Source organism: Sander lucioperca, chromosome 22, assembly GCF_008315115.2.
Source record: "Sander lucioperca isolate FBNREF2018 chromosome 22, SLUC_FBN_1.2, whole genome shotgun sequence".
Taxonomy (NCBI): domain Eukaryota; kingdom Metazoa; phylum Chordata; class Actinopteri; order Perciformes; family Percidae; genus Sander; species Sander lucioperca.
Window position 1 is genome coordinate 2,944,006 of NC_050194.1, and position 144,179 is coordinate 3,088,184.

A 144,179-nucleotide genomic window follows, 5' to 3' on the forward strand; every position below is an offset into this window, starting at 1 on the left:
CCGCAGGAAATGCATTTTCTAGTTTTTATTGTTTCTTATTTTGGTTCTTGCAACACATTTCAAAAAAAGTTGGAACAGTAAAGCATTTACCACTTTGTAATGTTGCCATTCCTTTTCACAACACTTAAGACGTTTAGGGACTGACGACACCAAGTGATGAAGTGTTTCAGGTGTAATTTTGTCCCATTCTTGCTGCAAACAAGTCTTAAGGTGGGCAACAGTACGGGGTCTTCGTTGTCGCATTTTGCACTTCAAAATGCGCCACACATTCTCTATTGGAGACAGGTCGGGACTGCAGGCAGGCCAGTCAAGTACCCGTATCCTCTTCCTCCGCAGCCAGGACTTTGTAATGTGTGCAGAATGTGGTTTTGCATCTTGTTGAAATATGCATGGACGTCCCTGGAAAACAGGTCTTCTTGAAGGCAGCATATTGTGCTCCAAAATCTCTATGTACTTTTCAGCATTAATGGTGCCACCACAGACGTGCAAGTTACCTTTGCCAAGGGCACTGACACAACCCCATACCATGACAGACCCTGGCTTTTGGACTTGTTGCTGGTAACAGTCTGGATGATCCTTTTCTTCTTTGGCCCGGAGCACACGGCGTCCATTTCTCCCAAAAAATACCTGAAATACTGATTCATCTGACCACAGTACACGTTCCCACTGTGTGATGGTCCATCCCAGATGCCTCTGAGCCCAGAGAAGTCGACGGCGCTTCTGGACACTGTTAACATAGGGCTTCCTTTTGGCACAGTACAGTTTTAACTGGCATTTGTGGATCTAACTACGTATTGTGGTACTTGACAAAGGTTTGCCAAAGTAGTCCTGAGCCCATGTGGTGATATCGCTTATAGATGAATGACGATTTTTGATGCAGTGCCGCCTGAGGGATTGGAGATCACGGTTGTTCAGCTTAGGCTTGCGCCCTTGTCCTTTCCGCACTGAAATTCCTCCACATTCCTTGAATCTTTTAATTATGTTATGCACTGTTGAAGGTGAAATAAGCAAATGTCTTCCTATCTTTCTTTGAGGAACATTGTTTTTAAACATTTCAATAATTTTCTCACGTATTTGTTGGCAAACTGGCAATCCTCAGCCCATCTTTGCTCCTAAAGGACTAGACCTTTCTTGGATGCTGCTTTTGTACCAAATCATAATTACAATCATCTGTTGACATCACCTGTTTCAAATCACATCATTATTTAACCAATTTACCTGATTACTAGCCCTAAATTGCTCCTGTTCCAACCTTTTTTGGAATGTGTTGCAGGTCTGAATGACAGGAAAGGATGTATATTTACAAATGAAATTAAGTTGACCAGACAAAACATGAAATATTTTGTGTTCACATTGTCTGCAATGAAATACATGTCAAAGTACATTTAGAAATCACTACTTTCTTTTTTTCTTTGTGTTTTCCATACTGTCCCAACTTTTTCTGATTTGGGGTTGTAAAAAAAAAATGCCTGCCAACTTTCAGGTGATGCCATCAACAAGTCTCTTCACCCTCTCCGGTTCATCTAGACTTTCTCTGCGTAACACGACAGTTCCGTAAGCAACCAGACCAGTTTTTATGCCAAGCTAAGCTTATCCACTCCTGGCTCCAGCTCCGCTCTTAACACGCACCCTCTCCAAAATGTTGACCTATTCCTTTCAATTTTTCTTTTTATTATTGTGTGTGAACCCTTAGTAAATTGCTTCTTTTGTCCGACCAGCAATCCAAAATCCCAAGATATTCAATCACCAATGATAGAAAAAAAGAGATGCAGCATATGCTTACATTTGAGAAGCTGGAACCGGCATGTTCACCAATTTTTAATTTAAAAAAAATGCTAACACTTTACTTGAAGGTATCTACATAAGTGGGCAGTAGTGGCCTAAAGGTTAGAGATGCGAGCTTGTGACCGGGAGGTCATCGGTTCAATCCACAGACCGCCAGGATAAAATCTGGGTGGGGAAAGTGAAAGAACAGCGCTTGTCCCTTCCTCATCACCACCACTGAGGTGCCCTTGAGCAAGGCACTTAACCCCAACCACTCCAGTGGAGCTGCTCAGTGGCCAGCAGATCAGACTGTGGTTGTATTGGGCAGCTTCCAGCAAATCCACCATCCTGCAAAAGAGAGGCTGCCTCTCAGAGAACCTCACCTGAATAAATAAAGGTTAAAAAAAAAAAAATATATATATATATATATATATATATATATATATATATATAAAAAGAGTGACATGACACTGTCGTGACTCATAAACCCTAACTTGTCATGACAAAAAACTAATGACACTTACTGACAGAAGCGTTATATTCTAAACTTTTATAACTTGTTTCTAATGTTTATGACACGTTCATGACAGTGTCATGTCATTCTTATGTAGATACATTCAAGTAAAGTGTAACCAAAAAATGTATAGCAAATTGATTATTAAAATGGTTAATTCAGTGTTTTCGATCAATGAACTGATTGATTGTTTTAGCGCTACACACACTGTACACATACAGCACCTTTGAAGGTTTAATCCAGTCAAAAGACAAAAACAAATGTACTCACTTACGTCTAGTCGTATTGAGATATGTAAATAGTTTTGGATCATTTTGCTAAGGTTGTATCCAAATACAATGAAAATTTGCTGGACCATCCGCAGACCTCTATTTCAGACGTTTTCATTAGAACTTTAACATTAAAAACTCTTAAGTGTGTTTTGTGGATTACCAGCAGGCAGCGGCGTTTAAATCTTTGAACTCTACAGGAGGCAGAGGCCGTTCAGTGAACAATGACATCATCCACAGAGGCATTTAAATGAGACTTTGTTTGTCAGAATATTTTAGCGCCCAACATGTGACGTATGATGTATGTTTGACCGTGTCAAACAAGGAACAAAAACAACATATAACTTAAAAATACTAGGTTGTGGAATGGGAACAAAGTGATAATACAAATCAAATCCTCTTGTACCATTAAAAAAAAATAATGACCGTGATTCTTCACTGGGACGGATTGACCAAACACTGGGCTGGTAGTTCACACATAAGCAAATACTAACTTAGTGTTATTGAAAAGGCCTTTAAGCTCTTGAAACCACAGCAGCTTCATTGACTGTTAGGATAAGACCATCCCACTGTTGCATAGTTATTATTGATGTGTATGAGAACACGTGGTCTTGTCTTCCAGCAAGGAACAGTGGGGACAACTTCAACACAAAGTACAACAAACATCTTTCATGATTGGACAGTTTAGATTCGGAATACATTAGACTCCTCAAATGAACATTCAGTTATGCACAGGTTCAGTTCACGAGTTTCAGTTGTGTCAAAAGCTTCTTATATGTTTGTGATCCGGCGGAATTTCCGGCAGCACCGGGGCAATCCCCGAAGTGGAACGTCGTGAATATAGACTAGGTGAGTGAGACATGAAGTAGTTTTGAATAGTAAACTTGCGGTGCTTTCTCCGCTCTGCTCTGAAGCAGCGCCAAGAGCAGGGGGAGGGGTTAGACGGAGCCCTAAATCTTGCTCGTTTTTCACCATTACCAACCCTGCCTTTAAGATGACACAAGTAGTTCCACTTGCTACAGACCTCCTCATTTCTCACAACAGCTCGCAGATCAAGCCACCACCTGATCCTGTACCTATTTTTTTGTTAACTATTAGCCACAGCTTAGTGACATCACTGCTTCGCTCCGCATATAATGTAGACCTGTGTGCTTTTCTGGAATCTGGATCTTCATTTCTCCTCAGCCTCAGGGTTTGGCACAGGGGATCCACCAGTGTTAAATAGACAGACATCACCCCCCTGTGGCTTAACGGAAGAACTGCACCAATTGATACTGGGGGGGGGGGGGGGGTCCGAAGTGCAGCCTGGCCCTTGGCTTGTCCTTCATGTAGCCAGCATGAATGATGAGATGGTCCAAGCAGAATCAGAATCAACCAGAGACAACCCCCCCCATCATGTCTTCAAAGTAAAACAGGCTGTTTCCCCTCACCACTGCATGTGTGGGGGCTGTGTGTGGATCGGACTTCTGTACTGGGTGTGCAGGAGTGTGCCGGCCTGCGGGGAGTCCTGGCCCTGCAGCCAGTCCTGATAGAGGGTGTGCAGGGTGGGGTTGACCTCCGGGAGACGGACCGGCAGGCTGCTGTAGGCCTCCTCCATCTGCTGGACCAGGGCTTTATCCAGCCGGCCTTCCGCGTCGCTGGCTGCCTGACCGCGGCCGCTCAAGCACCCTGCGACAGGGAGACACAAAGAAGGGATTACACCAGCACGTCCCAAGTGAAAGTTGCAGGGTTCATACACATTTTAACCAATACTTTTCCATGACTTTTTCATGACTATGTATTCCTGAAAATGTCAGTTGACATTATACAATAAGAATAAAAATCAGTGTTAAAGTTTGCCCTCAGAGGTTTAACAATAAAATGAATGACATTGGTTCATAGTGGGATTCGTAATATCGCGCCCCGAATATAACAGTGAGGTTAGGACGACGGGAAATACATTTATTAATCACATATTATTATGCTGTGTTAAAAAAAAAAATTCCATGACTTTTCCAAAACTTTCTGGGTCTTTTTATGTTTCCAAAACCTTTCCAGGCCTGGAATTTGCATTTTTTTAAATTCCATAACTTTTCCAGGTTTTTTCAAAACGTATGAACCCTGAAGTTAGTAATGGCAGGATTCAATTTTAAAACAATATTTGTTTTTAAATCATGTTGGTAGTTGTCGTGTTAGAAAATATCACATTAGACTTGAAAAAGAGAAATCCTGCACTCTGTTCTTGCTACAGCTTATAAAACGTATTACTACTTATTAAAGAAACTAAGGTTTCGGCCCCTCTGGACCTTCGTCAAGACTATTTTCCAACAATGATCTTAAACAGATAATGCTCCGCCCCTTCTGTATAGCTGGGTGCAGGACAATGTCAATTTCATATCCATTTCAATAATACATATATCAACTTTATATCAATTTAGTAACATTTAGTGGCTCCACAACTTCCACTTATTGCAAAATTATTTACAAAATAGTTAATTGTGGTGTTACCTCCTGGGCAGGACAGCACCTCCACCAGTTGGTAAGGCACACGCCCCTTCCTCATTCGGTGAACCAGAGTCTGGATGTTCCTGAAGCCGTAAACAGCAGCAAACTGCAGCAGAGTTTCCCCGTCCCGCTCCAGAGTCACTTCCTGGAAGTCCCGGTTCCTACAAAATCCAACACGGTAAACAGAAGGAGAGTTTTCAGACAAAGAAATTGTAATTGATGTCCACGTCTAAACGTTGCATGGACGCTACAGTATATCCCAGCAGAATAAGTCACAGTGTCTCCCACCTGAGGGTCTTGTATGTGATCTCATGGACGTCCAGACCAAAGAGCTCTTTGGCAGCATGTTTGAAGACGTGTTCCAGGAAGCCTTCAGAACCTCGGCCCTCGTGCCTCACCAGCGCCGCGCCTCCAGTCTCTCCCAGCCTGCAGTGACAATAACGCCTCCGCTGTCAACGGCTTCCACAACGACTCAGCAAGATATGCAATTGTGAGTTGGATGCTATTTTAAACAATTGTACGGCAGAAGTCATCATCATGTGCAGTAGCAAAGATTATGATGAGGGACTGGACATTCAGAACATTCATTCAGCAGCAAACATAGATTTGCTATGTTAAGATATAGTGGAGTAATGGCATCCCTGCGTGCGTGTTGTAATCTGAGCTTCTCTGTTCTTTGTTTTGACAGCCGGCCCGGCCGCACGTGCATGTGAGTCATCTGGCCGCAAAGAAACTTTGCCTAAATTGACTCAAATTTATTTTCACGTATTGGGGAACAGTCTGTGAGAGCCATGTAGAGGCAATCCCAGCCCGCTGTTTTAGCAATTTTGAAAGGAGCAATGACAATAGTATGTTCATAATATCTTTTTGTAGTCAAACATAAGTCTAAGCTTTACTGTACTACTTGGATAATAGCACAGTACCAATCACAGCACCTGTATACACTAACAATTGGCCTGTGTGAAAGAATATCAAGAGTGACTGAAAACCAGAGTCAAATTATTTGAATGTTAAAACCAACTTGGTCTATATAGTTGATAGTGACTGAGAGTGGAATTAATATAATTATTAATTATTACGCCATTTAGAATATTGTTTCTCTGTAGTTACTTATCCCAACTTGCTAACTGCATCCTCTTTTGACTTGCCCAATAGCACCCTGTCCAATGTTATTATTGAGTTTGAAAAAATTCTGGTAGTATGTTTTTTTATTATTATTATTATTATTATTATTATTATTATTATCATCTTTTTCTCACCAAAGATAACTGATAGGATGACAACTAGTCCAACTACTCACACATGGTCCAGTGGAACTGAGTCCAGCTCCTCCACTGAAACCTTCCTCTGCTCCATCAGGTAAAAGATCTCCCCTGAAACATCAAACATCACGGTTACAATTTTGGATAACCTATGTCGGATTGCAGGGACCTAGGTTCCATTCTGCCCAAGATTATTTGTTCTAGGGGATGGATCCATCCTAAGTGGAATAGCTGGGTCCAAACTAGTTTAATGATAGCCAGACAGTTTCTTTTAAGAGGATGGAGGAATGAAGGGGTGACGTCAATTCAGGAGTGGGCTTGTGAGATGGCTAGGGTGGCGGCGTTTTGAAAGAGGTCATATAAACCAAATATTTGCCAGGTTGGATGTCTATACTAAGAAATGGGAACGCTGCATGAGCCTTCTGGAGGGCTTCTAAGAAGCTTTGTGCTGGGGAGAGACGTGTATGATGGGCTATGCTGTTTGCTGTATTTGGTTTATCGTGTGTGTCTATTTTTTGTTATTATGCTGTTGTGTGGTCTTAAATATTGTAGTTTATGTGTCATCTTTTCTTGATTTTTGTCTGGGTGGGTGGTGATGACGGGGGTATTTTCATGTTTCAAATTGTATGTTTTGTTAAAATAATAAAAATAAAAATGTTAATCATAAAAAGTGAAAAAAATCACTGTTACCGTTTGTTGCTGTTATTATCAATTATCAATTATCAACTACTACAGCAACTACTAATTGCGTTCTCAACAACTCGGAAGCTGAAGCTGGGAATAACGTCACACCTGAGTTAAATGCGTTCCATTTACAAGTCAGATTTTCGTTGTTTTCATTAGCTCTAGCCAGGTTAGCTACTGTTAGCAATGCCAGTTTATAACAACGGCATTACGCTGTTTTCTGTGCATACCAACAGCGTAACAACATGTCCACAGATAGAAGATGGACAGCGCTGCGTGTACGACTGATTTAGGGAGACACAAATAGGACAGCTTTCACAACTGTTGATGCAGCCATGTTGGATTTTTAGCTCGGGGTACTCGGTGGTTGTCTGAGTTCCGAGCTCGGAAATCCGAGGTGTTTCAGACTTTGACCTCAGAAAATCCAACTTCCGAGTACAAATGGAATACACTATAAAATAATTGTCTTGCCTAATGTGCAGGATTTGTGTGATCCCTTGTGTATTATGTAGTGTGGTGTACATGCAAATAGAATTATGCATGTTTACAGTTGATCTCTACTTTTAAACTATCCAATACAATGAAAAATGCAATAAAAAAAGATAATTTAAAAACAACTTGCATGGGGTTTTCATGTCCGCACCCAATGTGAGGTACCAAACAAGGTGCATTGTGAGGTGTGAGGTGTGAGCTGCTGCCTGTCTCAAATGCATCTTGACACAAACAGATCTCAAGTCTCAGCAGGACAGAATTAAAGGGGATGTGAAACCTGTTGGCCTGGTGATGTGTATAATGTGTACATTTGCATTTAGCTTCAGTGTCAAATTTAACAAGCTCCTCATAAGCACGTGCAAATATGATTTGGCCCCAGGCAGTGCTGTGCGTAATATTAAGAAGAGTGAACCTGAGGTGAGGACACAGTCCACATCTCTGGTCTCCAGCAGGCTGTTGTAAAACTCCTCTCTGACAGCCTCCAGCTTCTTATCAAAGCAGGGAGCCACAAACACGTGGTAGACTTTCTCTGGACTCAGCTTCTGCTCGGAGACAAGGCACACGGAAAAACAACACATCACATATCAATTGTTTTGTGCCGAACGTGGTGTATGATGCATTTTACACAACACAATTTTCTATAGGCTCAGAGTGCCTTAGTTTTCTTTTCACTGATCTAAATAACAGAACATCTGTTATACCATTACTGTTATACAGTCATACCACTGCATTGGGAGTGGTGTGTTATGAATATTCCACTGACAGTGTTCATTTTTAACTATTGTATCACAACCTGTGACAGCCAGTTGGAAAACAAATCGTGTCCCCTTTATTTAGTTAACATCTGGACAGGACAGAGTTACACTACTGTACAACTTCCATCCTTATTTTAAGTGATATTGGACTCAGTATTTCCCCTTGAGATTTCTGTTCTGCATTCAGTAGATGTGGGGCTGCTGGCTCTCAGTAATAACCTGACATTTTACAGATCTGAAATAACAAATTTCTTTTACGTGAAGGTTCATGAATGTATTGGTACAGCTCACTATTTTTCAATTTGCCCCACCTGTTTTGATCTGTAACCTCCAGCTTTTACCGATACTGACACGTAACACACTAACAACAACTGTAAAAGGTTAATTTTAGGGCTGTCAAAATAACGCGTTAATTTCGATTAATTAATCTGAGAAAAAATAACGCGTTAAAAAAAATAACGCAGATTAATCCATTCCATATTGAACTTTGACCCAGAGCCGTTCTAGCCAACATTTGACTGTAAAATGAAGGAGGGAGACGAGAATGTGCTGCCTGGATCGTTAATTGGAACATTTACTTATACAAATCTTCTTCCTGAATAGGGTTTGGTACCGAAATCCGGTGCTAATACGGCACAGGTGCCTTCACGACCTGTATCTACCGGACCGAATAGCAACGCCGATTTCGGCGCCTCATTTCGGTGCCACTGATATGTCTGCGCTTCTCTCTGATGCTCTGAAACAGACGTTAGAGGCAACAGAAACATCGCTGCACGTGATGCTAGTTAACACTATACTCGACAGCAGCTAACGTTAGCCTACCGCTGCTAGTAGCTGGATTAAACACGGTTAAAATGCTGACAGCTAACGCTAAACGGTGTAAAGTGTGACTGTATTTTACTGTAGAGGATTCAACACTGGGATATAACATAGAGGTCGACCGATTAATCGGCCGATTTTTGGCAATTTTTTACATAATCGGCATCGGCCAATATCAAGCCGATAAATAAGCAGGCGCATCTGCGGGCAGCCTAGTGTTAAAAACATGAATAGGCGACATTTTTTACAGCGTACCCAGACCAGCTGCCTCCAGCCCCTCCCCTCTTTAATTCTTGCGCAGTGTGTCTCTCGCGCAGCCACTTCAAGTTCAGACGCTACCGTTAGCAGTAGCATGTTGCTGGTGTTCTTGCCTTGGGATTATCTGTACTAATAAAACCGTACAAAACACCGCGGGCACACCGCTGTGGAAGCTCCCCGAATGTCATTTATCAGAGTCTAGTTGTTACCCCTGTCCGTGGCTGTCTCATCCACTCCTATAACGGAGCTAACCGCTAACGGAGCTAATCGTTGCTAACAGAGCCTTCAGTTCTCCGTGCCTGTAGGCTATCCATTAACTGCATCTATGGACTTGAGCACGACTAAAACCCTTAATTTTATTAAATTGGCTGGATGAGTTTTAAATTACAACTAAGAGTTGTTTGAATGACAGAAATGTGCTCAGATAAGATCCTAATGAGGTCAACAACTTTGGATAGCCCTAGCCTTATGTGATTCAACAGGAGTTAGGAGGAAGTAGTGTTTTGATTAATAATAACATGTCACTTTCTGTGAAGCAGATTTGTATTCTCAGAAGTTTAATAAATGCTGATAAGTGCACTAAACTTTTTTTTTTTTTCATTGAAAGGTTTATTTGACAAAGTTTATTTTCTTCTTACCTGTTTTGTTTATTTAATATATTTTTCATACATTATTTATACAATATAGGCTACAGTATGTTTTTACATTATACATTTTTAATTGAAGTATAGGCTACAAGTGTAGATTGGTGAAGTGTTCAATAAATGTTTTTGTTGAGAAATTCTGGGTATATTAGTGTTACATTTTATCTTTCAAATAGAGGTTTAAAAACAAGCACATATCGGCCAAAATAAATCGGCAGCATTAATCGGCAATCGGCTGACCCTGATTTCTAAAGATCGGCATCGGCCAGAGAAAACCTGTATCGGTCGACCTCTAATATAACAGTCTGCAGCTGCTGTTGTCGGTAAAACACAGACAGTTCAAAGAAACTGGTAACCTACAGTCTCGTGGTGCATTCAAAGTTGTTGTTAAATGGGGAGGGGGTGTGTCTAACTGCGTGTCAATCACTGCTCATGCACACACATTCATTCTCCCTTGTGGGGGGAGGAGCTTATGATACCGTTTTGGGCTTTAGCAGAAAAGGGGGGAGGGACTGAGAAGTTGTCGATGTTCAAATTTTTTGGCTAAGTCCTGGATCTTCGCAATCCTACCTATGGCACCTTTAAACGCAAAGGATCTTACTCTTTCACAAAAAGGTCTATCTCCGTTGGGATCCTTTCTATAATGTTGTTGGACACAGATTAATAATCTGAGCATGTCAGTGGCAAAACAAGCACTTTTAGAGAACGTAAATTGAAGGTGCGAAATTGCCGGTTAACGTTACATTGTAGATTGTTTCGCTTGCTTGATACTAGACCAAGTTCACAGACTGTCTGACCATCAGTCACGTAGACACAAAAACTTAGGAAAATAGGGTCCAGGTTGAACAAAAGTGTTGCCATGTGCAATGTGTAACCTTACCATCGACAAACTAAATGCTCACCTGCTGTTTAGAGAAGTAGTCTTTGACCAGACAGCCCATGATCTGCTGAGGAGACCTGGCTGTGCAGATATGAGGGGTGACCAAACTGCCCAGGACACGCTCTGAATAGCGGATCCACCCTATAAACACACACAAGCACATACACACAAGTACACAAACATTGTTAAAATAACCCTTGGCCGTCTGCACTTCGGGATCAAATGTTCCTCATTTGCAAATATTATTACTGGATGAACCGTCAACCATCAACAAACCATAATTGAGCTGAAACCATTGGTCAATTAATTGATTAGTTAATTCACAGAAAATTAATAGTCAACAATGTTGTTAGTTGATTAATCATCAAGTCATTTATAAGCAAAACCAATCAAAGATGCCAAGACTTTTCTGCCTTCAGCTTCTCAATTATGAGGATGTACTGCCTTTCTCTGCTTTATATCATTATAAATGTAATATATACTTGGCTTTTGACTTGTTAGTTGGGACAAAAGAAGACATATTGGTTCTGGAAAAATGTGATGGGCATTTTTAACGGTTTCCTGACAATGTAAAGACTAAATAATTAGTCAGAAAACTAATCAACAGATTAATTAATAATGAAAATAATTGTCCGTTGCGTGTGTCCCTCCAATAATGGCAGACTCCTGTATATGTGTATATGTATATGTGTGTGTGTGTGTGTGTGTGTGTGTGTGTGTGTGTGTATATATATATATATATATATATATATATATATATATATATATATATATATGCACACTACTGGGTGAGCTAGAAGTCGCCCCAGATTCCTGGAAAATGAATGAAGTAATTTTCTAATGATCCTACTTCCCCAGCAATGTCCTCGTCTGGAGTTGAACAATGCCACACTTCATGACCAGTGGCAACCCTTCAAACTGAATAAATGGAAGTCTTTGCATTTGTTCCTGAGGAAAAACCATTCCTATCTCTGAGGAAGGGAGTGGTGAAAGAAGAGCTTTCTATCTTCCCCGACCAGCACACCATTGCTATCTCTACTTCTTAAAGGAGCTCCCCTTAATCAGCACACAGCATGCAAATTAACAGCCAGGAGCCCGAGGAGCAACAGGAGGAAGAGGCAAAAAAGTTGAAAATTGAGGCAAATATTAAGAGGCCAGTTCCGTTTGCTAGAAAACCAGCTGACAGGTAGGGATGGGTATCGAGAACGGGTACTATATTGGTACCGGTTCCGGACAGGTCAGTGCCGAAGTATCGATAAGCTCCAAGACAAATGATACTGCTAACGGTTTTTATGTAACGCCGCCAGGCGTCCCGTCGGGTCTAAGCATCTGTGAAGGATTTTTAAACTAAAACGTGATAGGCTACACAACAAGTAATGAACTCCTTTGAGGAATAACTCCGTGCATATGTATGTATAATGTAAGCAAGTGAGTGGTACAGACAGAGAGAAAAAGAGAGAGCGCATGTGTGAAGGTGAGTGTGAAGTTAGCAGTTAGCTGTGAATGTAGCAGTGCAGTGTTTGTGTGAGAGACAGCAGTTGAATATTTTTATGTCTTTATTTATTCCACCAAATTATAGATGGTAGTATTGATGAGAGTATCGATAATTATCGAGCAGTACCGATAAATTCCTAACGATACCCATCCCTGACAGGTGGGGAATAAATGAGTGCCGAGGGAGAGGAGAATTAGAGAAAAGGGGTGAGGAGGAAGGGAGCTTTACCTGGGCAGGAGGAGGTGAACATGGGCAAGGCGTTGGAGTCGTGGTGCCTCCTGCGAAACCTCTGAATAAACTCCTTCTGACTCTCTAAGATGCTGAAGCCTGCTGCCAGAGTGGTGTCGAACACATACTGCACTCCTGCAGGGAAAAGCCAGAGAGATGAGAACAGAGACAGTGGCACAGGGAGAGAATGTCGAGCATTTATGATAGATGCCAATGAGTGGGTGGAAGCTTCTACACACCAGTCATGAGGAAATGTCTTTAATGGTTTCAGGAAGCTACATGTTTGACTTTGTAAAGGGATTTTTTTTTTTAAATTGTATCTTTATTTGGGATGGGCAAGTAAATACACCAGCATAGCAACATTAGTAGAAATAAAAACTTCGGGAGGAGCCAGTCCAACGTGACGCGTTCGTCCATTCAGCTGCAGCCATCGCGGTTGTAGACTATTTCTTTCCTTGTCATTGGTCAGTGAAGAGAAACTGGTGTCAAGCTCACAAGCGTGCAATGCTGGGAAGCGGGGCAATCCCATCCGTGAAAAGAACGCGTATATGGACACACGCACACGCCCGCCCGCTGCAGGAGTTGAATTGTGTTGAACTTTTCCCTACGCGAGCGACGCGCAGTGCAAATCAATGAACGCGAGACGGATTCTTGCTTGTTTGTGAGTTCCCTAATATATTAAACTGTTTTCTAAACAGTTATCAGAACATAGACAGCGGGGCTTTTGCTTGTCAGAGCATCGGCACAAGACTGGATTTATCGGGTAACGTCAGTAATTATGACTATGCTAATTTAGCTAACTCTAGCTATCAACAATAACAGTCCGTGGTTAGGAAAGACTAGGATTACCACCATTTGCTATAAATCGACCTGTGATTAGGGATATCTGATACCACAGTCAGCTAATCTCACTCGGTGTCTACCGGCAGGGATACAGTAGTGTACAGAATCCCCATGGTTACCACACACTGACTGCCTGCCGTTTAATCGCGTAGCATTGTCGTTCACATGAGGAGCGTAGTAGACTACGCAGCCGAAGTGTCGCTCCCCGTGTGAAAAGCCCTTAATGTTTTTTTTAAACGCAAAGTAGGAATTACAATAATAATAAAAAAAAGAACTAGACTAACTAAAGCTGCCAAAATAAACCTATTTCTGCTTGAATAACTACTGCTTGAAGCTAATTAACTAAAACATTATGAGGCACAACATGTGAAAGAACAAAGTAACAATCATCCTAGATCTGATCTGGATAAATCCTACAGTGGACATGCAGAGAAATAATTCATCATTTCACAGGGGAAAAAAATATATAACAATACCTCAATTAACTACATAAAAAAACACTTTATTACTGTGTAGATTTTACAAGTTGTTTTGTATTGTGACAGATAAACAGCGATATATATGAATCCCACTCGCTCACCTAAACTCTTGAGGAAGGCACAGAGTTTGTGGGCAGCCTCAGTGATGTCCAGGCCAAACTTGACAGCAAAGAAAGGCAGAGACTGTGGACACACCGACGCTACCAGTACCTTGTGCTTCGACACGTCACACTTCTGACAGGGACAAAGAAACAGTGGGGACAATGTAGGGCATTGCTCAAACAAGACAACTTCCTTGACTTTCTCAGGTTTCAGGTTTGGTTGCGCATTCTACCTTATTGAGTGCCAGAACCCGCTCCACTTCCTCCAGACTCTGCTGGGAGATCTTTAGGCTCTCCTCCTCTGATAGACAGCCATCACAGGACAGGCAGGCACTCAGCAGCAACTGGGATCCTTCATGCTCCTTATGGGGGGAAAAAAGAGGAGTGTGTTAGGGGGAGGGATTTAACCCTTGTGTTGTCTTCCATTCGACCATGCATCGTCCTCCAGGGTCAAAACTTGAAATTCACTTTTTCCTCTTTTGGCCCTTTTTTTCAATGTTTTTGGCACTTTTTTGATGTTTAACACTGACTTTTCACTACCATGTATAAACACCACTAACACAAACTCATTACTAGATTTACACTTATTTTTGGAATTCATGGTCAATAAACCTCATTAATAGGAAATTGTACCTAATTCTTGAGTTAAAAAGCAGAAATTATGATTTATTTTATGAATCACAGAATGGCATATGTCATCGTTCCGTCAAGATACGGTTAGAACAAATTCATTTTTTTTTTCAAATGCTACAAAATTGAATAAAACACACAAAATTCAATGAAAGTATAGATTTTTGTTGTACTTGCGGAGCACGTTGTATGGAATGATCCATGTTACTTTTGGGTAATCAAAATTAGGTAGTTAAAAAGAAACCCATATTTCTGATATAGAGATTTAAACAACGGGTCAAATTTGACCCGAAGACAACACAAGGGTTAAATGATTTCTATCGGAAAGGGGTACTCCAGTGATTTACTTCCATACATACTTCCATAAAGAGTCCACTCCTTACAAGAGATATATTTTAAAAATAGAATGGCCAAAGCAACTGAGATGGAGATATCTTGACTGTTAGCAGGGTCCAAAATGAACACTCGCCAAGCGCCAAATGCGGGTACATTTTACATTTGGTGAGGAAATGTCAGAGGGCTATCGGCCACAAGGCGGGGAAATGTTTGTACCAAAATAGTGATGTTTTTCAGTCTTCGTTTTGGTGAAGTTGCAGCTACTTTCTTCTCTTCCTTGGCTGTTTGCACATCAGAGTTTTTCAATACACACACACACACACACACACACACACACACACACACACACACACACACACTTACTTACCTCAGGCTAATTAATTAGCCAGTATGTGGCAATTTTTGGCAGGAGTTAGCCAGCCTTCAAAAAGAAAGCCCGATGAAAACAGAGAACAAACCAGCAGGACTCCCCAACCACAAGGTTTCATGACATATGTTACAAAAAACCCCTGCAAGTTAATATTTTGGCCAGTTAAAAATATGCTTGCCTGGTGGGGTTTTTTCATTAACCTGCCAACTTGGCTATTAGGTTTAAAAATTAATTTCGGACACTGACTGTTCCTACACTTTACATAATGCAACTTGATACCATCTTTGCTTCCATGCCTGGTGAATGCACAAATGGTTTGAACTGCAAACAGTTGTAAAGAAGTTTTTTTTTTTTACAAACTGGAGCGTTAAAATAACCTGGGGGGTATTTTCCAGCCTTTACAAAGCTCGTCCCTAGCATCACATGACATTATACAACTGTTTTCACAGTCTAAGTAATACTCATCGTGACGAGAAGCCTAATATGATTAAAATAAACTGTATGAAATAGGTGGAGTACCCATTTAATAAACAACCAGTAGAGGATCGCCTAAGCCAGATCAACCGATTATACATTAAACCTGGGAGTTAACAGCCATTACCTGTCCGTTGACTTTATCTCTCTCCTGGTGGGAGTTGGCACCTTCATCACTCTGTTTCTTGTTGCACTGTGTGGAAGATCAATAAATATTAAATTCATGATTGACAGCAAGACAACATTTTGTTCAGAATCAGCATGTATAAGACTATAAGACAAGATTTATAAAGCAATGCAGTGATACTGATCCAGAAGTGTACCTGTTTGGTGCAGTTCTCACACTTCTCGTTTCGCTTCGGCACATTGACCTCTGACATTTTCCTTGGTGGTTATCTGTAAATTGAGGTTAATATAGATCACAGCACCATTAGCTTCTCATTGTTGATCATTTCCTCACAGCTTGTTCCTCCTGAAGCTCTGGCATGATGACTGTGTCTGCAGCCTGCTGCTGTGTGATGTGATGTCAACTCCACCCTTCTCTGACTGTCCCGCTATCCTATCACAGGCAGCCCTCTTATCATAAACACAACAGCTCTGTAATGGTGGGAAACTGGCAATGAACACAAACTAGTATCCTGTAATTACATTTAAATGTCTCGTGTTAATTGTATACACAGTGCCAACAAAAACAGCCACAAAAGCTATTAAAATACATTACACACAGGAGCTATCATCCTGTGAAAACCCTCATATATTATGAATACAACATGTCACACTCCCATGATGTAAAATACGAAAAATGCTGATTCTGGGGCGGGGGGGGGGGATATTTTATTATAGCTCGTGCTCACTTCAGCCCCGACTAACGTTAGTTCAAAACCAGTGTTGAAAACATTAATCATTTGTGACGTTAGCTAATTAGCTAGCTACGTCAAATTGTATGTAGCTAGCTAACTTAAACTGCGTTACGCGATTCATGCTATTGCGTTACAGCTCTTTTTTGGATGATAGGTAACGTTAACGTCAATAGTCACTGTGTTTGTTTAACTGTGTGTTGGTTTAGCAGTGTGGCAGGCCCTGTGCTAACATTGCAAGGTCGAACTCACCGGACGGTTTCTATTTCACTGCTCTTTCAGACAAAGGGATACAAAAAAAATGCAGAGGACAGTCAGAAGAGCAGCACTGGTATATATATACAAAAGGACAGCAGCGCTGATACAGCACAGCAGGTGAACTCAGCAGTTAGCTACTCAGCACTCTTTTACTTTCAAGTCAAGTCGTCTGTGAACGGTGTCACCGCCACTGTTCGCTTAAACCTGCGTGGTTATTTCATAATACCGGTAACGTTATACAAACTAGCTAGTGCTTTCAAAGGCGTCAGGGCTTCTAACTAGTATTCAAGCCAGTCATGTCTATGTACGTCCGACTCCATTGTGTACGGTACCCCGGTGTATCCAGGACGCATGCGCAAACGTAATACTGATCTGCTCCGGAAGCGGGTTTTTTTTTGCCGAAATTGCCTGTTGAAGGCATGGGTGGGGACCAGAGCAGGGCCGTTTATTAGCAGAAACCGCAAAAAAGAGACGAAAATGGTCAAAAGAGTTAAACGATTAAGACTACTTCGTTACGAAACGGGAAAAAAAATTCCATTGTGTTGCAGGAAAACGAAAGGCATGCGTAGTAGAAAGAATACACAGCCACATTCTTTCCCCAAATTGTTGCATTTAGATCTTTTATTTTGAAGGCGGCGAGAAAGTGAACCTGTCCAATCAGAGCAGACGGATCCAGGAAGGAAGTATCCCCCATGCAGAACAGTTGTTGCAATAATTTCAAAAGAACTTCCTTATAATTCAGTGCATGTGTTTCCTCGTACAAATGCTTAATCTGCAAGGCGAAACATTACAGAAAGAAAAAAGAGTTTAAGGTAAGCGATACAAAATGTATTGTAGTTGGTATCTTTATACAGTTCTGGTGAGACAGTGATGTGTGGGGAATTCTTTTCCATCATACCATCATCAGCAGGAGCATCTTTTTTGTCTTGTTGGGTTTTCAGATCGAATTAAAGGGTCTGTTCACCCAAAACGAAAACATGTTGAATGTTTTCTCTCTATACCTCTTGTGATATGAAGCCATGCAGTTTGGGTTTCATGTGCTGAGATATTTAGACATCCACCTCTGAGACGTCTTCCCCCGCCCGAATACTGTGGAAGTGGTTTGACTTTTGGAAATGTCAAAACAGCAATGTGTCTCTCCAGTAACAATAGTTGCTCCTGTTTGGGACTATTTCTTCAGGTAGAAAAGAGTTCCAATAGTAGGGGTGGAGGAAAAAATCGATACAGCATAGTATCGCGATATTTTTCGTGGCAATACTGTATCGATACACAGACGCCAAGTATTGATCTTTTATGATATATGTGTTGGTCAGTCTGTCTGCTTGACACTCCAATAGAATTGAAGTGAGATGAACAAACAGAGAAATGTATCTTTTTAGATAAAACAGATGTTGACAAAATTTTCCTTTGGGGACATCATTTGAAATTGGGAAAAATTTGAAGTTGGAAAAAAGGTAATACATTGCAATATATCGCAGAATATTACAATATGTTTAAAATCGCAATAATATCGTATCGTGACAAAAGTATCGTGATTATATCGTATCGTGAGGCCTCTGGTGATTCCCACCCCTATCCAGTAATAATTGTGCTTGTCAGCAACATGTCGGGTTTATCCTGTGTAACTGGGACATTGTTTCTGGACAGACCATGGCTGGATCAACCTGCAAGTAACGCCCACTCTCTGTGCATTGTATAGGCCTTAAATTTTTTCTAAGGTAGAACCCTGCCTGGGCCCAGTTCAATTTGATTAAACCCATTTAGAAATATGCAACAAACAAGCTCAAAACTGAAATAATGAAGATCTTAAAAGTAGATTTAGGCGCATTTGAGGCTCTGCCTTAAAATGTCTCCTCAAGACTCCCCAGTGATGAAACAGAACCCACATTAAGGCAATGAGTATGCCATTTATTGTGCTTTAATGGTGCATATTTTTTAACAACAGTCTTTTTATGGTAGACATTTTATTACGTCATATTAGGAAAAGCGTGTAAAAAAATAAAAATGCTGAACGGTGGATTACTGGTACACTAAATTACAATAGAGTCATTGTTAGTGTTATTAGAAACCCATGTTTTTCCTACTAATAATGGATGAGCAAGGCCTATTTCAGTACTATTTAATTTAAGAAAAAAAACGGAATATACAGCAAAATACATTAAATTTATGCATTTTGACCTTCTATTTTCGAAGGCGGAGTGAAAATGACCCCCCCCCCCCCAATCCTAATGTCTTAAAATGCCTCTTCAGAGCAGGGCCTCAAGTTATGGTAATAAAGCAATTAGTGCTATTAGAAACTCCTGTAGCTCCTATAACAAATCAAACATCTGCTGTGAAAAAAAGGCCTATTGAAATAGCACAAACATATACATTAAGGCTGGAGCGTTTAGGGTCCCTGGAGTATAGTTTAGGCTTAGAATAGGCTTTTTGTATATATGAAGTATAATATTGATATTTTTGCCTCTATTCAGATGGGATACATGACAGTAGAGGAGCACAGCTCCACCCTGCTCCACCTGAAGAGATCACCGGGCATTCGTTCCTGGTCTCTTCTTGTCGGTAAGTGTTCATACAATCTGTACAATCAAATATAAAATACACATCCCAAACTAAGCCGTCCACTATCCCCTCAATATGTTCAAACTCTGTTATTAAATTCCTTAAATGATTAAATGATTCCTTGCACTATTGGACTATTGGACTTATTAGCACTACCACCATGACACACACTCTCATAGAGCACCTTACCATAGAGCATCTTACCTGCCCTGTCACTGCAAGCGTCTCATGCTTATACAGTACATCCCTTAGTACATTCATGTGGATTTATTATTGTGTTATTATTAGTATATCTTTTTTTATTGTCCATATTATTCATGTGGATTTGTTTGTTATTTGTTATTTTATCATCATGTTATGATGTATGTCTATGCTGTGTGTGATGTCTTTAAGCTACTGGGCCCTTGAATTTCCCCTTGGGGATCAGTAAAGTATCTATCTATCTCTCTAAAACATCTCCTCTGCTCTCTGTCTGTATTGTCTCTAAGAATAAGCCTCTCATTTTAATTGCAGGTATAGCTTCTGTTGGGCTGGCAGCTGCCTACTACAGCTCAGGTACACAAACTGGATTTACCTAATCTGTCGATCAATTTGCAACTTCCGATTTACATAAATTTACACATTAACTTTCCACATTTGCTTACCGCAACTCACACCGCTTTCCATTCTTATTTTATTTCATTTTATGTGTTGTGTGCATCACGCAGACAGCATCTTGTGGAAGCTTTTCTACGTGACCGGCTGTCTGTTTGTAGCCATGCAGAACATGGAGGAATGGGAGGAGGCTGTGTTTGACAAAACCAAGAACCTGATTGAGCTCAAGACGTTTAGCTTGTACGCTCTAGTCCTGACGTTGTGGAAGAAGGGTCAGGAGAGAGGTCAGTAACACCAGAGAGCAGGTTACTCTGTACAATAGTATCCACTGGCTGTTTGACAGTGGAGAATCATAGATTTTAATTAATTTATTTATTTATTTTTTTCCATTTCTCTCTCTCAGTTGTGTTGGATCTGACACAGCTGTGTGACATCTGCGTCCAGGAAGAGAAGGTTCGCTATTTGGGGAAGGGCTACGTGCTGATGCTGCGGCTGGCTGCCGGCTTCTCCTACCCCCTGACTCAGAGTGCCACACTGGGGGGACGCAGGTAGGTCTGCTGCTAACAGCTCTAACACATGAAAGTTATCATTCTTAAGATTTTAGTTATTTCGCATCCAGCACCACAGTCCTGAATTTACTCTGTCATAACTAGGGCTGGGTACCAAATGCAATCCTTTTTAGGCACGGACTGAATTGCCTCTGAAGTATCTGGTATGGAAAAAATGCCTCGTCATTCAATACCTAAGGAGTAAATTTCATCACCGTCAGTGAGCCAATAAGCATGCAGCATGCTTCTACCAAGATCTAATAATGCTTGTGATTGGCTGTCTAACGTTACACGTCGTAGAGGCAGTCGGGAAAAACTGAGACAGGGCTCTAGTAAGAGCTGAAAAATAAATAAAAAGGTTTGTGCCGGGGCACTGGGGTAGCTCACCTGGTAGAGGTTTACTCCTCGACGCAGCGACCCCGGGTTCGACTCCGACCTGCATGCCATTCCCCCTCTCTCTCCCCTTTCAAGTCTAAGCTGTCCTTTATAAAATAAAGGCCTAAAATGTCCCAAAAAATAATCTTAAAAAAAAAAAAAAAAAGATTTGTGCCGGAGTGTTGCAATTTATTTTAGTTTTATAAAATTGGTACCGAAAAAAGTATCGTTTAGGAACTGGTATGGAAGTCACATATCGGTACCGGTATCGAACATTTTTGAACGATACCCATTCCTAGTAATAACCATTCAATGTATTTGCATTTTATAATTGCCCATCTATGAAGATGGGGCCTCTTCTCCTACGTAATGTGGAAAACAACATTCGATCATGCGTTTAATATTATGCAATGACGTTGCCAATTGTCCTCTTTATTAAAACATGAAGTGATGAATTCTTTCAGAGCATGGTGCGTTTGCCTGCGTAGTAAACCAATACAGAAGTTACTCTCCTTCTGTTGCATTTCTTGTTTTGCTGTCGCCAGTGTCTGGGACCTCTATTATTAAAATTATAAAGAAATATTTTATCGTTAACAATGCGTCAAATTATGAATGTAATGTAAAAAGTATCTCTCATAACAAACCCACAGATAAACCACCTAGCTCTTCAGTTCAGCCTCTTCGAATTCATGGTTTTTACTATTTTATTTCACTCTCTCACAGCTCTCATTAGCCTTGTTTTTGTTTTTTTGTCAGTCAAAAAGCTCTAATAAACCCACTGTACACTACCTGCCCCGCACTAAACAACATAGTGGCGCGTTTAGCAGATAAAGAGTTATTTTTTTAGAAGTTGGTGGAGACCAAAATAGAGCTAAAAGGAGTGTGAATATTGAACATTCGTCAGGTGGCCTGATGAAAGATAGCTAGCTAGACTATCTGTCCAATCTGAGTTTTCTGTTAAAAAACGACTAAAACAACCTTTGAATGTACACGTTGCACCAAAACAAGTTCCTTCCCGAGGCTATTTTGCAGAGGCACTGTACCTGCGTCCGGTGCTTAGCACCGCCCAAGACAATTGTGAATAGTTTTAAAGAAACGCCAATAAACCAGAGCACGTTTTTCTCCCATCCCGGAATGCTATGTGGACTCACCAGACCCTCTTAAGCAGCGCTGTGGAGGAAGGTCTGACAAAGCGAGACTATCAGTTGTTACTTATTGTCAGATTTTTTTTTAAATGATTATTAAAGCCAAACGATATTTGGAAGAAAAAAAGCTAAACTAATGTGCTTTGTATAACTAACTAACACAAGATAATGCATTATATCCCTGTTCTCTTTCTCTTCTGTCTGCTACCTGTCAGTGATGTGGAGGCGTTGGCTGCATTGCTGAAGCGCTTCCTGGGGCTGGAGGAGCTGCAGCAACGCAGGCAGCAGGACGAAGAGGCAGAGTACGGAGAGGAGGAAGATTCTTTGGACAACAGCAGCGATTCAGATGATCAAGCAGACAAACTCTGATCTCCGTGTGACTTGCAACCTTCATTCATTTAGGGGCATTATGGTATTGCTTTGGCATTACAGAGGGTGCCTATTATTAGTGAAGCCTTCACTACATGTTATACTTTCAGCATTTGCATGAAACACCAAGAAGATAGCCTCTTTCAGTTTCTCCTCACAGACTTCCTTCATCATATATTTTTTTTTTGTATGTCAGATGGGGTTATGGCAGCCTCGGGAGGCTATAGTAAAATGTTTTTTTTATTTAATTTTCATGTGAACTGGGATGAAGAAATCATCCAATTAAATGTTTTGTCATGCAAATATTTCATGGTTTAGTTAAAGATTTCTACAACAGTTCCAGGGAATATGGAAAAAGAGACTTGTACTGTAAATGCAGCCCACTGGTAATAAATACCATGCCTTAGCTTTTTTAATTACTATTTTGGGAATACACTCCAGATTACAGATTTACAGTGCCTTCCTACTAATAAGTGTTTGTGTTTAGGTCAATGGAAAGTGCTTTCCCCAGTTTTTTTGGACCACCCAGTCGATAATCACTTTTGGCATGTTTATTCATACCCAGTCCGCAATCCGGATGAATGCATGTGCAAACTGCAATTAAGCATGAATGATTTTTCATGGCTCAATCAAGAGTTAATTATACGTGAAATGCGTTGAGCCGTTGTTGTTCTGTCTTTTAACATTAACAGACTTTTTTTTTGTTGAACCAAAGACTAAATCTCAGGCAAACACTTTAGTGCTTTGGACAAACTATTTCTTTCTGAAAAAATTGATGAAATCAGGACTGTTAAATGGCTGATGGTGAATGTCGTTGTGTTCTCTGCTTGAAAGAAAATGAGAAGCTTTTTTTGTCGGTTGACTTTATTGTCTTGTCTGTTTTACTTTGATACATTTGAATGAATTATATAAAATAGTTTTATATGTAAACCCAAAGTCTCCTTTTATAGTGCTTCCTTTCTATGCTGCAATTTACATATCACAGTTTTCGGTTACACTTTACTTGAAGGTATTTACATAAGAGTGACATGGCACTGCATAAACATAAACAAGTCAAACGTTTATGACATAACGCTTCTTTTATTAAGTGTCATTCGGCTTTTGTCATGACAAGTTATGGTTAGAGTTAGGGTTCATGTGTCATGACTGTGTCATGACAGTGTCATGTCACTCTTATGTAGATACCTTCAAGTAAAGTGTTACCCAGTTTTCTCTTGGGTAAGCGCGAAATTGCATATAAAATCACGCAAAAAAAATAATAATTAAGAGACCAGTATCGGAATTGACCAAAAAAAGCAGTTGGATTCGAAGCTGGCAAAATTTTCTACGGCACCATCTGATTCAGGCAGGTGCTGATGTCCTCTGTTATCCTCTGTAAAGGAGCCACTACAGGGCTGACGTTTTCCTCCATCCACTCCTGGGATGTTGAATCTGGATAAAGACGCACCATCTCCTCTCTCACTGCCTCCGCCTTCTCTTGTAGCGTAGCCAAATACCTGAGGGGATGAGATCAGAACGGGTTCCTGTTAAAGGCTAAACAGAGTTCGGAACACATCTCAGGAAGTCAGAGCAGTGTGCATCGAGGTTATTATAGTTTTGACTTTTTAAACCCTCATGTTGTCCTTGGGTCAAATTTGACCCGTTCTCAAAACTTCTATATCAGAAACATGGGTTTCTTTTTAACCAACTTACCCAAAAAATTAAATTCAATTGCAAGTACTCGATTACTACTTTCATTGAACTGTGGGTATTCAATTTTATAGCATTTAAAAAAATTGAAATAGGTAGACATTTATTGATCCTTTCGGAAATTAATCTTGCACCATACAGCTCATCAGATAGACAGACAGACAGACAACAGACCATAGACAACAGGACCACTAAACCCACCCTCCCTCCCCCCCCGCCCGCCCAACAACAATACACAAAACCAAGTATCTCTATATTATAAAATAGTAAAGTGCAGTGTCATTAGCACCAGTGGGCTATCAATAGTAAGGTGCCACATCATCAGTGATATTTTAATACTATACCAAAGTGCAGTATTATAACACGGAAAGGATCAAGTTATTTTCCCTAACTTATTCAGTAGTGTAATGCTGGTAGGAATAAATGATTTGCGAGCCTGTTTGGTTTGTAAGGACGGCACCCTATATCTTCTGCCTGATGACAGCACCTCATACGCCTGGAATAGAGGATGTAGCCCGTCCCCGCAAATTGCTTGTCCTTTCCTCACCACCCTGGATTCGCAGATCGTGGTCAGAGAATTGAACTGATGTCCAGCAATCTTGCTGGCCATGTTAACTTTCCTGTGTAGTTTATTTGTTGCTTGTCACTGACAAAGACAAATACCAGGCAATGGAGCAGAAAGTTAAAATACTCTCAACAAAATAGCGATAGAAAAGGACCATCATGTCTTTTTCTACTCTGAACTGTCTCAGCTTCCGCATAAAATACAGTCGCTGCAGACCCTTTTTATAGATCATGGCATCAGTATTGGTATTCCATGATAGCTTAGCATCTATTATTGTTCCTAAGTATTTATACTCCCCTACCACTTCAATCCCTTGCCCCTCTACAGTCATCTGCTGGTGGTTTCAAAACCTGACTAAACTTTGACATTTTATTTTTGACAAACTTTGATTCTCCACCAACATACGTTCCTCTAATATTAGTCAAAATCATTCATAATTTCAAAATTAGGTATAATCTCCAATCAATGAGATTTATTGACCATGAATTCCAAAAATACGTGTAAAACTATTGGTAATAATTTGGTGTTAGTTAAACATTGAAAAAAAAGTGACAAAAACGTCAGAAAATGTGTCAAAAATATTTAAAAAAAAACAGTTTAAAAAAAAAGTGTTAATTTTGACCCAGAAGGACAACAAGTGCATAGCCGACCAGAAGACAACACAAGGGTTAATTAGTTTTCATCTTATTTTTGACTTATCAATTTCAGAGCCAGGTATAATGTCTCAGTATGTAGCTACAGTACATATACATACATGGTTGGAGAATAGCCATGAGGTTTAATGTGCTACATTAGGGTCCGATGTGAAGCAATTACAGCACAGTGCCATCTATAAAGTCAGTTCAGTTTCTGTGGTTCAATGACACAAGAGTTGATGGAAATTCATGCCGTCTCCTTTTTTTTCGGTAGTGAAATTTTATAGCTAAAAAAAACTAAAACTGAAATTATTTACGTTCATTTTTATTTCATTAGTTGTTTTTTTTTACCTGGCAATATAGTTCCAGTTTAGTTTTTTCTTGAAGGTTTTACTTTTTATTTATTTTCAGTTTACTAAAAATATTTTTCACTGCTTATTAAGTACAGACAAGACTGAGATTCTCGTTGTTGGTCCTAAAAATGATAGACATACGATTTATTCACACTTAGATTCACTGTCTCTGAAATACAGTGAGCAAGTCAGAAACCTTGGCATTATTTTGGATACTGATCTCAATTTTGAAAATCACATCACCAATATCACCAAAACAGCATTTTATCACAAAAAAATATATCAAAAGTTAGAGCATTCATTTCTCAAAATGACTGCACAGAATGGTGCATGCATTCATCTCAAGCAAGGGGGTAAGCGAGCATCTGAAAAGTGTGCCTCCTATGGAGAGGTTCATAGGCTAACAAGCCATCACCTGCCGTTAGCATTCCATTGACTGCCATTCATGCTGCATGTCATTCCCCCTCTCTCTCCCCTTTCAAGTCTAAGCTGTCTTATAAAATTAAAAAAGCCTAAAAATGCCCCCAACAAAATCATCTAGGCATTTGTTTAATTACAGTGTGTGTGTGTGTGTGTGTGTGTGTGTGTGTGTGTGTGTGTGTGTGTGAGAGAGAGAAATTGTATGGTTGCACTGTCTTGCTTGGTTTTGTTGATTGTCTTGTTGTGTATTACTATTTCCATTCATGCTTTGTTTTAATGTATATGTGGTATTTTGTTTAATGTGAAGCACTTTGGGTTTACATGTAATGACAGGTGCTATATAAATAAAATTGACATTGACATTATTTAAGTTTTAGTTTACTATAATAACCCCGGTGTGCACAAGGTGTAGCTGTAATAGAACACATTATTCTCACGATGATGCTTGGCTGTGGATCTGCATGGTGATGAGAGGAGATACCATTTTCCTCTGTCGTTGGTAGGGACTGAACCATCCTCTTACATACCTACAGTAGCACAGGCATACAGTTGATCAGCTGTTATTTGTATACAGGAGTAAGTATAAAAATGTTGTCTATTTCTGCAAAGGTTGTAGAAATGTACATATTGGGAAATACACTCTATATTCTCTATCTTGTTGAGAGTTAGATGAGAAGATAGGATTTAAGACATCAACCTGCTAGGGACTGCAGATGAAAATTAGCCTGCATGGCTAAATCTGGCACATTTACATGTTGGACTCTGTGCTCATGTTGATTAATGTGCGTTGTCTTTTTTAAATAAAGAAATCTAAAAAATAAATTAAAAAAAAGATCGATACCACTCATGTCTGTATGCTAAATAAAGCTGTAGCTTAGCTTAGCACAAAGAGTGGACGCAGGGGGAAACAGCTAGCCTGGCTCCGTCCAAAGGCAACAAAATCTGCCAGCACCTCTAAAGCTCAGCAATTGACACGTGATATCTCGTTTGTTTTATCCATGCAAAAACCAATGTCTAAAAAACGTTGTGCTTTTCTGTGCTGGATTTTTTTTTTGTCCTGTATTTCCCAAAATGTTAAACAATTTCTTACTTCTTAAAATATACTGCTTTTAGGGATCGACCGATACTGGTCTTTCAAGGCCAATACCTATATTGATTATTGAAACCGATAACCGTAATCTGGAACCGATATGCATTAACAGTGAAAATGAAAATCTTTAGGACTAAGATTTTGGAATGTTACAAACCTCAACACAAAACTTTGCTTAAAGGTGCCATAGGTAGGATTGTGAAGATCCAGGACTTAGCCAAAAAATGTGAACATGGACAACTTCTCAGTCCCTCCCCCCTTTCCGCTAAAGCCCAAAACGGTCTCCTAAGCCCCTCCCCCCACAAGGGAGAATGAATGCGTGTGCATGAGCAGTGATTGACACGCAGTTAGACACCCCGGCCTGATTGGTGCATCTGAACAGGGAGCGGTGGATTTTCGCAAATTGCACTACAGGCTGTAGGTGGTGCCAGAGGAGCCAGATTTGTTTTTAAATTACCTGCTTCATGTAGTTCTACTGGAACATAGGGTCAGTTTCAGCAAATATGACAAAAAGTTAGTTTTATAAGACTTAACTACTGATCTTTAAATGCTTTAAGCACTTATTTAATAAATTAGAAACTTTCAACATAATACACAGTAAACGATAGTCAGATAGTGTTGTGGGATATTAAGTCAGACTCAGTGGTGAGTGAAACCAAAGCAGAGGGACAGACACAGAGCTGTAGCGGAGCCAAAGTAGCGCACTTTTCAATTAATTTACTTTATCGGTTATCAGGCAAATAAAATGTTACATACCGATAATCTGCAAACTGCCAAAAAACTCCCCGATAATCAGTCAGGGCCGATAATCGGTGTATCCCTACTTAAATTGTTGCTGCTTAAAAAGTAAGAAACTTACAGTAACAGTATAATGAAGGCATGCTCGAGACCAGCTGTTTACCCCTGTTTTTAGTCTTTATGCTAAGCTAAGCTAACTAGCTGCTGGCTGTATCTTCATATTTAGTATACAGACATGGGAGTGGTTTCGATCTTCTCATTTCTCAAGTCAAACTATTCTTTTCAGGTGAGATGAGACATTGAAAATAGGATCTTGATATAAATCAAAAACAAGATCACTGCCCATAACTCACATGTTGTTTTCAAAAAACCGTATGTCCTCCGAGTTCAGCAGTGAATTGAGCTCCACAGTTAACTCTGCCAGCTTCCGTCCTGGGAACAGCGAGTCGTCTGCAGAAGTCCTAAAGGCCACATGGAACACAATCCGGTTAACGTAGAGGTACACACGATACAGTGACAGTGTAGGGTACTTTAATAAAACAATGTTGGACCTTACCTCCCAATGGCCTCTACCTCCACTGAGGGGATACCCAGTCTCTCAGTTACTCTGCTCTGGGCCTCAGCACTGAACTGCCCATGGTCGAGTGTCTGGAGACAGGCTGCTAGCGATGGAAGAGCCACATGCATCAGCTCACACAGCACCGACAGGTGGTCATACCTGGCAATGGGGAAATGATGGATCATGTAAAAAGCTTGTTTTAAGTGTTAATTGCAAATGTAATATCACATGATTTCTGGCTGATAAATTCATTCAGACCCTAAAAACAAATCAAGTATTGGAGGTGGCTCATGAGGTAGAGAGGTCTTCTATCACAGTGGTTCTCCATGTATAACATTATGCATTATATAAAGTGGATAATGTTAATTATTTCATACAATTGAACTGTAATGAATATGAATATTAGGCTGGTTTGGTCAGCATACTACTACTAGTAGTGCGTTCCATTTGTACTCGGAAGTTGGATTTTCCGAGGTCAAAGTCTGAAACACGCCCCCTGACCTCGGATTTCCGAGCTCAGAACTCGGACAACCACCGAGTACCCCGAGCTAAAAATCCAACATGGCTGCTCCGTGCATCAACAGTTGTGAAAGATGTAGTAACATATAGTTATAAGCACTTCTGTCTTATTTGTGTCTCACTAAATAAGTCGTACATGTAGTGCTGTCCAACTTCTATCTGTGGACATGTTGGTAAGCACAAAAAAACAGCATAATGCCGTTGTTATAAACTGGCAATGGCTAGCCTAGCTAGAGCTGATGAAAACGACGAAAATCTGACTTGTAAATGGAACGTGTTCAACTTGGGTGTGATGTCATTCCTAACTTTGGCTTCTGAGTTCCGAGGTAAATGGAACGCACTATAGCTTCTAGGCAGTGTTGTAGTCAAGACCACCTAAACCGAGACCAAGTCATCACCAAGACCAGAGTGTATTGAGACAGAGTGAAGACCAAGACCAAGGCAGGGCGAGACCGAGTCAAGACCAGAACAGGGCCAGACAGCCAGAGCTTCTCCTGTCTCCCGCATTCACTTTCTTGGGAGTATGTGTTAAGGTGGGCAGGTAGAGGGGGTTACCAGTAACACATTTCAAACTAGAAATGAGTCAAGTTATTGGTTGCATCTGAAGCAGGAAGTTTTACATCCAATCACAGTAATGATGTTAACACATAAAATTAGACAACGCAGAGGCAATTTAGTGATATCCCTGCAGTTGTGGTCTTAACCGGTCTTGAAATAAAATCCAGAGTCCTCTTTATCCGAGAGGAGACAAAAAGTGGTCTTGAGACCAGTCTTAAGACCAAGACCAATCTCGAGTACTACAACACTGCTTCTATGCTTCTACTACTTGGAGTGAAGCTGAATGTTTCAACCATTTATTCATTACTTTTAGCTAACTATTTCAACCGTTAGCCAATACTTTTAGCTAGTTATTACTAACATTTATTTATTACTTTTAGCAAACATTCTGTGCTGGTTTGCTAACTAGTTTTCACACCCTCTTACATAACTGCAACAGTGGTGTTCAGGTATTACAGTTGACAGTTAATATGTGGATATATTCTTCCAATCAAATCAAAATTTCATTTATATTTTTTCAAATTAGTTGAGCTACACTATAATCTTTCCACGTACCACCTGGCAACTGCAAAGTACCCCCTGGCCTGGGGTACATGTACCCCTGGCCTGGGAATCATTGGTCTACCAATCGGAAGGTCGGTCAATCCCTGGCCAAGTGTCCTTGGGCAAGATACTGAACCCCAAATTGCTCCCAATGCTGCGCTATCGGTGTGTGAATGTGCATGAATGTTTATCTGATGAGCAGGTGGCATACAAGTATGGCAGCCTCAGCCACCAGTGTATTAATGTGTGTGTGAATGGCGCCTGTTAGGGGTGGGGGGGGGAATCGATACAGCATAGTATCACGATATTTTCTGTGGCATTACTGTATTGATACACAGTCAATCTTTTTTTATATAAATTGCACATGAGAATTTAAATTTATGGTACGAGAATAATAAAAAAAATTACGTGAAATGAACAAACCAAAATCTTTTCAGATAAAACAGATGTTGACAAAGCTTTCCTTCGGAGACATAATTTGAAGTTGGAAAAAAGGTAATACATTGCAATATATCGCAGAGTATCGCAATGTGTTTAAAATCACAATAATATCATACCGGGACATAAGTATCGTGATAATATCGTGTCATGAGGCCTCTGGTAATTCCCACATCTAGTGCCTGTAGTGTGTAAAGCACTTTGTGTGTTTGTTTTTTATAGCTATAAAAGCCATATATAAAAATGCAGGCCATTTAGCAAAGGCCAGCTTTATTATAGACTCATGTGCTCTTTATCAACACTGCTCTGCTTCACAATCATACAGTACACAGATACAACCATCATCTTCACAATCATACAGTACAGATACAACCATCATCTTCACAATCATACAGTACACAGATACAACCATCATCTTCACAATCATACAGTACACAGATACAACCATCATCTTCACAATCATACAGTACAGATACAACCATCATCTTCACAATCATACAGTACACAGATACAACCATCATCTTCACAATCATACAGTACAGATACAACCATCATCTTCACAATCATACAGTACACAGATACAACCATCATCTTCACAATCATACAGTACTAGAGTTGTTGAAATTAATCAAATAATCGATGCATCGAATCGTGGACATGGACAATGCTGCATCGATAATCAGCCGGGCCATAATCGATTATTTCTGTTTACAATTTAATATAGGCCTGACAACATTTCTGTTTACATATTCTGTTATGTTTTGCACATTCAGGAAGTGCCATGTGCTCAGTGCTGTAGTTTTATGTATCCAATTTATTTAGTATTAGAGCACTTCAGAATGTTTTGTTTTTGAAGCATGAAAAGCTATGAATTAAATATCCTATATGGCTTTAATAGAAAAATGTATTTGACGCACATATCGAATTGAAGACATGATAATCGTAATCGAATCGGGAGATTAGTGAAGATTCACACCTCTATAAAGTACACAGATACAATCCTCATCTTCACAATCATACAGTATACAGATACAACCATCATCTTCACAATCATACAGTACACATATACAACCATCATCTTCACAATCATACAGTACACAGATACAATCCTCATCTTCACAATCATACAGTATACAGATACAACCATCATCTTCATAATCATACAGTATACAGATACAACCATCATTTTCACAATCATACAGTACATAGAATCTAAAAGAAAATGAAAATTCCTCAAATACTTACCTTTGCCAGCCTGTGATGGCGATGCCCTGCAGGTTCACAGCAGCAGATAGAGAAGCAGCCACCTTCAGCCACTGCACATGATTATCCACATGTCTCTGTGTGCTGGGCACACAGGTGTAAACACTGGTGGAGCCTTTAAAGGAGCTGGCAGCCCACAGCTCGGACATACCGGCATTGCAGTACTTTTCCAGCAGAGACACTGGACAACACAGTTAGAGAAGAAACATCACAACTAACAAAGCTCTGCGCATGTTGCAGACATATAGACTTATACATTTGTCAATGTATAAGAGCCTGTTTGAATACTAATTCCCACTGTATACGGTACCTACCAGTTCTGTCCACATCCAGATTAGGGGTGTAGTCCCACAACATGGGCTGGACGAGTCCCACTAGGCCACTAGCTGTCACATGGACGAAAAAAAAGAAAAAGATTTATAATAAAAACAGTCAAATCAAAACACATTGGAGGGCACAGATACCAAAACTGGCAGTGGGTCTAAAATAGGATCTGAAAATCACCCGGAATCCTTCAGATGGTCCCAGATGCTCTTTTGGAGTAACTCTACTCTTGCGTATTTCAAATATTAGTGCACATCTGGTTTAGTGGGAACCAATTGTATTTCTACCTCACCTTTCAGCGTGTCCTTGCTCATGCCTCTCATCATATCATCCCACATTATGATGGTCATGTCTGGCCATGCCTCCTTGATGGCCTGGGCCACCTTGGTTACATGACTCAGGAAAAGTTGCTCCACTGTATGTCCAGGTGAGGCCAACCACAGTTTGGACTCCTCCCCCTCGCCGAGCATGTAGACCTTGAGGAATTTTAGACAAGGAGATGAAATGGATTATGATACTTTCTACTAGGGCTGAACGATTTGGGAAAACTAGATACATATTGCACCTTCTACGATCATGTTAAATAAAGTAATACAAAATAAATGAAAATATCCACTGAAAGTAGGACATTTATGTCAACAATCTGTGATATGTAACATTATTCCAGCATTTATCTTACGAAAAAAACAGTAAATATAATAATGAAAAGAGGAATACAACATGTTAAATCAAATGTTACAGCAAACATTCAACTAAATATTTCACATTCGATTAATCAAGGTCTTCACGATTAGCTAATCGCATTCTTTCAAAAACCAGATTTGGAATGGCAAACGATTAGTCCTACTTTCTACCATAACTAGTTAATTTGTTGCCAAAAAAAAAAATCCTTACCTCATCTGCTCCAATGTGCAGTGTATGTAAGCCTGGATGCAGCTCCACCACCTGCCTCAGCATCTCCATCACCAGCTTAAACCCTTCCTCTTTGTGGGGATTCAGGGTGCCCACACAGTGTGCCATCTCTCTCAGGCTCCACATTGGCCGATGCTTCAACACAAACTACAATAGAGAAGCGACAGCTAAACTACAAACACCATCTGACAATTGGGCATTTGTAGCCAATACTAAGCAGTTCCAAACAGGAGCGCAGGATGTTTGCCTCACCTCCATGTGACCAAACGTCTGCACAAGTGGGATGACCTCCATGCCCTTAGATTTGGCAAATTCCTGCATCGATAATACCTCCTCTCGGCTGGGAACAGAGCATACAGTAAACAGACATAACTCATTGAACTTACTGAACCAAAGCATTTTATGGCACAACAGACTTGAACATTGATTTTTTTTTTTTTATCTCTGTCCCACACAGGAAGGGTTATACTTTTATTACAGGATCTCACAGCATGATGAGGTATATAAAAAAGTACATACAATTCCAGCCAGCCTATTAATCAGTAATGGAATACTAGGCAGTGTCCAGTGTAGGGATGTCCCGAACGGATCGGGAAGTAGCAGATCGGAGCCGATATGGGCATTTTTTTTAAGTGATTGGGAATCGGCAGTCACCCCGATCACCTTCCTCTGATCATTTACGTCAGTAAATTCTACACTATTCTAAGTAGAAGTTGATTTTATATGTGAGTTTTTCAAAAATGCTAGCTGCAGTAAGTTAAGTCAGCTTATGGACATCTTTTAGTTACTTTGTTTACTTTTGTAAACCAAAAAAACGGTGTGTAGCTGTATTATCTAGACAAATACAAAGTATCGGATCGTGACTCGGTATCTGCAGATATTCGATATTTTGAAAATCGGATCGGGACATATGGCTGATCAGGACATCCCTAGTCCGGTGTTTAAATCCCAAACTGCACCTGTAAGCAGGCTGTGCTGTGGCCTGCAGCAGCTTCAGCCCCCCCTCATAAGGAAACATGTCCTCATACTCCACCAGTAGGCCATCCACTCCCAGCTGAGAGAACAGCTCGATCAGCTGAGGAGATGAAATTCATAGTGAACAGCAAACATGAATAACTATGTTGGAACAGTGACAGAAGAGTAAATATGTGCTGCAGCAGAACACACAGGAAGCTTCTGTGTGCTTACCTTGTGAAGGTATTCTACCCTCGGGGGGGCGCCTTTCAAATCCAGGTGAACTAGTTTCTTTCCTTTAGGCCAAGGAGACTTCATTCTGTCTGTTACGGACTGCAGGCATGAATAGACATTAAGAATAGTAGTAGTTACAGGCTCAGGTTGAATCTCAATGCACATTAGATCATGTGTTTGACTCACCAGGACAGTGGAGACAAAGCCAGAACCTGAGATGGGATATTGGAGAGGACGAGGACTGGCACTCTGATAGGACCAGGCTAACTATGAGGAGGATGTTGAACACTTTTTCTGTGAAGAAACGTCTATAGCTCCCAGTCGTTTCAGTAGGCAGTATCGGTAATCGATTTATTTAGTCTCCGCGGACAGAGCAATGGATGGGCGAATGTACGCTACATGCTGTAAGAGTTAAACGTTTTGTGAAGCTGAGCTGAGGACGCAAATACAGGCTAAGGATATAGCTGTATCGTAGCCTAAATGTTGTGTTTTTGCGTGGTCCAATAAAAACGTTGCTTTCTTTTTCCGGAGAGCCAGTAGGTTGGCGGATACGCGGCCACCAGGAAGTGGAGAGAGGGATTAAAAGGTGGTGGTACGATATGGTTAGTCAAGGCAAGAATAACCGTGTATGACAGTATTCTGTAAATGCTATAGTAGCAGACGTTTCGGGTAAAAATGGCGCTACTGCGAATGAGAAATGCACAGGGTTCCAATGCTACAGAGATAGAGAAGAAAATTAAAAGGTAAGTGAGTGAAACGATGCATATAGTGTCCTACATGTGCCAGTCACTGTCACCAGGCAGAAAGGGACATAAAGGGATAGAAATTGTCAAACTGATAGGCTACTATGATTAGCTATACTTGGAAATGTAGCCTAGTCTTCAGAGAGAAGAAAATGCATTTACGTTACCTGCTAATGCTTTAAGTGTTTTTTTTTTGTGGTAATGACTTGGAGTTGCAAGTTTGCCTAACTTTTATTTACCACTTTATCACTGCTGCTTATCTCACATGGCTGGGTATCGCCAATCATTTTCAGAATCGATTCCAATCTGATTCACAAGGTCCCAATTCGATTACATTTCCGATTCATTATCAATAGTAGTGCTGGGACGATGTAGCTAAAACAGAGAGCTCCAACACACAGGGTGAAAAGAGGAGCTGCAGCAATGTGCAGTACAACAAAAATATGGTGTTTTTTTTTTTTTTTTTTTTTTTAAATTAAACCATGTAAACCTATTCTGATATAACCTCTAAATACAATTATGAACCTGAAAATGAGCATAATATGAGCACTTTAAGCCATTGTGATTCTAGAAGTATTACGATTCGATAGTATTGCGACTTTCTTTTCCTTCTTAACAAAAACAAAAGTGGAATATTACCCTTCTAAAGACAATATAGCCTATCATGAGACATTTCTAAAAACGAATTGTTTTCTAAAAAGAATGCACATCACATGTCAGTCTGACATTTATTTAATTTATAAAGAAGTACATATAATGGACCTTCTGCATTTACTGCTTTTGGTCTGTTTTGCTGGAAACGGATATGATGTAGTCGCCGTCACAATACAAATATTGATTCTGGGGAAAAGAATCAATTTAAAAAAGTGTTGATGAAGCCACTGTGGCTGGTGGATGCCCAATTTTACCAGCCACTTATATTTTTTACCAGGCACTTTTTCCAGAATTCAAATTTATCAAAGAAAGTGCACTAGCATATTTTGAATCGCTTCAATACATTATTTTTTATTATTAATACATATTTTATTAATATAGGCAAATAAAAAGTGATGTGAAAAAAATCCTGCAAGACTATGGTAAAATTGTGTTTGGTCATATTCTACAGTAATTTAATGAACAAAAAAAATATTGACTCATCTCTCAGTAACATAGCATTAAACAGTCCCTCCAGGATTTCGTGGCCTTTTTTTGAGATTGTTGCGGCCCAAAATGCCTGATTTTGCGGGAGCTTTTGTAAAAAAAATTGCGATAAAAGTTGCAAATGTTGGTATAATATGAAAATGGTTGGTGGATTTAAGACAGAAAATTATAATTTATAAATGACTCAAATTTTAACATGTCTGTCAGTGGCTTGTTGATCTTTACATTGTTAGTTAATTTCCTATCCTGGCCTGGGACACATTCATACGGTTTGATAAAGTACTTATTGGACTTTAACTTATCATTGCACTTACAATAACGACCGTAGCTGTCCACAGTTTAGGTCATCGTGTACATCTCATCTGTTTTTTACTGCATCCACCGTGTGGGGGTGTGGGTGTGGGTGTGGGTGTGGGTGTGGGTGTGGGTGTGGGTGGGTGTGTGTGGAACTGAGCAGCAGAGAGCCGACAGGATTAAACAGCAGCAGCTTTCAGCGACTGAAAAATCGTTACATTGATGTTTAATACAGGTTGGCAGGACGGTCTGAAATGTTTTGCACGGTCTTTCGCTGTACGTATTGTCAATGCGCCACTTGTTCGAAAAGTAGGCTACCTTCTCTTTTTCTTTACTTCGCCCTCAACAGTTTATTCATTCATAGCTACTGCTGACTCCGCGGCGGGCCTCTTAACACCGGGGATATGTTGCCACGTTTTTAACCGATCATTTTTGTTTCGTCTTTACCTCAGCTCAGCTACATGGGTGTCACGGACTAGCACTGAAAACTACTGGACAAAAGTCTGGAAAAGACACCCGCCACTTTGAAAAAGTACCCGCCATTGGCTGGTGGCGGGTGCTAATTTCCCACCCTGTTAGGGACATTTTTGTTACAATACCGATTTTGCCTGGATATAAAAGAGATTCTCCGATAACTTATGCTGTAAATTGTACAAGCAAGAAGCAAACCTCAAATATGTTTTATAAAGCACCAGGTTTATGCTTACATTAAGAATTGACCCCCCTAAAGTTTAAGTAGTTTTCACATAACAGGACAAACATTATATAATACATATTAACATATTAAAAGACCGATTTTGGGATTTTATTAATCAATATCAGATCACTCAAACACATCTCACATTGTCCTAAACAACTAAATAAATGCTAAAATTAAATTAACAAATACATATTCTATATCGACAATGTTCCACTTCCAGGACTGTTCAGGTGCTGCTGGAATTCCCCTTTTTCACCTTCCGCTTTCTTTGTGTTGGCATTCTAAACCCCGGTCCATTTATGAGGATTATGGTTAACTGCTCCTCAGTCTCGCATTGCCAGACCTTCCTCCACAGCACTGCGGAGGAGGAAGAAACGTGCTCTGGTTTATTGGCATTTCTTTAAACCAATCACAATTGTCATGTGGCTAAGCGCCACACGGAGCAACGGCGCCTCTGCAAAATAGCCTCGGGAACATGTGTACATTCAAAAGTAGTTTTTAGTTGTGCAACAGAAAACTCAGATTGGACAGATAGTCTAGCTAGCTGTCTGGATTTACCCTGCAGAGATCTGAGGAGCAGTTAACCATAGTCCTCATAAATCCACCGGAGTTTAGAATGCCAACACAAAGAAAGCAGAAGGTTCCAGACATCCGGTGGAATTTCCGGTGGCACCGGTGCAATCCCGGAAGTGGAACATTGTGGATGTAGACTAACTGCTCCTGAGATCTCAGCAGGGTAAATCCAGACAGCTAGCTAGACTATCTGTCCAATCTGAGTTTTCTGTTGCATGACCAAAACAACTTTTGAATGTACACATGTTCCACCAAAACAAGTTCCTTTTTCCATTTTGCAGAGGCACCATCATTGTGTCCGGCACTTAACGCCGCCCAAAACGATTGTGACTGGTTTAAAGAAATGTCAATAAACCAGAACACGTTTCGCTCCCATCCCTGAATGCTGTGGGGACTCGCCAGACCCTCCTCCGCAGCGCTGTGGAGGAAGGTCTGGCAAGACGGTCTGGCAATGCGAGACTAACAAAAAGATAACTAAATGACTAGATAATAAATGTAAAAAATGCTGAAAAAATAGATTACATTAATAGTTAATTGCATAAATAAATGAAAAAGTAAATACATCCAAACATACATATCTATATCGTAATTCAGTTGATCATGTGGAGCTTTGTTTCTGTCTTGGTCAGAGGTAATGCACTGCGGCAGGGATCTGCATGGAGGGGGTCCCGATGGCTTGTGGCCTTGCTGCTGGTGGTTCTGTCTGTGTGCGTGGCGGCCATGTGGCTGTATGTAACCTCTCTGGACAGTGACGTCACAGAAACACTAGTCCGCCAGGGTGAGCTGGTGTCTCCCCAGCCCAGAGTCTACACCGTCCAGTGCTCGGAAGACTACGAGAACTACAAACGCTATCCAGGTGACGCTCTGGTCCTCTTGCATTGTACTGTGTCAGACTGTTGATTGGCTCACACCTCTCTGCTGTGTAAACATGACTGGGATGGAATAAAGCCAAGCCTACTTGATGAATACCATGCTCCAGTGTAGGGCTGCACAGTATGAGAAAAACATATTGCAATATGCGATAACGTTGTTGAAAGAAAGAAATGGTGATAATGAAAAAAAAATTCAATGTAAATAAATGAACAAATGTAATAATTGTTCCAGGCCTATCTCTTAGTGTCTATCCGATAAGTCACAACCTTTTGCGATGTGTTTATTGCGCCAGTTGATATTGCGATGACGAAAGAAAAAAACTAGGCTATATATTGTGCAGCCCTACTCCAGTGGCATTTAGCTGTGCGATACGGAGAAAATCAGATATCTCAATTTTGCATCGATGTCGATATTGCGGCGATATTGTCGAGTTGACTATTGGTGCGTTCACAAAATACTTTGACAATTAGATTTTAAATAAATAATCATTAGTAATGTGGATGCAATGACTAAGTGGGTAAAGGCAAATAATAGAACAGCTAGAACAGTCTGTAAAGTGTCTTGAGATGACTCTTGCTATGCTTTGATACTATAAATAAAATTGAATTGAATTATGCCATATTACAGTATCTAAAATTTAAGACGATATCTAGTCTCACATATCAATATCGATATCCTTACATTGCCCAGCCCTAGTTTTACTTGATATAAGATGGGTAGTTAGTCACAACCTATTGGAAGTTAGAAAAAAACAGTTCTCTTACACATCATCATACTGGATTTTTGTGAATTCTATTATCATTATAACAAAACTAAAAAACTTAAATTCAAACCATTTCAAACAGCGTGGAAATAATCCACTAGATGGCAGTATAGCACACGCTGTGCTGAGCAGAATGCTACTGTATCTGCACTGTAGGATCGCATATTCAATTGGTGGACTGCTGCCTATCTTACAACAGCCGACAGTGCAGAACACAGAGTGAAAAGTACATTCAGTCAGGACTCTCATTTCTATTTGCTCATATTCTGTATGTAAAGGTTTTGCTTGGATATTCATTCATTCATCCACGTTGTTGGCATGACGGAGAGTTGAAATTATTGTTTGATAATTAAAAAAACACACGTTGCTGTTGTAGTCTTTATGTTAATTCAAGAGTATTTGGTTTTGTTTCAGACTTGTATGTGTTGGAAGGGTTACGGAAATGTTGCAGGCTTGATCTAGGATGATTTCTGTCATGACTTTTACTTCTTTATTATCTTACTACAACCAAAGTACGCTTGATTCCCCAGACACTTCAAAATCATTGAAACACTTTTGAGACTGTCCTTGGCAGTAAGAAAGGAGAACAAATTGGAAATGTCTTATTAAACATGTTGGCTGTTAAGAGTTCAAACTGTGCATCTCTGGAGTCTAAAGAAAACACAGCAGGAGCCTCAATCTTCGAGCTATAAATCATAATTGCCAAGAGGCTGGAGGGAAGCCCTTCATTTTTGTGGCATTAATGAGCAGAACTCCAATAAACTCCCTACGTTGCACTTTGTTTCTCCACCAGCCACGTTCTCTCCCTGCTATAGAGCCCAAAGCCGCAAAAAACAAAAACACATTCCACTATTATTTTCCAAATCCTCTCATGTCTCTCTCCCAGGATGCACCCCTGTGAAGTGTGGCCGTGCAGTCACAGATGGCGTGGTGACGAGGGAGGAAGCCCAGATTCTCAGGAGGTAAACGCTGTCCTACAAAGTGCAGCGTGTCTCTTTTTCTTTTTCCCCTTATTCCCTAGTGGTTTCTCCATTCACAGTCTTCTATCTTTGTAGTGCAGCTGGACAGGGGCGATTCCAGGATTTTCTAAGTACAGCACAGGGGGGGACCAATAATCAGTCAGGGGGGGCCTGGGGGTGGGGGTTGGGAGGTCATTTTAATCAGAATACTGCATTGAAAATCTGCTTGGAAATATTGGATAGGATAGAACAACACAATGTAATTCTGCTAAATAAAACACAGGGGAGGGGGAAATCATATTCCAGGGGAGGGGATAATCATATTTCTAGCCCCGCCCCTGCAGCTGGATCATTCTGAATGCTTTCTGTCTCTGACCCACAGGCTGGCGGAGAGAGGGTTGGCGCTGGCTGGGTCAGAGGGAGGAGTGAGTATATCGCCAGTATCATTCTTGGAATAATTTCACAGGAAGGCGAGGATGGATTCATCCCTGATTTGTGTTTGCTTGCCTGAATGGTCAAGCAATTATTCAGAAAGAAATCAAATTAGGCTACGTCTGATATTGTGTATGTGATGCAGGGTCGGGTACTGAAACCCTAAACGAGCGGTATCTACCAGACCGAATGACAACGCAGATTTCGGTGCCTCACTTCCGTGCCACTTAAATGCCTGGGCTGCAGACTGGTGCTCCGAAACATATGTTACAGGCAACGGAAGCATCATTGCACGTGACTGTAGTTAACATTACAGTTAGCAGCAAGTACCGTTAGCAGGAATATAGAATACCGCCAGATTTATCCTTTAAAAGGAGAGTAAAATTAAATGTTCATCATACACAAGTACGGTTAGTAATTTGTTGTAGCGACTATCGATAAACAACAATTAGCCGCTGAGAGTGCCAACCATGTCCAAAAACATCTCGCGCAAGAAATAGAGGAGGCACCGACACGGTCGCTGCAGCGCATGGGCCGACGCGCCCTGTATGAACAGACAGATTCAGGGGCGGATCCACAGTGGGGTAAGGGGGGGCAGCTGATCCCCCACTGTAGGGCCTTGCCCCCCCAGCTGCCCCCGCGCCGCATCGTCGAATCACAAACGCTGTGTTTGAGCTATGTTGCTGGTTACTGGTCGCACGGCGTTCGTCGTTCGACTGCTCATGACTGTTTTCCTAGATGGCGCCCGCACATAAACATGAACGCTACTGTCTTTATAATCTATCTTTTTAATAAACTGTCTGTACACTTACAAAGTTCTCAATGCTTCGGTTTACATGTAGGGACCCTCACTATGCTACCGTGGAAGTGTGGTGCTATTACGGTTAACCCCCTAGGTTCACTTTGCGCCGGAATTGTCCTTTTAAAGAAGCACTCAAACCGATTAATCATTTATCAAAATAGTTGGGAAATAATTTAATAGTTGACAACTTGATTAATCTTTGCAGCTCCACTACACACACACACACACACACACACACACACACACACACACACACACACACACACACACACACACACACGCACCAGTGACGATGTATAGTGACAGGCGTGTCATTTTTTGCTCTTACACAATTTGTAGTTTAACATCACTGGTACAATTCTTCAAACACAAAGTATTGTGTGCAAAAAGTGTTTTTCATTCCCACGAACAGGTCACATTCTCGACATAAACGGCATGAAGTTATTGTCAGAACTACCAGCTATGATTGGCCAACTGTATAGTACACACCAACAACAAACCTGAGTCAAATATTTCCACCCGTATCAGCCTAGACAGCTCATATTTGCCCACATTTTAGTCAACTGCAGTATGCTCCATACTCCTCACTGCTGTAATGAACCTCTCTTGACAGTAGAGGGCAGGCTGGCACAGTAAGCAGAGCTGCAGCTTGCTGAGTCGCTCTGGCAGATACAACGTGGAGTCATATACGTCTGGATGTTCCTGGCATGCCCTACCCCCTGCTCTCTGTCCCCAGCAGGCCAGGCCCTCAGCCAATAGAGGAACTGTTTATGGAGTGTTAAGACACTTAAGTGAAGGGAGGGGAAGCAACAGAGGGCGGGGGGGGGGGGGCTTCAGAGAAAACAACTTGTGGAAAACAAGAGCAGTGTCCCAAAGAGTTGACAAGAAATAACAAGTAAAGGGCAGAGCGAGAACACCACAAAAAGGCCACAGAGGGAACAGCGCTAAACTTTGGAAACAATGACTGTGCCATGCACTTAAACAGCCGGCATTTATTTGTGCAACCGATTTGTGATTAGCATTTTCTTTTTGACCCCTGCAGGCTTCCATACTGGACCTGCACTCTGGAGCGCTGTCCATGGGTAAACAGTTTGTCAACATCTACAGGTGAGAAAGTACATGTTGTCTCTGTGTTCCTACACTATTTATAAGACTGCAGGAATGACATCCGGCGTAATATTTTAACATTTGCAGAAATATCTTCACCAAAATATGCAGTTAGTCATAAATCTTACTGATGCCAGTCCTTGAGCACTGTCTTCTCCAGATCCAGTGACCCGTACGAACGCTCATTTATCACTGTCAGCAAAACAGATCATCTGCTTAACCCTTATAGTCCTCCCTTGATTCATTTCTCCCTCACTTAGCCCCCCCTCCCTTATCTCTCTCCCGTCCCACTGGGCAGGTGACTGACACCGGATCCTCCGGGACCATTTGGCAGATTTTAATCCGGAAGCGATGACGGTAGCACTCTCACCCTGCTTGCCGCCCTTCACCCCTCATTGGGGACTTGCTCATGTGAAGCAGCCAGACGTTTACTGTCTGCTGTGTTTGGATGGCTGGGTGGCACACCCGTCTGGGTAATGGTGCACTGTGGTGTGCTGTGAAAACGTTAATTTATGCTAACAGATCCCATCTCCTCTGCTCTCTCTTCTCCCCCCTGTGCTGTGTCTGTGCTCGTGTTTGTGTCTGTGTGCCCATGTGTCTCTGATTGGCTTTGTCTGCGTCCGGAACTGTCTGTCTGGAATTGTGCGGTGGGATGTGGCTGCAGGTATTTCGGAGATCAGGTCAGGGATGTGTTCACACAAGAGGATTTCCAGCTTTACAGGTAACTAAGGAACCCTAATAAAAAATCAGACATGCATTTATTGCTCCAAAATTGTGGCATCAACTCTAATAATAATTTTTACACAACAATAGCAAACATAACTCCTTATTACTTATTATAATGCCTTTGGTAGCATGTAATCAATATAAGAATATATATATGTATATATATATATATATATATATACATATATATATATATATGCCCATCATGTTTACACACCTCTTGGATTGTTGAATATTAGCAAAATACATCATAACAGTGGCGTAAGTGTATAGCCCGCGTAGCCTAGATACGTGCCTGATCCAGTGCCTGGCCATTCATACTGGGCGCATATTTCTCCACGCCGGTCACAAAGCGATTCTTCTCCTTTCAGCTCTCTCTCTCTCTCTCTCTCTCTCTCTCTCTCTCTCTCTCTCTCTCTCTCTCTCTCTCTCTCTCACTCTCTCTGTGATAGAAAGAGAAAGAGTGTGTGTGTGTGTGACTCTCTCTGTCCGTCCGTCGGTCTCTCTCTCTCTCTCCATGTGCCTGATCGTGTGTCTTGCTGTGAGAAGTCAGCCAAGATTCCTGGATGTGATTACCTGCCTGGCTTGACACATACGCTTGCATCTCACGGCAGAAATAGAGGAAACGCCGAAGCAGAAACAGATTCAGGGGCGGATCTACAGGGGGGCAAGGGGGAGACAGCTGACCCCCCCCACTGTAGGGCCTTGTCCCCCCTCCTCCTCTAACTTTGGTGTTCAAAAAACTGTACTTGTAAAAACAAACTGCCACTATGTCCACACACATTTCTTAAAACATTGAAACAAGCAATTCATTTATATTAATTAATAATAAATAATAATTGTAGATGTCATATTAGCCCCTTGCCCCTCAAATACTTAGCTACATCCCTGCATCAAATGTGCAGAGCGGCGTTCGCTCAGTCTGGCTCGCACACAGCGAGTCTGCTGCGGTGTGGTGGCCCTGCATCCCGGGAAAGACTGGAGTAACTGAGCTGCCCCCCCCCCCGAGCCTCTGAAGGTGAAGTCCTTTTCCCCAGGCGAAGTTTAAACACACGTTTAATTTAAAGTTAAATGCGTAATAAATGTAATGTATGCTAAAATCGAGTCAGCATCAACAACAGCGCGTCTGTTACGTTAGCCAAAAGTCAAATCACTCCCTCGTGACTTGTAAGAGCATTCTGCCCTTTGATTAGTTTTGATTTTAGTAAAGACAAGAACAGCATAATACAAAATATTACAAACTGGCATGTTTGAATTCATAACGTTTACAGAGGGTCGCCGTTTCGGTCAGTGGCGTTACACAGTGCTTGCTGAGACCGGTCATTTGTATGTGATTAGTTAAGGAGTACTATAAAATCCACTTCCTCTCACATATCACGGCAATAAGGCTGCAGAAATTAAACCAGGTAACATCCTTTACTGTCAAACTGGGAAAATAACAAATACAATGGGATTAAGAAGGCTAGTCTAAACATAACTGTTGTGTGCATGTAAAAAATCTCTTCTGATTTTATGTTTGTTAGGCTACTTATTAGCCACAGGACCCTACAGTGTAATGTAGGATAACCAGCTTTTCACATCTTGACTTTTGCAGGACAGAGTAGCTGGAGATATTAGCTGAAGCCTAAAAGTGGGGATATTGCCAGCCAAGAAAATTCTGAGTAGTGCACAGGTGGAAGAGAAGGAGGGATATGAAGAAGGAGAAGGCAGTAAACTGGAGAGACCAGGCGGGTCAGAGCAGGAGAAGACCACAGAAGGAGATGCAGAAATAAGTGAAAGAGAAAAGGGAAAGGAAGAATTGACTGAGGGATGAAGAAGAGGCTGCAGATTCAGAGAAGGGGACAGAGGCAGAGAGAGGAGGCAGATGAAGATGACAGGGAGGAAGAGGCCTGCAGTTACCCCTGGGCCATATGGTGTGTTTATATTCTCCTTCCATAGAAATTGCAGTCCAGTAGCATAGCATTTTCAGTTTTTGGCTATTTCCATTCAGTTGTATATGTTACAGTGGTGCTCATAAGTTTATGAACCCATGCTAAAGTTGACTAAAAAGAGAAATTAAAAAAATCATCTTTTGGAAATTGATCTTAAGGCCTTAATTAAATTTTTTTATTTTTTTTTTTTAAATGGAAAAATCCAACCTTTAAGGACACCAATTTTCTTTGTGAATGAATAATGTATCGTAAATAAATAAATGTTCTTCCTTTAAAATACAGGGGGCATGGTTTTATTTCATTAGCCTAATAGCTGGTTTGATTTGTATTGAGAGATGATCTTATGGAAAGTACTCCATATCAATCTCTAGGTATGGTAAAGGGTATGTGATGATGTGGGGCTATTTTAATTCCAAAGGCCAAGGGAACTTTATCAGGATGCATAGTATCCTGGATCCATGAAATAACTGCCCATTAAAAATAAAAATCTGCCTGCCTCTATGGGAATTTAACATAGGGGTGTACTTACTTATGCCCCCTGTATTTTAAGGAAGAACATTTATTTATTTACGATATATTATTCATTCACAAAGGAAATTGGTGTCCTTAAAGATTTGTAAAGACTTACAAATATACATAGATTATCTAATGATGTTTTACAGTTTCTCTCTCATAGCATTTGTTTGACCTTTTGTTTGATCATAATTACTGATAAAATAAGACCCATTCTGTTCTGTTTTCTGTTCTATTTGTCTGTATCAGTAAATATAATCAAGCCATTTAATTCAATTTCAGCTCAATTCTATTTTATTTATAGTATGAAATCGTAACAAGAGTTCGCTCTTCTCAAGACACTTTACAGATAGAGTAGGTCTAGACCACACTCTATAATTTAAAAAGACTCAACAATTCCCCCAAGAGCAAGCATCTGGTGCAACAGTGGCGAGGAAAAACTTCAGACAGACCAAGGCTCTTGGTGGGCAGCCATCTGCTGCTGCCGGTTAATACACAGAGACGGATACAGATATACAGATATAGAGAATTATGATTCATAATAATTATAGCCGTTGGTATGATGAACGGTGGCAATTATAGTAACAATAAAGATAATGGAACTATGACTAGAAATAATAGTTGTAGCAGTTCAGGGTGTAGCAGGGTGTTGCAGGGCATAGCAGTGCGTTTACATATGGGGGTTCCCATGTACCGTCATCCCCTGCCACCCTGCCAAGATCTCTGGCTACCCCTTTGCCATCCCATGTAAAATCTTCTAGATCCGCAACTGGACAGATTGGATAACATTGGCGCTGAAATTAAAATAGCGACGGTTACGCGCCCAGTGTGTTTTCGCTGTGAGAACCCAAATTAAAATGAATTGAATGTTGCCACAATTTATTTGCTGATAGCCATTGAAGTCCTAAAGTGTTTATATAGATATCGGTCTTAAACGCTCAGCTGCTGAAGTTGAGACCTCCTCTTGACGAGTGTTGTTCACTGCATCGCGGTCATAAATCATACTTCCTACAGTAATTAAGTCAGATCTTTCAATCTGACATGTTGGTCTGTTTTGTCAGAAATGTCCGAGGGCGAATCCAGGCAGTTATTGCTGAGACGTTTGGTTTGGACCCGACTCTGATGTACCTCACCAAGCCCACCTTCTTCTCCAGAATCAACAGCACAACAGCCAAGACCCAACACGACGAGTACTGGCACCCGCACATAGATAAGGTAACGCACAAAACAGAGTCCTTCTACCTCGGATAACTTTTGACCTTGGCTAACCAATCTGGTACATTTGGGTTCCACAGGGGCTAGTCTTAACTTCATCAAACATATAATGTATTGGCTTGATGTGTGCCTGAGTCTAAGTTTTAGAATTGGTACTGGGAACAACAAATCCCTAAGGACATGTTGTTGGTTAGTTGCAATGCTTTGGTAACAAATAACTGGCAAATCGCAAACATTACATGGAGCATACAGTTAGCTGGTTTCACGGCAACAATGCCAGCTGCCTTAAACAAACAGAAGTGTTTTCCAGGCTCAGGATTATAATTTTTTGATTGTACATGATGTTAATACGACTTGGAACTTGCTCACCTTGAATTCTTTGAAGAGATCGCGGTGCCGTTTAAGGTGCTTCGCCAAATTTCGAGGTGTTTCCTCCCTTTGTTTGAAAGACACCGTTATATGTCGGTTGTCTAGAGGTGGAAAGTAACTAACTACGATTACTCACGTTACTGTAATTTAGTAGTATTTTTGTGTACTTTTACTTTTTAAAGTAGTTTTTAAAATCTGTATTTTTTACTTTTACTTACAGTGCTAAGCATAAGTGAATACACCCATGCTAAAGTTGACTAAAAAGAGGAATAAAAAAAAAAATCATCTTTTGGAAATTGATCTTAATGCCTTAATTAAAAAAATCCAACCTTAAAGGACACCAATTTTCTTTGTCAATGAATAATGTATCGTAAATAAATAAATGTTCTTCCTTAAAATACAGGAGGCATAAGTATACACACCCCTATGTTAAATTCCCCTAGAGGCAGCAGTGTTTCCCACAGATTAGAAAGCAATTTGTGGCGCGAAAATAAGTATTTCACCCCACCCCACATAATACTTATTTTTGTAACAATCAAGTATCAAAAACTGAGGAGGACACGCCATTGGATGCTGTCCTCCTTTCCTACTCTTTTTCAATGCCTAACGAATCTATCTCTTTCTCTCCCAGCTTGAGCAGCACTGATTGAAGCCTGAAAATATTGTAAACAAATTAATAACATAACTTACTACACTGGTCGGACTGTTCAGCTCTGTTTCAGACTGATACCGCCGGTTCAGGCTGGTCCTCATCCTCAACACGTGCATTTTTCAGTGTAAAAGTAAAAAAAATGACTTAACATTATTTATAAGTTTATTTGATTCACAGCTGCTACATATAGTGTTTTGACCTCGACAAGCCAACTGCATTTTACTGCAAACTTGCAACTAGTTAACTTTCTTAAGCAGGCACAATCGCTTGCTGAGAGTCGGGTTTATATTTTTTATAGGACTTTTTAATGTGTGATTGTGTAAAGGTGTTACCGAGATCCTTTCGTGAACTTATGAATTTCCAAAAGATCAATTTCCAAAAAATGATTTTTTTATTCCTCTTTTTAGTCAACTTTAGCATGGGTGTATTCACTTATGCTTAGCACTGTAGGTATGTTTTGTTTCAAGTTTTGTACTTTGCTACATTTTAAATCACATCTGTTACTGAGTTTAAAAAAATTATGTTTTGGCATACTTTTTTTTTTCTAAAGGTTTTTATCTCTTTGAATTTTAATTTGCTTTTAAAAAAAAAAAAAAAAAAAAAAAAAGGTTTTGTCTCTTTTTTAGACTTTTTTGGCTTTGTGCCCTTATCAAAACGCAAAAGACTGCAATTTGATTAAAAAAGGATAAGTGTGTATATAAAATATTAAGTATAAACATCAAAAAGTATACCTAGAGGCAAAGTCACCTCACTCTCTACGATGGCACTTTGGATTGTGTCTGATTTTAACAGCTAAAAACACTTTTGCCTTAGTTTCAAACCTACCCTTTCTTTAGCCTGCTGCCAATGAGACGTGAAATCAGATTAGCAGCAGAAAATGGATGAATGCATTTTAATCATTTTCAAAATGTTATCTTGAAATGAATTTTAGATGGTTTGCCTAAATACTCATCTTTGAAAAATAGGCAGTACAGTCAGTTAAGACATTTAAAGCCACAGAGACTCACTGAAAACATATGTACGTACATGTAACCTGTGCCTGGAAAATCCCCTTTGGTTTTCTCACATTCACCTTAACGATCAGTTCCGACATTGAGCTGCTGCTCATTTCAGATATTGCTGAACTAAGAAGTAGCTATTCTTCAATCATTTCTTAAAATAAGTGTAATTTGCCTTCAGGCCATATCCTTAATCAGGGTTTCCCACAGCACTTTGCAGTTAAGGCGGCCGCCTTAACAACACACGCATGCCGCCTTAACTAAGTCTTCAAAAAAAAAACAAATCCACCCTGTTACTCTGTCCTGTTTGAGTGGCTGTAATGTACTGTCGCATCAACACAGTCTGTAGGAAACAAGGTAACGCGAGTTGTAAAGATACCACCAATCACAACGGAAAGAGTATTTGCTGGAGGTGAGTGTAACTGTCATTTATTCACATTTAAAGGGATAAATCGCCATTTCACCGTCGCGTTGGCATATGGCAGGCAGAGAGCATTTATATATGTATCTCTGTCCTGTTCTTCACATCAGTGAGGCTTTCTTCTCTTGTTTCAACGAAGTGAATACATGACGAAGTGACTGGAAATATCCATCACCTCTCGTGCGTGGATTCTCAACGTCCCGGCTGTTGCCCGGTCTTTGAGACACAGCTGTTGTCGGTTTGTTTTAATCACTACACGCGGTTCACAATACACGGTTAATTAGCGTAGTTAACACTACACACAGTGAAATGACGTGTCCTGTTTTTATTTCACGCATACTATCTGCTTGAGTGAATGAAGCTATGGGCTAAGCTCTGTTATCTCACAGCTGTTGGTTTTGGAGAGCGTGTCACGGAGGAAATTGGAGCAATGCGAGTAAAACTGTTATAGCATTTTTTTTTTTAAATAGTTTGAGCTTAACCTTGCACATTGCAACTGTTATTTTAAAAAGCTGGTTATTTACTAATTATATATTATTATTTAAATTTAATATTAAGTGTAGTACCGTATTACCCCCCCCCCGTAATAGTTGGTAACTTGTAAATTGATAGGAATTCCTCTGATTGGGAGTACATTTGATATTATTTATTGTTATTGTCTTACCAAAGCTGCAGTAAAATAGTGTTTGTAGATACCTCGTCCTTATTAATGTGTCACCTCACCCTCTCCCTCTGGCCCTCGACAGCTGGAGAAATCTAATCTGTAAGGACCCATGTCTCTTTCCCCATCTGTCTCTGCCGCCATTTTGGGGCTAATTGACTAACCCAACCCTCATTTAAATGTAAATGGTCTCTGAGGTCTCTGGTGGTGAATTTTCTCCCCATCGATCATATTGCTGAAACGGTGTCAAAGCAGCAGTCGTTGTATGACAGCACGGAAAGAGTGTTATATCTCATTCATGGCAGGGATAACTTTCCTTTGTAATGAAACTGAATTCTAGTGGCAGACACTAATGACAAATGTATTTTCATTCATGACCTTGGCTTGTCAAGCTGCTGAAATGAACTTGTAGACCAACTTGATAATAGAGTAATCTAAGTAATACGTTTTGGGTGAGCCAACCCTTTAAAGCTGCACTAATCAATATTTTTTATCTCAGTTCTATGCCATTTTAGCCTCTTTTAGCACATTGTTTTGGTTGTCTGGCTCACAAACAAAAGACTTCCTTGTCAACCTCAAAAGGCAACTGTTTTCACCCAAAAAGCTACCTGCCCAGAACCAAGCAGTAGACAGACAAAGTTAGCAACTAGCTAGTAAACATAGTGGAGCATTTAGCAGCTAAAGAGCCAGATATTTTTCACAGGAGTTGGTGGAAACAAAAACAGAGCTAAAAAATAAATCCGACCTTGTTGCTGGATGTGTTCATCGGTAATCGTTAGCTAACACGTTCACTGACAAATTTATATGACCCCAAGTGGGCAAAAAAAAAAATCAGTTAATGCCAGCACGCACCACTTTCCCCTTATTCGCCTCACCCGGGGAGGAAAGGGCCGATTGTCCCCTCCGACCCAAGTGGGGCGCCTCATATTTCTAACATAACTTAGCTGACACAACATGGCTTACAGTGCTAACATCTAAACCAACCATAAAAGTAGGGGGTTGTTGGTGGTGCTGCCTTCTCCCGAAGGTAGCGTTGCGGCACGAGCCAGGCCAAAGCCCAAGGTGGAAGTGGGTGAGCAGGTCCGGGATGGCGAGTGACAGGGTTAGGGTTAGGGCTAGGGCTAGGGTTAGGGTTAGGTGGTCCTATCCCCGAAGCTCTCCACGGGCTCCGCCCTGACTGCAATGACTCAGACTACAACTTTGACTTCATGTGAAGTTATATTAAAATGATTTAAAAGACCAAACCAATTAATTTGCTCATAACAATGTTTTAATTACGTTTTGTGGCTGGTAAGGAACAGCACGTGCACCCTATATTGGCCAGGTGCCAATAGTTAATGCTGCTTTAACATTATCATGCTGTACACTGTGGGCTAATTAAGCACCCTTAGTTGACAAAATATCATACTACCTTTTTAATATGAGTATGCATGATAACGCTATGCAGCTTCTCAGCCATCATGACTTCTCTGTACTTTATTTTCTCCATAGTTATTGATGACATAACTCCAAATTGCTGCCTTGCCTTGTAAATTAAAATCCAGTTTACTATTAAACATGCCTGCAACAAATGGTATACAACTCATCAGATATCACTGTCACTCACTCTCAAGGAGAAGGCAGTTGCAGGTTAATGGGGCAGGTAGAGACAGTCGTCTAGACAGATACACGCAGATCATTTATATAAATGAATTGTCATGTAATGTGAAAAGTTGCATATTGAAATTCTACAACTATATTATTATTTATAATTAAAGAAGTTGGAAACACTTATGAGTATTCTCTAGCCCGGATTGGTTTGAAGTTTCAGCGATTCATCAAATTCCCAGCAGTTCACTTTGTTTTTCTTTCTTTGAGGTAAGATGACGTGAAAGCGATCCCAGTCATAAATGACTGTTATATTCCACTTCTGGTTCCTTGTCAACTCCCTCTTTGATGTTACATTAAGGCTACACACTGGATGTTTGATCTCAGTTGGCCCTTATGGATCTGAGCATCTCTTATTGGTGCTGTTGTAACTTGTGCAGCAGTTTATTTAGCATGAATGAATTTGACTACATCTTAAGGCCTGCCTTGAGACTACAATCCATTTAGTTGCATAAATATTTGCACCAGTGCGTCTTGCAAGTATGCCTACATATTATATATTCATACCTGCAAACTCGCCTTTTGGCGACAATCGCCGTTTTAAGTTCCCAGTTTGTGCTACTTTATACTTCTTCTCCACTACATCTCAGAGAAAATAGTACGTTTTACCCCACTACATTTGTATGACAGCATTAATTACTAGTTACCTTGCAGATTCAGATGAACAATACAAAATATAATCAATAAATGAATTATGATATGATTGTATCAATAAGGCTTTAATGGTCCCCAGGGAGACATTCACTAGCTACTAGGGGTGGGAATCACCAGAGTCCTTACGATACGATATCCTCAGGACACTTATTTCATGATACGATATTATTGCGATTTTCAACATATTGCAATATTCTGTGATATATTGCAATTTATTACCTTTTTTCCAACTTCAAATTTTTCCCAATTTTAAATGATGTCCCCAAAAGGAAACTTTGTCAACATCTGTTTTATCTAAAAAGATAAATTTCTCTGTTTATTCATCTCACACAATTTTATTGCGGCTAAATGGGATTGTCAAGCAGACAAACTGACCAACACATATATAATAAAAGATCAATACTTGGCATCTGTGTATCGATACTGTATTGCCACAGAAAATATCCCGATACTATGCTGTAGTGATTTTTTGGCTCCACGTTTACCATTAAAGTGATTAACACATTAATTCATCAATAATATTATAATTATTGATGAATTAATGGGTTAATAATATAAAATATTTCATTATTCAATAAAATGTATTTGTTTAAAAACAAGATGCTTTCTCATTTTCTCATATTCTAATCTCAAAACACTCCAAAAGGCTTCATTTGCGTTTTATAAATCGCTCAAAAGTTCTTCCGGGGACCCCAGACCTGATTTTAGTTTTGTATCTTGTCACATTGGTCACTACTCTAGAGTTTGCAGGTCTGTGTATCACTTTTCGATATTATGAGCTTCTTGTTTGTGCAAAAGCTACTGTAACTGTTGATTTATTTAATACAACAAATAAAAAAACTCTCCTATATTTAATTATTCCCCAAGGTCTTATGAGGAGAGCAGTAGAGATGGGGAGTCCGCAGCAAGCGAGCCCATGAGAGAAGACCATCATTACTCTTTCCAATAAGAATGTTTGACAGTGTCCACAAACATGGTTGAGTTACTGCAGTTAGTGCAGCACATTGTTCACATGAAGCACCCTTACAGTATAAAGAATAAAGTCTTCTGGGACATGCTGTTTGAAGTGATCATAAACTTGATGCTGGGTAACATTTCACAGAATACATTTGGGGAACTAAAAGAAAGCAGACTGTCAGAAGTTAAACTGATTCACAGCAGTCACACTGTTTCATTTCTTGGGAGTTACATTTAAATGGTTACTCCGGCAATTTATTATTAAAGCAGCCATATTATGCTCATTTTCAGGTTCATAATTGTATTTTAAGGTTGTACCAGAATAGGTTTACATGGTTTAATTTTCAAAAAACACCATATTTGTGTTGTACTGCAATGCTCTCTCTCACTGCTGCAGATCCTCTTTTCAGCTGGTCTCTGTTTTAGCTACAGAGTGAGACCTCTTTTCTTCTTCTTCTTCTGTACTATCTTTGATTGCACTGCACATGCCCAGTAGCTCAGATGTAGATCATGTCAGCTAGCTAGCTAGCTCCATAGACAGTAAAAGAAAGGCTGTTTCTACAACTTCAGTCAGTTACAAGGCAGGATTAGCTGGGAGACTTCTAAATGAGGGCGCACATGTAAGTAGTTCTTTTGTAGATTATGGTGAACTTGTGTGTGTTGTAGCAGTGCTTTGCTATTGAGAACAAGGTAGCATGCTAGCGTTAGCATGCTAGCGTTAGCCATAGCGTTAGCATGCTAACGCTACGAGCTAATGGTTGCGGTTAGCCTGCTCGTTTCGGCTTGTGACGTCACAAGCCGTGCCAATTTTGAACAGCTCACCCAGAGACTGAAGGCAGGACACATTCAGAAACCGTATCTCACTCTAAACAGCATGGGTGGATTTTTTTCAAAGTTTGTATGTGTGTGGAAGCACCAGAGACACAACATAACACCCCAAATCCCAGAAAAAGTGATTTTTTTCATAATATGGGCACTTTAAATGTAGTAAATTGGGGCAGGTGAGATAGAGATATCCTGACTGTTAAGTCCCTTGTATGGGTCAAATTCCAAAAGCCTTGGATTCTACACATCCCATAATTCAATTAGAGAGGGTCTCTTAATTCAACAAACTTTGATATGGTGCTCAATTTAAATTTGTAACCACGGCAGCATGGCTTAAGGGATGTCAGTCTGACGGTAGGTCGGTTGTTCCACCATTTTGGTCGAAACTGAAATATTTCAACATTAAAGGACAATTCTGGCACAAAATGAACCTAGGGGTTAATAACATATGTGTACCGAGTCGACCATTCTCTGGGACATGTTTTCATGTTAATCGAATGTGTCTCTAGCTTGAAACAAGCTAGCACAAACCGGTGATAGCTTATAATGCTAGCCTTCGGGGCAGAAGGTAAATCGCTATTTCTACACCACTAACAAAGCTCAAAATAGCACCACACATCAACGGTAGCATAGCATAGCCCTACATATAAACCGAAGCATTGAGAACTTTGTAAGTGTACAGACAGTTTATTAAAAAGATGGTTGATAGTAGTTTATCCCTGTCATGTTTATGTTTATTTTATTGAAGAGGAGCCTTACTGTGAGCCTTACTGTTATTAATTTCTGAAATTAATAAACGCACTTGTTGAAAAAAAAAAAAAAAAAAAAAAAAAAAAGAGTTTATAAACCCTCTGCCCCGAAGGCTAGTGTTATAAGCTATCACCGGTTTGCGCTAGCTTGTTTCAAGCTAGACACACATTTAGCATGAAAACATGTCCCAGAGAACGGTCAACTCGGTACACATATGTTATTAACCCCTAGGTTCATTTTGCGCCGGAATTGTCCTTTTAATCAGATGGATTGTTATGAAATGTGGTACATTTTACAAATTTATATTCCCCTGAGGATGAAGTGTACTGACTCTTCTGACATCCTTGGCTTTTAGTGAACTGTCTTGACAACTGTTAAACTTAACCTGAAAAACCAATGGCAACCCCACCAACCTTGGCAGTACTAAATAAACTTGAAACTTACTTTGTTTTGGATGCGAATTAGCAGCATGTTAACGCGCCAAACTAAGACGGTGAAACTGGAAAATATTATACCTGCTAAACATCCGCATTATAGGTTAAATGCAGATACTGCCTTCCTCTCTCACTGTCTGTCAGGTGACTTATGGCTCTTTTGACTACACCTCGCTCCTGTACCTGTCTGACTACGGCACTGACTTCACTGGAGGAAGATTTATCTTCATGGACCAAAATAACAACCGGACAGTGGAACCACGGGCAGGTACCACGCTTTTTCCTACTTGAGCTTCAAAGACAGTGATGTTTGATCTGCTGTAAGGCAGGATATTGTAAACCAGTAGTAACACCTGGTAACCCCTGGCTTTGTCTATATATGCCTATTAACTGACACTTGAAGTAAGTGATGTGAGATAAAGGATTTTATTATTACAGTCATTCTTAAAATTATATTGCTGTACTCAGCTGCATTATGAATCTGGAGGTGGTTTTAGTGGGGGTAATCCTTTTGTAAGTGGGTAATCAGTAGCACAGACTGCTGCTCAGTGAAAGTGCAGAGGATTAGGCTTTACCTTACATATACATGTAGTACCCAGAGGGTTAGACATAAAAGCATCTTGATCCCATAGGAAATCCAGTGGTCTGTGACTAAGTGAGGGATATTTTAAAGTTGCCTGCGTAAAAACCACAAAACCTGTTTAGGGTTTCAGGACTTCAGAGACAAGTGCGAGGCATTTAAAAACAGGGGAATTGGATCAATTCTCTGGGGAGCCTGTGGACAAATCAGGACAGTTTCCGAGCTGCTCCCTTTAAAAGGAATGTGCCAGAATGAGTTTGCCAACTTGTTTCAGACAACTAATTGAATCGGCAGGTGAATTTTCAGCCCTTTTGCTCTGCTGTTTTGACTGTGTACTTCTTTGTAAACTTTTCAACTTCCATTCCCCATATTCATTTGCACTATTTTGTGGCATAGGGCATCCACCATAGCTCTCCATCTCACTCTTTTCTGGACCCGGGCTTTTGCTTCCAATCAGCTTAGGTTCTCCAAATCTTGTAGCATATAACTACTCAGGTATTTTTTTGGCCTACCCTGTTTCCTCTTTCCCTGTGGATTGTAGTCCAGGGCTTATCTCGTGATGTTATTTGTGTCCTTTCTTACGATGTGACCTCTCCATTTCCAATATCTTCTTTTGACTATCTTATTATGTGGTAGTCCTCCACAGTTCCTCATTTGTGGTTTTGGTTGATCACCATAGCTTTAGGATATAACGTAGGCTTTTGTTGAAACCTGAAAACCTGGTTTTCCACGTCTCCGAACCATAGAGCAGGACAGCAGGACATTGAACTGGAAAGTCACTACACGTCACTATATTTTCTATATTTTTCAGGCCAAAAATGAAACGACAAGCTGTATAATTTTTAAAAAGGCTGTAAGATGTAGTGGTAACACAACAAATGTATACAAGCACATGAAAATTCTGTCCTGGGTTTTAAGTTATTAATAATCTAATGGAAAAATTACAAAAACACTTAAAGGTCATGAAAATTCATTCAGGTTTAGCAATTTGATGATGAATCCCCCTTAATAGTAGATACGTGCCTGATCGTGCGCCTGGCCCATCATACCGGACACGTATTTATACGCTCCGGACTCTCTTTCTTTCTTTCTCTCTTTCTCTCTCTCTCTCTCTCTCTCTCTCTCTCTCTCTCTCTCTCTCTCTCTCTCTCTCTCTCTCTCTCTCTCTCTCTCGCACTCTCTCTCTCTCTCTCTCCGTCTGTCGGTCTCTCTCTCTCTCCGTGTGCGATCGCGTGTCTCGCTGTGAGAAGTCAAGACAGCCAAAATCACTATGAACCTGGCTGTTTTAATTTGAAATGTGTTTATTTTTGTAAAGTATCCGGCTGCACTGTGGTCTTCCTGTATGTGATTACCAGCCTGGTTTGACACATACGCTCGCGTATCACGCTACAAGGACGCTACGCGCCCTGTGTGGCCGGAGAGATTGGATAACATTGCCGGCAAAATAAAAAAAAAAAAACTGCGCTACGCTGCTATACTTACGCTTACGCGTGAGGTGTGTTCCCGCTGTAAGACAGCAACGTAAATATCTGGAGAGACGATGAAATTCGGGAACTTCTTCCGACGCCGAAATCGTCAGACAAGTCAAGGAATGGCAAGAGACTTGTTTGTTTATGACCAAATTATGAATGCTCCGTGAAACCGTGTAATCCGCATCATAGTATTTCCAGCAAATGAGAATGCATCTGACACGAAAAATCTTCTGTTGTGTGCTACATGTGTGAAAGGGAAACTCTGGACTATGTTGGGACGTGATTCCTGGCACATAGTCCCAAGTTCCTATGTGAAAACTGCTATTGATTATCTCATAACTTTTTTATGTAGCAGTTTATACTATGTTTGTGAAAAAGTGGAAGCTTTACACTGTCAAGATACTGTTGCATGGCCTCTGTAAACTGTGTGGCTCCTGAATGAGCGAAGGCTTAGTCAGTCTGTTCAATATGGAAAACAGCTCCTGAGGGCGTTCCCTCTTCCTGACGGCGTCACTTCCACCATATCATATTTGACAGTAAACTCTCCTCTGTCATCTCTGATCACCTTGTCCCTTCTTTCACTTCCTTCCCTTATCTCACCCATTAACCATCATATCCTGCCCTCTAAACCAATTCCTCTGCCACCTTTAATGAACAGCAATTCAAAAAAGCAATCCTTCTCTTTCCTCGCGCACAATTCCTCACCCCCCATTGAACTCCCCATGTGCCGGTCAGACACAAGCCTCTTACCCAGTCAGTGAGCAGCAGTGAAGCATCCTGGGCCACTGACAGTAACCCATGATGGAATGGTTGAGTGACGCTGACTGAAGGTCATATGGTAATAAAGAGTGAGTGTGGCTTGCTTGCCTCCTCGTCTCCTGTGACAGCCATTTTGAGAAGTGAGAATAACCTCCAGACAACAGAGAGAATGGTGACAGTGGGATCTTAAACCCAATGCAACCTGCTAGGTGAAGAAGATAAAGAGGAGATGGAGGAAGTGATGGGACAAAAGAGAAGAAGGGCGACTGCTCTCTCACTAAGCCCCTCCCTGATAGATTTTCTAATTCTCAGTGAACCATGCTCGAGAATATAAATATGACAGACCTGTAAAAGCCACTGGTAAAACCCAACCCCTGTCATTACTCCTGTCACTGTGATTTTTATTTAGAGAGGTGCATCAAGTAGGAGACACAGCAAAACTCCATGCATAATGCATCAATAGCCCAGATCTTTTTTTTTTTTTGTGCTAAAACCCATCTCACCTCATCAAAAAACTCTTTGGGTGGCATGCTGGGTAGTTGACTGACAGGTTTTGACTTGGTGAAAGTCTGATCCCTTATATCTGGTTCGCTGAGATAATCATGGCTCTTTGAGGTTGACAGTGATCAGTAACGTGTAATTATAGCACCATGCTGACAATCAGGACTCAGCTGTCAGAGAGAGCAAAAGTCGAGAATGCAATGACAGTGAGCATCACGGGGGCTGAAGTGGAAGTGTTTTTGAAGTTGCGGAGGAAGGAAGGAGGATGGAAAAAAAGAGTGGAGGATTAGAAGACAGGGAGAGAGATGACTGATAGACTTGCTGAATGTGTCCCCTATAGGGCAAGTTGAGAGACAGTATGGAGGGTGAGCACAGACAGAAAATGGCTGGGAGATAGATCAAGTAGATACGTGGTAGAGAGATAGAGTGTTAGGGCTGGGAAAGGCAGATACAAATGGAGTAATGGACAGACAGTAAAAAAGGCATGTCTGCCAGAGGAGCTAATAGAGGTTAACCTGCCGGCTTAGACAACCACAGGGGACATAGATAACCTCAGCTGGGTTGCTTCCTTAAAACCCCCAGCTTGACCTTGGTGGCTGCACTTCTGCAAACATAGAAACTGAATGCAAGGAAAATGTCTGGAGTGATTCTTAGCACATGGCACAGGGCTAATTCCCGTTTTATAAGGTGCTAAACAGTGCTGTGCCCGGGGCGTAATTTAAACTCTGTGGCCAAAGTTTGTAACGCAGTTTTCGGTCTCCAAATCCAAGCCTAGATAACCCATTATGACATCATCAGCCGGTTATTTTGTCAGACTCAACCATGCTTGTATTAAGAAAACTGGATACCACGTAGGGCTGGGCAATATATTGATATTATATCGATATCGTGATATGAGACTAGATATCGTCTTAGATTGTGGATATCGTCATACAGTGGGTATGGAAAGTATTCAGACCCCTTACATTTTTTAATTTTTCACTCTTTGTTTCATTGCAGCCATTTGCTAAAATCAAAGAAGTTCATTTTATTTCTCATTAATGTACACTCAGCACCCCATCCTGACAGAAAAAAACAGAAATGTTGAAATCTTTGCAAATTTATTAAAACAGAAAAAATGAAATATCACATGGTCATAAGTATTCAGACCCTTTGCTCAGTATTGAGTAGAAGCACCCTGTTGAGCTAGTACAGCCATGAGTCTTCTTGGGAATGATGCAACAAGTTTTTCACACCTGGATTTGGGGATCCTCTGTCATTCTTCCTTGCAGATCCTCTCCAGTTCCGTCAGGTTGGATGGTGAATGTTGGTGGACAACCATTTTCAGGTCTCTCCAGAGATGCTCAATTGGGTTTAGGTCAGGGCTCTGGCTGGGCCAGTCAAGAATGGTCACATTTTTGTTCCGAAGCCACTCCTTTGTTATTTTAGCTGTGTGCTTAGGGTCATTGTCTTGTTGGAAGGTGAACCTTCGGCCCAGTCTGAAGTCCTGAGCACTCTGGATGAGGTTTTCTTCCAGGATATCTCTGTACTTGGCCGCATTCATCTTTCCTTCAATTGCAACCAGTCGTCCTGTCCCTGCAGCTGAAAAACACCCCCATAGCATGATGCTGCCACCACCATGTTTCACTGTTGAGATTGTATTGGGCAGGTGATGAGCAGTGCCTGGTTTTCTCCACACATACCGCTTAGAATTAATGCCAAAAAGTTCAATCTTGGTCTCATCAGACCAGAGAATCTTATTTCTCATAGTCTGGGAGTCCTTCATGTGTTTTTTGGCAAACTCTATGCGGGCTTTCATATGTCTTGCACTGAGGAGAGGCTTCCATCGGGCCACTCTGCCATAAAGCCCCGACTGGTGGAGGGCTGCAGTGATAGTTGATTTTGTGGAACTTTCTCCCATCTCCCTACTGCATCTCTGGAGCTCAGCCACAGTGATCTTTGGGTTCTTCTTTACCTCTCTCACCAAGGCTCTTCTCCCACGATTGCTCAGTTTGGCTGGACGGTCAGGTCTAGGAAGAGTTCTGGTCGTCCCAAACTTCTTCCATTTAAGGATTATGGAGGCCACTGTGCTCTTAGGAACCTTGAGTGCTGCAGAAATTCTTTTGTAACCTTGGCCAGATCTGTGCCTTGCCACAATTCTGTCTCTGAGCTCCTTGGGCAGTTCCTTCGACCTCATGATTCTCATTTGCTCTGACATGCACTGTGAGCTGTAAGGTCTTATATAGACAGGTGTGTGCCTTTCCTAATCAAGTCCAATCAGTTTAATTAAACACAGCAAGACTCCAATGAAGGAGTAGAACCATCTCAAGGAGGATCAGAAGAAATGGACAGCATGTGAGTTAAATAGTGTGTCACAGCAAAGGGTCTGAATACTTATGACCATGTGATATTTCAGTTTTTCTTTTTTAATAAATTTGCAAAAAATTCTACATTTCTGTTTTTTTCTGTCAAGATGGGGTGCTGAGTTATTAATGAGAAATAAAATGAACTTTTTTGATTTTAGCAAATGGCTGCAATGAAACAAAGAGTGAAAAATGTAAAGGGGTCTGAATACTTTCCGTACCCACTGTATCGTAATATGACATAAGTGTTGTCTTTTACTGGTTTTGTTTGTTTGTTTTATTTGGATCCCCATTAGCTTCAGCATAAGCTAAAAGCTATTCTTCCTGGGGTCCTACAATCTATCATGTGACAATACAATTTACAACATCACATTACACACCATACGCACAAGACATTCAGATTACACAACATTTGAAAATACAAATCATATTTTACAAATAACACAGGCTGCATTACAGTAAAGTGATGTCATATTCATCGCTACCAGTATCAAAAATCTTTGAACAATACCCAGCCCTACTGGTACATGTGCTGAAAAAGTTAATTTGCCTTCTGTGGTCTTCCACATAGAGCATGCACAATGAGGGACTTTATCTGACCAAACCAGTAAAGAGCATGCGTGTTAAGGCGCTGACACACCAAGCCGATAATCGGCCATTGGACAGTCTGGCGAGGTCAGTGACTCGAGTCTGTTCGGTGTGTTCCGTGCCGTCGTCCGTCCGAGGGGCCGTCGGCCTTCATTTTTGCTGATTTGACATGTATAATCGGCAGGGCGAGCACTGCCGGACCCATCTGATTGGTAGAGTGCTAAACCGGAAACGGGGAGCGGAATGAGCGTGACTAGAGTCTCTAAAAATCTGACAAATCTTTTAAACTGACCTTTGTTGATCTGAAATGAAGACAGATTCAGCAACTGTATGGCCTATTTCTCGCTTAAAATGTTTTCAGAAACATGTTTCGGTGTACTATTTTAGTACAATATGAGATTGTATTCTGAACAAGCCGCCATGACAGTCTGGCTTTGAATTTCCGGAGAAACCAGACCCACGTGACGCGTTCGTCCAATCAGCTGCCGGTTTTCAATTTTGGACGACAATACAGATTAGCGCCGCCTGCTGTTATGGAGACATATTACGTCTCATCGCTTTGGTGTGTTCCGAGGCACTTTTTTGACCAACTCGGGGAGACTGATCAGTCCGACTGCCTTTTTTGCCGAGGGTCGGCCATCTGGTCAGTCTGTCTGCAGCTTCAGAGACTCCCTCTGGCCGAGCCGGCTGACTTCCTGTTGGCTCCCCATGCACATGACTCTTTTAAAATGTACCTACATCAAAGCCACATATAATTGCTATTGCTGTGTGATAGCACCGGCAGTGTTTTTAACTGAAGGTACATTTTAAATTGTATTTATTTTTTAATGATGTTAGGGGAGTGGGTCTTTGTTTCGGGGGAGGTGGCTCATCTCCATGACTGTGTAAAACACTGAAAATGCCAGAAATCATAAACGAGTGACTTCCCCGCTAAAAGCAATGGCATCCTCTAGTAGCCGCAATGCTCCTCTACAGGCTGGTGCATGGTGCAGTGGGAAACAAATGTTCTTTCCTCTTTTCTCCAGGGTATTTAAATGGTAGCTGTGGGCAGAGTCACAAAGTAATCCAGGTAATTGCATTTGGGAACGTATTTTTCACATGAGATCTATCTGGAATTAATTCAGCGTTGTCCCATGTTATTAACCTTTAACTTCCATCCCATCCTCCCTAGAGACACCATACAGCCTGTGTGATTCATCCTCCACTAATTCATTATGAGGCTGTGGGAGTAATCAATACATTTGTTGGAAAGTGTGTTGATGTGTTGTGTGCCTTGCAACTGTGCTGGTAGTGTTTATGGGCATTTCTCTCTAGCAGCAAATCATGGTAGTGGCATCAGATGAGTCATGTAACTGTTTAGCATCTTGTTAGCATTGCACACCCATCCCCTTGGGGATCAATAAAGTATCTATCTATCTATCTAACGTTTGGCTATTGGTTATTAAAAGCAAAAATCGACTACAGACGTGAATTGAAGAGCAAGAGTTGGTGTTGAACACATGGCAAAGGTAATTAGTTGCTCCATGATAACAACTAGCTTGTCAGTAAATTCACAAGCTAACTATGATTGCTAACCATGATTATGAAGTGTTTCTGCAATGCTTTACCCCAACAACATGTCAGTCAATCAGTGTTTTAAATGCATTCGAGTGCAGGCATATACACCAATTCCGTGTGTGCTTCCGAGCAATGGTCAATGTTGAGTGTAAAACCAATTTTAATATTTAGTAGCTGTGTGGGCCTATGTTTTCATGGTAATTGACTGCATTTTATTGCGTGCCCTTGTATGCTTTCATTAGATAGCCTATTATAACTGGTCTGGTCTGGCCCCGTGTTGCCTATACTGTTATGTTGCTTTCTTTATGGGTGTACAGCAGTTGTGTCAGATTGTGTTGGATTGTGCACTTGGCTTATGATGTTCACGTAAGCCTTTTTACTAAATAATTTCTGTGGCATTGATGATTTACTTTCTGTGTTTCAGGGTGTGTATAGTTAGGTAAACTTTTGATCTCCAATAATTTTTTTATGTGTGTGGGTTGTCGGTGGTTGTGGGCTGTCCGAATATCTAGTAGCAACTAGTAATGTAGACATTGGTTATTGCAGAAGGTTTATCTTATTTTTCAGTTGTTTTGAGCACCCATCGGCAGAAACTAAAATTTGGAGTGCAAGGGTCCGTTTCAGGAAGGAGGTTTAACAAACTCTGAGTCTAACCCTGATCTCTGAGTTAATTTACCCTGAAATGGGAAACTCGGGAATTTTCGGTTCTAGAACAGATGATTTGAGTTGTATGTCCCTTACCGGCTAACGTATTTCAAGATGGCGCATAAATATGGAGCGTCTAACCCAGTTCATGCAAACACGAATGTAAAATTTCAAGCCAATAGGAATACTTGGAATTGATAGTGGTGGTAAATATTCATGAAAAAGGACAAGTTTGTGAACGGGCAACACAGATTTTGATACTGAACAACTAAACACGTTACACACTGGGCCTTTAAGATATGATATATAAAACACTCCTATGTGTCATATTTCCTGCCACCGCTAGGGCCGCTAATTTATGAAACGCTCCTGTCGGTCGTATTAGAGGGAAGGAATAATCAACCCACATCGTTGTATGGTTTGGAGGACTTGTTGTTTTTTATTTTCTAATATGTAGTCTTCAGCCCCAATCAACGCTGACTCAAGTGACATCACTTGAGGCAACTTACCACTTACTTCACATAGCTTCCTCTCCTTCCACTTTTTTTCACATATGCATTAGTACTACCCAGAGGGAAATTTGTAATCGGATGAGTAACCTGCAGTAAATACAGTGCAAGTTCTCAAATGCCTCCTGATGCTTACACAGCTGAGAACAGCAACAGTTGTGGGATTTGGAGAGCGGAACAAGCCTGGAAAATAAATTGCCTTTGAGCAATTCATGAAATCACGTATTTGTTTGTGCCTACCATTTAGCTTGCAAACAAAAACTTACTGTGAACAAATTTGATGCATTATTCATTAATGGAGCAGTCAGTGGCACACAGCAGAAATTGTGCTGGCCGGTGTTGCCTTTATTAGGAAATACCTGGCATGGCTGATATTGTCAGCTGATTCAAGCTTATTACAGACATATCGAAATCTGCATACAGTATATGTTGGAACATAGTGAGCTACTCCTGCTGGCCAGTCACTACGTCAGTGCACAGCAGGGCAGAGGCTCTCTTATAAACCTTCAAACTTTTAAAGATATGTATTTCTCCAGAGGTATCTCCAGGTACTTCATTGCTAATAAAAGTCTAAATGCTGCATGGCCAAGTTCAATTTAATTTATAGTATCAAATCATAATCTCAAGAGTTATCTCAAGACACTTTACAGAGAGTAGGTCTAGACCATACTCTCTAATTTACAAAGACCCAACATTTTTAGGCAGAAACCTAAAGGTTCATGTTTTTGTTACATTGTACACATTTCATTCAGTTAGTTTTGGTTTCACACTGCAGTGCACTGAAGTGCACGTGGTTTTTTATAACACAACGGTAGCCTGCCAGAACTTCCTGTATTTGGTCCGAACCATTCATAAAAATGCTTTCACACTACAAATGAACGGGACCATTGTTAAGTTTGATCTGGACGGAGACCACCTCTTTTGGCCGGACCAAATTTCGGCTGTTTGGGCCGACCGTGGTCCGGGGGATGTTTCACACTGGAAATCTTGATTCTAATCAAACTGAAACGTCCGAAAGTCCGGACCAAACAAGGCAGTGTAAAAGCTCCCTAAAAAAAACGAAATATTAGATAAACCGTGATATTAGATTGTTATATAAAAAAAAAAAAAAAAGAAGGAAGAAAACTACAATCCTTATCTAGACATATGAAGTGAGCCACATGATATACTGTTGAGAAAGGCTCTGTTCTAAGGCTGGATTTGTAATGAGTAGTGTTATTACAAATGTCCATGGGATTTTGAATGAGGTTTCCTTACTTCTGGGAGAGAAGCTCATAGAATTTGAAATAGATCAATAAAATAATTTGACCTGTTTTAATTAACTTTGGATATCCTTCATGACAATTAAGCAGGTAACATCCAGCCAGTGGAACATGATCATGAACAGGAACAACGCCCTGCTGTGCCCTACTACGCTCTGCAATGCCCTGCTATGCCCTACTATGCCCCACCCTGAACTGCTACAACTACTATTTCTAGTCATAGTTCCACTATCTTTATTGTTACTATAACTACCACTGTTCTTCATTCCAGTCGCTATAATTATGAATCATATTTCTCTATATCTGTATCAGTGTCTGTGTCCAAACTGGCAGCGATAGAAAGAGCCTGGATCTGTCCAAGGTTTCTGCCTAAAAGGAAGTTTTTCCTCACCACTGTTGCCCCAAATGCTTGCTTGTGGGAAAATTGTTGGGTCTTTGTAAATTATAGACTGTGGTCTAGACCCACTCTGTCTGTAAAGTGTCTTGGGATAACTCTAAAATTGTGTTGCCACAAATCTGCTCTGCTGACTGTACTGAATGTGTTCGGCCCCTTCACAGTAAACACTGGGAACGTTTATATTCACAAGTGCACGGGATTATTTTTCAAAGATTATTTCATTGTGCAGTTATCTAAAGCTGTGTGGCTAATTTGAGCACTTGAAAATGCCCTTCTTTTCAAAAACATAAAACAAGCAGACTGCCACTTATTGTCTTGCTCTTCACACTTTTTTTTGCGGATTCACTCTCTATCTTTTTATTTCCCATTCTTTGGGTTTTCAGTGTAGATTCCATTGTTTAACTGCGAGCACTAATTTCCCTTGACGTCCTCAGCTAGTGCCCTGCCAGGGGGATTTATCCACACACACACACACACACACACACACACACACAAACCCAAACCCAAGTCGTCAGTTTTTCTTGGAGGGAAAACAGAGCAAACTAATTGGGGCACAATGATTCCAATTTATTCATATTCACATAATGAGATAGCCCCTTCAAAAGGCGAATAAACTGGAAGTTTTGTAACAAAACAAGTCTGAAAACTTTTTAAATGTAAATCTCTTAATTATGGGGCACAACTGCAGACTAGCTACGTAATTTCATGCAAATGTCTAAGACAGACGAGGTTGTGTTTAGAAAGAACCAGACTGGCTGTTAAATGGCAATAGCTCATTTGTTGGCCCAGTGAAGCAAAGCCTCTGATAAATGAAGAGAATTTACCCAGAGGAAACCTCTCCAAACTCACACTGTGTCGGTCCAAGAAAAAAACAAAAGTTTTATAAATGTTTTAAATCAGACAATGCATTTCAGTGTTTGCTAAAATACAATCCTTGAAAAAAAAGTGTGTCCTTATTGTCCCTTCACCCCTTAAGGGTTCAAGCTTTTTTTTGTGTCCCATCCTATCATCAAATTTCCTTCGGTTCCACAAGCAATACTGCATAGTAAACTTTGAATCAACAATTCAACATTTTGGGGAATAAGCTTATTTACTTTCTTTCCAAGATTGAGATGAGAGTATTATTACTGCTTCCATGTCTGTGCATTGAATGCAGAGCTCAGCATATAGACTGGAACAAGGGAAACAGCTAGCTTGGCTCTGTTCAAAGTTTTAAAAAAAAGACTTGTAAGCTTACTAATTAATACGATGTGTCTTTGTCATTTAACCTATACATGAAGAGAAATGTACGTGTGACAATTTGGGATTTTAGGGAAAATGACATTGAAGCTAACCGCAATTAAGCTTAAGTCTGGACATGTTTCGCCTAGCTTAGCACAAAGACCAGAAGAAAGGGGAAACCATTAGCCCAACCCCCCATAACCCCATGCATGGTCGGTTGCATATGAGCTATTTAATTCCTCCTAAAATAACTTTGGATAACATAAATATAATGTATGTTCAATGTATTGGCTAAACAAAAAGATACATGCTAATTAGTCCGCTTTAGAGGTGTTGTTTGGCAGAGCCAAGCTAGCTGTTTCCCCCTGCCTCCGATTTATTGCTAAGCTAGGCTAACCACGCCCTGACTCAGACTCCGTACTTGACTCACAGACATGGGGTTGATTATCAATATTCATCTCACTTTCGGAAAGAAATCGAGTAAGTACTGTATATTTCCCAAAATGTCAACTAATTGCTTTAAAAAAAACAAAATGCATTGTGTAAATGAGTGGGCTGTAGAGGTGTATTTTTTTAATAAGCTAGCTGTTTCCCCTGCTTCCAGTCTTTATACCATGCTAGGTAAACTGTTTCCTGTGCGTAATGCAGACATAATATTGATATAGAATCTCAGTCTTAGACAGATTCCCCGAAAGGTTGAGCTATTCCATTAATTCTCTCCCCTAAAAAAGTCTCTCATTCCCTCCTTGCCCAGGCCGAGTCTCTTTCTTCTCTTCTGGCACGGAGAACCTCCACCGCGTGGAGAAGGTGACGTGGGGGACTCGCTACGCCATCACCGTGTCCTTCACCTGCGACCCTGCACACGCCATCGCTGACCCCGCCATTCCCGGAGGCACCCATGGGTGATGGCGCTGCTCACTGGCTTGAACAAGCCCTGCAAAAAGGGGGATCAGAGGGGAGAGACAAGAAAGGAGGGGAAGGAAGAAGTGAGATTTTACTCGTAACATTGGTATCCTGTAGCTGCACGGTCAATATCTGTATTTTTTTTTTTTGTATATATATATTGACTTGCTGCCCTCTAACTGATTGTGCTACAAAAACAAAAGCACATGCATTCACCCTCTCTTCTGCAGAGGTGTTTTCTTATCTCTTACTTTGTTACTAACCTTTTTGTTTTTATCCAATTTTCTACAGCAGTTTTTTTTTATCACACCATCGTAATTGCTAGAATTAGGCATTTTTGTTCACCCCACACATTTCCACAATCAGTTCCTCTTGATTATTTGGGACACGGCTTGAGCAGCGTTTGCCTCTCGTCTGAAACGTTGTCAAAGACCCTAAAGTGGGATTGTTTGTCGCGGTGTGTGTTTTTCATTTTAAGGAGAGCTGTCAATTCCTCGAAGAAGAGATAAACATCTGATGAGTCACCTCCTGAATCAAAATTGATCACAAAATCCCCACTCATACGCCCACACTAATGACCCAGGAGGTGTTATCTTCTAAGAAGAACTCTCTCCTTGACCAGGAGTGGTTGCTCTTTCTAGTATGTTACCATTTACTTCAACGTGGTCGGTGAGGTTGGTTTGAAATAAAATACGGACACAACCTGAAAAGTACTCGTCTCTTTGCCTCATTTTGATCACACAAAGCTTTCAGTATTTTATCTATTTTCCCTCACTTCAGTTGCAAGATGAATACTTTTCATTTAATTTACCAATATCATTTCTGTGTATACCTGAATGAACAATTCAACAGTTTGGGGAATAAGCTTACTTTCTTTCCAAGATTGAGATGTGAATATTATTACCACTTTCATGTCTGTGCATTGAATGCAGAGCTTAGCATATAGACTGGAAAGAAAACGAAAACAAGCTAGCTTGGCTCTGTTCAAAGTTTTTAAAAATACACTCGCATCTCTACAGCTCACTAATTAATACTATGTTTCTTAGTCGTTAACCTGTACATTAAGAGAAATGTAAGTAGGGCTGGGTATCGTCGATACCAATACCAATACGGTGACTTCAATACGAACAATCCTGAACGATACTTTTTTCAAAACCTTGTTACGAGATGAATACTTTTCATTACATTTACCAATATAGTTCCTATGTATATACCTCTATTGATTGCTACTAGAGTGTTACCTGCACTTCCTTTGTGATGAATTGCATGGTTGATCAAAGCTATTTCAATCTTTACTTTTAACAGGGGTGAATGTTAATCGTAGTTCATTTGGTGTTAATCAATGGCAATTTCCAAGTATGATTTTGATCATCTGGTTATCAGATGAGTTTGTTGTTACTGGGGGGGGGGTACTATATGAATTTCAAATGAAATGGCATAAATGTCAAATTTCAGCAGCTGTTAAGGTTCCAGTTCCAAAATTTTCAGTTTGCTCTTTTCATGACATATGTACAGCCATTTTCCAGTAATCCTAACTAAACTAAATCAAACTATTGACTCCAAGTCACTAAGGTCAGAAAGGACACTAATCTTTTCATGAAAATAAAAGGTAAGAACAGAATCTACGCACACTCGAGAGCACTCTATTCCATGTAACATATCATTTATATGCAAACCCTGCTTCTACATTTTAGAAATGTGAAAGTACATAGTGGGCGGTCGGGGGATGAAGGAGGGTTGGGTTGTTGAGGAGAGTGATAGCCTTAAGGAAAAAACTGTTCAGGTGTCTGTTGGACCTGATGGGAGCTTTCCAAAGACTTAGTGAGCCAGTTGACATGGGTCAGCCACTATCCTACTAGCCCACTTTCTGGGATGTTCATCTGTCAGAGCAGTCTGAGGAAGAACATGGTCTGGTTAGCTAGCTTAATGAATTGAGATGTATGTCTCCCATCTTAGTATGTTTCACATACATAGTGACTTGACCCATTGTTAATATAAAAGTATTGATTAGTGCAGCTTTTAAACTACATTACCACACAATACTAAAAATAAATGCATACTTGATATACACTGACACCAAATTTGATCAAGTACAATTGTAGAGTATGATTTGCAGTTAAGGATCAAACACACTGGTGGACCACTTCCTTGCTGTGTTTGTAACATAATTCCTACATTTACGGTGAACAAAGCATGCAAAATTGCAATTGACAGCTACTGTGTCTATAGCACAATATTGCTCTTTTCAGCTCCTGAGGGACCTATTATTGCATTCTTTTATTAGTGTTGAGAGAAGCTCAATGATAGTCCTACATGTGGAGGTAGACTGTGTGGGAGGAATGCCAGGTTTTCTTAAATGGTGCTGGATATATTATGGTAAAATGGTGAATGTCAATGTGACAAAGTTATTCACACCTGATGTGTTTTAGTATCTCGTTCAAAGTTTTTAATCTACTCAGATAATGGGCAGAAACCTGGAGTTGGTGCGTAGTTTTAATTACATTATTCTCCTTTATCTCCTTTAATCTTCAAAGTAAATGCTCTGGTCAATATAGGCACACAACCATGTTGTACATCTCTTGTGACGTATTGATTATACAGGTTAGAGGATTCTTTGAAGGTCTAAACCTCAATGGACATATTTTACCCTATTTGCAGGGGTGTGATTCTTCCGGATAAATCCGGAAATCCGGCTTTTCTGACCTGAAAATGAAGCTCTCGTAAATCATGCAAATCCGTTCAATCAATTTTTTTTTGGGGGGGGGGTTGTCGCAAGGCACGGGTCGGGGGTATTGGTAAACATAATGACCGGTCACTGCTGTCAACGTTTTTTGTGCCTCTGACTCATGTCTTCATATCACTCCGCAAGTGGTCCATTAATTTGTCACGATGTAACTTCATTCAAAGCAGAGCTCCACCAAAGAGCCTGCAATCGTTGCGGAAGGTTATTTGAATAAGAATTTTGGACGTGTGGGGGCGAACTATCTTCTTAGCTGAAGCCGACAATGGGACAATATTTTTATTTTATGTTGGCAATGCAAGCTGAAGCGACGTAGCAGATGACGCTGAGAAGTTGCAGTGAGGAATATTTTAGGAGCACCATTTTCGGCAGTGCAGAAAGGTAGTGGCCCTCACTAACTTAGTGTTGAGCCGGGAAACATGGCTAAAAGAGCTCTACAGCGAAAAGATGTGCCGGGCGAGCCGTCAGTCGGTGGACGCTAACAGAAGCTAGCTGGCGTAAGCTGACAGCTGACCAACGCAACCAAGTGATTGGCGGAGACAGGGAGTACATGTATTTGAAAGAGTCCGGCAGTTGTGGTAGACAAAGGTCCAGTCGGGAGATTGGATGGAGAGTCCACTGAAGTCCACTGTGGTCTGAAGGGCTAATCCTCGCTAGATCACTAGCTAGTCGGGAGGTTGACAGCTAACGTTAGCCAGCTGAAGCTAACAGTCGATCGATGGTGAGTAACGTACGTTACACAGGCTGGCAGCAGCACAGAGTCCAGAGTTGATAAGTGGGGGGGTAGAAAGGTGTTGAGAATGACCAACACCTAATCTTAAACTTAGTGTACTTAATTTGCTACGACCCGATCAGAGGTTACTTAAATTGGGACGTTCAGTCAAAATCAAGCATGTCACCTTCAAACGGGATCTCTGTTTGCAGGGTTCAGGCTGTACCGGACCCTCCCAGTGATCATGCTGCTCTGGGGGACCGGCTGTACAGTGAGAAGCCGCTGCTGACGGGCGCAGAGCTCTGCTGGAACTCCGACTGCTGTCTGTCCGCGCGGCCGTCTGACGGCATCAGTATTAAATTGAGTTTTATTAGCGGTTAAAAATGTCTCGCGTTAAATAGTAGTCTAATTCGGTACAGTTGGTTTAAACACCTGATGCAAAGTGTAGGCCTATAAGAGGACACATGAAAACCCTGAACAAGCAGCGTCGCTCTGCTCCGTCTTTCTGCTGTGCCCCATTCATGTAGTAGTTTTACACTATGTAGATTAAACTCTGCAATTAATCTGCGGTTCACATGTATGTATGAACTGTGGTGGTCCGTTACACTCTAGGCTATATTCAACATCACTGATTAAGTAGCCTAAGTCAATCCTACAAACAACTGGACTTTAGGGTCGTGTTGTTGTATCCGGCCCATGTCCCGGATGTGAAAGCCTCCTTACTGGACTACTGAATATAATAATATTCCATTATATTTTGTATTTTGAATTGTTACCTGCCACCAGAATTTTGTGATTTCCTTGCAATAAATATTGACATTTTTACCATAAATTGGTGCCTAAAAATGTATCAGAATGCAGGAATTGAAGTCTTTTACCCTCAGAATTTCCTGGGGGAGGACCCCCAGACCCCCTCCCCCCCTGCTTTGTGTGTTCCCGCAAAGACAAATTCTGAGCAAGGAAAAACCCTGACGTATAATCACAGACAGCCATAAAAAACATTTAAATTGCAGAGTTAGAGTTATAACTTAATATGTACAGTGTCAACAGAGAGAAACACGGACAATTGAACAGACAGTGACAACATACATACTACATACCTACATACTGTAGAGAATGACAGTAACAGCATACAAACGGCATAAATAAAAATTTGTTATAAACGTGTGCTCTTTAAAAAGTAGAAAGCATTGTTTGCCAGTTACATTAAATGTTTAAAAATCCGTAAATGTCCGTGGGTGGGGCTGCATGGGCGTGGTAATGTGGGCTGGTGTGGGTGGGTGTGGGTGTGGTAGTAAGGAGAGAGAATAGGAGAAGGAAGTTTGTGTGAGGTGGACCTGGTCACCACAGACCCAAATCTTCTCAGCTGTTGCTACTGTCATATGCTGCACTGTCTCTTCATGTGGCACTATTATTTATATTATAACAAGGTAATGCAATGTGTAATCAAGTGATGACTGATTAACAGTAATGTAAATGCTAAATGCCCTAATACCTACATATCATGTAAGACTCAATTTCTCCATTTCTTCGCACAAAACTCTCCAGAAAGTGCCATTTAATGGTTTATTATTTTTTTTTTAAATGAGGGGGGGGGGCTGTCGCAGCGTCATGGGTGCGCCGTATATTTTCCTGCTTTTTTTTCCTTTGCCAATCACACCTATGTATTTGTTTACCACCTCTGTAATGCTGTCAAGATTAGTGTTTTTTGTTACAGAAGTCTGTACATTTTCACGCAATCAAGAACATTGTGTTGACCCCATAACCTTAAATAAAGTCATAGCTTCAGAGCAAAAACTCAATCTCAGGTTATTGAAAAATGCCCCCTTCCCCTCTGTTGCTGCATTCCATTTACCTTGGAAGTCGGAGCTAGGAATGACATTGCACACAAGTTTACCGTGTTTCAGTACAAGTCAGATAACAGTTTATTTTACAGTTTTTTAAAATAGCGATGAAAGAAATAAATTAAGTTAGTAAAGTAAATTAAATAAATAAAGATTTTATTAGCGATGAAGCAGGGGATGCTTTAGGGCGTGTTTACATGCCAACTTGTCAATCAGGACAGAGGCTTAGCAATGCTAACCATGGCACTGTGTACATTTTAATAGACGTGAACTTGTTTTTTGGTGTTTTCCGTGTTTTAATCTTGAACTTGAACCCTCTTACTGTGTGTTTTCACTTCATCAAAGTTAATTAGAACATTTGGTTGCCTACAAATGTCTTGTTTAGCATTCTGCCAACCAAGATGGCTAGCTTCTGCTAGCAAAAGCTAGTAACTTAAGGGGAAATTGAGAGTATTTACCTGGTGTACATGCAGATAGATGTCGGCAGTACCCTGAGGTCGGTGTTTACCAGCCCGTAAATCTCCACTGGATGACTGGCATTGGAAGGGTTGAAAATCTGAAATTTTCCCATTTAGCATTTAATTAGCTCAGCGCTATTGCAACCGTAAACAACACTGGCTTGGCCGCATCATCCTCTCCAGCTCCACCCTATAGTCAAAAATTGTCAAATCTAGTTGCAAAAAACCAAGATGGCAATCACCAAACTCAAGCCTTCAAAACAGCAGTTGACAAACTAATGGTTGACATCACGGATGCTATGTCCACTAATTTTTTAAAGTCTAGAATAGTAATTGATACAAATTAATTGTACACACCTTAACTCCTCCTTACCCTAAACTTTGAGGTGGGAAATACTACATGTACATTGTCATCGTGTTTTGTTTTTTTTGTTTATTAACGTAACATCTAAACCCACAACATGTAGTAAGCTAATGATATGCTACAGTTTGGCCCGGAAAGTAACACTGTGTTACTACTTTGAGTAGTAACACAGTTAGTATAGTAGTATAGTAACGTTAGCAGCTTACATTAGAGCAGATAAACATGATTTAATTTGCTCCTTACACTTCTGCTCTCGTGTTTTTGTAAAGGCTGGGAAAATACACCACCCTCCAATCTCTTACAGAGTATCTCTCTTACCACAACTTACTTAACACCAACATTTGGAGAATTCCAAAGTTCACAAACCTGTTGTGACTGGTTATGATTGCTAAGCTAGGATTGGACAATCATTGTTTGAGGAAGGGGTTTCACGAACAGTTAATTGTACATATATTGCTTTAGTATGGTCTTAAATAAAAACAGTCCATTAACTCCAGATCAATGTATGACGCATAAGTCTGGAGAGATCAGTGTAATGGGAGCCTTTATTAGCATGTAAACTGAATGTACGTTAAGTCAGTGTGTTTGAACTTTTAAAACCTTACTTAATGATTACCAAGCCTCTGGCAGCCATAAGCAATGATCATCAATTGTGGCATTCTTAAAGTAATCTGAACAAATAATGGACTCATGATACAATGTCTCACTTACAAAGGGTTCTATCATGACATGAGCTGTGTAAATTGCACAGTGTCTGTGTGTCTGATTGCCACCATTATTTTCATTGGCTTGTGCAAACTGGCCCCATTACATACCAGCATCCACCAGGCGAAGTGAGGAGTCGGACCCTGCTGACTTGACTAATCCTCATTTAATGAAACTTGTCTGCCAGCAGAAGCAGTTCACACACATCTGTAAGCCACTGGAGCTGGATGGTGGTTCACTCCCAGCTTGGCTCTAATGTCCAGATTTCATTCTAAAGGAAAATAATACAAGATAGAACTGCACATTACAGCAGTATAATCTATAATAGAGCCCGACCGATATATCGGCCGGCCGATATTATCGGCATCGGCAGCGGCATTTATAATGGCCGATAAATGAATATTTAAAAAATAAAATAAAAAACGGACGAAACACCCTTCAACCATTATGAGCCAGAGGGCACTCTACCCCATCCCTGTTGACAACACTCGTGTTTAACCCTTTAAGTTTCCTATCTTAAGTTTGTATTTTTATACATTTTATTTATCAGAACTTTAATATATTTTGATGTTCCTCTGTTCTGTTGTGACAATAAAACAAGTTTATTTTTAAACTGCATTATCATATTTTAGTGAGGACTCATAAAAAACTACAAATAACTAATGTTAGGGAAATCTGTTTATGTTTTGTTTCTGGATTTTTTTTAAATATATATATCGGCCGACATATCGGAATATCAGATTTTTAAATCACCAAATATTTGTATCGATATCAGCCTTAAAAATCCTTTATCGTCGGGCTCTAATCTATAAAACTCAGCCGAGTCTCATGGCAGTTCGTGAAATGGTCACGTTATTGAATCTATTGATTTGTGTACTGAACATGTTAATGTCATTATTTTCGTGTGGTGAGCACGAATTTTAAAGTAATGTATTTCAATGGGAAGCATATTTCGTGGTCACAGAACGATTACGGTAGCGATGTAGTATTGATAAGGCGAAAATCCGCGCAGGGAGGTTGGTCGGGGTGGTGGATGGGTCAAACAACACAGGACTTTCTCCCCGGAGACCGGGGATCGCGCCCCGCATGTTGCAGTTCCTTTCCGCATTATTCTCTTCCTAACCACAACCGTCCCGTTGTTGTCGGCGTCTCCTGCGTGTGATGGTTCCTTTCCCCGTTCTTCTTTTCCTAACCACAACCGTCCCGTTGTTGTGGCCGGCGTGTGGCGTTTAATTTCCCCGTTGTGGCGTTTCATTTCCCAGAGCAGCCCAGTGTCATGGCAGTTTGTGAAATGGTCACGTGACCTGTACGCGAAATAAACGAGAAAAAAGTGACCTGTACACAAATCAATAACTCAAAATAACGTGACCATTTCATGAACTGGCGTGAGACCGGGTTGATAAAACTTTATAGCAGTGGTTCCCAAAATGGTGTCCAGGGACCCACATGGGTCCTTGAAGGGCTTCCAGGGGGTCCCCAGCAAAACATTTATTAACAACAGAATGTATGACTCTTTTGATCACCGGTTTCATACACTTTCTGTAATAAAGTAAAAATCCTATCAGATGTGAAATATTTTGACTTTTTTTCTTGAAAAATAAAGTTTTTCTTGAAATATTACGATTTTGTTGTTGAAATATTACTTTTTTTTCTTGAAATGTAACGCCCTTTTTCTGTTTTGGACAAAATCTTGTTAAATGAAGGTGTGTCTAATTTGTGTCAGTTTAGGGGTCCTTGAAATGAAAAGGTTTGGTAACCAATGCTATATTGTAAAGAAATACCGTTTATCAAAGACTATGGCCTTAATCAAACCTAAAACAGTAAGGATACTTTTCAGATTCTTGGTGAGAAAATTATTTTCTCCAAAACAATGTGGGAATAACTCCCTCCACTTAGACCCACATTTTATCATGTATTTAATAGCAAATATCACAGCTGATTTAAATTCAAATCACAAGCTCAAACATCTACACAGCTTTAGATTAAGGTCAAGCGCAGAGTCAAGGCTTGATTAATTATTTATTACTGGATCTCAAAGCACAAAAGCATTATTACCTGTAAAGATGAAAAGTCTCTGTCCAACGAAGGTGATATGACAGACTCCTCTGGTTGGATTTAACAAAGCCCGAGGAGATGACATATGCTGGTAGCGTGTTCTGTCATTTAAAGGTCACATCAGGCAGTGTGAATATCATTTTCACTTCCAAATGTCTCTAAAGTGAATATATGATTTTTAATTGAAAAAAAAGTGTATTTTGACACCACTCTGTCCTTCCAAACCACAAGCTTTATTCAGTGGCATGGTTCTCATGACCTGCTTTATAATCTATAAAGACATGGGAATTTCACTTTTTACAAAATGGGACCTTTAAAGTGACACTCCCACCATGTTTCCTAAATTAGCTCAGCTTGGGCTAAGAGACTACATTAAACAGACATCTGTTTTGATACAAACATTAAGATATGTAAATGGAGATTGGTTATGTTAATGACTGGTTTTATATGATTGGTCAGCAACATCAGGACAGCTTGTAAAGATGCCGGTCAAAGAAACTATTGAAGCTGCTTATTTTGGTTTTACGTCTAAAACTTTACTGTTTTGTTTCAGTCTCACCGCTCTCATCAGTGTTGTCTCTAGACCTAGAAAACAGCTGTTATCAGCAAAACATCTCTAAAAACACACTGTACACTACCTGCCCAGCATCAAACAGTAGACAGACCATAGTGAAGTGAAATATTTAGCTGCTAAAGCGCCAGATATTTCATATTTCAGAGTTGGTGGAGACCAAAACAGAGCTAAAAGGAGAGTAAAAAAAAGTTTATTTATTCTTTCTGCTAATTAAGTGTCCGATGTGAAGTGATTGCGTCACAGCGCCATCTCCTGCAATGTCAATGTCACCTCCGTTCAGTTTCCAAAAAAAAAACTAAATCAGAAATTATTTGCGTTATTTTTATTTTTATTTTTATTCTGGCAATATAATCTCAGTTCAGTTTTAGTTTTCCTTGAAGGTTTTAGTTTTTATTTAGTTTCAGTTTACTTAAAATATTTTTCACTGCTTGTTTTCGTTTTAGTTTACTATAATAATAGTGATAATATAGCAATGCTATATTTACAACTTGTTGTGCTGCCCCCAGGTGGCCAAAAAAATATCTATTATTGTAGCTCGAAAAGGCATCAATTACACATTGTGCACATTGCACATATGAGTCCAATTTTGATGAATTTGGCAGAGGACACATCTTATATCTGATGTACATTCATCTTTTTAGAGCAATAACATGTTTATTGTTTTAAATTTACGATCCATTAGATGGTTTGTTATGATGATAAAGTGCTGGCTATTTCTTTATACTAAAGAATAATAAAGTATGTCTAATTTGTCTAATTTGTCTCTTTTGGGGTGTTACATTGCAGCAAAACTAAAAATGCCTCTATCCAGCTCAGGGATGAACAGATTTTGCAGGCTCAGGAAAAAAAAAAATCAACAAATCCCTCCTAGATTTCTCATGGATCTGGAATGTATACAGCCATAAGCTGATAAGTCCCCCACAGGCCAGTATCCAGAATTAGCATAGAGAAAATGCTAAAGAGTTGTCAGACTATGTGGAGAGAAGAGGAAAAAAAAAGAAGCAGAGGCCATTTTTCCACATCCACGCTAACTCTGTGACAATGTTTGTGAAGCACCAAGGGATTGGCTGCAATGAATGTATGCATGAGCTTGTGACATTTGACGTGCAAACACAAAAAAGTCGAAACACAGTCAAAGTGTACCAAACTGTGCAATCCCAACTTGGACATTAGTTTGAAAATATTACGGCTCGGGCGCCCGGGTAGCTCAGTTGGTAGAGCGGGCGCCCATATATAGAGGTTTACTCCTGGACGCAGCGGGCCGGGGTTCGACTCCAACCTGGGGCCCTTTGCTGCATGTCATTCCCCCTCTCTCTCCCCTTTCATTTCTTCAGCTGTCCTGTCAATAAAGGCCTAAAAATGCCAAAAAAATAATAAAAAAAAATGTTACAGCTCTAGATATCATTCAGATAGCATTAATCATTGCAACTATCCAGACATGCAAAATGTCACCATCCATCTCGCTGTATAGAACGAATCACCGCGACGTCGCACTAACACAACAATCATGTTACATACATCAAAAATGCACTCCCTGAACTACAGGACTGCTTCAGTCAGACGGACTGGGACTTATTTGAACACCAGGAGCTGGAAACATTAACAGGAACAGTACTAGACTGCATCATGTTCTGTATTGGGAATGTGTCTGTGGACAAAAACATTCAGGTTTTCCCTAACCAGAAACCCTGGATGACCAGCCATGTCCACACACTCCTCAGAGCCCACGACGCTGCCTTCAGGTCAGGTGACAGTGCTCTGTACAGGGCTGCTCGAGCCGACCTGAAAAGTGGAATTAAGAGAGCCAAGGCTGTCCAGCAACAATACAGGGGAGGTGTGGCGGGGCATACAAAACATCACGAACTATAGAGGCTGTGATGCAACAATAGGTGACCTGAGTGCACCGCTGGCAGAGGAGCTAAATTGCTTCTTTGCTCGCTTAGAGACATCACAACAGCACCGATCATCTGCCCCAGCCCTGCCTCCACCCCCACCTGGTTCCTGCACTACCCCAGCCCTGCCCCTATCCCCACCTGGTTCCTGCACTACCCCAGCCCTGCCCCCATCCCCACCTGGTTCCTGCACCACCCCACTCACTGTGAGGGAGTACGATGTCGGCTCCTGGCAGTGAACCCCAGGAACGCTGCCGACCCAGACGGAGTACCTGGCAAGGCACTCAGGGCGTGCGCTCACCAGCTCGCCCTCATCTTCGATCCAGAATCTTCGTGTTTGTTGAATCTTCAACCTCTCCCTGGCCCAGGCAGTCATCCCACCCTTTACTGTCCTGTGGCCCTCACCCCGGTAATCATGAAGTGCTTCGAGAGACTGATTCATCAACATATCAAGGACTATCTCCCCCCAGACCTCAACCCCTATCAGTTTGCATATTGCGCGAATGGATCCACAGAGGATGCCATCGCCGTAGCTCTCCACTCTGCGCTGAGCCACCTGGAGCAGCAGCGGAACTACATCCGGATGCTCTTTGTGGATTACAGCTCAGCTTTCAATACAATTATCCCGGACATTCTCATCACCCCACGCCCACAACAACAACCTCATCGTCAAGTTTGCTGACGACACTACAGTGGTCAGACTCATCTCAAAGGGAGACCAGGCAGCCTACAGAGAGGAGGTCCTGAACTTGGCAGCCTGGTGTTCAGAGAACAACCTGGCTCTAAACACCAAGAAAACAAAGGAGATCATTGTCGACTTCAGGAAGAACAGCACCGACCTAGCCCCCCTGTACATCAACGGCGAGTGTGTTGAGAGGGTCCACACCTTCCGGTTTCTCTGCGTCCTTATCTCCGTTGACATCTCCTGGACAGACAACATCACAGCGGTCATCAAGAAGGCTCAACAGCGGCTACACTTCCTGAGGGTCCTCAGGAAGCACAACCTGGACTCCAACCTGCTGCTGATCTTCTACCGCTCGTCCATCGAGAGCCTGTTGATGTACGGTATCACAGTATGGTACGGCAGCTGCACCGTGGCAGACAGGGAGAGGCTCCAGAGAGTAGTTAAGGCAGCACAGAAGATTATTGGCTGCCCTCTCCCCTCCCTGACGGACATCTACACCTCCCGCTGCCTCAGTAGAGCAGAAAACATCACAAAAGGACAGCTCCCACCCTGGCTCTGATCTGTTTGACCTGTTGCCCTCAGGGAGGCGCTACAGGTGCATCAGAACAAGGGCTAACAGATTCAAGAACAGTTTCTTCCCAAAAGCCATAACCACTTTGAACTCACACATGCACTGACTTCACTTCACAGTCTTACCTTTTTTAATTACCTTACTTTTAATACTTTTGATAACACTGACAATTCTGTGCAATTTCATTACCATGCAATATTTAATATTTAATACTTCTGATAACACTGATAATTCTGTGCAATTCCATTACTGTGCAATATCATTATTTCACACTGCGTATCACACTGTATACAAACTATATTTATCTTTCTATTTTTATATATGTATATAGCCTCTCAGAACTGTGCACCTTACCCCCCCTTTTTCTTTTGCACTACTTATTTTATTCCATGTTGTTACACTTCTCTTACGTACATGTTGACACGGGAAAAGGAGTTGCTTCAATCTCGTTGTACATTACAAATCCCATCCGTTACTGAGTAAAAAAATAAAACTTTGACTAACGAAAACCGAAAGGAAGAAAAAAAATCACGCCCGGAACCACTACAGTGACGAATGATCAGCATCTAGGCTGCCTACCGGGCGCCAAGTCTTTCTGTAAGAGATTGAGAACGACATGGAGGTGGATCAGGCGAGCGACGACGGTTCAGAGACAGTAGAAATGCTAGCTGAAACATCGAATTCTGTTGCCCAAAATGACGAAAATCATTGGCCACATTTGAAAGTCTGTTTTTCATTTAAATTCAAGAGGGCCAATAGTATCATCATGCAATGCCAGATGTGCCTGCCAAAGGTGACTGAACTGGCAGCATTCAATAACTCCACATCTAATCTGCGGAAGCATGTTTTGGTTAAGTATTTGTGCATTGGTACTTCAAACAAAGTTTTCATGACTAATAGCAAATTGCCAATTTCGTGGCATTGCTAATTTTTATCTAGCACTAGCAAGCCATAGGACAACGTATGTAGGACACTGGCTAAATCCCCCCACCCCATTTTACAGTTTTTTTTTTTAAATTAACTACTTATTACTTTTACTTGAGTAATTTTTCAGATAGGTCATTTCACTTGTATTTGAGTAATATTTCATCAAAGTATTGGTACTTTTAATTGAGTACAATATTTTAGTACTTTTTCCACCTCTGCTAAAGAGGACAGAGTTGCTTTGCAGCAGATGGCCGTGCGAGCTGAGAAGACTCTAATAAATCAGATTAAAGTAAAAGAGGAGCGCTAGGAGCCATCCTAATTAAAGAGTTATGAACTCTCCATAAAACATGAGGTACGTTTATGAATCACTCATTAAGATACCTGCCTAAAGGAACAAAAGAGACCAGCACTTCTTCACTCTGTACTTCTTAAGTCTCTTTGGATGTTGAGCAAATAATGTGATCTAATATTGAATCAAAAGAAATTTTGAATAGCACATAAACACAACGCTATGATTATAAGTTCCAACACTGCATAAGTCATCATCCTCCCTAAGGTAAGTAGGCCACTGTTGTCATCTCGTTAGCAGAGTGCACAAAGCCTTGTTGGAAGTGCTCCATCCCAGCCGTAGGAGTGCTTGGCACTGAGTTTCCCACAGTACTGAAAGGGTGTTTGCCCCTATGGGAAGATGCATGCAAATTCAATTTAAGTGATTGGCCATGCAGGAGGAGGAGGTTTTCTTTTCGTCTCCTGCCAGAGAATGCCTTTGCGGGTCAGATGTGGGCTCAAATTAGTTTCTCTTAGAAAAATTAAATCAGCCACAAAAGCGAAAAACACCCATCTGGCTTTACTCAGCAAGTGACCGCTATGGACATACTGTAGATTGTTTTGAGTTTTAATGAGTGATATGATGCTGTATAAAAACTAAACTTCTTCAACCAGGCAGAGTAGTCAACTACCCCGGGGCCCCAGAAACTGAGGGGCCCTTGAATTGGTTTAGATAATTTGATTAATTGCATAATTTGATTCCTTTTTTAATGGGAAAAATTATTAATAGCATTTTTTAAATCATTTTTAGTTTGTTTATTTTATATTATTTTTTTTTTGCCAAACTTGGCGAGACCATTGATATAGGTTTTTGGCCCCCTTGCATATTCTGTTACTATTAATATTCCTCTGTTAATGTTCTTTTTTTATGTGCTGTTAAACAAATGAAATAAAATTAAATGAAAATTTGTTAGAGCAAAATGTATATATAAATGTCTATAGGGGTCCTGTGTCTAAACCTAGTTTTAAGAGCTTTATTATTTTACAAGTTTGTATTATGCTTTTATGATGCGTGTTTATTTTTAAAGTATTTTGGGCACATTTAATGCCTTTATTAGAGACTTTACAGAGCAGAGATGACATGCAGCAAAGGTCCTGGCCGAACTGAAACTGTTGACGTTGAGTCATGACCAGAGCCTCAACCCACAGGCCACAGGAGCAGTCCCATGATGCATATTCCTAATACAATTGTGTTTAATCAAATTACCATAAATTATGAATTACCTGGTTATGAGTAATGCTGGGTTAATGGAAACTAGGCGGTAGGGAATATACACATTTTAAAAAAGGGCAGTCAAGGCCAGATTAACGCACTAGGGGGCCCCTTGCAATGTGGGCCGCGACTGTACTGTTATGCTGAACGTCATTTAATTTGTGTTATACCATGGTCTGAGTGAATACTTGATTCTGATTGGCTGCAGGGTGTCCATAAAAAAGTGTTTAGGACACCTACTAAAGAAGTTCCAGTGAAATTGACTGTTTACCATTCTAAATTAATTCGCTATTCGTCCTATTTACTGGAGCAGTGATCATTTGCATTGCATAAGAACCTAATGGGATGGGAATGATTATTCCAGGTATTAGTCAAACCCTCAGCCGTAACCAGGGAAGCTGTTTAGAAAAACTAAAAAGATTGTAAAACAATGATGATTGTAAAACACATTCAAATATAAAATAATGGTTTGAAAAAAACATGCTAAAAAAGCAGGTTAATGCTCTTCGAGGTGTCCATTTTCAGGTATTAATGGACGATGGCGAGGCGTGAACCGTCTGACGTGTAGCGGAGGACATTAACCCTTACATAATTTAATAAAACACAAATTTGTTTAAGAACATGGACAATGGGAGCAAAATATTAACAACAAATAAATTAAAGGTATTAATTATTAGTTTAGGACATGTCCCCCTTATGAGACAGGGCCTTAAGATAATGGAGGAGCCACCTGAGGGCATTTACCATTTAAGTTTTAAATTGGGCTTTTGTGGTGCATATTACTAGACTGGGTAAACCCAGCACGATTTGCCCGCGATTTGATTTCGTCCTGCATCTCAGGCTGGAAACCTGTATGTTTATCTATCCTGCTTCCGTTACAAATCTGCTGGGACCAATCACAAACTGACTTATCCACCTGGCACGCTATTGAAGGGTTTAACACGATGACGACGGCAGCAGCTTTTTGTTTACATTCAACATGGCAGCCACCGAAGCGCAGCAACCCATTGATGCCGCTGTCGCTGCTGTTTTAAAAGATTTCAAAGGCAAGTTTTCTCTGAAAACGGAACAGAAACTTGCCCTGGAACAATTTCTACAAAAGAAGGATGTGTTTGCCCAGTAGCGGTTTTTGGCACGGGTAAAGCGGACAGCCGCCCGGGGCGGCATTTTTTCATGACACATGGGGGGCGGCACGAGCACTTAAAACAAAAATCCTCGAAGCAGTTTTCTACTGTATTATTTATCATTTCACCGTGTGGGGAATTGGCAAATTGGCGCCCCGCTTGCTGAGAAGGTAACGTGCACAGAGAAGCCGTGTGTGAAGGGGAAAGGGGAGGGGGGAGTGGGGGACAGTTCACCTCTGGGTCGAACGGGTTGCTGGACATAGGCGCCGATACTGCTGGTGCTCCACTAATACTGAGCACCCACGAAGCTGATCACGGTTATGTGTCAGTTAAACTTTTCATCTCCAATCCTATCCTGAGTTGAAAGATTATTATTGAGTTGATAGGCGTGTGTGTTCGTGTTGGCCGTCTGAAATGCAAACATTTTTGACAATTTCTTTTTTTTAAGGCATACTATGTAACTTTTCCCTCTTCGGTCCCCCTACAGGTTGTCTCATTGGAACAACAACATGTAGGGGGACCGAAGAGGTAAAAGTTACATAGTATGCCTTTAAAGGGCGTGCTTCCATGAGCACCCACGGAGGAAAACATAAATCGGCGCCTATGTTGCTTGGTCTCCCAAATGGAAGGGTCCGGACAAGGGGAGGAACGGGGGACCATGAGCCTCCTTGAGCTTATCACTTTCATGCATGATAAGGATCTATCAGATATCTACCCCAACTTTTGTACTGCTCTCAAGATTGCACTTACTCTGCCAGTCATTGTGGCTCAAGCAGAGAGGAGCTTTTCAAAACTAAAGTTGATCAAGTCATACCTGTTGATCAAGTCATACCATGTCCCAGGAACGGCTCACTGGCCTTTCCGTCAGTATCAGTCATTCAATAGGGGAGCAGATTTCATACGATAACATCATTGATGATTTTGCATCAAGGAAGGCCAGAAAGGTCAGGTTTTAGTTTTAGTTTGTGTTTTCTGTTCTTAGTGCAATTGTGTAATAATTAGATTCTCTTTAGTGTGTTTTCACATTTGTGTGATGAAGGATTTGTGCTATTTAGAATATTTATTCTATATTTTATTTGCATATTATTCTTAATATTTTATATTATTGTTGCTCCCTTTACATTTTTTATATATATGATTGTATATATTTTTGGCACATTTTTATATATATATTTTATTATAACAACATAAGTGAAAGAGAAAATTATATTTCTCAATTGCACAAATCCTTCATTAGAACATTTGAAAAACACACTTAAGAAAATCCAGTTATTTAACTATTGCAATTACAACAGGAAACACACTTTGTAAGGTGCACAATCTCCACCTCCAACATTTTCAAAAGACAATGAACACAATTCTGCACAAAATATGACAGTATTAGTTATCAGAACTTGAAATAAATATACACTATAATATAGTAATTTATATAAAAAAAAATTTTGGGGGGTGGGGGCGCTCGAAGGGGGTCTCGCCCTGGGTGTAATTCAATGTAGAACCGCATTACTACCGACCGGCTTTGGTAAAAGCCTAATTTACCAGCTAGCCCCGCTGTTGGCCAAAAGAATGGAGCTCAGCTCAAACCCCGTTGTTACTCTGCAAAGTACGTCACCCGGATCGTTGGTCTGATTGGTTGAAGGACTATCCAATTGCGTACAGAGTCATTTGAACTATTCCCGTTGATCACGCCTCTTGTGCAGTAGAAAATACGGAGCAGACTCCCCAGACTACTGTTCAATCTTAAAAGACTGGTGATAGCCAGACTAGCATATTACCAAATCAAATCACAAAATAATTACCAACAGACAACCTGAGGCTGTCCGGGGCCCCTGGACAGTTGCCTGCCCTTCCAGGTCAGTAGTGGGGATCAGTAAGGGCCCAGCAGCACTTTTTTGCCCCCAGGCCCCCCAGCAGTGTGGCCATGTTCATGTTTAGGCAAGACACTGCAGGTGAATAGGGTAAAAGTTTTAACTAGTATATACCACCATCAAACTTCCCCAGTTTGTTACTTACATTTAGCCGATTATTTTTTATTACAAGTTTTCTCAAATGTTATGTTTAAATATACAAATGAAGCATTATCATATTAAAAATGCACTAATTTGCATATATTTCCTAACAGAAATCTGAACATTGGATAAAGCCAGGTACAAATTAGTGTTGATTTTTTCTGATATAATAGAGTCAAAGGTTTTTACAGACATCTCTTTTCATCACTCTATAAATCAATCAATAAAGATACTGTCAACAACCATAACCATGTCCGTGTTTTCATGAACAAAATGTTGTATGAATCAGGCTGTGAATGATATATGAACAAAGGCCTCAGTAAAAAGCCTCAGACTCTAGATAGGAATGAAAGTGGAAAGTTTGGTGTATGTGAGTAGTGCTGAAGTGGAGATGTCTGGCTCAGAGTCTGAGAAAAAAACTCATTTGGAGAAAACGGCCTTTTGAATAGTTGTAGTATATTGTCATTGAAATCTACAGACGCAAAGTGACAAATTTGAGGAGAAGAAACCCCTAAATGTAGAGTTTGGATGTTTTCTTTCTACTAGTTTGAAAGAATACATGTTACGAAAGAAAAAAGCCTCAAAATCTCATAATTGGCCAGTGCATGGAAAACCAACATTTCGGCCTGCAGTGTCTTGCCTTAACAGAACATAAACTATTATTATATGTTTTCTGTTTGACAATCCTATACTCCTTTATCTAACTGCAGAAATAACATGCATTTATACAGCACTACGTTGTTGTATTTGAAAGAAAACCCCAAACTAACCTGTAAGAAGTCTGCTCTTTAGATCACATCTATCTTTAACACACACAGGTTTTAGCTTCTGTAATGAGCACTGAGACCTTTTCACGCAACAGTGAATCAGTTCCTCGTCTGAGAGTGTGGAGGTGAAGGAGCGTAGCGGGGAGAAGTGTCAGAGTGCTAATGAGGCTCAGTGGGGCTTACTTAGGCCGAAAGAAGCCGGGCATGGATGAAACACCAGTCAGTTTTCCTCTGACTAGAAATGATTATATTATGACTAGAGAGCAGTGTTGCTTGAAAATAATCCATGCAGAAAAAAACAAACTGGGAGAAAGTGTGGTATCTGAAGGGCCTATAAGGTTAAAGTCTGTATAAAGCTCAAATGTGCTGAGATATTATGAGCACTGTGTTAGTGACCTAAGTTTAATGATTTTCCTCTGAGCGGAGTTGAAGAGGATATTCTATTTGATTCTGTGATTGGGGGCTGAGTGGGATCAATGAATATATGTGTAGTGTTGGAGCCCCTCAGATGGACTCGGACCTTTACTTGCCAACTCACATCTATTTACTTAATCTAACATGTTACCTAAACGTACCCCTTATAAGCCTGCTGAAGCAAGAGCAGAGTGCATATTGGCAGTGTATTCTCCAGACTTTCCATGGAGTCTGTAAATTGATGCTGAAAACTTGATATAATAAAACCTTTATGATCAAGTACAGTGTCAGCGGAGTTCCTCTTCCACACACCTGCAACACAGCATCGCAACTAAATATACCACAAAAGTATTAAGTCTGTGAGCAGTGGTGGAATGTAACTAACTAACTAAGTACATTTACTCAAGTACTGTACTTAATTACAAATTTGAGGTACTTGTACTTTACTTGAGCCTTTCCTTTCATGCCACTTTGTACTCTTACTCCACTACATTTCAGAGAGAAACATTGTTCTTTTTACTCCACTACATTAATCTGACAGCTTTAGTTACTAGTTAAATTAAGATTTTTTTGCACACAAAAGCACATGTAGTTTACAAAATATGACGTTTTATTAAAACTTAAACTACCCAACAATATAAAGACCTACAAGTCCAGCTGAAATGATTAGCCGATTAAACACTTAGTTGATTAAGAGAACTGTTTGGATCGTTTCCAGTTTCTAAAATGTGAGGATTTTTCTGCATTGAGTACTTTTATTTTTAATACTTTAAAAGTACATTTTTCCTGGTGATTTTACAGTGTGGTATTAGTACTTTTTACTTAAGTAAAGGATCTGAACACTTCTTCCACCACTGGCTGTGAGTTTGGTCACCAGTGCGCAATGTTTACGCATGGCTGTCGCACCGGCCTGCCAGGTTATATCACCTACCTACTGCGGTTCCAAAAGCTCTCTCCTCTCTTCCAGGTGATTCACAAGTCACTTCAGTGTCCCCATGACCAGCGTCTCGGAGTTGAACTCAAAGTGATTGCTGGAGGACGCAGACTTCCCCCACGAGTAGAGGCTGGGCGGCCGCTGCTTAAACTTGGACGTGTACCTGTAGAAGCTCCTGTGCCTGTTCTTCAGGTACTCCCTGTAGTTCTTGGTGAGCAGCGTGTACAGGAACGGGTTGATGCAGCTGTTGCTGTACGTGAGGCTCGCCACCAGGTAGTTGATGCAGGTGCGCGTTTGCGATGTCAGGCTCAGGGGCTTGGTGTGGTACAGAGGTAGCAGCTGCCAGATCCAGAAGGGCAGAAAGCACGCCCAGAACACCAGCACGATGGTGAAGATCATGATCAGCACTTTATGCTTTGGCGAGCGCTTGCCGCCTCTGCTGCTGATCACAGAGTTGCGCTGGGACTCTAAATAAGTGCGAGCTAACTTGACATATAGGTATCCGATAATGAGCCCCGGTGCCATGATGCTGGTGCCAAACAGGACTGTCACGTACACTTTATAAGCCAGGGGCGACCAGGTGGGTGCGCACATCCTCTTTACACCCCCATCCGGCGCGTTCTCGGTGGTCTGCGCGACCATGACCATCATGGGCACGGTGAGGACCAGGGAGAGCAGCCACACGCCCCACGCCAGGGCTTTGCGGTAACTCTTGGAGCGTCTCACCGTGTCCAGCGGCTTGGTGACGGCCAGGTAGCGCTCCGTGCACATGACGGTCAGGGTGAAGATGCTCGCGTGCATGGTGAGGAGGTCCAGGCTGAGCAGGATGCGGCAGCCCACGTCCCCGAAGTACCAGTCCTTTAGGAAGTAGGTGGACACCACGAAGGGGATGGTGGAGAGGTAGAGCAGGTCCGCCAGCGCCAGGTTAATGATGGAGATGTACATGGACGTGGCGAAGCGGATCGAGTGACACATCACCACCAGCGTGTACACATTCCCCGACACTCCGATGATGTAGACGACGGAGAGAAGCGTCCCGAAAGTAGAGGTGATAACGAGTTCATGGTCCACAGTTCCGGAGCCGCCGTCCCGCTGCGGACTCGTGTTTAAATGGGTAGTCTTGTTACTCATGGCTCGCTCCGATGCCCTCTCTCCTCTCCGGGTTGTTTTTGGTTTCGCTCCGCGCTCTCGGACAGAAGTTTGTGGGGGGAAAAGATGTGCACCGGCCGGCACAGGTTGTGTCTTCTTGCTTATCCGTCTCCCTCCGCTCACTGCCTGTCGCTCTTTGCTCCTGACGTCAGCACTGTAACACACACTAAAGATCTTATATCAGGCATGAATGATATTCAGCCAGTGTCATGGGCGCAACTGTAGGCTACGTATGGCACAGCTCCGTTTAAATGGAAGAAATAAAAAAAAAGTGCGGTCAGAGTGAAGATGCTCGCGAAAAGTGCAGTAAATACACCAGCACTTTTTGCACATAGTACTTTAATTCTCAAAGTCACTTTTTAGGAGGGAGAATTACAGTCATATGTGTCCTTCCTTCATGTCTTTTGTTGATCTTATGATTTAGGACAGGGGCGATTCTAGGATCCGACCTTTAGGAGCCCCCAAGGAGAATGTGACACAGATATAGAGCATGCAAAAGTGTTGACCCCCTAAATAAGTAATTTCATTAGCCAATAATCTCTGACCTCAACCACCTCTGATTGGCCAAAACTATGTTTCTGTTAACCCTTTCCGTGACTGGGTTACAGGTGCATAGCATTGGCTACAGCGGCAAAGGATATTAAACCTGTAACTAGCCCTTTAAACCTGTAATTGTTTGTCCTCTGTCATTAACAGACAAGTTTGCAACTCTAACTTTAAGCACCAAAAGAGAGAGAGAGACTTGATTATGAAAAAAAAAAAGTGTGTTAAGCACTGGAGTGTGCACCTGGCTGATGCCACAGCAGGAAAAAGCCAGTTAAAATGAACTTGGTAAATGTTAAAGCAACAGAGTCACTTTTATGCACAGATTTGCTGCATTAATGATGTAAAAAAAAAAAAATCACTTTTATATCTCCCAATGAATCAATTTCCTCGCTGCAAATGAGATTGATAATGATAATAATTTATCTTTTCATCTTGCACTGACCACATGAGCACACACACACACACACACACACACACACGCACACACACACAGACACACAGACACACACTATAGACTGTGAGAGCTCCTGATGACAGATCCAATGAATGCCCTTTCTTGTGCATATGGGCCAGCCTGCAGCTCACCATTATCAGGACAGTAATGAACAGTCCAGTGTAATTATTAAAGATGATTATCATTTGATGCAGAGATGATTTTAGACTGTGTCGAGAACAAAATCTCACATTAGTCTTTATTTTTACATATGTAGAAATATATGTTAATGCTGCAGCTTCAGCTCAGAAAGTCCATTCATTAAGGCCCTGTTTACACGAATACGCTTGCGGGTAAAAACGACAAAATATTTTATCAGATGTGCCTTTCATTTGGACGGCGACGGCCTTTTTGGGGCTTAAAATCGCAAAAAAGTGAAACCACCCTCCAGAGTGGAAATCTTAAAAACGCTCCACCGTCGCGTTACTGTTTAAAGGGTAAAAACTAGGGCTGTCAAACGATTAATTTTTTTTAATCGCGATTAATCGCTGTATTTCTATAGTTAATCGCAATTAATCACATATTTTATCACATGATTAAAATACTATTATTTTGCATTTCAGAACAGTTTTTAAGTACATATTAACAATCGAAAGCGTTTGCAGCACTTTCTCCGTGTCGTACAATCTGTGTATCCAGTGAAAACTACTGTCCCTCTCGACGGCAACGAGACAGGTCAGACAGCCCAGTCTCATGGCAGTTTGTGAAAAACAACACAGGACTTTCACCCGGGCGAGCGGGGATTGCGTCCCGCGTGTGGCGTTTTATTTCCCGTAGTCTTCCTAATCACAACCGTCCCGTTATTGTGGCGCGTCCCCAGCGGCCGTCCCCCGGCGTGTGAGGCGTCCTTTCCCCGTAGTGTTTTTCCTAAACCCAACCTCCGTCATCCCGTTATTGTCGCGCGTCCCCCGCAGCCGTCTCCCGGCGTGTGAGGCGTCCTTTTCGCCCGTCTCCCGGCGTGTGAGGTGTCCTTTCCCCGTAGTCGCGGCTCTCCCCTACTAGATGAATTATTTGTTGCCACGATTACTTTGTTCTGAATTTTATGCACCACTACATCAAAAGGTTGAAAAAACAGGGAAGCAGACAGACATTTTGTTTTAGTATTTCAGAACACCCCCCCCATACTATTCATAAAGTTGTCCTTTTATTGTCATTTTTTCCCCCATTTCAGTTGGCTCTCATGCGAACCCTCTTGTCTTCCTAAATCGATGAGGATGTTCTGGGCCAGCAATCACAAGGCAATAATCTTTCCCAGACAGTGTAGGTGTCCTCAGACTTTATCCATCCACAAGTGACTGAACTCCGAGACCAACTACAATACCGTACCATCAATCCTCAAAGCTGAAAAAGACTCTGAGGCACTCTGCTGGAGTGTGTGTGTGTGTGTGTGTGTGTGTGTGTGTGTGTGCGCGCGCACGCGCATCAGTCACAGTTTTTGTTTCAGCTCATGGGCAGAGTAGCACTGACTGGCCATAAATATAACAGACATTAGTGGGGTCATGTTGGACTGAAAGTGCAGTGGAAAAGGCGAAGTGGGTATGAGCAACACATTCTCACTCCCATCGCGTAAAATACGGACGCTTGGTCAGGTGCCTTTTGGCGTTGTTATTGAAAAAAGTGAAGAACGGGATGTTTGGGATTAGGAAAAGGTCTTGGGTGGGCTTATATTTCCATGACACGCGGGAAGAATGGGACGGTTGGGTTTAGGAAACGTGACACACGGGACACGATCCCCGGTCTCCTGGGTGAAAGTCCTGTGTTGTTTGACCACCCCAACCAACCTCCCAATGCGGATTTTCGGGCTTTCATACTACTCGCTACTGTAGTCGCTCTTAGTTCTACGTCATCTTAAAACGCAGTGTAGCTGCTGCTTTCCCTGGTGCGTTGTACACACATGCTGAATGGCTTTTTTCGTTGTTTCTGACGCTGACAGCCACTGCCCAAACGTCCGTATTTCATGAGTTCGGAGTGAGAACGGGTTGGTATGAGAGGCTGCAGTTAACACTGTGACACCCACTGTAGTCTGTTCCTGTAATGTCTGTTTTCAGTTGCTTGTCACATTCTCCAACTTCCCTCCTACACACACACACACGCACGCACGCACGCACGCACGCACGCACGCACGCTACGCACACACAACTCCTCTTCCCAGACAAATGATTAAATCAGATGCTACAGGACATGCTTTTCGGTACGGCAGGGACACTTGTTCTCCCTTTGATCTTGAGTGGCTCTGCACTTATCAGATGGATTCTTACAGAAAATAAGGATCAGAGGAATCTGAAATCGTAACAAAAGCAGATTGTGAATGGAAAAGAAAAAAAAAATGTCAGACTGGTCCTTTCTGATGTGTTACATCACACCTTTTGTCTCTCCAGTCGATCATGTGCTGCTGATGACATGAGAGGTTTAAGCTGCGGTAAGCAGGGACATTGTGACAAACGCAATGCAATACGTGTTCGAATGTAAAGTGTGTGTATGTGTGTATGAGGCTATTGTTGAAGGTGTACCGCTTTACACAATGTTTTAAAGGTGTGCAATTAATGGAACATGCATAAGGCAGAAGTACAGTATTTCTGTTATATAATTGACTTCTGTGGAGATTTCTTGTGAACTAACACAGTCATGTTTACATCCAGTGTTTCCCATCTAAATGTACTGCGTGTATCTCGTAGGCCTAACAATGTGTCCAACATATCAACATGGTCTCACGGCAGTTTGTGAAATGGTCACGTTATTTTTAATCTATCGATTTGTGTACACAGACGCGTTCATCTTGATTTTTTCGTGGTGCTCAGCACGGCATGGGAAGCATCTATATGGAGGTTGGGTTTAGCAAAAGAAGAACGGGGAAAGGACACGCCACACGCGGGACACGATCCCCGGTCTCCTGGGTGAAAGTCCTGTGTTGTTTGACCCATCCACCACCCTGACTAACCTCCCTACGCGATTTTCGGCTTTTCATACTACTCCCTACCGTAGTCGTGCTGTGATCACGAAATATGCTTCCCATTGAAATACATTACATTAAAATTCGTGCTCACCACCACGAACAAAACGACATAAACGTCTCCGTGTACACGATTCAATAGATTAAATAACCATTTCACGAACTGCTGTTAGACTGGGTTGAATATATTTCTATTCATATAAAACATTTGCAAGGGCGATTTTTTTTTTTTAAAGCTGCACTAATCAATATTTTAGTGGGGGGGCTCTAGGGCTCCAGCCCCGAATCTTTTAGGCAGACTTTACTGTCTTTCAGAGGCTGTAGCGGGCTTCGTTTTAAATGTAGAGTTAAGATCTTGTTATCATATGAAACTAAACAACCTAAGGATTACAATGGTACAAACAGTGTCATGCTAGCTTGTTGGGGCGGGGGGGGCTAAATAATACTAAGTTAGGCTACATTTTTGGGAGAGAAAAACTGGCATGGCCATTTTGAAAGGCGTCTCTTGACCTCTTACTTTAACATATCGGAATGAAAATGGGTGCTATGGTTACCCCCAAGTCTACCCTTTACAAACATGCCTACTTAATAAACCATGTTTTTCTCACGCAGTAGAACTGTGTTATTTTCGCCTATTTTAAAATGGTGTGTGGAATATTTTTGCCTACTGGGGTCCCTAAACAGTCTTAGAATTGCATAAATTGGGAAGGACTGCAAAGGTGAGACTCTTCTGGATTGAATGAGCCTAGTTGTATTCATATGTGCTCATGTTATATCATAGTAGCCATTTTATTATTGTGAGACCATTTTTTGAAACTTGACATCACTGAATAAAATTCAGTTGTGACCTGTAGGGTTATCACAGCCCCATACAACTATATAAACAGAAAGTAGAGACCAAGGCCATTCACAGGATGGTTTTTAGTGTATTGCAGTCAGAGCAGCCCAGATTATTATGGGATGGATTCAAATGTAGCAGATTTGAATCCATCCTGTCAAGCTCTTGTGTGGGCTAGATTTACTAAAGCCTGAATTCAGAGCCAAAGAGAAGGTGCAGAAGTCTTTTTTTTTCTCCACTTGAATTAAAAAATTCTGAAAGATTATATGGATTGTTTGCTGAACAACGGCAAAAATAAACTGCCTACCCCAACTTTAAACTGCTAAAGGCTGTGTTGTAATGCTGATGAGATTATTATATGATAAAAGCGAGCCACAGAGCCTGCAGTGTAGGAAGTCGGCAGAATTAAAATACTGTAGATTCAACAAATATATTCACAAATATAGGACAAGTGCTGTATGTTACAAAGTATTTCACTGTAGCTAAAGCAGAGAGATAATCTGTGTTTATTTGTCCCATGTATGGACTTTGTAGATGTCTGAATGCACATTTATTATTATTATTACATTATTATTATTATTACATGTCATTTAGCTGAAGCTTTTATCCAAAGCGACTTACAATTAAGTGCGTTCAACCTTGAAGGTGCAAACTCCAGACAACAAGTAGTAAGTGCAAGTACATTAGCTCTAAATAGGTAATGCTACAAAGAGCCATTTAGTATAATTTAAATGCATGAGGCACCCAAATCATGGGAAATAGGGTGATGGGTCAAAGGAAGAAAGGGAGGGAACAAGAAAAGTGATGGGAGAATAGGTAAGAAGAGAAAGCATCAGCCAAGTAGAAGTTTATTGTACTTTTATGGTAAAGAAGAATAAAAAATGTCATCTCTATCTGCATGAATGAGATACGGATTTGTGTGTTCAGAATGTATCTGTCTCTAAGCAGAGGTGGCTTTGTGCCGTAAAGGCCAGGTTCTATTTTCAGGCACTATAAGCTTGGGAATCCTTATGCAAGAGGCAACACATTCAGCAAGTTATACTCAGAAGAAAGGGAGGGTGGGGGCATGAATTTATAGTTGTGTAACTATGTAAAAATAGCTTGACTGTACAATAAGATCATTTTTTTTTCTCAGAAATCCTTGTCACAATGGCACCACTCTGATTGACAGAGGCTGTGGAAAACATTTGGAGAGCAGTACATGACATGACGTCTACTCCTTCTGAATTGGTGGGTAGAAACAACATCTGCTTTTTTTGATCATGCAACACACACTGCCATGGATGGAAATGAGAAGAGGTGTTTGATACATTATTTACAAGGTGCTTGATCTCCAGATTGTGGAATAACACAGGAGTACAGATGTTAAAAGGTCAGACTCATCAGTGGAATTTTTCCACTGAACTCTGTTTTGTTTTGGGATCGCTTGGCCTGTAAACTGTATGATGCATTATGCCAGGAGGGGTGAAGCGGTCTTCTGTCTATATAAATGAGTAATGTGTACATTCACGCTTCTGCCTCAGTTTGCATGTGAATGTGTTTTTCATCAAGATCTTAAATTGTCAGCATCTAATTCTGTGCAATTCATTGTACATTTTTGGATACAGACTGTGCACTTGGAATGCTCATGTAATGTTACATAACCTCAGATTTACTGTATCTCACATAACCTCATGCGCATATCTCTGCATTCTTAGTTGCCATAGTGATATTTAGTGTATTTTTGTCTAATTGTGCACATTGTGATGCACGTACAGCTTACCCCCCCCCCCCCTCCCACCCCCCAAAAACAACAAAAAAACCCCAAGAAAAACAGCAGAGACTTGAGCTGTCAGAGAATGATGGAAAGAGGCAGAGGTTTGTGTGTCAGAGAATGATGGAAAGAGGCAGAGGTGTGTGTGTGTGTGTGTGACAAGTATGGGGGGGTGGCAGCTCAATTTGGCTTGTCTGGGTTTACATTGAGGTGGTGTTAGTCTTGCATTGCCTGACCTATTTCCACAGTGCTGTGGAGTAAGGTCTGGCTACACCACACATACATTCATGGATAGGAGAAAAAAAACACTGTGTTGTTTGCATTTCTTTAAAACAATCACAGTCGCCTTGGGTGGGCGATGGTGGCTCTGCAAAATAGTCTCGGGAAGGAACTTGTTTCACACAAAGAAAAGGCAGAGCGGCAAATTTTGAGGTTTGGGTTGGTCGTTCTCCAAGCTCTCTGCAGGAGTTTGTAAAATTGATGCTGAATCTTTGCTTGTAATAAACCTTTTTATAATCAAGAACAGTGTCGGCGGATTCCTCTTCATACAGCATCACAGCATTACTATTTAAGGCACCACAGTGGAACATTTGCACCACCTCTTTACAATCATTCCCCGAAAGAACCAAGCAGGACTGCCTTGTTGTACGATCCAAATTTTCTTAAAAACTTGCCGTTTTCAGTGTGTAGCTTGCTAGCTCAAAAGTTGTTTCTCGAAGCGAAGGGCGTTTGAGAACAGCAGCACACAGAGAGCGGAAGGCGAGGGACATCTGGCATGTGGCTCATGGGCCAGATTTCCTTTATCCTGGAAATGTACTTTCATTAATCCAGACTATGGTGGTGTTGACTCCTTTACTTTTCTGATACTTCAACCTAATAACCTAAGTTCTTGCACAGTGTAGGGAAACCTGATCTATAACTACATGTATTAATAATACGTCCAAAACGGCAGGCATTACGGCACTCGGGGACAGCTTCGATATACCAGACGTATATAATAAGATTTAACAGAAGTATAAATTATATCCAAACAAGCCTTAGTGATAAAGTTGAAGATTATATATAATATTTATATAAAAAAACACTTAGCTGTCTGACATTTCCCTCTGGAAACAGCCGGTTTTCCCCAGAGTGGCGAGGACCTGTATTTGGACCAGGATGGCATGGTTCCGGCGCGTTGCCCTCTCTACTGAACCCAATTCTGTACATAGATCCAAGAGCTCAGCTTTAGGGAATCTAAATCATATTAGCATATATATTAGCATAGACTTGGCATATTAGCTAGTCATCATCATGGTGCCTGAAGTCTCTTTTTCTCCTGATTCTTCCACAAGCTTAGTCCTCCTGCAGGGCTAGCAGTGCCGTCATGCAGCATTACGCGCGGAGGGGTCACCGCAGCATTTATATGTTTACAACAATTTGTAATTGTTAACACCTTGCCAACACAGCATTAACTAGTGGTATATCCCCCACCCCGATATAGAATTTGAAGACGAAAGAAAGTGTAATAGGCAAACACACTTTTCTTCATGCAGGTTTTGTCACGGACAGTATTAAAGTTCGGACTGATAACGAGGACATTAAGCGTAACGATTGCGTGAGAGCTTAACGGCTGTATTTTCGGACTTTGACATTTGATGATATATGCAGAGTATTAAAGACATATATTTAGTTATTTACACTGTGTTCTGCAGTTATCTAATGCTAAGGTATTTGATGCTATCCTGTATTCCGTGCAGTCGGGCCATCTCCTCCTCCTGCGCTCCGTAGCGGACAATGTGACGGCGAGACAGCGGCGATTAAATATTAAGAACAAATTTTGATTTAAGATTTGAGTTGGAGGTGTTTCTGGAACAATTATCACTCAATACAAGCGCAAATAACACTGCTGGATTTAATCTTCATGATGACGTGAATGATATGTTGTGAAAAAATGTGCGTGAGGCATCAATACTTGAAAATATTACGAGTAATCATTATTCACATTTACTTTCTGCAGTCTGACTTCAGTTCACTACCTCACCATCTACGTCGCCAATTCCTATTTTGTCTCCAAAATGTGCGTACGCATGGGTCAGAGTTTGCGTGGAGGACCATACATTCTCCCGTCAAGTTTGTTTTTTATAAATCACAACCTTTGTGTGGGAAGTGACGTACGCACATTTTCAGCCCCGTTTTGTGCATACGCCACGTTTATAAATGAGACCCCTGGAGTATAACACTGACAAGGGAGTAGGGATAAGTAGCAACATCCTTTCCTTTTTCCTCCAGCTCGATGAAATAGGATTTACAGGAACTGTGGTGTTTATTTGCACCACAAATGGCTTCAATGATTTGATAAAGAGGGTGATTTGGGTATAATTCCTCTGTAATTATTTACATTTATCCATTGATTTTCTATCCCTGCTTCTCCTAATCAAAGCCGCCTTGAGTCTATCCCAGCATGCACTGCATGAGAGACAGGGTACTGCCAAAAAGGTTAACGACAAGAGGTGTCGTCAATACATCTGCACACAGCCGCAGAGCTTACTTGGCGCCATTTTGGACTGAACGGAGGGCTCGCATTAATAAAGGAGATTTGCCCTTCCTACTTACTCAGTTTAAAACTGCTAGTAAACAGTGGAAATGTTTTTCCCTTCCCTTTCTTTACCTGTTTGTAGCGATACTAGTGACATTAGTTCAGTCAGGAGAGAAGTGAAATAAGTTTAAACGCCCACATTCAGCTGATGACAATGCAGCTGATTAGGTTGGGAGAGAGAGAGACCACTCACCACTACTTCTCTGCCCGCAGCCACATTAATTCCACCACAGTAATGGTACTGTACTTGTCCACTGGCAAGCGTCATTTCTATGCTTCCCATTCATTGTCTGTGTGAGCAGCCGTGCAATGCATTCCGGCAGCGACTTTTGAGAAGCGGGGCGTTGAGTTTCCAGCTCCTCGTTTGCATAAAGTTGAATCCAGGTTGCCTTATGCAAATCAGTGTCGCCCAGCTCGACTCACAGCCTCTCGAAAATCTTTTAAACTGACCGTTGTCGATCTAAAATGAAGACAGATTCAGCAACTGCATAGCTTATTTCTCGTATTAAATGTTTTCAGAAACACGGTGAACTATTTTCATTTAATGAGAGAAAGTTACCAAATGAGCCGCCATGTTGGTCTGTTTTGAAATCTGGGAGCAGACAGCCCCATGTGAAGCGTTCGTCCAATCAGGTGCAGCCATCGCAGTTGTAGGAGGGTGTAGCCTGTTTTCTTTGCTTTTCAGTGGTCATTGAAGAGAAGTTGATAACTGCTAGTGGCAACCACACTAGCGTGCAATGCTGGGAAGCATGGCGATCCCTGCCGTCAAAAAACAGTGGACACGTATCATTAGAGTGGCAAATTGAAAGGCCTCAAATTTCACACTAAATTACACTCTTAACGACAATGCTCTTTTGCATTCAGTGAATCATATATAAATGTAGATTAATGACAAATATCAGAAACATAAATTTTGTTATCTATACCTACCTTTACCCATTTTGGGTTACCTATATTTGTCCAAACACATCCGCTATGCCCTGTTTGTTTCTATGCCCCGTTTGTTTCTCGCTATCCACTTCAGCAATAATTCAGCCTCATTCTAGACCTGCAACATCAAGCAGAGAAAATACTGACATACAGTACATTGAAGCTAAAATGAGGATAAAGAAACACATCCAGTTCAGAGGACACCTCGCCATTGATGCTTTCTGAGCTTGGGCCTCATTCACTTATGATTTATTGAAGCAGTTCCACAACAGTTGAAGTCCTCTTTGTTGCTGTCAGCTGTCATTTCAGTGCAAATTGTCGCAAATGGCAAAGCCCCCCTCTAACTCCCCATCACCAACAGTCTTTGCGAATCACCAGCTCCATCAGCTCCATCAGAATCATCAGCCACCACTACCACCAGTGTCTGGACTCCATGGGGGGGCTTTAGCTTGCTGCTGCTCAGGGCAGCCCCCCCTTGGTTACAAATCTCCCTTTAGAGTCTAAGCGCCAAAGACTTTCTGCCAAGACTTAATAATCACATATCATCTCCTGACTTACTCCTATTGAATCATGCAGATAGGTTGTATGTGCCAAAGTTTTGAGATATTTGCCTGTTAGACTTCTGCTTTCAAATCCAATAGTGATTGAAAAATGACCTTTAAAAAAACACGGCACCCTTCAGGTGCAATTACTCACATTAATAAGAGCCTATATACAGCCTTCCTCCCTTTGTTTATTCTTTTCCACCTCAACCATGATGTGTGCATCTTTAAGTTGATTTACTTTAATGTTGTTTTGGTTGACCTTTATTGTTAATAAATTACTTTTGTTTTATCTCTTCACAGTCCTATTTTAATCTAGTATTTTTAACCTTTCCCATTTTCTGTGTAATCTCTTCTTGATGCTGGTCTCATGACTCATGACCTGTTTTTGACTTGCTTTTTGGTCTACGTGCCGTTGTGAACGTCTGTGATTTTTGTTATCTCGTTGCAGAGTTAAAACCACATACAGACAGAAACAGAGGCAAACGAAGATTTAATAAATGCTCTGCTTTAACTGCCAACCTGCGGACTACATCTCATGCTGACATCAATTGAGTCGACTCTCCAGTTGTTCTCCCTTGTTGACTCAATTCCAACTCCATCTTTTTCCACCATTTGAAGGAAAACACTGGAAAGAGAGCTGACATTAATTGAGTAAACTCTCTAGTATTTTCCTGCAAATGGTCCTTCAAGCCAAATCACAATTCAGATATATAGATAATTCAATGATATGAGCATGGATAACGCCCTTGTAACAACAACCTGATGTGCCCATGGCCGATAGTGGCTCTCACAAAACGTCTGGAGCTGCCCAGACTGACCAAGGACGTTCAGAGTCCAGAGTTCTTGGGGGCAGGAGGGAGGTGAGGGAGAGGGTGTTGAGCTTCCTAACAGCCTGGGAAATGAAGCTGTTTGTCATTCGCCTTGACCGGCTGGGGAGGGTGTATAGCTTCAGACACGGCACCCCCTTCTCTTCTCTGCTTCTCTTCATAGTCGTCAGATTCATCTACCAACCCTTATAGAACTGGCTCAGGTTTGCCTTGGACCAGTTCTTAGTTATGCTGTTATAGTTTTAGACTGCCAGGCGACTTCCTTCGACACACTGAGCTCCTATCTCCTCTTTCTTTCAGTCTGTGTGCATTCATGTCCCAGAAATGCTTGTTACTAACTTAGCTCTGGGGAGCTTTTTCCCCGGAGTCCTTATGTTTTCTCATCCCGCAGTTTTCCATGGATTAGGGTGGCACCTAAATCATGGTTGCAACTGTCACCGTGGTCCTGCTCTGCGCCCTGCTATGCCCTGCATAGTTCCATTATAGTTATTGTAACTATATGCCACTGTTCATCGTCCCCCAACCAACACTGTCAGACACCGCCCACCAAGAGCCTGGGTCTGTCCGAGGTTTCTCCCTAAAAGGAAGTTCTCCTCACCACTCAAGGTTTCTGCCTAAAAGAAAGTTTTTGTTGTTCCGTTTCAGCCCTCCAAAGGAATTCAGACTTATCAGCATTTTTTGTGCATATGTGAACACATATGTGACTCAGACCCCTCTCGAATTGTACTCAGACCTCCTCAGGCGGTGGTCTGAGTACAGTTCGCTTCAAGTCTGCATTACGGTTCTCTTCACCTGTGCTTTGTGAACACAACATGCTTCAGGTTAGCTTTGCCCTTTTGCCAATGTATTTTAGCCCTGCGGCCCCATCAAAGCTGAAGTGGAGTCCCTTTTCTGTTGGTCCACTTTTTGATCCACTTTAAAAGGAATGAGTTTGGTTCGTTTAAAGAGGACTATATGTGAAAACACCCTAAATGTCCTCATGTAATCCTCTAATTTTCCTTAATTCACACAATTTATGTTCTTTTGATTTATTGTTTCAGAATTAAAACCACACACAGACAGAAACAGAGGCATGCAAATAATTTGAATTGCAGTCTGCCTACTGAAATAAATGTTCTGCTTTAAATGCCAAGCTGCTGACTGCTTCTCATTCATGCTGACATCAATTAAGTCGACTCTCCAGTGTTTCCCTTCAAACCCAGTTACTCAGGATAATCCACACACGTCACTGTCAGCCGTTTTGAGAGGAACTTTCAGTGAGAAGCACAGTAGGTCCAACTGCAGTTTTTTGAAAAAGTGGCAAAGGGAAAGCCACTGGTGCAAAAATAATCCACAAGACATCTCGGCTAGACTTTAATGGTTAGAAAAAAGTCATCATAACCCACCATCCCCAGCATGAAGCCTGGTGGTGGCAGCATCATGCTATGGGGATGTTAGTCTGCAGCATGCTTTGGAAGACTTGTGAAGGGAAACATAAACGCATAGGAATCCTGGAGGAAAACCTGCTGCAAACTGTAACTGCCACTTGGGAGGAGATTTGTCTTTTAGCAAGACAACAATCCTGCACATAAAGCTAAAGCTGCACATTAATAGCTTCAATGATAATGTGCTGGAGTGACCACGTAGATTCAATTTTAGAATGTGTGGCTGGACTTGGAAATTGATTTTTTACCTTTTAACCTTGCCTTAGCACCATGTGGAAATTTCACTGACTGGTAAGTGCTATGAAAAGTTTAATGAATATGAACATTTAGTATATGTATCGATTTATTTGCCTCTTGTCTTTTAGGTCTTTTCCTCTTCTGAATGCTGACTTGAAGGGAGTGAATATTTATGCAACCAATGTGAGTAACTCAGATCACGATAAAGAGATTTATCTTTTACTCTGACATTTTTAAATTGTAAAACAAAACTAAGACTACAGCCATTCTAGCGGCTCTGTGAGACTGTACTCAGGCACAGTGATGATTTTCAGCTAAATGCTAAAGTGAGCATGCTAACATGCTCACATTGTGTTAGGGACTGTTCGTTATTTATTTAAGGGGCCACCGAAGGAGTTTTCGGACCTTTAGCCAAAATAGACCTGACCCTCCCTTCACCGACAATAAATTTTGTATGACCCTCCAAAATAATTGGGAGAAAAGGGATGACCCTCCCCAACAATTTCTTGTACTGGTTTGCCCTTGGCAAAGACTTACAGATTCCCATTGTTTTTATACAGCCATGAAATACGTGACTAAACCTCTGCATTCTGATCTGACGCATCCACTCTGTTATGGTGTGGTGGCCATTTCAGTAGAGCTGCCAAAGCTGAACATTATCCAAAACTCCATTTCTCAGATGAGCGTCAATTTGGGAGCTTGCATGCTACCACTCCTTCCTTCTCAAATGCCTTGAAAAGGCTGTCGTTTGCACATTTTCACAAATAATCACCGGGACCGAAAGGATATACCTCCCGTCTCATTTTTTCAGCAGATGTCTTAGTTACAACACGATTGAGCTAGCAGTTTTGTGTTTATATGTGCGAGTGGGATTTATTCAGTTTGAGAAATGCCACGGTCTCTAAGCTACAGGTCTGGCTGACTAAACAGGGAGGGACCCATCTGCTAGCAATAGGGGCCGAGACTGAGAGAGCTACATGGAGCTACATGGATAAATACGCACTAAACAAGCCACTTTGAAATTTTAAAACAATAAATACACATGACCCTCCCATATTTTCCTCCGGTGGTCCATTCCATAAATACCGAATGGTCCCTTATGCTCAAAATGCTAACATGCTGATGTTAAGAAGGTATGTTTACCATGTTTACATCTGTGTTAAGAGTGCTTACGTTTGCTAGCACGAAAAACAGAAAAGCTCAGGCTGCTAGTTCTGCAGGTTTTTGATCGTAAACCAAAGTATTGGACACATTTAAGTTTTGACCTGATAGTGCTTGAGGAAAAGTTAGGGAATCACCAAACATATTACATGTCATCAGGGTAAGGTAACCAGATTTCCCGGAACTAAAACCAGGACACTTTGTGCGTGACCGTAGTGCTCGTGCACACACACGCTTTTTAACGTAAACATGTCCCAGCCCAGGTCAGATAGACACAGACAGATTAGACACAATTTTGCCAACAGCACACATAGGCCTACTGCTCACAACATAATGGGGTATCTAAGTTAATATTCATGAATTTTCTTGGTATGTAGCCTACATATCTAAGAAATAATAGGCTATTAAAAGACATTGAGTGAGTTTCGTGTGGGACCAACTTTATTTTTCAGAATTAAAGCATTCTTTTGGAAAATGCACCTACTGAACTTGTGAAAAACTTTGTGAAAAGGTATTTTTCATTGCATAACACTAAACCAATTATTTGGAACTGCTGCCACAGGTTTGAACTAAAGTTATGGTAACACTACATCAATTATGAATTCATGCATGAATTAATTCATGATTTGTGCATTACTTAATTCCTTTATATCCTATGAATCATCAGGAATTGACATGAGCTCATAGCCTCTCATTCATGACCTCATGCATGAACAACACATCAACTAAAGCATTAGGTAAGGTGGCTACATCATTATGCACAAGTTGTGTTCAAATCAGAATTTGCACAGTGATGACCACATTTTTTTTAGAAAAATAAATTATCATGATCATGCTTAATAAATCATAATTTATAATGATGTGCCCACATACCTAATGCTTTAGTTGTGTTGTTTATGTATGGTCACGAATGACAGACTATGAGCACGTAAATTCCTGATGATTCATGGGATATTAAGGAATGCAGTAACACATAAATCATTAATTACATAATGCATAATAATACATAGCCTACATCAATTAATTCATGCATGAATTTGTGTACCCTTACCATAAAGTGTTACCAGTGTTATTCTAACCAACAACACACACACAAATGTAATCTCATTTGATAGAGCAGATAGCTTCCCTATTGGAAACATTCATTCCGTATATTTGTTAGAGGAGTGAATTTGCTCAAGAATTTGTTGGCTGAAAGCCTACTGTGAAATTATGCACAGGTGTCAGCAAAATTGGCCCGTGTGACGAGTGTCTGTTTCACATTTTCAGCAGGGCAGCGAAGCAGCTGTGGGTTGACTCTCCACGGTTCTCATGGGCTTTATGTAAAGTGGCCATATTATGCTCATTTTCAGGTTCATAATTGTAATTTGAGATTGTATCAGAATAGGTTTACATGATTTAATTTTCAAAAAACACCATATTTTTGTTGTCCTCTTTTCACCCTCTGTCAGGTCTCTGTTTTAGCTACAGAGTGAGACCTCGCAACTTCTGTAAGATCTTTGTTGTCAGTCGCACATGCGCAGTAGCTAGGTAAGGATTACATGAGCTAGCTAGGTGTTTCTGCAACTTCGGCCTGTACAAGGCAGGATTAGCCGGGAGACTTCTTCTAAATGAGGGCGCACTTCCAACTTTGTGTGGGACATGTAAGTAGTTCTATACAATTTATTTTATAGATTAGGGAGAATTTGTGTGTGTTGTAGCAGTGTTTTGCCATTGAGAACAAGCTAGCATGCTAACAGTTAGCCCCCTAGGCCCCTTATCTCGGCTAGTTACGTAGAAAGCCGTTTAGATTTTGACTAGCTCACCCGGAGACTGAAGGCAGGACACATTCAGAAACCCGTAGCTCACTTAAAACAGCATGGATGTTTTTTTTTTTCAAAGTTTGTATGCGTGTGGAAGCACCAGAGACAAAATAACACCCCACATCCCAGAAAAAGTGATTTTTTTTCAGTCCTAACGTGAAAAAGCTTAACATGATTTAATGTGCCTAAACAACGATCAGTGATCACCAAATTTCTCTCTCATATTGCTCCTCATAACCACTGAAAACTGTCAAAAAAATCTAACCCAAATTCCAATTATTATGGACGTTATCTGACATTAATCGTTTCTGCTTCATTGAGGCTATTGTATGGAAAAAGCTTAACGTGGTTTAATGTACCTAAACAATGATCAATGATCACCAACTTTCTCTCTCATATTGCTTCTCATAACCAGAGCAATATGAGAGATAAATGTGGTAATCATTGATCGTTATTACATTAAACCACGTTAAGCTTTTTCACGTTTTAGAATGTCCCCATTTTCACCCAGTGCTCGTCCGCTGACTTTCCAGCGGACCTGGAGGGACTGGTTAAAACAAGACCGGTAAAAAGAGGCATTGCAACAATGTTTACAAATATAGCCTACATTGTAATGCTGGCTGCACAGATTATGCAGACCGCTACGATTGACTGACACACACACACACACACATTGTTAAAATCATACGCTGGACGCTTTATTAGTCTTTCTACATGGGTTTAGTTAATTATCGGGCTATAAGACTACGTCGGCTATGTAATCGCTGACAACCGGGACAATTTCATAGTGGTTGGTGTAAACCGGGACATTTTGGCGTCCCAACAGGCTTTTGTCGGGACTCGGGACACGCAATTCAAAATCGGGACTGTCCCGGTCAAACCGGGACGTCTGGTCACCCTACATCAGGGGAACATGAATGACTTTGCCTAATGTCATGGGAATCTATCCAATAGTTTTCAAGACATTTCATTAAAAACCGCAAATCAAAACATCATGGTTCACATAGTAGACTCTATAAACCATTAGTTTTAAGTACCACTGATTGGAAATCAGTGTCATAGAGCAGTGGTTCTCAACCTTTGTTTAGTTTTGACAGCTAGCACCAGTAATGGGCCCAATAAGCTCGATGCCAACCGCCATAAAACAAATAGAAGAAGAAGAGCAGCCAGCACCTAAGCGTTGTCCAATGTGCTCCAGGCTATGGAATCATTGATGCATTCTGTGACTTTTTCTTTCCCCCTGATCTGAAAAGCACTGCATACTGTGAGCCACCGAGTTATAGCCACCATCTGAGCGAGGCAAAGGTCCTGAAAGATACATACGTGTTTTCTTTTATTTGCTATCTGTGTTCTTCTTTTATGAACATCATGCTGACATCGGTATGCATTGTACTTTTATTTTGCCAATAGGTTATCAGATAAATCCTGAAGATTGCTGTTTCCTATGTTATCTCTGCAGACGACCTCTGAGCAGGAAAAGGTCCTGAAAGATACATTACATATTTTCTTTCATGTTTTTTCTGTCTTCTTGTTTGAACATAAATAGAGCTCAACAGTGTGGTTCCGGAAGTAAAAATACCATTCATTTTCTCCATGAGGATTTTGATTATTAGCCATAATGTCTAAACCAGGGGTGGCGAACCTGTGGCTCTTGAGCCGTATGCGTCTCTTTGCCTGCTCCTGTGAGGCTCTTACTGTGTGGCTGGGGGCTGTGTCATTGGTTGATTGTTGTTTTTAACTTTTCTGAAACATACAGTATTTCAGATAAGTAAAAAAAAAAACACATTTGAATGCATCTGCCAATACTGCCAATACATTTGCCAATTATTTTAAAATGGAAAATAATGCAGCAGAGTTTTGAGGACAGATTCTGCAACCTGAGGAAAAACAGCGGCCACAGATCACCTCCCTCGTTAACCCTTTCACTGCTGAATCCGACTGTTTGAAAGCCCCTTTAGTGACAAATGAGTGAGAGAGTTGCTTCGAGTGGCCACAACCGAGTTCAAGCAAGACCTGAAAAGGATTGTGGATAACAAAGACTGTCAGGTTTCAGAGTCAATCTAAGTGAGAAAAAAAAACTATGAAAACTGCTATGTATTATGACATTAGATCTGGAAGACACTGTTGCTGTTGTAGTGTGGACGTGCATGTGTTGTGTGGCTTTTTGCTATGGTGCGTTTTTTTTTTGTGGCTCTTTATACCTAACTGGTTGGCCACCCCTGGTCTAAACCATCAAAGGTAGACTTACCATGTGCTACGAGATTGAGAAACAATGGTTTATGCCCCTGTAGAAGCCAGAAGTCTGTATGCTATCAACTTTGTGTTAAGACAAACATGTTTTATTCGCGATGTCATGGAGAAGTACTACACGACCCACAAAGTGTGACAGTTCGCTGTTACCATGGAAATGTTTACCACACTTGCGAACCTGCGAATGGAATATAGAAGGCTACTAACACTTTTACAGTTTACACAGGTTACAGTCTTATACCTTTGCCTTTTTTGCCGTTTTCAAAATTTTCAGAATTACATTTTTCAAATTCAAGTTTTATGGTCACGATTAATCTTGTAGTTGGTTGGCTGCTTAGTTCCAGGCTTAAAACTCTTTATATAAGCATGTAATGAAATGAGATATTGAATGGGGAAAATCACTTCCGGAATCAGAAGCGTTCAAAAAGTGGGCGGTTACTGTTGAGCTATATAAATACCTGGAACAGCACCCTCTCTCACACTTTGTCACAAACACAATAAATTATTTCACTTGTACAGGCGATAATGTTAAAAATATTATCCAGTCTGCGACCCCTGGAAATTATCTCGCAACCCCTTTTGGTTTCTGGACTCCCATGTTCATAACCACTGTCACAGAGGACAGGGGCGCAGACTTACAGCGGATTTCCACCAACTGCGGAACGGCTGCAGATTGGCTCCGCTGCGTGTTGGCTCCGTGCTCTGCCGTCCTTCAATACCCACCAGGTCTGTATTTGTTGCGGATAGGCTGCGGCCATGACTGACAGCTGAAGTCTGGAACTAGGACCCACGACATCTCGCAAACTCACGTATGATCACGCGATATAACAGGATGTAGTTTCTGTAAACAGAACCACAAAACCAACAACAGTTTGTTTCCATTCCAACTTCAGGCCTGTCTCTGCCCATTATGACGTTTTCAAGGTGTAGTGCAGGGAAATATGATCCGCCGTATTTTATTTTGAAAATTAACCGGATGTTTTATTTTGCTTCTGTGCTCGACTTCCTGTCCCGCACTATCTGCCCTGTGCTGAATTGCTGTGGAGCTCTCCGGCGTCCGGCAAAAATAGAAGTGTTAGGGTGAGGTCTGGACCCAAGAGCGAACACAGACTAGATGGGTGGAATTGAAAACAGTTCTTTAATGTAGATATAGCTGAACAGAAAATATTGCAATTAAACTAAGGAGGGTGGTGATCCAAATGGAGTGGAGGAGTGGAGGTAGGCAAGGCAGGCTCGAAAACACACACGGCTGGTGGCGTGGCTGGAAGTGAAGATGCTGTAGACCTCCAACGTCACTTGGTAGACTGAAACGAACTGGCGCTGGCTGCCTGGATCACAGGAGTACTAGTGCTGGAGCTTGATTAGTAGATCACCTGCAGCTGCGCTGGAGAGCCAGGTGCCCTGGAGGAAGCCACGCCTGCCCACACACTCCACACACTCCCACACACACAGAAAACCAGAAAAAAAGGAAACACACAGCCTGAGTCATGGACAGGCCGTGACAAGAAGCTCTGCTTATCTGCTCCGGAGGCTGCTGGAGCTGGGACAGAGTCGGAACGCAGCCGTTCTGCAGTCAGTGGAAATACACACATTGACTTTAATGGAAACCTATTGACTCCGCCGCTGTTCCGGAGCGGATTCGCAGCCGTTCCGCAGTTGGTAGAAATTGGTGGTTATTAGGGTTAAAAAAGGTGAAAAGATGGGAAGTTTTGAATTAGATGTGCAATAAGGCAGGTCTGCTTGGTTCTGGCGAGATTGCGATCGAAGTACACACAGCGATACACTTGTAAGAGCAAATTACATTTAACCATGCATCCAGCTAATTTAAATAAGCTCACGTTACTGTACTATGTGAATAGTTAACTTCATTTATTATTTTATGTGTTGTTTTCTTTTGCGTGGTGCAAATGTTCCACCAAAATAAGTTCCTTCGTGAGACCATTTTGCCACCGTCGCAGTTGCTTTGAGCGTTTGTGATTGTGATTGTGATTGGTTTAAAGAAATGCAAACAACCCAAAGCGTTTTTTAATTCTATCCCAGAATGTATGTATGGTGTGGCCAGACCTTACTCCACTGTGCTTTGGAGATAGGTCTGGCAATGCGAGACTACTGTACATTTTGACTGATGACTCTCATCATTGACGTTCAGGATTTTTTTTAAATCTATTTTTATCATCCATTCATCAATGTAATGCATTATCGAAACGTCGCTCAAATGATTGGAGATGTTGGGACTTGCTAGCCAGGCAAGATCTCTGGGGCTGGCCTGCTAAACCCTGGATGTTGACCAGCGGGTCAGTTTCCAGGTTTGTTCTGGGGACAACAAAAAACTTTGGTAATTTAGCAGTGGCACTAATGTCTCTGTAATGTTTTAAACATTAGATACAATTTCCTTTGGTTGATAAATGTTATAAGAGTTGAAAGCTACAGTTTGTTGCTGCTCCAATGTGGTTGAAAGCTCAGAAAAAGATAGTTAAGTTGAGTTGTGATTAATGTATCAAAAACAGGTGTTGTATATCCCATCCAATCCATTTTATTTATATAGCACATTTAAAAAACAAAGGTTTACAAAGTGCTGGACAAGAAATAAAACATAAAAAACACATATAAACACATAGAACACATAAAACAACATAAGACCACACAGTTCTCATGTTGGGTTAAAAGCCAGGGAATACAAGTGATTTAGAAACAAACAACAAGATCTTAAAGTGCCCATATTGTGAAAAAATCACTTTTTCTGGGATTTGGGGTGTTATGTTGTGTCTCTGGTGCTTCCACACACATACAAACTTTGAAAAAAATCCATCCATGCTGTTTAGAGTGAGATACGGTTCCTGAATGTGTCCTGCCTTCAGTCTCTGGGTGAGCTGTTCAAAATCGGCACGGCTTGTGACGTCACAAGCCGAAACGAGCAGGCTAACCGCAACCATTAGCTCGTAGCGTTAGCGTTAGCATGCTAACGCTAATGCTAACGCTAATGCTAACGCTAGCATGCTACCTCGTTCTCAATAGCAAAGCACTGCTACAACACACACAAGTTCACCATAATCTACAAAAGAACTACTTACATGTGCGCCCTCATTTAGAAGTCTCCCAGCTAATCCTGCCTTGTAACTGACCAAAGTTGTAGAAACAGCCTTTCTTTTACTGTCTATGGAGCTAGCTAGCTGACATGATCTACATCTGAGCTACTGCACATGTGCAGTGCAATCAAAGATAGTACAGAAGAAGAAGAAGAAGAAGAAGAAAAGAGGTCTCACTCTGTAGCTAAAACAGAGACCAGGTGAAAAGAGGAGCTGCAGCAGTGAGAGAGAGCGGTGCAGTACAACAAAAATATGGTGTTTTTTGAAAATTAAACCATGTAAACCTATTCTGGTACAACCTTAAAATACAATTATGAACCTGAAAATGAGCATAATATGGCTGCTTTAAAATGTATTCTAAAATGGACCGGGAGCCAACGTAGCGAGGCCAGGACTGGTGTTATGTGTTCATGCTTGCAAGTTCCAGTTAAAAGACGAGCAGCCGAGTTTTGTACTAACCATAAGCGTGAGAGAGAGGTTTGGTTAACGCCAATGCATTACAGTAGTCTAAATGAGTTGAAATAAAAGCATGAATCACATGCTCAAAGTGCTTACGAGATAAAACAGGTTTAATTTTAGATAAAAGCCTCAAGTGATAGAAACTTGATTTAACAACATTATTTAACTGTTTATCAAGTTTAAAACCATTGTCTATTTTGACACCCAGTTTTGTGGCTATGGCTTTCACATATTGTTGCAGGTAGCCCAGGTCAACGGGAAGGATATCATTGGCCCGACTGGGTCCAAACACAATGACCTCTTTACTTCATTTAGATTTAAAAAGTTAGAAGCCATCCAGGCCTTAATATCTTTTAAACACTCTAGTAGAGGTATGAGTTGTTTTCACCTCTTTTGAGGGGAAGATATATTTGAGAGTCGTTCATGTAGAAGTGGATAGTACAGTATAGTTGTGTTATTATAATGGCCAGAGGCTGGCTGAGCCGGTGGAGCAGCACCAATGCTGTTATCCCAATTGCAAATTATAGCGTACTGCTTCCCGTTCTTTATACTGCTTTGTCCCATTCAACTTGCCACATTTAAAGGGTTAGGGTACGCGACTTTTGATTTGGTTTGATTTGCATTGATATGGATCTTATCTCAGTTAGCTATTAGGCTAACTGAAATAAAACCATGCCAATCTCTAGGTATGGTGAAGGGTATGTGATGATGTGGGGCTATTTTAATTCCAAAGGCCAAGGGAACTTTATCAGGATGCATAGTATCCTGGATCCATGAAATAACTGGCCTTTAAAAATAAAAATCTGCCTTCCTCTATGGGAATTTAACATAGGGGTATGTATAATTATGGCCCCTGTATTTTAAGGAAGAACATTTATTTATTTACAATACATTATTCATTCACAAAACAAATTGGTGTCCTTAAAAGGTCGGATTTTTCCTAATTTTTTTAATTAAGGCATTAAGATCATTTTCCAAAAGATGATTTTTTTATTCCTTTTTTTAGTCAACTTTAGCATGGGTATGAATACTTATGAGCAGCACTGTATATATATATATATATATATATATATATAGGTTTTACTCCTCGACGCAGCGGGACCGGGTTCGACTCCGACCTGCGGCCCTTTGCTGCATGTCATTCCCTCTCTCTCCCATTTCATGTCTTCTGCTGTCCTATCAAAATAAAGGCTGAAAATGCCCAAAAAATAATCTTAAAAAAAAATAAATAAAGCGTAAACCCAGCGCGCTACAGCTTTAACGTTAGTACAGCCATGAAAGCAGCACACAAACAAACAGGCTCAACGGAGATAGATTCTACTCGACCTTAAAAAAAGCAGCATGTTTCTAACAGTTGCGTGACCAGAGACGTAACAAACCCCGGGTAAATATTGGAGATGTATTTGAAAGATGGCGACAGCTTAGAGCCCAAAAGGACACCAAGTTGGCTAATTTCCTCCTGAACAGGTAAGCATTAGTTTCAGGCTAATATATCACAGCTACAAGGGACGGGCATTTTATGTAATTTCAACATTCGTGTACTCACATTGAATTATATAGCTAGAGTACCCGAGTTGGTTACTTTCAAAAACAATTGAGACACAGCCAGTAAAGTGATCCCGACTGGTCCTGGCTAACGCCAACACCATGCTAACCCCGCTAACTGTTAACGTTACTAAAGGGTCAGGCAAGCAGGACACGGTTAACGTGTAGCCTGTTCAGCGGCCGTAGCCGAAAACGGTGAGTTATTTTAGCCAAGAGAGGGAGGCTGTAAATCGGGAAGAGAGGACCATGAGTTTGCAGCGTGTTTAGCGATTGTTGCCGTAATTCTAAGCCAATAAAGTGTGTCTGTCCGTCGGGTGGAGAGTACGGTGAGGTTGTTGTGTTTTTAGCAGCTCCTACCGTAATTCTAAGCCAAAAAAGTGTGTCTGTCAGTTGGGTGGAGAGGACGGTAAGGTTGTTGTATTTTTAGCGGTTCCTACCGTAATTGTAAGCCGAAAAAGTGTGTCTGTCAGTTGGGTACAGAGCTCCGCGCGAGCACGGGCTTGTATGACTGTCAATATAGCCAGCATCTAACGTTAGCTACTCCGCCTTGCTGTGAAGTAATATCTGGTTATGCGAGACAAGCGTCTAGCAACATTGTTGTGGATGCTGCGCTCTCAGCCTGGCAACCTCCATGAACTTCGAGTCTGGGGAGGAGGGGGCGGGGGAGACGACTCTCTCCAGTATTTTGAATTTGTACTGCAGTAACTATTTTAAACACTAGCTCTCAGTATTACTTATTGCACCTTTAACACTTTAATCTCATAGTGAGAACTCAGGTTACCTCAGAACTCACAGAGTCTGGTATTGTGACACTATCCGTGATGTGAACAGTGAATAGGCCTGCACTGTCCAAGTCTGAAAGACAGGCCACTGGATGACATACAGTACACTCTTTCTGTTTTTGTGTCCCAGTCACTTTCAGCCTATGGTCAGCCAGCAGGGGCATCTGTGTTCCTATGCCCTCGAAGGAGTCCTCTTTATGCTTATATTTGTTAGCTGGCTCATGTTACTGGACATACTTCTAGAAGGAATCACTTTTGTTTACTGAAATGGAAGAGTTGACTGTTGTGCTTGATGCATAGGGAAATGACTGCATGCCAGACCTTTAAAAATATCAATATCTGGCCATGTTTTAAGTAAAACAATGAATTAAATGTTTGTCAGGGCTATTCATTCATTAAAGATTGCTCATCAGAAATAGCTGCAATTAAATAGTATACACTATTTTTTTAAACCACATTAAAGATGTCTTTGTAAAAGACTTTTCTCATTTAGTCAGCTAAGGTTTTGTTACAATGTGCGTCTATTTTATGACTGAATCTTACTGCTCATGGCCATCAATTGAAGACATCTATGTTGCTTCTCTGTCTGATTGGATTGATACATTTCTACCTCATCTACAATTGTACATAATAAACCAAAAATATGTGACTGCCATTTTTTAGAACTCTACACTGATATTGAGTTGGGAAAACTGCTAGTCTGCACTTTTTCTCTTAACTTCTGTGTCAGTGAGAACAAGTGAAGCATTTCCACAGCGCCCCCAGCAAACATGTCCTTCTGGCCATAAAATCAATGCTAGAACAGCGATAGAGCGAGCGACTAAGCTCAGCGACTGCATAATGTTTGTCTGTTTATCAGACCGCTTCAGGCTTTCTGTTATAAACAGTGAGGGATTTATGGAGTAGGATAAGCGATGAAATGGAATACATTACAGAATACAGCCGTTTTCTTTTGAATCACTGCTTGAAACTTGGTTTGATTGAGAGTGTCAGTGAACCTGTCAAACTGTCTGAATGATGCAGAAACCCAATGAGGTCAATCAGTAACAGGATGCTGCAGTTGTGGTTGGACAACTCAGACTGAATCGTCAAATCACTTTTTTTCCAGTAGAACATTTTAACTCTGAATGTCTTGGCAACCTTCCTCTGACTGAACCTGTAATCATTTGTGAACAGCAAAATTAATTTTAGTGAAACTTGTTTTAGACTCAAGTCATCATGTCTGAATGATTCCCTTACCTTATGTGTATTGGTGTATATCAAATGTAACCTGAAGTTAGGGCCCGACTAGTCTATATCCACGACGTTCCACTTCCGGGATTGGTCCGTTGCCGCCGGAAATTCCGCCGGATGCACGCTTTTCGGCCGGATGCCCGTCACCTTCCGCTTTCTTTGTGTTGGAATTTTAAACTCTGGTGGATTTATGACTATGGTTAACTGCTCCTCAGATCTCTGCAGGGTAAATCCAGACAGCTAGCTAGACTATCTGTCCAATCTGAGTTTTCTGTTGCACAACTAAAACAACTTTTGAACGTACACATGTTCCACCAAAACAAGTTCCTTCCTGAGGCTCCATGAGTCCAGCAGTCAGCGCCGCCCAAGACGATTTTGATTGCTTCAAAGAAATGCCAATAAACAAGAGGACTTTTTTCTCCCATCCCGGAATGCTATGTGGACTAGCCAGACCATCCTTTCCAGTGTTGTGGAGGAAGGTCTGGCAAAACGAGACTAGGGCCTGACTTATTTATGCCCCTGGGGCTGGGATTCAGGCCAATTTTCACATTGGAGCTCACACAGGTATCAGGACTGTATTAGACTTCTCCTTTTTATGGTTGTGTAGCCTGTTTTTAATCTGGTCGTGATAATCAACGTTTAAAACTAACAGTGTTATAACATATAAGTGTTTTATATCTAAGGATTTTATTGTAGGCTAGTCAGGTGTCGATTTGAGGGGCTAAATTGATCCAACCTGTTGTAAACTCCCTGTCGGCTGCTGGCAGTTTGGTCATCACTGTAAAAAACAAAAACATTAATTTAACAAACAACAAATGCTTTAAAATTTTTCAAAATTAACTTAATAAAGAAACGAAAATACATATAACCACTTTGCCATTAAATGCAAAACTGAGCTAGTATAATGGCTGCAATAGAAGCCTGAAGGCTGTGTTATGGGGAAGAGGAAAAAAAAAGGTAACACCAGTGGTGGAATGTAACAGCTTTAGTTTTTCATTGAGTACTTTTACTTTTTAAACTTAAACTACATTTTCCTGATGATACTTATATAATTTTAATGAAGTAACATTTGCAATGCAGGACTCTGCAGGACAGAGTATTATTGCAGTGTAGTATTATTACTTTTACTTAAAGGTGCTCTAAGCGATGTTGGGTGACGTTACTTGTTGTTGACGTTCGAAGTATTTTCAAACAAAACGAGGCTAGCTCGCCCCAGTGGTTTTTATTAGGCAATCTTTTAAAGCACCCATATTATGCTAATTTTCAGGTTCATAATTGTATTTTAAGGTTGTACCAGAATAGGTTTACATGGTTTAATTTTCAAAAAACACCATATTTTTGTTGTACTGCACCGCTCTCTCTCACTGCTGCAGAGCCTCTTTTCAGCTGGTCTCTGTTTTAGCTACAGAGTGAGACTTCTTTTCTTCTTCTTCTTCTGTACTATCTTTGATTGCACTCGCACATGCGCAGTAGCTCAGATGTAGATCATGTCAGCTAGCTAGCTCCATAGACAGTAAAAGAAAGGCTGTTTCTACAACTTCAGTCAGTTACAAGGCAGGATTAGCTGGGAGACTTCTAAATGAGGGCGCACATGTAAGTAGTTCTTTTGTAGATTATGGTGAAGTTGTGTGTGTTGTAGCAGTGCTTTGCTATTGAGAACGAGGTAGCATGCTAGCGTTAGCATGCTAACGCTATGATAAAGTTCACTTTATGAGGTTTTTTAACATTATTATGAGTTCCCCCAGCCTGCCTATGGTCCCCCAGTGGCTAGAAATGGCGATAGGTGTAAACCAAGCTCTGGGTATCCTGCTCTGCCTTTGAGAAAATGAAAGCTCAGATGGCCGATTTGGAATCTTCCCTTCATGATGTCATAAGGGGAAAGGTTACCTCCCCTTTCTCTGCTTTGCCCGCCCAGAGAATTTGGCCCGCCCATGAGAAAGAGAGAGACATCATGGCTTGCAAACAAGCAAAGTGGCAGTTGGTCAAGGCCACACCCCCACCCTCCACCTTGCCCCCCCCTCTCTCCTCCTCAATAGCATTTAAAGCTACAGACACAGAAATGGCACATCCTAAGGAAAGCTCATTGTGGGACTGGCTCTAGTGGTTGTAATTCTGCACCAAGGCTGAATTTCGGGAAAGAGACTTCAGATACAGTATTAGGGGACCACTGAGGCCTATATAAAAGAGACTTCAGATACAGTATTAGGGGACCACTAAGGCCTATATAAAAGAGACTTCAGATACAGTATTAGGGGACCACTGAGGCCTATATAAAAGAGACTTCAGATACAGTATTAGGGGACCACTGAGGCCTATATAAAAGAGACTTCAGATACAGTATTAGGGGACCACTAAGGCCTATATAAAAGCATCCAAAAAGCAGCATGTCATGGGACCTTTAAACAAAACATGCTTTTTCTAACCCGCCGGCGGGTTTTGGGTGTCTGCTTATTACTTACTTAAACTCTCTGTCTTATGATTTTTTTTTTTTTATTTAGTTACTTTGATTATTTGTTGTTCTCCGTTGGGTGAGGGAGGGTTGGGGTTTACTGTTGTTATTAGACGTACCTTGTGTGTCTATGCAACTTACATGTGTTTGGCCTGTATGTGATGACCTATGCCAAACCACCTAAATAAAATGTTCAAAAACAAATAAAACTGAACTGTGGAACCTTGATAATAAAATGAGGTGCCAGTTCACCGCCTGGGCACTGCCAAGGTGCTCTTGAGCACGGCACCAAACCCCCAACTGCTCGGGGCGCCTTTCCATGGGCAGCCCCCTCACTCTGACAGCTCTCCATTAGTGCATGTATAGGTACTGAGCATGTGTGTGTAATTCAGGCCTGTGTGTAATAACAACAGAGTGAAAAACATTGTAATTTCCCCTTGCGGGATTAATAAAGTATACATTATTATTATTACAAGAACAACCACGACTACAACCTTAAGGGTTTTGTGTTCAGATTGCCATAGTATGGAAGACGACTAGGGCCACATGTGAAAACATTTATTGAGTTCTGGGGTTTAAAGTCAGCGTTCTGAGAATAAAGTCAGACTGACTTTAAACTCAGAACTCAAATACATTTTTCACGTGTGGCCCTAATTTTCTCTTCCGTACTATTGAGAGGACAGTAGGGCTAAAACATGTTGGAACTTGCACACTTTATTAATTTCTTCATTGTCTTTGCACTGTATCTATCACTCACTTTGTATCATCTTACACTCACTGCCAGGTCTTTAACACACAGTTAGGTAGCACTGTGTATCTATTAGCTACCAGATTAAGCTTCAATTAGGTCAAGTAAACAAGTGGTATAAAGTTTGATGTTTGTTCATCTTGATAAATGTGTGAAAATAAACACCCCCACCATCGTTCTTACTCCTTTACTTCCCTTACGTCTTATTTAGCTATATTCCTCAAAATCTTTGTCGTCAATTGCTACCCATAGGAACTCAACTAACTGATGCTCTGTTTATCCCTGTCATAGTTATTTTGCACTTCTGTGTGACAGCAATTATCTGAAGACACAGTCTGTAATGTCAGTAAGCCTACTCCTGGCTTTAATCAGTCCTTTTGGATCGCAAATCGCTGTTTCACCATGATTGCAGACATGGCAAGTATGCAGGTTTCTTTTTTTAGTGTGTTTTTGATTCCTTTTCTTTGACATTTTCTGTTTTTTTTTTTTTTCTTCCCTCTATTGCCTTTGGCTATGTTAATTTAACAGCCGAAGATACTGTGCTCTTCTTTGCCTGTGTGGATATTTCTTTTCTCTGACACATATCCATGCTGTGCTGATACATTTTGTTGCAGTACATTTAAGAATTTTAAGCCAGATGACCCCTTTTTTTCTTGCATCCTTTCAAACTAGACCATGTGCAACACACATTGTGCACATTGTGTACACTCATCTGGTCCAGTTGAAGCCCAAGGTACCGAGAGGTGTGTTGGCTGTTCAGCTATAATCAGCTATAATCACATCTTTTTTTCAGAAACAAACCTTTAGTAACTAACACTGAAAATCAAAACACAATAGGAATAGTTTGACGTTTTTGGGAAATGTGCTTATTCGCTTTCTTGCAGAGAGTTAGATGAGAAGATCAATACCACACTCAAGGTTTTTAGCCAGCGCCAAAAGGAAAATTTACCAGTGCAAAACTGATAGTAATTGAGAATAAAAATAGCAATTCAAATCCTCTCCGAATGTGATTTGTCACCCAGTGCACAAGACTATACTACTGCTGAACAGAGAAAGAAGGGTGTTTTCTGTTCTTTCAGGCTGCATCACTATAGCCTTAATTTATAACCAGCAGAGGGACGTTTCCCATTCTGTCCTAATTCATCTTTTATTCAATGTTCTCATCAATTTCATTACTTATTAGGTATACAACTCTACTGCCTATTCTAATCTGTTATATATTGTTCTTAAAGTATATTATTTCTTTTCTTGTTTGTCAAGCAATTCTATTATGTTTACATTCTTGTCTTTTCATAGTCATAGTTAATATTTAATAATAAGCTATTGCACTGTTCAATCCCTGCACTGTTCACTTTTGCACGACCACCATTGCACACACTCTACCATAGCACCTTGTCATGCATCACACATATGCATCACATGGTCAGTCCATACCAGACCTTTGTAATCATTTCAAATGAAAATCATTTCACAAATTGTCAACTCTTTAAATTTCTGTGAGTGATTGTTTATGTATGTGAGATATATGGTTGTGTGTTGTGTTATGGTTGTCTAAGCTACTGGATGCCTAAAATTTCCCTCGGGATGAATAAAGTATCTATCTATCTATCTATCTATCTATCTATCTATCTATCTATCTATCTATCTATCTAAAATATCCCACAGTGCAGAGGCATCGAATGACAAGATGTTAAGTTGGAACTTTAATTGCATGCTGTATGTAAATGTTTTGCTGAATATTAATTCATTCACTTAGTTGGCATTAATGAAAGTTGAAACTAAGAAGGGAGCCAGCAGGTCTGATTATTGCTGCGGTTATATGATTTTTCCTGAGTATTTTTCTGCCTTGTGATCAAGAGGAGCAAATATATTGTAAAATCCCTAGGTTGTTTAGGAGGCTATGACAGATTATAAAGCAGCTGGAAATGACACCGATCAGGAGATGGTGGGCAGTTGCCTGAGACATTTACATAATACTATCAAATGTTGTTGCATAGTGCCGACTCTGTTTTTTTGGTATATACTGTAAAGACATATCAGCCCCATATTATTCAGTCAGATAGAAGAGGTATTTTTTTCTGTCTGTAGGTGTTCTTATTTTTTTCTGCTCATTTGGTTGGATTATCCGTCTAAAGGACAGGGAGACTGTCTGTGGGTCAACATTTGCATCGAGGATTCAGAACAGAAAAGAATATTTGCATCTCAACATGAAAGTTTAGACAGTAAACTTCCTTATTCCGACCTCCAAAGTCTCTGTCATCCATCATCAAACTGACATGGGAGTGTGTATCCTGTTCTGTGACCTGTCAAATAACCCCCCTCCCAAGTATATCAAAGATTCATATTTAAAATGCCCACAACTAAAGATACAAACTTAAACCGGCCTCATGTCTCCCATCTTATGAATGATAAAGAAATGGATAAAGATGGTAGAGAAAAGAAACAAGACCAACTTGTCTAACATGTGGTTTGTTATATAGGAGATACAGCAAGGCAAGACACAAGTCCACAGCACCAAAAATAGAGGTTTTATGTAAATATTGAAAATTTGCTCAACATTTTCTGTGAGCTCTTTATTTTTAAAGGCAAAGCCTTTAAATACTTTAATACTTTAATAGTGCAAAATAATTATTTATTTTGCACTATTAAAGAGCATTAAGCTGTTGTGCGGACTTTACCTTCTTTGAACATTTACTTTTTTGTCCTGCACCTGCAACTGCATGGATGTGCACAATGTCGTTTTTGAACGACTTTTTTTTTTAAACAGGGATTCACACAATTATGAGTACACAGTTTCTTAGTTTGTAGCACAATAAAAAATAATTTAATAAACATTTTTACAGGTAGCCCTGAACTTTGTTTTCCCTAGGAAAGTGAATGAGAATGCATTCCATTTAGGTATGTTAATATGAAACACAATCATAATGTTTGAAGAACATAAGATGTATCATGTCATGCCAACAAGTGGACATATAGGCCGGTTGAAATTCGAAATGCCTGGTAAACTCAGTCTTAGCTGCTGATCCAAAATTTATTTCAAGCATTGTGTAAAAGCCTGAGACTGAAAGAGCACATTTTGTGTAGCAAGGTGTGTTTCCTTTCCTTGTGCAAAATCAATAGATTGAATCCTCGGCACATGGCGCTAACACACAAAGCACTTCCGGGTAGACTAGTCTATATCCTCGACGTTTTTCACTCGGATTTCACTCATTTAGGCCGGATATCTGTTGCCTTCGGCTTCCTTTGTGTTGTAATTCTAAACTCCAGTGGATTTATGAGGACTATGTTTAACTGCTCCTTAGATCTCTGCAGGGTAAATCCAGACAGCTACTTGGACTATTTGTCCAATCTGAGTTTTCTGTTGCACGACTAAAACAACTTTTTAATGTTCACGTTTCACCAAAATAAGTTCCTTCCAGAGTCTATTTTGCAGAGACACCGCTGCTTTTCCCAGTGCCCAGCACTGTTGATTTGAATTTCGGAGATAGGTAAAATCTGCAAACTTGTTTATATCTGTTGTCATTTTCAGCCGTAACTGTAACGTTTAAAGATATATAGTTAAACATGGCGGTCTGACCTATTTGACGTTTATGCTGTTCTTATTTTCTGTACTGCTTGCTAGTGTATTTGATAAATCAAATCTAAAATAACGAACAGCGTCGGACTGACTGCGAGTTTTGGTGGTGTCATTTCCTATAGTCTGCCGCCCAACAGGTAAATTAGGTTTCCAACCTAATGTAAATGAAAGTATTGACATACATAAGCATGACACATGCATTTTAGATGAAGGAGATGAGAGTACATCCAGTTATTGCTTTCCCTTGTTTGCTCAGCGCCATTAACTTGTATGTACAGGACTCCGTAAGATATTTTAAACAAACATTGTTATTTGGTCCTTTCGATGCTTTACTTGAGCATCCATGTTAGGTATGTTAAAAAGACAAATGCTGTAATCTGGAACTTTAAACAAACGAACCGATCAAGTTTTATTATCAATCTGAATAATTTTTCACATTCACTGTAGGGACAGGAGCTTTGCTATATCAGCTATATGGTGGACAGCACATAGTACAGTACAGTAAAGAAAGTCAGAGTCCTTGTGTTTTCTCGTCTCGCAGTTTTCCTTGGATTAGTGTGGCACCTAAATCGTGGTTGCAGCTGCCGCCATGGTCCTGCTTGGCGCCCTGCTACACCCTGCAGTGCCCTGCTACGCCATAAACTACTACAACTACTTTCTAGTAATAGTTCCATTATCTTTATTGTGACTATAATTGCCACTGTTCATCACACCCTCCAACCGGCACCGTCAGACAACCGCCCACCAAGAGCCTGGATCTGTCCGAGGTTTACTGTATGTTTATTGTGTTTATGTGCGATGTGTCGCCATTTTGTTTCTCTTGAATGTCCAAGATGAATTTCTCCTATAGGAGACAATAAAGGCTTATCTTATCTTTCTGCCTAAAAGGAAGTTTTTCCTCGCCACTGTCGCACTAAATGCTTGCTCTTGGGGGAATTATTGGAATTGTTAGTATGGTGGTATGGTGGTATAGTGTGGTCTAGACCTACTCTATCTGTAAAGTGTCTTGAGATAACTCTTGTTTTGATGTGATACTATAAATAACATTGAATTGAATTTAAGGGTCGTCCTTTGGCCAGATTTATTTTAGCAGATATTGATCCATTATAATATGTCGGGTTGGCTCGGGACATCTCTGGGGTATACAGGTGGGGCAGGAGTAGAGTTCCCATCCACTACTGAGATCCAGGGTTCGATTTTCAGTAGCGATACCTCTGACTTGAACATGTGTTTCAATGAATGTGACTTCCTTAGTGTTACCTGCTTCGGCTGGAAATGCTCTCCTGGAGAAGCTCATCTCTGGCAGGTTATAAGAAGCAGCTGGTGACACCAAGGCTGTGTGCAAAAATCACATGCAATTTGCTTCATAGTGCGCTATATATACACCTTCTGCCATTTTATTTTAATGTCTATGATGAATTTTCATAGCATGGCATGAGTAGTAACAGAGGAGTGGTTTTGGACATTGTGTCACATAGCACATGTACTGTATATCAGTGTTAACATTGGCACAACATTTTCTTTCTGTCTTCCAAGATATATTTTGAGGCTACAGCTATCGCCATCTTTGTTCTTTGTTAAGTACAGTTACCACGGTTACAGGTGTTGTTCTCATCTATCATTACAATGGATAGCAGCATGATGGGTGACAAAAGCCTTGTCTTTAACCATCAATTTACTGTCACCAGGCTTCGCATTGAATAAATGTACATCATCAGTGCTAACCTATATGCATAGCAGTAATTCAGTGTAAGTGGTGTTGTATGACTGCTATGCAATCATTAATCGTCTCTGTTCTTTAGGGAGATGGATATTGACTGCTTGCTTTCTAATGAATTGGCATTATGTAAATCATTGAGCCAACTATGTAATGTATCTGCAGTGGTGTAACAACCCTGATGATCTCTGTATTGGAAGAAAAAAATAATACTTTAAGTGTTATGAATAATCCTCCTTAATCCATGCTGTAAGAAGTAGACACCCTTATTTGTGAATGCAGAATTGCCTAAAAATAACATGAGCTTTACATCATATCCAGATTGTCTGCCTTAATGCCATGCTTCAAATTAACCCTCATGAATCTCAAAAACCATGCAAATAAGATGCATGTGACTTGTCCTTCTTGGGTGATTGGAAAGTCAGAAACAAGAATAATTACTTCCTTTTAGATGAGATTTCTTTTTATTAAAATCCTTGAAATGATATTCCATGTTTAAGCGAGTGAGAAGTCAAATAACTTACCTTGAAGGGCTGTGAATCTGAATGAACTTTTTTTTGGGGAATATAAATCAGGAGCTGACATTCATTCTACGATCTACCCTAAGTGCTAAAACTCTAAGATGACACTTTGTGAGTACTTTGTGTGTATGTCCATGTGCTGTTGAGTGACCACTTGTGACTGCATCTCACTTCCCCACTCCATAGGCAAATAAACACATACAACATTTCTGTTTGCATATACAAAAATACATATTTTAAAGAAAAATCTTTTTGTTATTGTTGTGTGTATACATTTCAGTTGTTACTCTAATTTCCAGCAGGGGGTGACTCCGCTGGTTGAAACAAGAAGTCAGTTTCTCTAGAGGTCTATAGGGAAAGTAGTCTCGCATTGCCAGACCTTCCTCCACAGCGCTGGAGAGGAGGGTCTGGCTAGTCCACACAGTATTCCGGGATGGGAGAAAAACGTGTTCTGGTTTATTGCCATTTCTTTAAACCAATCACAATCATCATGGGCGGCGCTAAGCTCCGCACGGGGCCGCTGCAAAATAGCCTCGGGAAGGAACTTGTTTTGGTGGAACGTGTACGTTCAAAAGTTGTTTTAGTCGTGCGAGAGAAAACTCAGATTGGACAGATAGTCTAGCTAGCTGTCTGGATTTACCCTGCAGAGATATGAGGAGCAGTTAACCATAGTCCTCATAAATCCACAGGAGTTTAGAATTCCAACACAAAGAAAGGGGAAGGTGACGGACATCAGCAAAAAATAAATCATCCGGCAGAATTTCCTGCAGCACCTGAATCCCGGAAGTGAAACGTTGTGGATATAGACTATGGGGAATGTGACCCTTCTTCTCACTTGATTTATTACCTCAATAAAAGTTTCATAATGTGTTTATGGCCTCAATCGCTAATCGTCTTCTTCAATAAAATAGAATATAAAGGCTTAGCACTGTGCACATTAAAATAGCCGTGAACTTGTTTTTGGGTGTTTTCCGTAATTTAATCTTGAACTTTGACCCTCTGTGTGTTTTCATCAAAGTGAATTTTGACATTTTGGTTGCCTAGAAATGCCTCATTCAGCGTTTTGCTAACCAAGCTAGCTAGCCACCACTAGCATTAGCTGTTAACTTAAGGGAATGTTTGCAGATTTTCTGTACTGAAAATCAGCAACTTTCCCTCTTCAGCGTTTAGCTTAGCGCAGCGCCATTGCAACCATGAACAACACTGGCTTGGCCATGTGATCCTCTCCAGCTCCGCCCTCTTGGCAAAAATCATCACATCCGGTTAAAGAAAAACAACAAGATGGCGATGTGATGCCCGTACGTCAACCTCGAGGCTTTAAAGATGCAGTCCACAAACCAATGGGTGATGTTAAGTATGCTACGTCCTCTATTTTTAGTCTGTGGTTCCCATCTATCAGTCGTGTTGTATTGAGCCTATTGTCATTATCATTCTCTGTGTGTCCCCATTTCCTCTCTATAGTTATCTCCTTGAGGGAGGGTTCAGTTCAAAAATTGATCTGCTCTAGTGCACCTCTATGTATTTAAATGCTCACCCTGACTGACCTCGCTGTCAGAGAGTTCTCCAGTGGGTAATTTATGGAACAGACAAAGTGAAGGAGACTTAGGCTATATGCTTGCTGCAATGCAAAGTTAAGATTTGCGTCACACCCAGCTTGTCAGTTAGGATGATAACTTTATTTAGAGGGAGTCAAGGGAAGGTGACAAGTTTATTCTACGTAAGCTATATCAGCAGGAGATTCATTTGTTATATTTGTAAGTCCAGTTCCTCTTCTCATTACAGCTTAATGTGGTCTAAGGAAGGAAATGCAGCTGCCTGGATGGTCTGGTATAAAAAACGATATTACACACTTTTTTATCCTTAACAAAACTTCAAACCTGTTGAAAAACTTGAGACTGGGGAACTCAACAACTGTTGGACACCGTCACTAAAAAGATCCCTTACACAGGTCACACCTTTTTTGTAACCCACAGCTAGTTCCATTGCCCAGCCCAGTCTCACGTCAGTTCGTGAAATGTTCACGTAATTTAATCTATTGATTCATGTACACAGACACATTTATCTCCTTTTTTTCATGATGGTCAGCACGTTTTTTAAACTAATGTATTCAATGGGAAGCATCTTTCGTGATCACAGCACGAGTCATTTAGAGCGAATAATGTAGCGAGTAGTATGAAAGCCCGAAAATCCACGTAGGGAGGTTGGTTAGGGTGGATGGATGGGTCAAACAACACAGGACTTTCACCCAGGAGACCGGGGATCGTGTCCTGCGTGTCACGTTTCCTAAACCGAACCGTTGCTTTCTTCTTTTCCTAAACCCAACCGTCCCGTTATTGTTTTCCTAAACCCAACCGCCCATTCTTCTTTTCCTAAACCCAACCGTCCCGTTATTGTTTTCTTAAACCCAACCGTCCCATTCTTCTTTTCCTAAACCCAACCATCCCGTTGTTGTCCCGCGTGTCATGGAAACGTAAGCCTACCCGTGACCTTTTCCTTAACTTAAGGGGCCGTGTTAATTTCACGGAATTCAGGTTGTAAAAAACGTGCTGACCATCACGAAATTCAGGTTGTAAAAACGTGCTGACCATCATGAAAAAACGAGATAAACGTAATTTCACGGAATTCAGGTGGTAAAAAACGTGCTCACCATCACGAAATTCAGGTTGTAAAAAACAAGAAAAAAACATGATAAACGTGTCCGTGTACACGAATCAATAGATTAAATTACATTCACACATTGATACATTCCACAAACTGCTGTGAGACTGGGTTGCATAGCCAGAGCAAACTGGACGGGCATCTGACTTCCCCAGGCAGAATTCGGTCTCTAACCCCCCAGCCCCAGCCCCCCTGTCAATGGGCCTGCCCACAGTTGGAATAGCGAGGCAATGAGGGAGGCAGGGAATAGAGCATTACCTGAAATAGGAAGTCAGAGAAAGGGCTATTCACTGACAAAATGAGTCCTGTACTGGCCCAAAATCTTAAGAGCCATATAGACAACATGAATCCATTGATCAATCAAATAAATAATTAAAATTATGAATTTGGGTTAACGGTAAGAGTGAAACAAAGATGAACATTGTTTCAAAGTAAGACATATGACCCATATACCAACAGTCATGCCGCCCACTTTCCAAGCTCTCTGTTTCCATCCTGCCTCTTATCTTCTGCTATCAGGTTCTGTGAGGCCTACGCTGCTGTAAACAATCACTGCTTCTAGGGTATCTCCTTCCCCTGTCTGATTAGATATCCGTTGTTTTGAGTAGAGAGTTCCTGAGAATTTATCTTGAAAGAAAAAACAGTAATTATCTGAGAACGTCGTCACAACCCTTATGCTGTACCAAGGATCAGATCAGAATGCAAAATTAGCTCATTTTTCTGATCTTATTGTTAAGAACTCCCACATTCCCAGAGTCCTGTTTGACTGTACAGTAATTGGCTTGCCCTCCAGCTACGAAAAGAAAGCTCACTCTGAACATGTGCGGAGTCCTTAACCTATTATTCCCAAGCAGTGGAGGGTTTCAGCCCACTTGTAACAAATATTTCAAAGCAGCTTTTATTTACAGTTCATTGTACAGAGAAAGTGTGTTCCTCTAGCCTGGGTAAACCCTGACGGACTTCCGGGAAATTTGAGATTTGCTCTGCAAGTTAGTCTGGCGAAGAGCCCATTCAAACCCATTTCCAATGTCCCCAAAATCGAGGCACCAATCACAACCGCTGAGGCGGGCTTTACACCAATCACAACTGTTGAAGCGGGCTTTACGTGCCGACGGTAGCGCAGCGACGGCGATCAGCTTTTTGTTTACATTCAACTGTCCAATCACAGTGGAGGAGGGGCGGGACAAATACAACAATGACCAACCATCATGTACAAGTGCTTAACAACAACAACTGAGGAGAGATGAATACTGCTGGACCGTATATCTGTCCTCTCTACCTACTGTATGTGCTTCAGCCGTCATGGCTACCGAAGAGCAGGTCTGATTGGTTGAAGGACTATCCAATGCGCCCAGAGGCATTTGAGCGGCGTCCGTTGGTGACGCCCCTTTGGAAATGAACTGTCAATGAACCTTTCCCAGACCCACTCTCAGTTATAACTGAGAAGGGTCTGGTGTCAACCAGGCTAGTGTTCCTCTTGACTATTTGCTTTTTTGCAAGTTAACACAAATCACATGCTAACAAAAGTTTCCTACCCAAAGTTAGTAATGATCTCCTTATGAGCAACCTTATACAAACCTGCTGAATATCTTGTTTTTGCTAACCTCCAGTGGTTGGAGTTGTCACCTTGCTGTGGTGTACTCAGGTTGTGGTCAGTCCACTGTGACGTCACTGTTGGGTTTGGCTACAGGTGACCCAACCAAGCCAGTCAGAGGTGCAACAGTCTCAAACCCTTAAAGGCTGAAGCACATACAGTAGGTAGAGAGGACAGATATACGGTCCAGCAGTATTCATCTCTCCTCAGTTGTTGTTGTTAAGCACTTGTACATGATGGTTGGTCATTGTTGTATTTGTCCCGCCCCTCCTCCACTGTGATTGGACGGTGGGGTAAAAAGGGACGAATGCAGTGTTTTAACCAAAGTTGACCATTCTTCAGCTCTCTGCAACCAGAAAAAAGCTCCAAATGTGCATGACTATGCAACCCCTTCTCACTCCCAACTCATACAGATGCTTGGTCAGTGGCTCTAAAAAATCCCCCTTTAGCATCTGTGTGCATAGCAGCAGCTCAACGTCATTAATACTAAGATGACGTAGTATTAAAGGACAATTCTGGCGCAAAATGAACCTAGGGGTTAACAACATTTCAATCAGGAGAGACTTCGTTGCAGATATGCAAAGATTTATTTGTAAGCTAATTATGCAAAATATGAAATGTATAAAGTCTTTGGAGATTAGACTCCATCATATCAAATATGTTTTAAAGGGGTAGAGAAACCCAGACATATCCCCCCCGATGGAGTCTAGACACTGGTGGTGGTGGTGAAGGAGCACGAAGACCGAATCGAAGGCGTCAATGGGAGCAGTCAGCTGGACGAAGACCCATGGTACCGTGGGTGAAGATGACTGGAGGTGGAAGGGCAGGAGGAGGGTCGCACTCTTTGCCTGAAATGACAACTGACAACCGCAGAGGAGAGAACAGATTTAAAGCAGGGATGTCATGCTGTGATTGGCTTGTGAAATACATGCATACATACACCGAGTCGACCGTTCTGTGGGACATGTTTTCATGCTAATCAAATGTTTATCTAGCTTGAAACAAGTTAGCGCAAACTGGTGATTAGCTTGTAACGCTAGCTTTCGGGGCAGAGGGTAAATCGCTATTTTATACCATTAACAAAGCTCAAAATAGCACCACACTTCAATGGTAGCATAATAAGGCTCCCTACATGTAAACCGAACCATTGAGAACTTTGTAAGTGTAATAAACTGGCTGTACACTTACCAAGTTCTCAATGCTCAATGCTTTTTAGAAAGGCCCTTTTATTGAATTTTGGTGAATATTTTTCAAAGAAAATTGAGTCCTGCTTCCATATAAATTGTCTTTTCAAGAAACGGTGACCTGTAGTAAGTAGCAGTGAGTGATTGGGAAGTAGCCTACTACAGCAATCAGAATGAGAGAATGAGATTTTTATTTCATATTTTCCAGAAATAATAATAACTGAACTGCACGTACTGGGAAGTCATGAAAATGAATTATTAGTGAATATTTTTTCAAGAAATAGCCAACGTTTTGCATCCCTACTGTCATTGCCGATCTACCAAAACGGTAATTTGTCGACGATCCCTTACACAGAACCTAGCGACAGAACAGATGATGAAGTAAAATACAAATCTCTAGCGATAATAATTGTAGTTGTTTTCTCTTGATACTCTGTAATATGTCAACTTTCTTTCGCACCGTTGTGATGAAAAGAGAGCTGAGCCAGAAGGCAAAGCTCTCGATCTACCGGTCAGTTTTCATTCCTACCCTCACCTATGGTCATGAAGGCTGGGTCATGACCGAAAGAACGAAGTGGCTGAAATTCCTCAGGAGGGTGGTTGGCATCTCCCTTAGAGATAGGGTGAGAAGCGAGGAGCTCGGAGTAGAGCCGCTGCTCCTTTGCGTCTCCTCAAAGGAGCCAGTTGAGGTGGTTTGGGCATCTGGTAAGGATGCCCCCTGGGCGCCTCCCTAGGGAGGTGTTCCATGCACGTCCAGCTGGGAGGAGGCCTCGGGGAAGACCGAGTATATATATCTCCAACCGATATATATATTATATACCGATTATATCTCCAACCTGGCCTGGGAACGCCTCGGGATCCACCAGTCGGAGCTGGTTAATGTGGCTCGGGAAAGGGAAGTTTGGGGTCCCCTGCTGGAGCTGCTCCCCCCGCGACCCGACGCTGGATAAGCGGACGAAGATGGATGGATGGATGGATGGATGTCAACTTTCTTTGACCCTGATCACGTCATTGACCTGAATTGCGTTGTCGATCTCGAACGAAGGGGAAGTTAAAATCGAATATCAACTGAATATCAAACATCCTGCCAACTTCACCGCGCTTAAAACGAGACAGATAAGAAGAGGCATTGCAACAATGTTTACAAATATACATTGTAACGCTGGCTGCACAGATTATGCAGACGCAGACCGCTACGATTGACTGACACACACACACACACACACACACACACACACACACACACACATTGTTAAAATCATACGCTGGACGCTTTATTAGGCTTTCTACATGGGTTCAGTTAATGATTGGGCTATAATAAGATCATGTCGGCTATGTGATCGCTGACAACCGGGACAATTTCATAGTAGTTGGGACACGCAACTCAAAATCGGGACTGTCCCGGTCAAACCGGGACATCTGGTCACCTAACCAAACCTGTGCTTACAGACCTTTTCTACCAACTTGTGCTAAAGCTGAAGATGCTGCACAAAAGTATTGGACAGCTTGTTTGTTAAGAAATAGACAAGGGATTGGTATCAATCTTGTAGTCCTTTTTTCCCTTTTTTTGCCTTTGATAGGAAAGCTGTAGACAGGAAAAAGGGGAGAGAGAGGGGGGACGACATGCAGCAAAGGGCCGCGGGTTGGAATCAAACCTGGGCCACTGCGGTAAGGACTGAGACTTGGTACATGGGGCACATGCTCAACCAGGTGAGCTACCAGGGGCTCCAATCTTGTCGTCCTTTAAACCTACATTAAGTGATTGTTTTGGCCACTTGGGGGCAGCGGTAACGAGTAGCTTACATAACATTGATATATTACGGCATGGTAAATTTTTTTTTAGCAAACAGTTGCTTGATTAATAGTGCGGTCCTATCAGCTAGTCACTAATTTTGTCTACCTGGTGCTTAGTATACAGTGGGCTGCTGTGTTGAAAATGTAGTTGATGAGGAGCGAATCAAACAGTTAAGCTGCAGGCCGGACAATCAAAACAACACGTAAACGAGGCTAAACGCTCTGTAACTGCTCTTGGTGCTGCAAGGCTGGGTCATAATTCTCTGTGGGTTCACCACTACAATCGATCCCTTTCATATTCACCTAGTCATTTGGTCCTTTGTTAATGTGAAAAAATATTGATATTAGCAGAGTTACTTCAAATAAATGAAAATGTATATTATTATTATATGAGTATAAGGAAATCTAACAAAAGGTGCATGATTTATCAAGTATAACAAACAACAATTACATTCTTTTGCTAGTGTATTAGGTACACCTAGCCAGAGATGGGGACTTGAGTCTGAGACTCGGACTCGAGTCGCACTTAAGTCGCACAAACACACTGAAAAAAAAAGTCTTTTGAATTTACTTGATTTTAATGTGTACATCATGTTGAGGATACCTGATTTTAGACTGTAACTGCAACATGATTTCTTAAAGCTAGTATTATGTAAAGGTATTATTTAACTTTAAGGTAATTTCATCATGTTCCTGGTACTCAAGTGGGGTCTCTAAATCTAACATGATTTGTTAAAGTTAACACTATCCAAATGTATTGTAGCCATCGGTTCCTTGTGTGTGCACGTGTATAAATACAGTTTTATGGTGAATTGATTTGCATTGACAAAAAAAAGGCAGAGTCAGAGTTCTGTACTCAAAATTGTCTATATTGAGTAATAAAACTTAGAACATACCAATTTTTCACAGAGGGATCAAAAACCTCTACATCAACGGCCGTGGATTCAACCACAGAACAATGCAAACCACAATGTTTTCAAATTGTAAATTCTACAGTGCAATGGTTTTAAATACAGAGTAACCTCGCACTAACCATCTTCAGTGTAACAATAGGAGCATATACATAATTCAAAACATCTTCATAGAACAGCAAAGACATTTAATATTTCAAACATATCTTCAGTGGACATGGCAAAGACAATTATAGTACTCTTCACATTATATTTAAAAGTGCAAATACAAAATACTGTGAACTGTTATCACAAACAGTGCTCTCCCGAGAGCAAAAAAATGATTATCTAAATTTATATATAAAAATATTTCCCTGAAATAGTCTAAATCAAACATGGCACTAAGTGAATAAGGCAAAATAAGAGCTAGTGCTTACTCCTAAGCTTAAAGGGTAACTTCAGTTTTTTTTCAACCTGGACCCAATTTCCCTATGTTTTTGTGTGTAAATGACTGATGTGAACAACAATCTTTGAAAATTGGTCCAGCATTGAGCAAGATCGCTGTAATGTTATATAAGGCAACTGTGCATGGTCAGTTAGCGTCCACTAAAAGTTCAGTTTTTGCCGCTGACATGCTCAGATTATTATTCTAAGTGTGTGACAACATTATGGAAAGGATCCCTACAGCGATAGACCTTTTAGTTAAAGAGTAAGATCCTAATCAGTACTTTTAGTCTGGTGGGTTTGGTGATGTTGATTTCGGGGCTGTTTCATGTTAAACTAAAAGGATCTTACTCTTTAACAAAAAGGTCTCTCTCTGTAATGTTGTATCTGTAATGTTGTATCTGTCAGCGGCAAAAACAGCACTTGGACGTAAATTGAAGGTGCGCAATTGTCCTTTAATTTACATTGAAGCTTGTTTGGCAGCTGCCCACTGCAGCGATCTCGCTTTATACTGGACCAATGTCGAAGATTGTTGTTCCCATCAGTAACAAGAACATAGCAAAATAGGGTCCAGTTTGAAAAACCCGATGTTACCCTTTAAATTGTGCACTCTGTTTTCAAAGTGGTTTTGCAAAGGACAGAAAAAAAACAACTAAAATATCAACCCTGTGTAGATTTTTTTTCCTGAGGATTAAACACAGAGAAAAATGTTTTCAAAAAATATCTTAAAATTGTTTTCATAATGGCTTCACAAGGGAAAAAGTGGTCCATCTGGTATAACAGTACCAATGATGCCTGTTGGTTTATTGCTGACAGCTCAGTCTTTACTAAAAGAGCCTGTTTTCAGAGAGCAAACTTTTGCTTTGTTTGCAAAAGGTTATTTCCATGCAGATCCATGCAAATCCTGTCCAGTTAATTCAAACAAACAAAACTAGTCCAAACGGTACAGCCATACCAACGATGCCTTTAAGGACAACTATGCCATTTGGCTGACGGCGCAGTCTCTCTGACCCTTTCACTGGAAGAGTCTGTTTTTTAGAGCGAGTGCTTTGTTGGAAAGTTTCCCTCCATCAAGTTCCATGAAAATCTTTTGGATTACCTCAAAGGTATAACGAAGGCCAGCAGGGTAGCTGAAGTTCAGGGCATACATTAGTCCAAACAGCATAGCAACAGATAATGCTACATTATCAAGATCTTGCAACACCTTGACGCCTTCAAGGACAATTCCGATGTCCTCTGGTTCATCACTTGAAGCGTGTTCTTTAAGAACATAAATCCCAACAGTGGTGTCTTCAATGGCCTCGTTGATGGAGTCTTTATCCATGCCCTAAAAACCAGTAAATAAGACCAATCGAGAAACAACTTAATATTAAATCACAGAGACAAAAAAATGTTGACAGAACAGTAGTTGAGTGTGGGAAGATATATAGTGTTGTAACTACGATTAATTTAACTAATTAAATTTGTGATGTTTTCTTGTTTATTTAAATAATCTGACAAATTTAACAATAAATGATTTATAAATAAAGAAAATACATTGAAAATAATCACATACCCACCACAACTAGCCAGTCTAAAGTCATGTCTCAGATTTGTTAAGTACTGATTGTATAATGCTATGAAACAGAATAATTTAATAGATTATCAAAATTATAAATCAATACATTATCTATTAATCAAAGAATCATTTCAGCCCAAGTGATCAATCCGGACAATAAAAAGGGAGTAGTAAGCACACAACACATACCACATATTGCTGCACAAGGTTTTCTGGATCTTCACCCATGTAGATACAGACTCTCACACACTCCCGTCCAGCATCTATATCAGGGGTGGCGAACCTGTGGCTCTTGAGCCGTATGCGGCTCTTTGCCTGCTCCTGTGAGGCTCTTACTGTGTGGCTGGGGGCTGTGTCATTGGTTGATTGTTGTTTTTAACTTTTCTGAAACATACAGTATTTCAGATAAGTTAAAAAAAAACACATTTGAATGCATCTGCCAATACTGCCAATACATTTGCCAGTTATTTTAAAATGGAAAATAATGATAATAAAAATTTTGAGGACAGATTCTGCAACCTGAGGAAAAACAGCGGCCACAGATCACCTTCCTCGTTAATCCTTTCACTGCTGAATCCGACTGTTTGAAAGCCCCTTTAGTGACAAATGAGTGAGAGAGTTGCTTCGAGTGGCCACAACCGAGTTCAAGCAAGACCTGAAAAGGATTGTGGATAACAAAGACTGTCAGGTTTCCCACTGAGTCAATCTAAGTGAGAAAAAAAACTATGAAAACTGCTATGTATTATGACTGTCATCAGATCTGGAAGACACTGTTGCTGTTGTAGTGTGGACGTGCATGTGTTGTGTGGCTTTTTGCTATGGTGTGTTTTTTTTTTGTGGCTCTTTATACCTAACTGGTTGGCCACCCCTGATCTATATCATCACACTGAAAGAATATTTTTAATTAGCCTCTTAGTTTAGCACTTTTGCTTCATTTTGAAGTCAACTACTGGTGTACACTGTCATATGGGTACATATTTCTCTAAGAATATTACAACATGGTTCCTACAATGGTACTAGCCTTGCTGTCAGCTCCAAATCACGTAGGAAAGAGACTGACAGTAAAGACAAAGAAAGACACAAATATGAAGATAAGAAAATAAATAAAGAGGAAAGGTTAAAACTGAGACAAAAAGATGAATTTAGTAGGAGAAAGATTAAAAATAAATAGACGTAGGGCCTCCCTTGCTTTCTGTACAATTTGTATGCCATTCTTGCCAATAAATTGTGGTAAATAAAATATTTTACCATTTTACATAACCTTTCCACAATTCTACAATCTTAATGTTTTCAAGAACACTGTCATAATCCTTAAGGTATCTAGGTATTCTGGCCCGGGGGCCACTAGGAACTACTTAAATCAGCCATTTGTGCAGTGACTGTTTTGAGCCTTTCCCCTAGCTGCCCTCCTCTCTTTTTGAACAGCTTCATCAGGTTGTCAGAGTGGAGGTCAAGCTGAGACAGAAACTTGGATTGAAGTGGGACTGTGGTGATTCTCTTGAATTCAGCGTTGATCTGAAAACAGGTAATAAGCACAAAAGGAATTAGGTTAAAATGGTAAACGTCAGAGATAAAGCCACCATCACACATGCAGTAGACCAGGACAGTCGTGAGTGATAAAGCACAGATGGATAATATACAGTCAGGCATGTTAGCAGTTTGCCACCATATCCAAGACCTCACTTATATCAACAGTAAACCAGAGATGAAAAACCAGCATGAGATAAGCCTTACCTCACTGACATCAAACAGAGCAGGCCACCTTGCCATGAAATCCTCCACCATTGGTGCATCACGAACAACTTCATGTCTTCTGTGTGCAAAAGTCTTTTCCATCTTGAGTTTCACAACCTCTCTGTTGTCCCTCTTCTTTACATCCAAGAGCAGAGCTTTCTGCATGGTCTCCAGACTTTCCTCAGTTTCTGCTGATGGATATGTTGGGCAAAAATTCACCTCCGCTCTCTTTGCCTTTTTGACACCAAAGGCTGCACTGCGTCTCCCTGCAGGCTTGTTTTTTAAAGAGTTCACTGTCACTTCTGGGCAGCCTAGTTTTCTCAGTTGTGTGCGGTAGTTGGATAGTTTATATTTTAAACTGGTCTTCCATCCACCACATCCAGAAGAGGACCCCTTCTCAGTTAAACATGGATGTGTCTTGATGAGACTCTGCTACCTGTTCCATCTCCTTATCAGTGACATAGACTTTATACTGCACAATTTCCTGCACCAAACTGTCAAGAATGGCCGACTTCAACTTAGGATCTGGAATAAGTACAGTGCCATTTTCAATATAAGCTAAACTTGCCTGCCGAAGTTTTATTTCAGAATCGTAGGAGAACTTAGGCACATGAAAGACTGCAGGCCAAGTGGACCGTGAGCTTGTAGACTCATTTGATGACAGTACATCTGTATCTACAGATCCACCTGAAAGGGATGAAGAGTCACATGAAGGACTGAATGCTTGGGGATTTAGGGCTGGACTGAGAACAGGAGACCTCTCATCATCATGCTGCACAGTGGTGGGCCTTGACATATCAATTACTTTAAGAGTACCTCTGTCTTGTACTTCTGACATTGAGGTAAGGTTAAGGAACTCATTTCCGAACAAGGAATCCATAAACTGAAGTCTAAAATTGCCCTGAAGTCCACACTGTTTCTTCACATTCTCCATAAGTTCATCAACAGATGCAGGGAGTCCATGGGGGAGAGTCAACCTCTGAGAGCTGCCATCAGTCAAGTGGATCTTAAGGATCACAGGAGTCTCCATCTTCACAGCTGTTTACTCTGCACATACACACAAACAAAAAATAGACTTCAGACATTCATCCATAAATTTGAGCTTTCAAATTCAGTGGTAAAAGCCAACTTTTCAGCTATTTAATGCAGCATTTACATACATTTAAAAAAGTTTAATATAGATTAGGATAGAGAAAGAAGAAAAGGAACTAAAAGATAACCAACCAGAATACAGGGTTACCACAGAGGTCTACAAAAAATTAAATTTCATATTTTAAAAGACCTTTTAAATTATTTTTAAACTATATTTCAAATTACTCTTGGCTGCAGGTCAATATAAAGGTCGGTACTGCATATCTGGTCCCTGTCAGAAGTCAGTGTTAGGTAGGAATATGGTGGGTTGTTAACTAGATGATTGTATTAAACTGTTATTTAACTTAGACAGCAAGATGCTGGTATACATGTAACTAGGACCCATACAACTGGTGACTGGTCCATGGATTTTCTAGTTTCTTTCTGAAGGTCAGTATGTGAGCTGCTAAATCAGACATGTTACCTCTGATGCAGTAGAACCTATAACTATTAATGTTGACAAAAAAAGAAAAATTAAAAGTTTGGGTTAAAATTTAGACCATATGAATTAAAATGTGAACTTTCCCTTGTATTGCTTATTATTTATAAAATTCAATGTTAGACATGTTTAGGATCTGCGAACACCCTGTGATATAAGAAATATAGTAGGTTAGAACAAGTATTGCATTAGAAGTAGGGCTGAACGATTTTTGAAAATAATCTAATTGCGATTTTTTTCCCAAATATTGCGATTGCGATTCAATATTCGATTTTCTTTTAAGCTCTTTGTCTTCTGTATTATTCAACAAAGACAAACAATAAATCATTTTATAGTATGAACAACACACAATTACACACTAGACAGTTAAATAAGTAAAAATATAGTATATAGTACACACACACACACACACACACACACACGTGTATTTTTTTTACAGAGCACAGAGAGGAGCTGCCTCCAGCCCCTCCCCCTCGTGAAGTTGCGTGCTGCCGTGTGCACTTGTTCAGAGAGGCTATCGTTGCGTTAGCTAGTTGCTGGTGTTCTTGCCGTGGGATTAACTGTACTGTACTAATAAAACTGTTGAAACACTGCGGCCACGCTGCTGTGAAAACTCCCCGAACGTCATTTATCAGAGTCTGATTGTTACCCCTCTCAGTGGCAGCTCCTCCACTCATATCTTTATAACGGAGCTAACCGCTAACCGGAGCTAACCGCTAATCAGAGCTAATCGTTGCCAACTGAGCCTTGAGTTCTGCGTTCCTGTATCCATTAACTGCATGTATGGACTCGAGCCAGAATAAAACCCTTAATTTTATTAAAATGGCTATACACGTTTTAAACTACAACTCAGAGTTGTTTGAATGACAGAAATCAGCTCAAGGTACGGCGTAGCGAGCGTGCCAAGTTGATGCTTTTTCTGCGGAGTGCAGACTGATTAGCCCTTTCCAGTCACGTGACCAAATCGCAGCCTTTGCGATTAGGAAATCGCGTTTTAACATATCGCGATATTATCGCAAATGCAATTAATCGTTCAGCCCTAATTAGAAGTATATGCAGGAAGAATAGAAGCTGCACAATCCGGTAATCATATTTACTTCTGTAGACAAAAGCATATCATCATACCACTCAACTCCGTTGCTAGCTCACCTTGTATTTCAATATGCCTTTTTAAAGTCACCATGCGGGCTGATCCAATCTTGTAATCAACAAGTGGATAAGTATCACTGAGTTCACTGGGTGCCACAAAAGTGAATGTACTGATGTGTGGTTGGCTGAGTTCAAAGGCTCTACAATGCTCTCTGTACCAACCACTGAGCTCTTTCACAATGTAAAATACACTCTCATGTAAAATACAGATTTGGTCAATTTCACTAAATTCAGGCAATCCGCCTGCTGCTCTGTGGGCCAGTATCATTCCCTTCCTATAGGTTATGCCCTTAGTTGTCACACACTGTGCAAGGTGTACCTCAGGTGTGTCAGGGAACTTTTGCCTGATGGCTTGTGCTATCTCCTCTTTGAGTAAGTCTACTGGTAGAGTGGATACAGCTGAGACCTCTAGGTCAGGCTTGCTCAGACATGGAGAGCTCAGATGGTAAGCAATCATCATCTGATGCTTCGAGGCTAATGATAGGGGCACATTCTTGAAGCAGCTTGTGTGTCTGATAACCTGCTTGAAAAATCTATGCTTAGCCTCAAAGCGCATTGTCCACTGGCTGACAACTGGACCAAACAGCCTAATCATCTGAGGGTAGTGTTCCAAATAATGGTGTTTTGGTAGCAGCCTGGTGTCAGGGAACAACTCTTTGTATCTCTGCCAGTGCTCTATGATTTTACCTTCTAAAAACGCAAGCGAGTCATCACTATGCACAGGGGCAACAACAAGCTCTGTGATGTCCTTCAGGTCCATGAGAATAAGCCACGCAGGCTCATCTTCGGGTACAAGTGATCCAACCAAAAAAGGTAAAAACGAGCAGGCTCCAGTTTTCATGAGCATTTCCCCCCACTGTTTTTCTGCTGGAGAAACTTTGTGACACTACATGAGGTTTGTTAGTCTTGTCAACCCATTTGTAGGGAAACTTCTGAATGGCATTGTTCAGGTCACCTAATGTGAAAAGCTTTCTGGAAATAAGTACTCTTAAGCATTGGGCTAGCTCGACTGGGATTATACCCTCAAAAACATCGTGGGCAAGATCAGGTGGATAGCCAAAGATGGCATGAAAATGAGACAGTTGTTTGTGAAGATGCATTCTTTTTTCACCCCACAACAATGTGTACCTGTATCTTGGGCTTGTTTGACATGGGCTTGATGAAGCTCCTTTGTTCTCAAACTGAATGCACCAGATGCAACAGAATGTAGCTGAAAATCATCCTGTGCAAAATCTGCAACAGTGTTCCACCGAGAAACTCTCCAAAAATCCTGCAACGCTGTGCGCTCCCAGGTTGTCAGCCACTACACTGAATACAGTACCTTTAACTGACTCACCTAATAGCGAGACATAAACACCCAGCTCCTCCAGAGTTTTCAGATCTTGTAGAAGAGGTTCAAAGTCCTTATCATAACCATAGGTTTTTTGCACAAAACTGACATGTAGATAGATGATAATGAGGAATGAGACCCCGGAGGCAAGTTAGCCAATACCCAATATACCGCACAAAGCTTGTGTTTTTTCCGCGACGTGCCAAGGGGGTTACAAGTTTCAAAGTCATCCACATACAAATTTAGGATGATTCTCGGCTTTTCACCAGAGAAGAAACTATTTTCCTTAAATAGGGAACCATCTCTTGAGGACCTGTACTTATATGACACACCAGAATGTGTGCCCTCCTGTCTTTGATGGCCCTCAACAATTGTATCAATGATATCCCTTCTACTTAACAGCTGCTGTAAGGACTTCAATATTGGGACATATTGGAAACTGCGTTTGTTTTTTGCATCAAGAATGTATTCAACGGGCTCTACAACACTGAAGTTCTCCTTGTAATACTGCTTACGCAGATATGCAGTACTTAGAGGGCCACCTTTTTGTATGGACCTTTGCACAGGATTACCAGAACAAATTGCATTAACAGTTTCTCTAATTATAAGTTCATGGACAGGGATGTTTCGCCGATTAAATATTTCACTTACAATGTCACAAGATAACGAAACCGGTGCAGAACCAATCAAATGATGGAGTTCCCCTAAGAAAACATCGACAGAGCTTGGCACATGGACCAAATGCTCCAACTTCAGCAAAGCAGCTGCAAATCTTTGCTCTATGACCTTCTGCAAGTCCTCAATATGATAATGAGTATTTGAAGGAATGGCAGTATCTGACTGCCCTACACACTCCTGACTATTTGCCTCCAATTCATTCACAGATGATATCCTAGTAGTAATAACTACTCCAGGTTTAAAATCAACCAATGTATGATGGCAGTGTTTTCATGTATGTACAACATTAATGTACAATAAACGTTTGTTTTAAAGTCGCAGCCTAAAAACATACAAATGAAAAAAAAAAAAATCTCATTTCTTTTAAGATGTGCATTGATATGAGCAAAATAATACCTCTCTGATGATAAATCACTACAAGCACAAAGGTGACAACTGAATATCGCTTCCTCCTTGTGAGGGGCTTCTGTTAAATGGATTTTACTTTGGTGGACAATAAGGGCATTCCACGTCTTAAATGTGCATGGACAGTCCACGTATGTACATGGAAAGCGAGCACTACGTCCAAAATGTGGATGCTTTAACTTGTAGTGATGCAAAAGCTTGGACCTACTTGACAGAGTTTCTGTACACCCCTTACATCTCCACATTCCAACCGCCTAGCCCTGTAACATATATCAAGCTCAACATTACTGCCAGTCATATTTCTTATCATTTAAGCTCAGATATAAACAAAAAGGTCCGCTGCACTATAAAAATTCACAACACGATGGAAATCTCACTTCCAAATTGATAGGTCTTTAAATACAAGAACACTAAACAACAACTTTTAATGTTTCTGATATTGTTAAAGGCTTGTTTAAAATGGAAATGTCTGTGGGAGTAGGTCCATTTCCATTTACAGTATAAACAATTGAGAAAAAAACAGATGTTTCCATCTGTAACTTTCAATTATTTTTGGAAATGTACATTGAAAAAAGCAACACAAAATAAATATGACAGCACTTACCACTATAAAGCCTTTGAATGTGTATGCTGCTCAAATAGGATCCTATGAAAGAAAACATTTAGAATCAGTGAGGTGAACCAAGCACACTGGCTCAATAATTAAAAGACCACACAAAATAAAGCAAAGACACACACACACACACACACACACACACACACACACACACACACACACACACACACACACACACACACACACACACACACACGTTTGTTTCACTATCTTTGTGGGGACCCGTCATTGACATAATGCATTCCCTAGCCCCTTACCCTAACCTTAACCATCACAACTAAATGCCTAACCTTAACCCTTACCCTCACCATAACCTAATTCTAACCCTCAAACAGCCCTTTAAACTTGTGGGGTCCAGCATTTTGGGCCCCACAAGGCTATGCAGACCCCAAAAGTATACTGTATTCCCCGGTTTTTGGACCCCACAAATATAGTAAAACAAGCACACACACACACACACACACACACACACACACACACACAGAGAAGCAGGGTGTCAGTAGAGAAACACAATTATACATGCTAAACTAAGTAGTAAGCTAGTAGTGGTATTAGCTAGCTATCCTTAGCCAGAGTGATAGAGAAAGACATGGCTCTGACCTTAGCTATTAGCAAACCTTTATATTTATAACGTAATGCCCAAACAACTCGACGGACCTGTTTAATTGTTACATGAAGTAACGTTACAACAGCATCAATGTAATGGAAATGTCGCAAACAAAACCCGACCACTTTACTAACACTCATTCTCACCGAGGTGGAGGGTCAAGCTCGGGGAAAAAGAGGTCGACTGGCTCCTCTTCACCGGCTGCCATTAACTATGCTGTTATTATTATATTATTATATGTTATTTCAACACTGAAATACCGTTGTTGGGAGCGGGACTGTCAGGGGGGTGGGGGGTCAGCGGAGAAACACAATTATTAATGCTAAACTAAGTAGATGGTATTAGCTAACTTAGTTATAAGAAAACCGATATATTAATATAACTTTATACACAAACAAGTCAACGGACTTTTGTAACTGTTACATGCAGTACACAAATATAAATTTAATGAAAATGTCGCCTTTATGAACATGAACAAAATCATTTTGATTGATGTTAACTTACTTTTTCGTGTCGGAGACGACACATGGCTGTTGTAGAATGAATCCTGCACGCGGTCAACACATGCTCAACATTCTTCTTCACATTCTTGTTTTGGCATTGTCCTCGTTGAGACCATGGGTTGAGACCATACCACCATATAGGTTGAGACAGTTTGACTGTGTTGGCAGTGCCACCTACACTTCCTGGCGCCCTTTGATTCAAATATACCATTTCCGGTAGTGACCAAACTTAATTCGATCATTTAAAATGTTCAATTCAATCAATTTCAATCAACGCAAAAGGAATCCATACAGTTAACATTCTTCAAAAACAACTGAAGTCTACATGATTGAACCATGTTCTTGAAAGGAACATAAATGAATTGCGTAGCATATTCTAAATTCATTTTTGTAAATTCAAAGACCTGCTATTTCCCATTTTTTCAGTGCAGCTGACTTCAGACTTGACTCGGACTCGACCCAAAAAACTTCAGACTTGACTCGGACTCGAGCTTCGAGACTCGTCAACAACCTGTTTTCATACAATTATTGCTTTTTAAATCTAAATGTATTAATGTATTTCTATTTTCTTTTATTGGCGCATATACGGGGAAACGTATGACGAGCTGTATGTCCCCTGCCCTTTGCCATAATGTGCAACGTAACGCATGCGCCGTCAAAAAATGCATTGCAGGTGGCGATACCAAGTCCTCCTGGAGTTGTGCCTTTTGTCATTAGTTTTGCTTTCAATAACTTGGTAAACAGTGGCAGTAAGCGAACAGCTACATACAAGGTGTGTGGCACCAAGATAAATGATGCCGGATTAACAACGTCGGACTTCATCAGGCGTCTCAAAACACATCCAAATAGGTCAGTCACTCACACACTAATGTGAAAGAGACGTTACATTTAGCATATATCGTCACAGGTAACAAGCTAACCATCGCAAAGTGTTGTGCTAATGCTGGGAACAGGCAAATAGTATCTTTATAGTTAGTAGTCGCTGAGGCTAAGAAATCCATGGCGCGCAGGAGGCTGGACGCACGGATCCATCTCCCCAGGAACAAACGCTGTGTCGGGTGGGCAAACTCAGGTGATGCGTAATTGATCCCGTGGATGATTTGTATGCTATTAAGTGAACAAGGTGTACCCGGTCCACCAAACACTGGGCCGTCTTGACTGTCCTAATTCTGCACATATTTCTGTTACTGTAGTCCTATTTACTATTTCATTATTTCACCCATGCGTGGTGCAGCGGATCCGTGCGCACTGTCACCTGCCATGGAGACGCTGGCCTCATTAACCTCTCCTCCTCTGAGTCGGGTCTCTCTCGCGTTGGACTCAGTTTCACTGAGCGTACTAACACTTAGAAAATAAATGGCATTACATCAGTGAGTTCAAACTGCTTATTGTGCG

The 144,179-nt window shown here is 40.9% G+C and overlaps 5 protein-coding genes and 1 long non-coding RNA gene across 11 annotated transcripts; 2 read left to right on the forward strand and 4 right to left on the reverse strand.

Moving 5' to 3' along the window:
- Window positions 1–2,448: 2,448 nt before the first annotated feature.
- On the reverse strand, window positions 2,449–17,255 carry narf (nuclear prelamin A recognition factor). Of its 3 annotated transcripts, none has more exons than XM_035997190.1 (12): window positions 16,740–17,255; window positions 16,105–16,177; window positions 15,909–15,974; window positions 14,205–14,333; window positions 13,972–14,104; window positions 12,549–12,683; window positions 10,848–10,966; window positions 7,882–8,011; window positions 6,332–6,404; window positions 5,320–5,457; window positions 5,035–5,192; window positions 2,449–4,215 (listed from the first exon to the last, which is right to left on the reverse strand). In XM_035997190.1, the coding sequence occupies exons 2-12, from the start codon at window positions 16,159–16,161 to the stop codon at window positions 3,974–3,976; spliced, it is 1,380 nt and encodes a 459-aa protein (XP_035853083.1). In that variant the 5' UTR covers window positions 16,162–16,177; window positions 16,740–17,255; the 3' UTR covers window positions 2,449–3,973. The 3 variants fall into 3 exon arrangements, with proteins under 3 accessions (XP_035853083.1, XP_031164507.1, XP_035853082.1); XM_031308647.2 differs by having other exon boundaries at window positions 16,891–17,254; XM_035997189.1 differs by lacking the exon at window positions 16,740–17,255 and having other exon boundaries at window positions 16,105–16,703.
- Window positions 17,256–17,517: 262 nt separating this feature from the next.
- On the forward strand, window positions 17,518–22,775 carry LOC116056529 (cytochrome b-245 chaperone 1 homolog). 2 transcript variants are annotated; one of them, XM_035997191.1, is made up of 6 exons: window positions 17,518–17,708; window positions 19,368–19,455; window positions 19,969–20,010; window positions 20,163–20,333; window positions 20,453–20,597; window positions 22,141–22,225. In XM_035997191.1, exons 2-6 carry the CDS (start codon window positions 19,368–19,370, stop codon window positions 22,208–22,210), a joined length of 516 nt encoding a protein of 171 aa, XP_035853084.1. In that variant the 5' UTR covers window positions 17,518–17,708; the 3' UTR covers window positions 22,211–22,225. The 2 variants fall into 2 exon arrangements, with proteins under 2 accessions (XP_035853084.1, XP_031164511.1); XM_031308651.2 differs by lacking the exon at window positions 22,141–22,225 and adding an exon at window positions 22,333–22,775 and having other exon boundaries at window positions 17,529–17,708.
- An 842-nt stretch (window positions 22,776–23,617) lies between these two features.
- Window positions 23,618–34,596, reverse strand: hexdc (hexosaminidase (glycosyl hydrolase family 20, catalytic domain) containing). 2 transcript variants are annotated; one of them, XM_031308650.2, is made up of 12 exons: window positions 34,467–34,596; window positions 34,281–34,379; window positions 34,052–34,167; window positions 33,345–33,432; window positions 33,075–33,239; window positions 32,473–32,656; window positions 32,171–32,242; window positions 31,839–32,037; window positions 28,533–28,694; window positions 28,330–28,437; window positions 26,586–26,675; window positions 23,618–23,982 (listed from the first exon to the last, which is right to left on the reverse strand). In XM_031308650.2, exons 2-12 carry the CDS (start codon window positions 34,362–34,364, stop codon window positions 23,811–23,813), a joined length of 1,440 nt encoding a protein of 479 aa, XP_031164510.1. In that variant the 5' UTR covers window positions 34,365–34,379; window positions 34,467–34,596; the 3' UTR covers window positions 23,618–23,810. The 2 variants fall into 2 exon arrangements, with proteins under 2 accessions (XP_031164510.1, XP_035853081.1); XM_035997188.1 differs by having other exon boundaries at window positions 34,281–34,369; window positions 34,467–34,515.
- A 269-nt stretch (window positions 34,597–34,865) lies between these two features.
- On the forward strand, window positions 34,866–68,868 carry uts2r2 (urotensin-2 receptor 2). 2 transcript variants are annotated; one of them, XR_004896296.1, is made up of 10 exons: window positions 34,866–35,023; window positions 38,360–38,586; window positions 40,253–40,328; window positions 40,708–40,750; window positions 42,602–42,666; window positions 43,331–43,387; window positions 46,898–47,051; window positions 55,564–55,687; window positions 68,007–68,285; window positions 68,362–68,868. XR_004896296.1 is itself a non-coding variant. In XM_031308648.2 (9 exons), exons 1-9 carry the CDS (start codon window positions 34,956–34,958, stop codon window positions 68,156–68,158), a joined length of 966 nt encoding a protein of 321 aa, XP_031164508.1. In that variant the 5' UTR covers window positions 34,866–34,955; the 3' UTR covers window positions 68,159–68,868. The 2 variants fall into 2 exon arrangements, 1 of the variants encoding a protein (XP_031164508.1); XM_031308648.2 differs by having other exon boundaries at window positions 68,007–68,868.
- Window positions 68,869–88,364: 19,496 nt separating this feature from the next.
- LOC116056521 (urotensin-2 receptor) lies at window positions 88,365–89,707 on the reverse strand. Its single transcript, XM_031308645.2, has one exon. It carries the CDS (start codon window positions 89,599–89,601, stop codon window positions 88,516–88,518), a length of 1,086 nt encoding a protein of 361 aa, XP_031164505.1. The 5' UTR covers window positions 89,602–89,707; the 3' UTR covers window positions 88,365–88,515.
- Window positions 89,708–133,389: 43,682 nt separating this feature from the next.
- On the reverse strand, window positions 133,390–142,888 carry LOC118494322. The gene is made up of 3 exons (XR_004896438.1): window positions 142,786–142,888; window positions 134,378–134,431; window positions 133,390–133,961 (listed from the first exon to the last, which is right to left on the reverse strand). It is a non-coding gene; the product is annotated as an uncharacterized LOC118494322 (long non-coding RNA).
- Window positions 142,889–144,179: the final 1,291 nt, after the last annotated feature.

Excerpts from the sequence above, each read along its gene's own strand:
- narf (XM_035997190.1), bottom strand. The coding sequence starts at position 16,161 with ATGTCAGAGGTCAATGTGCCGAAGCGAAACGAGAAGTGTGAGAACTGC. Across the intron at positions 6,405-7,881 it reads GGACTGTGTCCTCACCTCAG|GGGAGATCTTTTACCTGATG; the intron begins GTTCACTCTTCT and ends TTGATGTTTCAG. Across the intron at positions 5,458-6,331 it reads TCAGTTCCACTGGACCATGT|GCTGGGAGAGACTGGAGGCG; the intron begins GTGAGTAGTTGG and ends TTGTCACTGCAG.
- LOC116056529 (XM_031308651.2), top strand. The coding sequence starts at position 19,368 with ATGGGATACATGACAGTAGAGGAGCACAGCTCCACCCTGCTCCACCTG. Across the intron at positions 19,456-19,968 it reads TTCCTGGTCTCTTCTTGTCG|GTATAGCTTCTGTTGGGCTG; the intron begins GTAAGTGTTCAT and ends TTTTAATTGCAG. Across the intron at positions 20,011-20,162 it reads AGCTGCCTACTACAGCTCAG|ACAGCATCTTGTGGAAGCTT; the intron begins GTACACAAACTG and ends TGCATCACGCAG.
- hexdc (XM_031308650.2), bottom strand. The coding sequence starts at position 34,364 with ATGAAGTCTCCTTGGCCTAAAGGAAAGAAACTAGTTCACCTGGATTTG. Across the intron at positions 32,657-33,074 it reads TGCACATTGGAGCAGATGAG|GTCTACATGCTCGGCGAGGG; the intron begins GTAAGGATTTTT and ends AAATTCCTCAAG. Across the intron at positions 28,438-28,532 it reads GAGGTAGAGGCCATTGGGAG|GACTTCTGCAGACGACTCGC; the intron begins GTAAGGTCCAAC and ends TGTGGCCTTTAG.
- uts2r2 (XM_031308648.2), top strand. The coding sequence starts at position 34,956 with ATGGCGCTACTGCGAATGAGAAATGCACAGGGTTCCAATGCTACAGAG. Across the intron at positions 35,024-38,359 it reads ATAGAGAAGAAAATTAAAAG|AGGTAATGCACTGCGGCAGG; the intron begins GTAAGTGAGTGA and ends TGTCTTGGTCAG. Across the intron at positions 38,587-40,252 it reads GAACTACAAACGCTATCCAG|GATGCACCCCTGTGAAGTGT; the intron begins GTGACGCTCTGG and ends TCTCTCTCCCAG.
- LOC116056521 (XM_031308645.2), bottom strand. The coding sequence starts at position 89,601 with ATGAGTAACAAGACTACCCATTTAAACACGAGTCCGCAGCGGGACGGC.